The sequence below is a fragment of the Chrysoperla carnea genome, chromosome 4 (genome assembly GCF_905475395.1).
Source record: "Chrysoperla carnea chromosome 4, inChrCarn1.1, whole genome shotgun sequence".
NCBI classification, from domain to species: domain Eukaryota; kingdom Metazoa; phylum Arthropoda; class Insecta; order Neuroptera; family Chrysopidae; genus Chrysoperla; species Chrysoperla carnea.
The window spans coordinates 23,433,127-23,577,305 of NC_058340.1; the positions used below are offsets into that span (position 1 = coordinate 23,433,127).

Sequence of the window (144,179 nt, forward strand, 5' to 3'; positions counted from 1 at the left end):
TTTCACCTCCATTTAAGAAAGCGAGAATGAATTGTAATGAACATTGATAGCCAAAAGTTTGTTTGCAAATATTTCTATGAATTACTAGCATGAAGAGACTGCTATGAATTACTTGCTACAAGATTACCGCGCTATAGCCTTCACTTCCTGGTCCTCGTTTGTTTGCCCTTTTGTCCACAATTTAATGATTTTTAATTTGCGGAACTCTAATTTCTTAGAAAATAAAATAGCGCAAGTTATTATTTGCTGACAATGTAGCTTTCTATAGACAAAAGAATTTTTGAAATAGTTTAACTTTTAAATCGATTGGTCGGGGTAGGTGTAGGGGGGGGGGTGAAAAATATTTTACGACCTATTCTATACCAAATATACAACAAAAATTTCATTAAAATCGATCTAGCCGTTTTGGAAAAGTCCGACCATAAGCACCGTTACACGAAATTTTAATTTATATAAGGTTAATTTAACTCTTTTAGGGCACTTGAATCGTAGTTTTAACCCACCACCTCAAACCACATCTGAGCTTAATATGATTTTTACAAACCATATGGTACCTTATAAATGTATTATATGTATAATAGATGTAATATGTAATATTAGGTTAGGTCCACGATCTCTTTTGTCTCGTTTGATAATTGCATCTCGTATATTCATATACGCGATCACTAATTGACAATTCATATGCAAATCAGTTATTACCTACTACTGATGTGATGATGAATGGAATACAAAACTTTTGAGAACACATCATCCATGCATCCATATTTAGATTATATACTACTAAATATTCGTATTACCTATTTATTTATTGCAACATTACCAACTGAATTTGTAAGAATTGTATGTATTTATTAGGTATTTAAAAGTTTGGCATATATTTACTAGGTACTATCTATTCGGAAAACTATTTCATAAATGGATTTTAACTATTTTATAATAAATTCTACTAATCAATTTTGATTAAAAATTATTTTGTTATTTTTTGTCTTTAAAAAATAGTCGGAAGAAACCATAAGTTGGAGAAAGCACACCCCATTGATTGATTATTGGAATTCACAATTAATTCTTCTTAAATGACGTTTCCGACGCAATAACGATCAAAAACAGGTAAACGTACAGATTTAGTGACGTCAGTCCTTGCGTTAAGACATAGTGATATAAAAGGAGCGGTTTTTGTTACATTTCGGCACTGTCTTACGATTTTTTCTATTATTGTGGCTAGATAGAGGTTTTTGTTATTGAAATCATCAAAAAGTGAGAGGACGCATACTAACTAGCCTACCTTCAAAAACTTTCCCCCCTAAAAAGGTTTACTATGTCGAAGAATGATATTTACAGGCGAGTAATTTGCCGCGCTCGTATGACAATTTTTTCCATCTTCGACTGATTATTTCTGCCTTTCTTTGAACTTGTAATCAAATCTTTTTGCACCTATTCGCTTTCTTGAATAACAGATTTGTGATTTATATCAAAAAGCCAATTATAGTCCACAATGAAACTACAATAACAAACGAATGAATGCGTGAATATTATCCGATACTTTTTGAGTACCTGCCCCTATACTATAAAAGCATTGTAGTAAACGCCATGTATTTCTTACCATGTCTAGTGCTGTCATTCTTTTTTCGATTAAATGTATGGTTTCTGCAATAAAAGATAATCGGCCATGGGGACTGTCGACAGAAGTGAAAACTAAAAACTTTGGAATATTCAATAAAATATAGTATAAATAACTAAAATTTCATAATATGTAAATCGAGATTATTAACGTGTGTATAAAAAACTATTAGAAATAATTTAAAAAAGCAACAACACACAGTATTTTTAAGCGATCACCCATCCTAGAACGAAGTGAACTCCATGTTGCTGAACTTCAGTGATCGGCGAGAACCCTTGTTTGCAATGTGGTATATATGTTTGAATTTTAGGTGACAATTAATTAAGCGTTAAGTGATGGTGGCGCAAGTTTCACGATTTTTGTTAACCCAAAAAGTGCTCAATGTGACAAAAGAAGTTTTCACTTCAAAAACTACATTCACTTTTCATTTTCCATTTTATAATATTCCAAAAACTCCACATAAACATGTTACTTTACATCCTAAGCACAAATGTTTAACGAAATGCTAAAGTTTTGGAGCTCCAAATCTGTATTTCTTATATTAATAACACACCAACACAACTGTTCTAAAATAAACTTGTTTTGCATTCACAATATGTAATTAAAACATAAAGAAAAAAAAAGTTACTATTATAATGTAATATTGAAAGGGTTTAATGCCTCTTATTGCCAATTCATAGCACCTAAACAATGAATAATATAACCCCATCTATGAATTATTATAATAAAAATATACGTCATATTAATTCATATATAAAATAATGCTGCGTTATATTTTTTTATGTCCAAATCTGTTACAATCATAAGCATCATCAAAGAAAGGGTCATATTATTATCAGATTAAAAAAAAACTGGAATTTTAAGGTACTCATTTATTCATTGGACTGTGTTTTTATTGTTAGCATGACTGATGACGTATCTAAATCAGTTATTGTTTCAAAGTTTTAATATATTGTATTATAGTATGAAACACGATTAATTTTTGTAACATCAAACGTAGCTATTTACTTAATGAGTTTAAAGATAAAAACTTAAATCATTCTGAATGATATTCTTTAGGTTTAATTAAAGTAAGTATATGATCGCTTCTCTTATGTATGCAAATTTGATATTTTTGACCCCTTGTAGTCTTACATAAACCACAGCCTGCAGCAGATTAACACAACGGTAGAATTCAAATGCACAATAAATAGTAAAAAGATACCAAGGAAAACATATAAGAAGAAACATGACAGGAAATAAGCTTTAAAAAATACTTACAAGTTAGATTGAAGAAAATGACCAAGAGGAACTATAAAACGTAAAGAACTCATGACCGCGGAAAGTAAAGGAAAAAAGAAAAGTAAAAAAGGACAAACGTTTACAAAAAAAATTGCTAATGAAAAACAGACCAAAAAAAGTAAGCCTTAATAACAGAAAAGTAAATTCAAATGGAGGTGGAAGGAAAGCAAACATTAAACAAAAGCAAAACAAAAATAAGGAAAAGTGCAGAAATAGAAAGACAAAGAATAGGAAAGAAAAAGCAAAACAAACGGAAATTTAAATGGGGTAGATAACTTACTGATATCAGTATGAAAACTTTACTATAACGATAAAAATTTGATAAAATCTTTTAGACTTTGAATTTTTTTATTTATTTTTCCAGTTGGTGTTATAGAGACAAAAATTTATTATTGTCTATTTGAAGATCATGAAGAAAAGAAAAGTTATTTTCTACTTTTTAATTAATTAATATTGAAAGATATCTTGAAATAGAATGAGCTAATTTTTTAAACTATTACAGAGCATAAATTATTTGATAAAAATTTATCAAGACTTACCGAAGATCGTGTTATCTAACTTCTTCAGTTAGTAAAAGTGATATATAATTTCGTCCGTGGTATGTCTCGAGTGGGAAAACCGAATAAAAATTAATTTAATTAATAGTTGTGATTTGCTATTGTAGTAAACATAAGTAGTTTAAAAACAAAAGAAAGATAGTACCACAAGTGTGTACCTCTTGAATAGCCATTATAATCTATCTAACCTTCTTCAGATATATAATGACATAAACTATATGAACATTGATTTATACAATAAAAAATGTATTTTACTTTATACAAATAGTAAATCACTGCATGTGTGCACAGCTGTAGTGTAATTTGTGGGAGAATTAAACTTTTATAAATAAATGTAACCTCTTGTTATGTTGTGCGTATGTATATAGCCTTAGTTATTATTATTATTATTACAACTCACGTATAAATATTATTTAAGCGTTTAATGAGTCCTGTAGGATCATTCACTCCAACCAACTACTACCAGTTGTTGTCATTTTACATTGTTCTAAACCATCCCTTTTACATAACAATATTATATAAGGATAGGGATGTATATGGTATATAGATTCATTATCAAAATTCATGTCATTTAGTAGTTAAAGGGGTAAAAAATAACTACAAAAAATTAATTTATTCATTTATAGCATAATAATAATATGTATTTATTTATTTTAATATGTCATTATATTGCATATTGTTTTGTTTTGGTATAATATTATGCTGTGGCAGTGTTCAACTGTTTTTAATACTTGATAGGGGGTAGATGTTAGCATTAATTTTTATAGTTTGTATCACCAACGAAAATAATTTTCTTGGAGGATAAATTCAAGATTGTACATTTTGATTCTTTAACAAAAATAATTTTCGAAATAAAGGGTATGCATACTCGATTCATATTAAGGTTGCCAACCAGTTAGAAACTTATTCCGTGTTAATTTGTTTACAAATTTGTTTTTATACCATGAGTTTGTAACGCCTAAAAATATTGATGTTACGAACAAAATTTTGGTATAGGTGTTCCTAAAGTTACCAGTCACAATTCTGGTTGTCCATCATATAATATAATAACTCAAAAACGAAAAGAGTAAATAAGCAACATAGGTCAATTGGTCTTGGGTCCGTAGGAGTGATCAATAAACTGTTCGAGATAGAATAGGAGTTAAAATGTAAAAAATGTTCCTTAGAAATAAACAACTTTTGTTTGATACATTTGTTCGTTATTCTGATCTTATTTTCGATATTCGCTGACATTATTTGAGAAATAAAAAATATATTAAATCATAAAAAAATATTTATCCCGAAGTAATTTTAAATTTGTAATCGTTTTCCAAAAATAAGAACATTTTTTGCCATATTTATTTTGACAAAAGATCTGCTTATACTTAGGTAAGTTATTTTAAACATAAGTATAGAGTAATTATAATTTATTTTCAAGACATCACCATAAGCTTTTATTAGAGATTAACTAGATGACCAAATAGATAAGATGAAACAACAAAAAAGGTAGCTCAAGGTTAACTTGATCCTTGTAAAGTATTAATGAAACATTTTTCATTGTGCCCGTACTTGGCGGAAAACTACCAGCACGAATGTAATTAATGATGTTTATAATTAACAATTAAAAAAACCATATGACAAAAGAATTAAATTAACAAATTGAAAAGAAAAAAATTAATTTATAATATTGTTAGCATTTAGTTAGGTCTGTGTATAGAATCTCGTTAGCCTTGTTTTTTAGTAATTATCAAACCTAACCACACACTAATAAAAAAAAAAATTAATTTCTAACATTTAAGCAGAATTAAAAACGGTTTTTTAGAGGAAGATGAAGTATAATATATAATATATATTTTGATTTACTAATCACAAATAAATGATGTCATTCGTGCAAACTTTTTAATAATAGACACACAATATACAGAGAGTACTTGTATCATTTGCAATTACGTAACCTTTTAGTGACTAAGACAAATCGCGAACTTGAATGGTAAAGAAGTTAAAAACAAAAATTTTCGTGATCTTGCCCAGGGGGTTGGAGCCACCCCTAATCGGGGAAGGAGGGGATTTACACTGAAAATGACAACAGAAATCGATAGAGGAATGAATTCTAAGAAAAAAGTGTTATTGAAACATATTTCGAAAAGTAAGAAATACCTTTCGAGTTACCTATTACCGATTGATATCCGGAGTATTTGACGTCAAATAATTAAATAAAATTTGACGTTTTTTGAAAAAAGTATAGCGTACACTTTTTAAAGTACTATAAAAAACCTTAAAATGAAAAAAGTCATTTCCATAAAAATTGACGGAGTTTTGATGAAAACAAAGTTTATTGGATCTTTTTTTTTTATGTTTTATTCTGTACAAAAACAATTTTTTGAAATGTTGCAACTTAATTAAATGCAAACAATTTTTTTCGAAAAATACAAAAAAAATGTCTTTATCTTGCATGCTAGTAAAAACCAACTTCACTTTTCTATTCGTGAGTGAGAATTCTTCATCTGATTTAAAAAAATTTAATTCGTTACCTTATTAACATAAATTTTATTAATTGATCATGTTTGAAGTGCGAATGGCTTGATTTTAAAAATTTCAGTTGAAAGAGGTTATTTCAATATAGGTTGTCTTGGAAGAAATTTTGTTTAATAAAATGTTTAATGTTAATAAAAAAATTAATATGCTCGAAATTCATGTTTAAATATCTCTAAAAATTTTTCATTTTTCTAGTAAGCAAAGTAAGAGGTGAAGAGCCAACTAAGCAATCTCTCTTACTCATATATAAAAAAAGAGACCTACGTAACACTTATGAATCTTAACCAGTTTTGTAGCTAATATGGTTTGCAATTAACAAAATAATATCTTTTAATGGATAAAAATAATAATTAATTGATTTGAATATTTATTTACATTTAGATAATTTAAAAAATATATTATTATTATTGTATAAGTATTATTTAAATCATGTAATATAAATAATTAATTACCTTGAATTCATTAATTTACTAATGAATGTAATTTATAATTTTATTTTTTATTTTTGTTAATTTAACTCTATTGCCGTTATAATTAATGTAACTTCAGTTTAATACACCACATAAAATGTATCTATTTATTCAGCGTTGCTATTTGCATGATAACGTTCGACCATTGTTTGATTTAATTCACACGTTAATTAATGGGCCAACAGCTTGATCGTAAGATTTTGAGATTTAAGATGTCATACAATTACTTTATTATTCAAAGTAATGGAAGAATTTTACATTTGTTCTTAAATTTTTGAAACTTTAAAGCATTTTTACTGCTGATAACGAGTAGTGATAATATTTTATTACTCAAAAAGCTTTTTTCTAGAATTTTCTTCCTTTAAAAGCTACACAATTGAAAAATACAGTACTATCACCCACCTCTCGAATGTTTATCATTCTCTCCCAATAGTTTAACGAATTCAGGATCTTAAATTTCATCCAGCCTTTGTATATGAAATATACCAAGGTATACTATGTTTTGTCCCAAGTTTCTAACGCTTAAAAAGAGAGATGCTTTGAACAAAATTTTGGTTATAGGTTTGTCGTCTGTCTGTCCGTCTGCTATCACGATTACTCAAAAACGAGAGAAAGAGACATCTAGCTGAAATTTTTATAGCGTGCTGTGGACGTAAAAAAAAGGTCAAGTTCGTAAATGAGCAACATAGGTCAATTGGGTCTTGGGTACGTAGACTCATCTTGTCAAACGTTAGAGATAGAACAAAAGTTTAAACGTAAATAATGTTCCTTATAAAAAAGCAACTTTTGTTTGAAACATTTTTTCGTAAATATCACTGTTTACCCGTGAGAGTGCAAATTATGTGCAAATTGTAGTATTATATGGGTATATCAGGTGCATGTATATGTGTGACATGTGTGTGAATGTAATGTGGCAGTTAAATCATCAGTGTCTACATATGGTATTTCAACAATTAACTCAGTTAATTGTTTGTTTTTACTTGTCTCTACTTATTCTCATCTTACACCGTTTCTCTTAATAATATTATCAATAATTGGTGTCTAACAATATAAGTATGAAATAAATTTTTCTGTAAATCACGAGATTGAATTTGTGTCTTTTATCTTGATCCTCAAAGTTCAATCAAATCTTATACGTAGCTGATTGAAAGTCGTTAACTTGTAAAGAAACATTCCGTTATTTATTTCACTAAAGATATAATAATATCATAATGGATTTTTTTATTTTGTTCATTAAGTTTTTGTATTAATTAACAAAATAAAAATTAAAAGCGTAGGTATCTCTTTTATCGACAAAAAAAAGAAACAAACCAAAACAACAAGTATGATTTATTAAATAAGATTATATTTCATTAATTTATATATTAATAAACACGATATAAATAATTCACAACTAATCTAAATTAATTAATATACATGAATTTTAAGGAAAAAAAAACTATTTTTTAAATTGTAATTAATGAGTTTAGGTATTAAAAAAGCTGTTCTTTTGTGTTGATGTCAAAATTTAATAGATTATTTTGCTAAATCAAAGTGTCGCTAACAAATCATTGGTATAATACGCCACATTATATTAAAAGTGAAGGAAACTTTCAAAAGAGTTTCGTTCACAAATTGACCACTTTGATTTTTTTTTAATTGGACAAAGTAACCACAGTTAAAAAGGAATTAGACATATGTATAGTTTTTTTCTATGATATCATTTTAATTGCAATTAGCAACATCGTTGTCGGATCAACCGACAAAAGGATTAACTAAAACATTTTTGGGATAATACTGAAGGAATTTAAGTTTGATGGGTTTTTCTGAATCACGCGCTTTGTATGCAAGGAGTCATGGGATCAACACCCGGTCCCTACTAAATTTTTTTCAACAACTCTATTAATAATCAAATTTCCAACTTCTTAATATTCAAAGAACAAGTGTAGGTAATTTACAAAATTTTAAAAACCCCCGACTAATTTTTCGGGTACAGAAACCTTAGCTTGCACTTGAAACATATCACTCTCCATAAAATTACCTCTTTCCTAAAAGCCTTTTCCAAACTAAGCCGACTTTGATAATTTTCGATTTTAATTTTTGGATCCATCACAAGATTTTCCCTTGGAGAAGTTAATAACAATTTTGATAGTTAGATAGGTAGTTATTCCTTTTTTATTCTCTAAACACAATGGATAAGAAAATAATATATGTTAAACTTAACTTATAATATTTTTTCCTCAGCTGCTTAGACGTAACAACACCTAAATATAAACTTGGAAATTTGGTCCACAAAAAAAGTGAAATTTACAAAATTTAAAAAACCCCCCGACAAATTTTTCAGATACAGAACCCTAAACTCGCACTTGAAACATATCTAAGAATACTTTTCCAATTATCTTTTTTATTACAACCTTCTCCAAACTGAACCGATTTTAAGGATCAAGGCCTAATTTTTAGTTCGTTCCAGGTACGAAACCCTAATCTTGCACTTAAAACATAGCTAAGAACATTTTCCATTAAAGTACCTTTCAAACGATACCGGAAAAATCAAAATCGATTCATCCGCGCTACGATGCCGCAGACAGACAGACACACACACATAGCGGTCAAACTTATATCACCCCTTTTTTTATACGGGAGAAAATTCAATATCAGCAATCATGAACTTTTACTCTTTTATACACATCGAGTGAAACCGTAAATATTAATGAATTGCACTCACATATATTTTCATTTCGTCAATTTTTTTAAATAGCTTATGGGTAGCATCACTATGAGCCATATACCTAACCATAATCATAAGCAATTCATTGATTAATATATGTATTATTAGAAACGGAATCCTAAATAAACAGGGGTCATATAAATTCAGTTGCGTGTTTGGATCATTGATTCATTAAAAACAAAAATGTCAAAATCTTTTTACGAAAATTAAAACTGATGAAATCATAGTTAACTAATTTTGAATTATAATTATAATTTATTACCAACTAACAAAAAAAAAATTCACGAGCAACAGAGCTCCATCATTCAAGTCATATTTTCACTTCATTCAATAGTCTTTATTGTTAGATGCTTTGTATTGAAATAAAAAATGTCGTGGGGCACTTAGTAGGAACTATATTCCTTTCGTAGGTACTTTGGTATATTTTAAATGTAGCGCTTACTTTTTTTATTCACAAGATATTTTTCTGAAAATTTAAGGTATTAATTTTAGAAATCGAATACTTGTTTCATTTAAAAAAAATTAATTTTATTGCTACTTATGGTTTTTACTGTAATAAAAATTGTAGTATTAGTAAAAGACATACTTCGAATTTAGTAGTCAACCCAATATGTGAGTACATTACGTCTAGTTTAATTAGAAAATTGCATTTTCTCAAAATTCATGGCAACCTTAATCGATTGAAAAAGTTTTAGTTTCTTAGGTAACCTAGAAGTCAGTTTTTTGGCTTGAACTCCCAAACAGCAAACAAATATCGTGCGATAATGAATATAGTTCGCAAAAAAACATTTTTCAATCATGTATTTTTCAATGGATTTTTAATTTAGAAATATTTTTATAAAAAGAGTTAACTAGGAATAGTTAACACCTCCGTCATACCTAACTTTGACACTAGCAGTACTTACATGCGACTTTTTAACCCTCTAGTTCAGTTTTGAAAGGGCTGTTGATAATCAAAGCCTTCAAAATCACGAAAAAACGCATTATATAGCGGTATAAAAAAGGGGTATAGGGTTGATCCGAAAGGCAATCTCAACTGATGTTTAATGATCCAGTTCAATTTGGAGAGGCTACACAGAACCATAAAACTGTCGAAAAATATCCCCTCATATTTTTTTTTAATAAGACCCCGTTTAAAAGCTTCAATTCGCCTTATATATACAAATTTACATACCAAATTTAAACTCATGTAGCGAAAAGCGGGCCCATTGGAGGAGTCCAAACGTTCGAGAAAACCAATAAAGGGAGTTTTAAATCATATTTTCTCCGGAAGTATAGATTCGTGCACTGTATCAAAAGTCAGCAGAAATGCATTCTAAGGGGTAATGACATGGATTTCAATACATAGCCACCCCTCATCGTTGACCTACAATACAGTACGTTAGTCTATATTTTCAGGAGAAATATGACTAGAAAATCAAATAGATATATTAAAAATTGTGTTTCTTTCTCTGTCACTCTGTTTGATTTTAGCTTATTATCCTAAATACTAATAAAAAAATATTAAAAAAAAAAAAAAGCATTAAAAATAAGACAAGACAAAAAACACCTACACACATATAATAATAATAATAATAATAATAATTCTAGAATTTTTAATTAATGACTCTCTTTGATAAATTATTACTATATTTGATTAAATTTATTATATATTTTGTAAAAATTGTTATTAATGAATAATATGAAATAAATTAAAATTAAACACACATTAAGATATTTTAAGCATATACACAGGTGATTCGTTATACTTAAAACGGACAAAATCTTCAATTTAATTTTATAAATAGAAAAATTCTAATTATAAATACAATTTTTCGACAAATTTATTCATTTATTTTAAATATGTATAATTTTTTAAAACATTTAGAATTAAACATGGAGTAGACAGAGTGGTTAAATTCTTTCTGCTCCGATTTTATTTCATCAATTTTTCATCATATGAGTATACTCATACTCATACATGGTATAATAGGTCTCAAAAAGACACACACGATGGGTGATTACTAAATTCTGTAAGAGCTGGTTTTAAGAAAAATTGGAAACTCATACATAGCAAATCCTCTTCAAGACGTTTTACAGATGGTGTAAATAACTAAACAAAAAATATTTCAACACGCCATAGACTTCAATCCATATTTTTACCCAATTGACACATAAAAAATAAAAATGCATATTTTTTAATTCAAAAGCTCTTTAAACGTTAAGGATCGTTGAAAAAGTAACTGAACAGAAATATTTTTCTCCAATTTTCTACGTATACCTTTTTGTCTATGTAAAAGGAAAATATTGGCTCAAACTAAGCTGAAAATTACAATCTGTGTATGAAAGTTATTTCGATTGTTTATCATCGTAAATTTAATCTTATATCATTAATTTTTTCGGGTACTTTAAGAGTCTTGTCAAATATTTCAAAAATTATGGATCTACAAATTTTGATCAAAAGATTTTAATTACTGTGTGCTTACTTAATTTTTACTAAACCTTTATATGACTCATTTTGCTGTAATTTCCAATACACCAAACCTATTTTTTTTATGCTATTATTTTGGTGTTAAATTAAAAGTAACGGATACATAAATATTCATTAATAAATTTTTTTTTGTATAGATTATTATTAATGTCTATCACATTAAGATTTTTGAATTTTATTTTGATTATTTATTTATTATGAAGATATTTGTAATTTTTTTACCTTCAGGGCACTATGAGTACCATACAAATATTGTAATGTTTAAAAATGTTCCCTGATATTGGCGCATAAATAAATAGGTAGATATTTCTTTACCTTCAAATATTTCTTTAGTTAAAATATTTCTTTACCTCAGGTTTCATTAATACTATATATTCATAAGATATTTGTAATCGTGCCTTTAAATTATTTAGACTAAATTTTTTTTCCTACTCCACCACCAATATTTTATGATTAGACAAAGACAAGTGAAATTGGAAAAAATTTTAAAACCTCCGACAAATTTTTCGGGTACGGAACCCTAAGCTGGCACTTGTAACGTATCTAAGAACACTTTTCATTAAATTACCTTTTTCCTTTGAGCCTTCCCTAAACTGAACCGATTTTGAAGATCAGCGCCTTTTTTCAGTTTTTTTAAACTGAACTAAGCTCGCACTAGAAACATAGCTAGGAACACTCCCCATTAAATTACCTTTCAAATGAAACAAAAAAATCCAGATTGGTTCATCCGATAAAGTGCTATGATGCCACAGACAGACAGACACACACACATAGCCATAAGACTTATAACACCCTTTTTTTTTGGTTCAGGGGTTAAAAAAACACAGCATACGAACGTGCATTCGTTTGCAGAAACATACACACGCCTTATATATCCTTTAACAAGTATAGGTATAGATTAGTAAGAACCGATAGATATATTTTCAGACTCCTGAAAATTATATCGTAAAGTTTATTTGGCTCACAAAGTATTATCAAATTTTTAGTACTAATTTTGCATTATTTACAACTTACATCAATTTTAAATTACTTTACAGAACATAGACATAAACGGTTTTATTTCATTAACGATACTTGCGGAAAATTCCACTAGCAAATGTAATATTATAATCAATAAAAAAGACTCATATTAATATTAAAACTGACATATGTGTAAGTCATGAACAACTTTTTATCCAAAATTTTTTTAAATTATACAGTTTTATAGTCCATCCATGCATTAATATGGAATGATGAATAGTCCTGGGCTCGATAAATAAGAAATTTCATCTCGCCGTCGTTGATAAATTATGATAATATGTGTCCAACTGTAGAACTTTCTACGTAAGACAAAAAAGACTTGTGAAATTGTCCTGTTTGTTTGTACGTGTAACTGTACAAACACGAATTAAGCCGTGTATTTATTAACAAAACTGAAGAAAAAAAAATCGGATCAAATTATTAAAATACCAATCAAATTCTTCAAAATCTCTCTATATAAATAAATATCAAGCATTTAAGAATATTAGAAAAACAAACCCCAATTCACTGCATGAACCCACATTAGACATATCTATCATGTTCAAGCAATGATTTTAAATATAAATATTTTTAAAAAAAGTATAAAACATCCCGAAACTTCCATATATTAAAATAAATAATAAAATTTCCAAACAACGCTTTTAACCCCAACACTACTATGAGATGTTTACCCCTCTTGCTTGCAATGATGCAAGATTCATTCCTAAACCTGTTTGTAGAGTTCGGAATGCTTTATGATTACAAAATAGCGCCAAGCACCCTGGCTAACTATTCAGCTCACATAGCCTCGAATAACATAAACAAAATTCTTTTGCGATGACCAGATGGTCAGAAATTGTTCATTGTAAATCCACACATTCTAAAAATGATTCAAATTACAAAGATTTCCGACGACTATTATACTTCTCGATACAAGTTGTCAAATAGCGAGTCTGCCTGATTTTGAAATAAAAACACATTTGCTATTGTTGCAATTTTCTATGACGAGTGGATATCGTTCAAGTACCCGCCTAGAAATTAAAAGTTTGGTAAACAGCCTCAAATAACATAAACAGAACTTTTATAAGATGGCTCAATGGAAAAAAATTAGACATTGGAAATTCAAAAATTCTGAGGATGGGTTAATAGTTGCAAACTTCTATGACGAGCGAATATCGTTCAGGTATTCGTCCGCCCAGGGATTAGGTTAGGTTAGGTTAGGTTATATTGGCTGTACACGAAGGACACACTTAGGCTATAGAGCTCTTTGTGATACCATATAAGTATGTGTTTTACCACCTTTTCCACTGATAATTTCATTTATTAGCTCCTCAATTATTTTCAAAGGCTGAGTGCACCACCTTCATGAATATGCCATGCACCACACCAGCCCATCACAACTATTAATTAAATTAATTTTTGTTGTTACGGCGGGAACCGAGCCCGCTACCCTAGGCATACCGAATTGATTACGCCTTAACCAATTGAACCACTAGGTTTGACGCCTAGGGATTCAAAATTTGGTAAAATTGCAAACGATTTACTAAATCACTTACACTGATTTGATTTGAAAGTTTACTTGAAATGGAAGTCAGAAATTATTGAAGTTATACTTCTTTTGGCGCGTTTGGATGAGAGTGAATTTGTGAGCTGCGCGCGCACGAACGACATGATGAAGTTAGCCACAGAATTGAAATAATAAAAAAATATATTTTCAACACTGAATATAGTTACAGTACTGAGTGTTCATACTATACACTACATAGTACTTATATCCCTGAGCCAGTTCAAGTCGATGGTTGTGAAATATAGTATTCATATGAATAATTAATTTTGAATGAAAGAAGTATAACTTCTAACGCGTGTACATAAGTACACACAGTCTTTTTTACATCCAAAAACAATTTTTCAAAATTAAATAATAATAAAACAAATGAATTATTATATAATCTATATTAACAATCTCTTATGATCAACATTTATTATTTTTGTTGTTGAAGAAACAATGTTTATGCTTGATGATGTTTAGACCCTATAATGTCTGTCTGTCTCTCTGTCTGTCTGTTTTTAATGTTGGATAGCTGAAGAATCTCTTCGATCTTTATGTGTTTTATAATATGTATGTGGATCGTTATAATAATTCTTTCGATTATCATTTCATTCACTTTTATTTAAAAATAGACAGAAAGAAGCCGTGGTGAAAATACTCTAAAGACACGATAAATTACTTTCTGATTAATCTATAAATAAATTGTAGAAAAATTTATTTTTTTAAATTTTGCTTTTGAAAAATATTTTTATTTTTATAATATCAATCGACAATAAATTCTAAATGGTTTTCGTAAATTATCGATGGGTTGTGAAAATATTGCTAAAAATACAAAAAAAAACCCCTACTTTACCACTAATATTGCATATACAAAAACTACTTTGAGAAACACTTATTTGACGATGAGGAATAACGATTCCTTCCAATTGTATGAAATTTTTTCCGTTCTTTTATCTTCGTAAATATTAGATATGATTGTATGCACTCAGATGATTGAATTGTATAAAAATTGTTTTATATCATAATGTTAACGATAAATATTTCTATTTTTATACTACCACTAATTGTTCACAAACAATAAAATCGTTCTGACAAAAACGACTAACAGGCTACAAAACAAGAAAATAAATTCTATTAATATTTGCTATTTCCGATTTTGTTTACGATAGAATAATTCAATTTACTAATATTTAAATTGAGAAAATTTAATTTTTTGAAAAAAATTGGTCTCATGATGAATCCTTGAATAATTTAGGTTTGTTCTTCTAGCCTGCTCTTATCAGTCTAATTTCAAAACGATTATCACCTCATTTATATTACGATAACAATTTAACACACATGCTTTTGGTGTTATCTCATGTTCATTTATCACGGGTTGATTTTCCTGAACATTTGTCAGAAAATAAGTTTTATACGAAATGATACAATATTTATCCCACATACCCATTGTTCCAGATTTTGATTTTAAGAAACTCTTGCCAGGGACTATTTTTTCATAGATTTTTTCATAACATCCAGTACACGGTAAGAAATGCATGGCCTATAGTATCTATGTTAGCATAGATACTATGTGTATCTCTGCACAGTATATCTTCACAGTATTGAATAGGGGTTTTCTACAGATGTATTGTGGGTATCGCTAACCAGTATGAGTTTATGTACCCCTATACTGCATTAACTCGTCCGTCATAAATAATGCTAATGTTGCTCTTCTCTTTATACAATATACATTATGGTGTTCATACCGATACTGACATAGTGATATTCACAAAAAAATTCTTACCGAGTTTAATCTTGAAATCATATTTATAATACTTTAAACGCTCAAAACCATAAATATATCAGAAGTAATTTTTATTTTTATTTTCTTACTGAAATCAATCACTTTCTATCAGAAAATCTATGAAACAGTATGATAAAAATACCATAGCATTACTACACGCGCATAGCAGCATTCATAGCATTGAAGTGTCTGCTTAGCGAGCAAGATCACTATTATATATTATGTATCTTGGTTAGGTATGGCCGGTTTATAACAACAACTTCGTATGGAATTTATTCAAGTTTTAAACTTAAACAGGTATGTGGTACACACGTGCCAAACATTGTTCCAAAATTACTATATTGGATTTGTATATCAGAATAATATGTTCCACTATTTGAATAAAGCGTTTTTAAAACTGTTCGTTATTTAATGTATTATAATTCACTTTAAGGTACAAAATTATTTTTCTGAATAGCATGATACCCAAGACTTTTCAGAGGATTAACTAAAAAATTCGAACAAAGAACTGGAATAAAAAGATTATTACATTGAATGCTGCTATACATTAAAATGATATGACTAATAATGGTTTTTGGAACTCAAATCTACAAATATAAAAACTCTATTTTTAACCCTCGAAGTAAAAAAAGGGGTTTTATAAGTTTGACCGCTATGTGTGTGAGTCTGTTTGTCTGTGGCGTCGTAGCGCATAAACGGATGAACCGATTTCAATACTTTTGGTTTCGTTTGAAAGGTAATTTAACGGAGAGTGTTTCTAGTGCGAGTTTAGGATTCCGTAAATGAAAAAAATAAAAAATTTACTACGATCTTCAAAATGCTTTAAGAAAAAAGGTAAATTAATGGAGATTGTTCTTATATATGTTTCAAGTGCAAATTTAAGGTTCCGTACCCAAAAAATTGTCAATGTAATCACTAGGACCTTTCGATTTACGACACCTGCCTCTCTCTTTCAAGAGAGAAAGATAAAGGGGGAAAACACGTGTATCATATCCGCAGTTGATTGAAATTTAATCTGGCACCATGTAGCGCTGGTACTCAAATACTGATGTGGAATTCGAAAATATATCTGAATTATTTCGTTCGAAAATTCTTCGTGTGTTAATGGAAGTTATTTTAATATTTAGCAAAAGTATTTCTTGGTATGCTTTTGATTGTAACAGCTTAGAACATACAAAATATTCCTGAAATTATTAAAAGTTAGGAAGTATTAAAGGATAGCCAAAATAGATTTTTCTTGTCTTAATATTTCTAGAACAATATCGCTATGATATTTAGTAAATACAAACCGATATATATCGAATAAATATAATTTAATATGTATATTGTTTCTTTTCTTTCGCTGCAGAACGGATATTGAAATTATTATTATATGCGTTACTATAATTTTATGTATATTTTTGTGTTGTTTTTAAATGTTGTTAGTGTTGTTTTAAGTGTTTTAAGTTAGTTATGTTACTTGTTATATTCGTACGAATGTAATATTATTATTATTATTATTATGGCTTATATGTGTTATTTCTGTGATGTTTTAAATACTGTTTGGCTCAAAATAACGATATTTGTTTGATGACATAAAAATTCGATGACATAAAAATCCGATTCATATCCAATTAAGCTTATCGCTGGCTTACGTTAAACGTAAGTTGACTTTAGCTTTGAACAGAGCTCCTCAGCAAACATAGCTTCGCGCCATAGAATCAATTCTATAAAAACCCTTATTAAGAGGTAACAAGGGGCAACAAGAGGTAACCAGCAATAATAACGTTTGAATATTATAGAAATAATAATTTAGGAAGCCAAAATGTAACTTTTGTTTCAAAATTTTTGTTTAGTCCAGTTTTAAAATTATGGATAAGTAGAAGTAAAATAACAAAAAGATAGTTCTAGTAACTATAATATATAATAGAGGATAATCCTGATGTCGAATTGGCCATATTACGCATCAAAATGTAAAACTAGACTTGATAATATAACAAAATTTGAAAGTAAAATTAAAATTGATTAAAAAACGAAGAAGTTATAAGCAATCAAAGATGGTATTCAAAGGTTGCCCAACTCTTTTTAGCAAAACAAAGTTTTATTTTATTTAATCTCTATGGTGACCTACGTGTGACGTCACTAGTGGGTCTCTTCCTCTTCGTTTAATTAGGAATTATAAACGTTCATATCTTACATACTAGTAAAGATTTTTAAAAATCAACTTCACTTTTCTATTCGTGCAGTGAGAATTCTTCATCTGGAGTGGTAAAAAAAATTTAGTCCGACCCCCTATTACATATGCATCTTTTCTATGCAGTTAGCGAGTGTCTAAGCTGTTCAAAGGATAATTTTCTACTTGACGCAGGAATCTGGTAATAATAGGGCATCTTAAACCAAAATGTGGGTCCACTGAATAAAAGCAGCAAATTTTTATCATGTACTAGTTCAAGTAATTTTTCCCCACTTATTCGCCGCCTTTTTTTAATTTTATATCGGTCATTGTCAAATATGAGTATATTAAAAATTTCGGCTTCCAAATCAAATCGAATCGACGTCCGCATACACCATGGATAGAGAGTTCCAAAAGAATTGATTTTATGTAAGCCATCTATATATCCATGTATAGAGTGTTCCAAAAGAATTGATTTTTTCTATAGTAGTAGTTCCATAGTTGACCTTTTCTTATTAAATATTCGAAATTAAGGAACTTAGAAGAAAATTACCAAAGAACAAAAGATGTTTATTTCAAATAGAAAAGTTTTCTATACACCTAGAATTTGATCTGTTAGAAGCCAAACTTTGATTTCTTGTTCATCCACTTATTACAGGGATTATTACATAAACTGTAATCATGGAATTTTTCGAATGCCTTTACTAGAAGTTAAACCTCTCCTAGAATTTAATTATATTTTATTTGTAGAATATGTCAAAATATATCTTGTGTATTTGTGCACATTCTCGATAAACATTTTTACAGACCATATTGTATTTTCAATAAATATGTTTATTATAAATGTATGTTATGTTATGTTGTCCAACAAAGCAGTTAAAAGAAACAACTTGTGTGAGGTTAGGGCGGTGACCACACCTCGCCCACTTAACCTATCACCTCTAGAGTTTCGTTAAACTTACGAGTATAGAAAGACGAACGATGATGTTGATGAAGAAGAACAAAAAAAAAAAAAAACAAACGTATAAAGCTAAATGAAACACATGAGATGAGGAACAAAAACGTTAAAATATAACAAAGCATATTTTTTTTATTCATAAATAAATATTAATATTATTATTTTAAGTATGATAAACAAGATGGTGTAAAGAATTTTAAGCATAAAAACTAGTCTTAATAGGTTATACGATGGAACACTCATGTATATGAATTCAATTACTTCATCTTCTTATGATTAAGTTTTGAAGATATTACATCCGGTGTAAGTAATTTGTTGTTATAATTTTAACAGCAATGTGAAAAAGGTATATCTAAGCAAGAATCAAACCCATAAACTCGGTATTCAAGATAAGCGATTTAGAAATCAGAGTTGCAAGGGGGGGGGGGGGTAGTTTAATGGAATTATTCATATTGAACTTGATATCTAAAATACTGGAATATGTCAAATACTTGAAAACAAATAAAAATTAAAATATAAGCCATTGAGAAAAGGAAGAATTCTAATTTATTTTTCCTAAAATACCTCCTGAATTATAAATAAATAAACCAGAGTATATTCTTAATGTAAAAGTCAATGAGATTGACGGTAAACATGTCATTAAAACCACTATTGGGGAAGATGTCATCGAAAATTCTAACCTTTAAGCAATTGTTTGGGTAAAAGCAAATATATTACTTTTCCTGCTTCCAGATTTATTGCATTTTTCTAAATCTCTGATGAAATTGAAGAAAGCAGATTATTTTTAAATAATTCGGTTGTTTTAAATAATCGGCAAATTTACTTTCTGGTGCCACGATATCAATAGGTAGAACGCATCCTGTCAAGAAGGTATCCTGTTTTTCTTCGGCAATTAGAATAAAATGCGTTTATAGTTTTTTCGATGAATTTTCAATTTTCATCTCATGTTTACAATATGAAAAGGTTCAATAGATTGTAAAGAGTTATTCTTCTAATATTCTTTTTGTTTTTATATAAATTTTATAAATATAAGAGCCTAATTGGAATAGCGGTCTAAGGTGTTAGACTTGGACCGTTTGACTACTTAGACATAGGTTGCAGATTCGAATCCAGGCAGCGGCTGTGTGAAAAATTATAATTAATAGGGGCAGTAGAATTGATCACATTGTCGTCGCTTGGATAAGAACAAAGTAACCGATTTACCCACATCAGGCAAGTAATTGTAAAATGATATGGGTGGCCTCTGTTATAGGCGTATGTTAGAAAAACGGAGGTTAAATCCCATTTTTATTATTATTATATTATTATATAAATTTTGGTAAAAAAAATTCCTTTAAATACTTTAGTTAACTTTTATTCGTTCAATAGTAATAATACTTTATTTTGGATTCAAGAGCTTTTGAGAAAAAATGTTAGAAGAGGCTTTTGGCAGTTAAACATAAGTAGTAAATAAAGTGATTTTGCACTCAAAACAAATTAACTTGCATTTTTAATATTTGACCTCAATATTCGAAATCAAAAATTACTGGTAAAACTTTACTGATCGGAGAAGTTTTTCAGAAGATTTTGAAATAGTCAATTTCCAGCAGTAGTTTGTATTTCCAATCGTTGCTAATTGTGTGTATAAAAAAAGTTAGTATTTATTGTTTTATAATATCGTGTTTACCTTTTCAATTTTCTGTAATTTAAACCATATTAAATTACTGCTTAAATAATATTTTTAGTCATTCATCCAATCCGTATCTTCATAATGAAATATACATTCCTATAGTTTATACTTTTATAGCTCATATTCGAATAATTCTAATCAAAGCATTAAAATCTTGTATTGAAAATTTATCGATTATTTAAAAACTACAAAGATAGATTTTTTAAAAGAATCCATCTATCCAGTGTTGATTAATGATCTATAATTCATTAATAATACAAGAAAACAAAATAGAAATAGACTAATCAAAACGTAATTATTCAATAATCAAAAATTGAAATTAGATCATAAATTATATATGATGATAGTATGTTTGATAATTCATAGGTACTTGAAATACAATAAGGTATCAATTTTAAGTTGATTATTATTTGTTTTCTTTGAAACGATGACTGATTTCCGACTAATATATCATTTATGATTGAAAAGTCGTCAATTATTAAGTAATATGTATATAACATAAATTGGAAGTATTGATGTGTTTCAAAAGTAATTCACTCATAGATTTTATTTAGAAATAAAATGCATTATTTTTTGAAAATTTTTAACTTCTATGTTTAAGGAAGTTTTTGTAATATTTCCGAAAATTCAAATCGAAATTTGCAGAATATCTTTATTTCTCATGGTGTGAACAGTCTAATTAGCACCACTATAATATTAATATCAGTGTGTGTCAATCATTGTAAAATTATTTCAAAATTTGTATAAGAGACTATTAAAAGTGGCGCGTATAAACTGGTGCGTTGAGACGGATCTGAAAAAAAAATCTTAAAATTAAGAAACTGGAAACTTTAATAATTAGTACAGTTGTATAAAATCATTTACACAATAATTATTTTATACTGTGATTATTTTTTTTTTTTTTTTGTAAATTAAATATTTAAACAAATATTTAGGATAATTGATTTTGTATAACAATACAAAATATTTTCCAAGTGCTACAGCCATCTCATTATACCCATTAATAATATATGAAGTATAATATATGAAGTATGACGTTCTTATGCATAAAACAAAGAAAACAACAAAACAGCGGTGTATAGTACTCACATAGCAAGGAAAATAACGTGTGTCAATTGACAGCGATCATACCACATAGGAGATCGCTGTCAAGTTGTCAAAAGGCACACCAAACCTTCCTTGCTGTACAACGCTGCTGTGCTGTTTTCTTTGTTTTATGCATATGAACGTTTTACTTCGTATATTATACTCTTCTTACTTCATATATAATAAATGGCTAACGAAATGGTTGCCAAACTGTAGTGTAGTAAATATTGTAGTGTTTTAGGCATTTATGGGAGATTAATTTCATTATTAGGAAAGTTGAATGGGACAAATTACTTCAGTGGAATTATTGGTATGCTCTTAGTTGTTTGAGCTAGAACTAAATGCCAATTCCTGACAAATTTTGATCGTGCGCTAGACTTTTTCTATCCATGCATATAAATTAAACAAGCGAAATCTTCCAGATATTATTTGCCACATTGTTTTATATAGCATCATATATCTGGTTGAGCCAAATTCATTTGAACCCTTGTTTTTAGTTATACTTTAGAACAGGAGTCCCTAGAGGGAAGAGGGACTAGAAAAGTCCCTCAGATTTCTGTAACTAACATACTAGTCAGACAGTGATAACCTAACCAGGGACAACCAAAAATACGAGTAAGACAGAGAGAAAATATTTTTTTTCTACCTATCTCATTACTTTTAGAGAAACTGAGATAGGTAGAGTAGTCGTATACCCGTCTCGCTTCCTCCTCCTCTATGAGCAATGCGGACTTGGATAAAGAGAGACACAATAAAGTTTATGGCACTCAATAAAGTTTGGCAGTTCTGCTTTAGAGGTGTGGCATTCAAGCCACACTTTTGAGTTACTCAGTAAATAATAGTAATAAGGTATTTTATACCTAATATCTGTTTGAATAGATAATTATTCATCCAGGTATAACATTTTTTTTTTAAACCATATTCTATGATATTATTTCAAATTACATTTTATAGGTATTATTGTTACTTTAGTTACATGAACTTAATGGGATTTAATGTCAATGAAAAAAATATTTAAAATGCTCTTCTAACATGATATGAATCAGTATTTTTTTTTATGTTTTAATTTAATATTTTCGATTATTTAAATATTAAGCTTCGCTTTTCTAAATTTTCTAAAAAATGAATAAAATGATTTTTAAAGTAAATTAAAAGCATCCTTGAGTAAAGTATCGATTGTAAAAAGGTAGACGAGAGATAAATGAGTGACCATCTTTTTTTGAGGTAAACGAGTGCAATGTTTTTTATACAGAAGTGGCATGATATAATACAAATAATTTTTTCCTACCTAGGTTAGGTAAGGTTAGAGTGGCTGTCCTGGGATGGGACACACTTAGACCGTAGGGTCCGTTGTGATACCGAAAAAGAGTTTGCTCATCCCCGGCTACTACTCCATGAACCATTTGGAGCTGTTTAAGAACAGCAGGACAGCTTTGACGTCGACGGACTCAAGTAAGTCTATCTTCTCATGATAAGAGCTGGGCAGTGACAGAGAAGATGAGACTTTGTCTCCTCCTCTTCAACACTGTGACAGCTCCTGCAGTAGTCGTGATACACTGCCAGGCTCAGGCGTTCTTTTCCTACCTAATGAAAACTATTTTGAAAACCAATTCATTATTTTTCGAATATCGATTGATCGATAGATATGCACATTCCTGTCGTTTGAAGCTGATATGTTTCTTCACAACCCTATTCTTACAATGGTTGAATGTAGTATAAAAAAACTCAATGATTGTATAGTAGAAGACTGAAAAGAACGCCTTACCTACAACTTTGCAATATGAAAATGGTCAAAGGTCATGCACAAAGTTGGCTTATAATTAACTTTACAATTATAGCTCAGTTACCATCCCGAAAAATGGGTCATGATTCTACTTTCATAATTTTCATTTACGTTTAATTCTAAATTTAATTATGAAAGTCATTAATCGCATATGTCTTACTTTCTTAACTGAAACCTAAACGGTTCCGAAAAATACTTGATAATTTGACAGACAAAACCATTTGTTTAAATTCTGCCTCATCTTTCAGTCATCTGTGATGTTTCAGTTTTGCTCCGAATAAGGGAAGTTTATCATCGTATATACGGCGACAAAATCCTATTGGCAAGAAAAAATCGTTAAATCGTTTTTTTCGTAACTGTGACTGAGAATTATCACAGTGGACTATAAATGTTTTTAGAAGCATTCTAATAATAAGTCTAGGGACCTATCTACGAGCATTTAATATTGATTCTAAATTGAACTGTTATTTTTTACAAAAATTATTTTCTTTTATTTCAACAAAGAACTAAAATATCTAATTACAAATAAAGAACTAGACATTTATCCCTCACAAAACACTCACGTAAATTATTCATTTAAGCAAAAAAAAGTCCATTCAATAGTCATTATTCTTATGTAATCGATACACTCTGATATAATTGATAGGTTTAATTAAAAAAACAAAACAAAAAAACATATTGATCATTAAATCATTCATTTAATAAACTATTTATAAGTAAGGTACTACAATAAACTGTTGTTGTTTTGATGTGATCTTTAATCAATTGATTTTGTATATTTATCGATCGATCGATGATACATACAACATACATTCATAATAATAACAATGAAATGTAGAAATAATTAAAATATTAAACAGCAGGATATAATTTTTATAAAGTATCTAAAAACTATCTTTAATATTTTTATTTCATCTTTATGTTAGTCATAGACCAGTATCTAACCCGACGTGTGGATCGAGATTCCAATTTTAATTGGATGCAACACACGTCTATAGTTAGAATTTCTTCAAAAATGTTTGTAAAATTTTATTTCGAAGTCATTTCATTTAACGATGAAAGAGGCAAAGCTGATAAGAAACTGATAAATGACATCCAGAATTTACATATTTAAGGACAAAACAGGCTCTTAAACAAAATTTTATGTATGTCAAATGTTAGGACCCACAATAAAATTATTTAGCAAAATTTACAAAAAAAAATATGATTAATTAGCTAGGCGTGTTTCGATTGTTTTGGCAATCCTCTCTTGTAGCAGAAACCCTTAAATCAAAATCAAAAAAATATTATGATAATACTAATAAAATAAGAAATCCTCAGATAAATCCTAAGATTAATTTTAAATAACAATGTAAAATCTGAATAAATGCATATCAAAGACCACAGAAATGATCATTTTAAGTAAAATTTTCGACTATTTTTCTGTCTACAATAGAAGTTAAAGAAACTAAGTTTAGTTTCATAAGGACATAAATATCGTTACTTTTTGTGGGGATTTCAATAAAGTGATGCGAGTGATGCCCAGCTTGGAGTACCGACACATTTTTGAGAATAGGGACTTGTCTGCGTTAGTTGTTATAGAATCAAATACTGCGTTGTATATCTATTTATATCAAAAAACCTAATCATAATTCTTGAAGTGTTCAAATGTTTAAATGTTAAATCTCTTATTCTTTTGGCTATCGTTTTAAGATACCCGATACGTTATCTTAGTAAATAATAAAAAGTAAATAGTAAAAGTAGATGATCTTTTCGACGTCACAAAATTGAACAAAACAAACTAAACAGAAAATAAGTTTACAATTTAAACAGGCAATCAGGAGTTTGTAGGAATTCAAATTTCTCAGATTTAAAATACGAATAAACCCAATCAAAGCCGACTTTACCTTGTTTAACTAGTGCAGAGAATATGTGATTTACAATAGGTATATATTCGGACAATTTACCGAGTGTCAACAATTGGTAATTTTTTACCTTGGTGGTCACAGCCTCCGTGGCGCAATTCGCTAGCGCGTTCGGCTGTTAACCGAAAGGTTGGTGGTTCGAGCCCACCCGGGGGCGAATTTTATTTTTAGAACTAATAAATTAGCTAATATTCAATATTTAAATTTCTATTGCAAGAACTCCAATTTTTTTTCAAGCTAGTGTTTTCATCGAGGTTTCTTACTTAACATAAACTGCAAAAATCACTTTTAGCTTTTATATTATATTGTTATTATTGCTAAAGACAACATTTAAACAAAACAACACACAAAAAAAAACATACGCACATTTAAACAGACAAAATATAATAATATTTTATACAAAATTGCGTCTTTAACGAGCTCTTATTTCATATGTTTGTCAACTACAGAGCTATACGTTTATTTATAACATACATAGTGAATTTCTATATATTCATCTCACTTCAATACACACATATAATAGCACTTTAAGCGTGTACAGTATGATTCAATTCTGAAATTGTTAGCAAAAATTATAACAAATAATATAAAGCAGGTTGGGAGTGATTCTATCCAGACTCGAATTTTTCTCGGAACTGTGATAGGTACTTTAAAACATGTAAAAATGCATCGTGCCACCAAATATAAATGATTATGAAAGATTCACGTTATTTGGACGGTGTTAGCTTCGTAGCTTATTGGGAGTATGTTATAATTATTTTTGAATAAAACACAACTATGTATAGATAGATACTATTAAAACCAAATCACGATTTTTTCTAACATTTAAGTTTTTTATTTATTTTTGAAGCGAAAACTTCTTTTGACACGTTGAGTACTTTTTGGGTAGACAAAAATTATTTAAATAGCTTCATCAGTGTTTGTGATTGAACTGCTCCACAATATTTTTCACAATTTGGTTCACTACAAAATGTTTTTTAGGATTCCGCGCCAAAAAAATTAAAATACATGAAATAAATGTTGGAAGCGCAAAAAAATGATATAATAAATCTTATTATTCAAATGTATTTATTTGCGCTTCCACCATATTAATCTAGAATTGTAAACAGCTATTTGAATAGTATGGAGTTATGATTTATTATTATTATTGTGAATAGATATTTATTAGAGCTATATGCGAGCGCACCGAGCTGTACTGCTGAAGGCTCCAGCCAGGCCAAAGCCAGTTATTACAAAGTTTTAACTTCCGTCGCCAGTCCCCATGATTGTATTACATTAACTTAATTATTGATTTTAAACGGTAAATATTGAAGTTAAAAATTTGTGTCAATTTCCAGCCAGGCTTGAGCCAATATGAACCCGTCATTTATTTCCTATATGGAAATATCAAGGAAAAAGATGGTATCAAAATAAGAGGTGGTTATAAGTTGTAGCATAAATTATAAAGATAAAATTGTGAATTAATTGATAATTATAAATTTTACTTTCCTTTATATCTTCAATATTTACAATGTTTCATTATGGATTGTTTGCATACTGAAAATAATAATCTAGGTATTATGATCAGCCTCAAAACTTAAGGAATATCAATAACAGTTTTTTATATAAGTGGAAGCGTTTTTAAGTTGCACTTGTTGACTTAAAACTAGAATTTATCACATTTCTTTTGGTAATACTGTCAGTTTGGACTCAAAATCTTTAAGCAATGAATCGGATTACCCAATACCTTTATTATATTCGTATTATTATTAAAACAAACTCTTCTTTCTTCAGTATATAAATAAATCTATCGTGGTATAGTCAGAACAGTATGGTTTGTATGCCTTGCTATTTCTAGTATAGCTAGTATAGTAGATGTTTGGAGGCAAGCAGAGCAACCAAGTCAAGTGATATTCTCAAACTATACATATACTTATTATGACAAAAACATATGAACAACGACTATATGAATTCATTGAAAAGAGATATATGAAAAAAAACTCCTGAGCCATAGAGCTTCACCACAAAGGTTATATTTGCCCCCCTCCCCAATTAAATATATATTATTATTATAATAAAAATTTCCTTGTGAAATGAGCATAGCACTAGTGAAGAAGCTACAAACGATGCGAAAGTTGTGTCCCCGCCCACAAACTGCTAAGCCATACGATATAGAAATCTGAAAAAGTATCGACAGTAGTACTCAATAAACTGAAATAAGGTTTATTCAGCATGGTATTTGCAGTTAAAATACTAAAGCTATGGCAAAATTTTTTTTCGACAGAATTTATCGAGAAATTTAATTTAATGAACTATTACTATTCAATCTATAAATAAATAAAAATTAAATTTTTTTAATGGGGAAATCCCAAACTTTGCAGCTGATTAATTATCTCGCGATCTAAACGGCCCAAAATTCTCAAACAACTAGATCTCAAAGCTAACATTATTCTGTGAAAAATGGACAAATCTGTAAAGAAGTGCATTCGTGCTGGAAAAACAGGTTATATATTATTATCTTAACGTCATATGTATAATACGAAATATTTTCTACATTTCATACTTTAACATTGACCTACCTTTTCATCCCCTCAATTTGGTTTAGTTGTTTTTGAGATGCCTCAATAACCTCAAAAAAGGGGGTGGAGTAATAGTCACTCCCAACTATTCCCTGACATTAACTGAACCTTTAAAAAATATACAATCCTTACTCAATTTCTAATGGCTGCATATTATTCTTCTGCCTACCTTAGTCTATATACCTACTGCTTATTTAAAACTAAGGGACATCCGGAGATGGCCGAAAAGAAAAAACCTTGTAAATCGTGTTCTAAGGGCTATATTATGAATTTTTGGGAGTATGTTCCCACCCATTACCATTTACCTTCCATATAGTGTATAAGTCTATATTTTCAGAGAAATATGACTAAAAAAATAAAATAAAATAAATAAATAAATACTTAAAGCGAAGCGCGAACTTAGGGAAACAATGGGAATGATTTTGTTTGTGTTAGTTGCTTGGTTTGGTTTTTTTGCTTGTGCTTGTGTGTCGTATTTTATATTATTCTTTTTTTTTTTAACTTTTTCGTGGTGAATAAAATATAAAATGCTATCTGCATATATGTGATTGTTGGATTGGGAAGAAAGAGGGACGATTATACGGTGGAGTAGAGCAGAGTTTTGAGGACTATGAATTCAATAATAAATTGTTTACGTTAAGACGTTATGAAAAAGATAAAATATATATAAAATAGCTTAAACAAATAGAATGAGCTTGAACTAACCTTGCATTTAAAATTGTGGTCTAAATGAGACTAGAAATTCACTGGTATGACTTGAACATTTAGCGAAAACTAGATTTTAGAATAAATTTTAATGAAAAATGACACAAATTTTACTCCGATGGTCTTGAGAAACTTGACGAATTATTAAATTGAAATTTGTCATCTCAAGAATCAATTTCCACTGCAATGATGCATTATAAAATTAGGGACATCTGTAACTACTCGAAGCGAACATCAGTGGAAATTTCAACTTATATTTCTGCGATTATTTCAACTTATATTTTATATATTGCTAGACTTTTGAAATACATTGTATTTCAACTATAAAAGGAATATTTAAAAACTTCACGTTGTACAGCAATAATTTATATTTCATTGATTTGATTAATTTGGTATGTGTGATATTGTATTTATTAATAAAAATAAATACAACTAAAATACTAAAAGAATCTTCAAGGCAGCTCAGACGCTAGCGTGAAACTGTTTTTTTTTTTTTTTTTTTTTTTCATTCTTCTAATGCAAAAATTTAATATATTTCAATTTTATACACACATTATCAAGAGATAGCTAGACAAATTTTCATTTTAATAAGAATTTTCCGTGCTTTTAAGATAAATTTTGTGACATTTAGTTTTAAACGAAAATCAAGAAACCCAATTTAAGAAACTTCGTCGGTAGATTACCAAAATCATGAGATACTATATTAATTTCATCAAATTCTAAACAAAGGTGGTAAGGTCAAATTACTATAAATAATTGTTTCCTCACTAGCGTGTAAGTATATTTACACTGAAAAAAAAACGAAGCAAATGTTAAGGACAAGATACTATGATGACATATTTACCATTCCTGTCAAATATTGATAGATGATTACTAATTAAAATTAATTATCAAGTTGTGAACGATATGCTTGAATAAGTTACTTGTAACCACATCCTATATTGGTGGCTGAGTAGTATCATTATGTTTTCAAGGTTATAATATTATTTACTGATTTATTAATAATAATAATTTATTGATTTCGTCTTTTAAATGTTTAATAATATTCGACAGCAAAAAATCCAGTATATTAAATTCGACAAAACCTTAAACAATAAATGTTTCAAAGAATTTAACACGAACTGTGTCAATCATTGATGTAGGTAATAATAATTAATCCTCTTGCAGAACTGATAATCATCATAAGTTATTTTTTAAATAGAAAATAAGCCGTGGCTTCTTGGCAGTTTCTTCAGTAAAAATTTATTGTTATGTCTCACAAAAGACTTCTATGATTATTTTTCCTAAATATCGGAGTCATAAACGAAAAGCTTATTCTACAGGGTTGTTAAATAAAATGTTACCACGTAAATGAGAGACAGCCATGGGGGGGGCAGATATGAGGGGGGGTTGGTCACATTATCAGAAAAAAAAAACATCTAGAAAATTAGTATGCAGCCGCAATTCATGAAAATTAGTATGCAGGAGGTTTTAAGGGCGAAAGATCGTTTTAACTAGGTTTCATTTTTAGAAAACATTTTATCCGTGTTTTCAGAGAAAAGTGAAATATTGACTATAAACTATGACTCGTCCTGACATCTATTGGCAACGGAATAAAGTACATTACCGGGACATTCAAGGTGGTGTTTGTGTGGAGACATTTTAAACGGTTCTTATATTAGTGATAAAATTTGTGTATTTTTAACTCAAAAAATACCGAGTAAATCTCGGTCATCCAGGTACCATTATCACTTAAATGAGATAGAACACACAATGTCTCATTTTTTCCAAATATAGCCTTCTTTTGAAAAATTGAAAAATTCGGTAATTTGAGTTGTGGAACAGGTATGTGTGTGTGGAAAGCAAACAACTGTAGAGAGACGAATAAAATTTTCTCCTTTTCAACTTATGTCAGTTCCCCGGAAGCTCCAATTTTTCTGTTTTTATAACTCTAGTTGGGAAATTTCCATTTGTTTTGAAAATTAACGTATATTTTCCGATCAGGCCCATGTCCTTAACTAAATGCGAAGGAATATGTTGAACTGATATTTCAAGAATTTCGATTTGAAAGAAGAACCCATGTACTAACTTCAAAAGTGGGTTACATCGGATAAATTTTAATTTAGAGTTTCTGAAAACTACATGCAAAGTTTCAGGTTCAAAGTGCCGATCGCACCATTAAGCCTGAATTTAACAATTTATTTTCCAATTTATTTTCAGAAAGTATGATGATCTACTATCATAGACAGGATTAGACCAGGAACCTGCATAAAAATAAATTATTTCAATAATAGGAATAAGCTCAAATGATATTCATTAAGAGATTAATTCTTCAAGCAGAAAATTATTCAATAATCACTACCAGTGTCCTCAATGTCTTTCCTACTTTAAAAGCACTCTGAATCAAGTGTTCATTTAAATATTACACATTACAAATGACATTAATTAGTAATTCAATTTTGATTCACAGTAAAACACTCATTAAACTAACAAAACATCATGTAAAAAACAAAATATGATTTAAAAAAAAAAAAAAAAATTGTAAAAACACAAAAAAACAATAAATTTGACGTCTAATAAAAACAACAATGTGAAGGTACTTATATAGGCCTTTATATTGTATATATTTACAGGTACTTACTGTTTGTATGTATATATAAAAAGTGTAAAACAAAAGTACATTTTATGAATAATAAAATATTTTTAAGTACTTACTTAAAAGCATGTTAAGTTCACACATAACATATATATTTATGATGTATAATTACTTATTACTGACAAGTTAAGTTAAGGTACCCTACTTAAAATAGTACGAGCGCCAAGGCAAATTTTGACTTGTGGTTGAAATTATTTGTATCTTATATGCAACTTCATGAATGTAGACGAAAAATAACAAGTGAAATTTACAAAATTTAAAAATGTTATTGATTTTTTTTTAAATCGATATTTGGAAACTTAGCAATAAAAAGTTCTCAATCAAGTCGGTTCGATTGTTTAAGGGCTACGATGTCACTGAGAAACACACGAACGCACAGATAAGCACTTTAAACTTATAACACTCCTTCTTAAATCAATATCAAAGTGATGGTCAAGGACATCAGTTGAGATGAAAAGGATGCATAGAGAGCTATTATTTTTTGGAACAAATTTTTGGAAATATTTTAGTTGAAATTGAAATATTTGAGTTGACTTTGTTCTTTTTAATTATTGTCTTGAATTATCTAATTATTTTACCACTTCGCTTTTCGAAATGAATTGAGCCATGTTTACTTAACCGTTCATTTCCATAGTAATTAATTATATGTTAAAATTATATGTCATCCCTTTTCCAAGCATCTTTAATTTTTTCGAGTTCACAACTCTAAGCTCGCCCATGAAACATAGCTAAGATCACTCTCAGATAAATTACCTTTCAAATAAATCCACAAAAAATTATTAAAATCGGTTCATCCGTTTAGGCGCTACGATGCCACAGACAGACAAACACACAGACACACACACATAGCGGTCAAACTTATAACATCCCTTTTTTTTAGTTCGGGGGTTAAAAATAAAATTTTTCGATATTTTAAACTTTTCGATACTCTGAAAATTATTCCAGATAAATGTAAATATATATTTTTTTAATTTGTATCCCCACTACCGTGCTCATTCATCCTTAATTAGTCGGGCACAACGGGTTTTTTTTTCAATAATTTATTAAGGTTTTAACTTTATATAGTTTTTTTTCCACCTTCTAGTTTTGGAGAAATCTATGAAAGCATATCATCCATTTACCGTTTTCTCATAAGATCAATGTTAAATATGCCTACTTTGAAGTCATTTATTTATTTAAAATATCGGGTAACCTACTCCGCCCAAAAATTTTCAGAATTGATTTAGACGTAGACGAAGTTATAAAAAATACAACCTGTTATCCAAAATTGCCCTGGCGCTCGTACATCTTTAACTAACAATATTCTATACATAAAAGTGTTAGCCTATATGATTTTATGGTAATTATTATACTTTTTACAATCAATTATAATTGCCTACTTAATAGCAATAACTTCGATTTAATAGTTAATTAGTATCAGTAATTAATTAGTACTTTTGTGTTTTATGTGTTTTCAGGTATTGTTCAAAGTTCTTTTGAAAAGTTATATTTTTGAATGGTCTCCAAATATGTTCAAGTGGTATAATTACTTGATAAAATAGAGCTAAAAACTTCAGAGCTCAACCAACTCCTCTTTTTTTGACAAACTCAACTTAACCAACTCGTAATTTAAACAATACAGAATTATCAGAAAAATAAAATAAGAAACGTTTAAGATAAGAAAAATGAAATAAATAAAACAATCCAATAGAGCATTATTACAAATGAAAAAAAAATTTCAAAAAAATTTTTTTTTATCTGCTCTTGGATTCGAACTAAGTAATCACTAAAATAACAAAATATAAATACTCATAACAAGAAATCAAATGTTCTATTTCAAAGAGAGTATATAATTTTAAAATATGGATAGTTCATTGATTTTTCTAATACAATAAATGGAAAAACTTTTTTCAAATGCTTACGTTTCTTACCATGATTTAAGGATCTTTTAAAATATTCCTTATATTTTAAGATTTTCATGTACACTGAATAAAATTTCATGTTCTTAATCGAAATTCTCATTAACCTTACTAAGCGGTATATTATTAAAAACTCTTTTCGTGTTTTGTTTTTGTCTTTGATAAAAATTTTACTAATAATTTTCAAGTTGGAATGCTATAATAAACGAGCTGATTGTCACGCATTTATTAATTACTATATACCTCAATTTATAAGCATTTACTGCGATTATTATTTTATAATTTATGAATGTAATAAAAATTATAAAACTTATTTTATTATTGCCTACATTTTTCCAAACCACACACATACAAGCCTGCCTAATTTAACAAATTTACGTGTTAATAAAAGTATTTTTTAAGAATTATTTTTTATTTATAATTTCGTTTGAAATTCAAACACGAACTTAATTAATTATATAAAAAATCTGATAGTGGCACCACCTTGTGCATTTATAAATCAGTTCAAGTGGATTTGGGGATAGTCAAAATAGATATTTCAATTTAAATTTCAAAATTTCTTTATAGTTTTGTACAAGGAAGTTCCTTTGCCCTGAATTTCAAGGATTGTATGGCCTGAATCACATGTTGAATGTTCATTTGTATTTTTCACTTATTTGTAAATTATTCACATCATATTCACTTTTCAGATTAATTCGAAGAAGATACGTTTGTCCAGTGCAAGGAAAATAAATGCATGACAATTTCAAGATATTCTGTTTACAACAAAACTTAAATAATTGAATTTTTATTAGGTTTTTGGTTGTACATACTATATTATAATAAATAATTAAAATTATACAAAAATAATTTATTATGTATGACTACACGTTTTTTCTTTTTTTAAATCTCAAAATTTTTCGAGCTTTCGTTCATTCTCAAGAAATTTAAACTTTAATGTTTAAACTTCTAAATAAAACCAAATTTACTCGGATATATTGAATTCTTCTTGTGTTCTTCAAGTTTTAAAAAGTATTATTCTTATTGAACAAACTAATATTATACAAAAAAATATCTGGGAGGTGTTAAATTGTTTTAAATCAATGCTAATTTTAAAAATATCATTTCAAAACATATTTTCAAAATGAGAAACACCCAAATGAATTAGCAATACTTTTAATTATGACTTGCAAAATAATATTTAATAAATCAAAGATTTTAACACAGAATATTATACCTCTTACACCAGATTTTATGATTCATCAAATCTTTAATCCAATATCATAATTTTATTATGATAAAGAGAGATACAAATACATAATTTATATATTATTTATGATTCTATTCTTTTTATTTAATAAAAGAAAGTTTATTTAATAAAGGGTATTCCATGAAGAATGATAGAACTCGATGATAGAATAGTAGTTTTAACAATCACAGAAGTACGTTAATAATGAGTTATTACACGTGTATCGTACAAAACTTTATCTACGCCTCTTAAAAGTGAAAATAAACGATAATTATTATTTAAAATTTGCCATGCCTTAATGAGAAAAATAGAATATTAAAAAGTTACTATAGTAACTTGTTATTAGTTTACATTTTGACAGTTATTTGGAGTGTGATAATGAATTCAATACGATACTAGTGCGGTAATGAACTATTTTTCCCACGCATACTGTGTGAGAAAATTACTTCTTATCTCACGGGCGTATATAAAATATTATAACTTAAGTGTGATATATCATGCAAATTTTCTATTATTTGAAAGGGTAGGTATATTACGGTAATTTCTGTGACTTATGATAACAGATAAATAGCAATCGAAGCTTCGCGCTTGTTGAACAATATATATGCAAGATATTTAACTTTTTATATTGAAATGAGTCCCCAGTTCGTAGCTAATTTTAATGTGCTATCAAAGAAGTATTTTTCCAATACGTACTTCTTGAGGAAGATGCGAGTTACATTTGGCTGATATCATAAATATAAAATTCGCAAGAAAATACTCTTTCAAATTAAAATAATAATTCTCATACCCAAGCAAGTTGTTTATTTAAGCTCTAAGTTCGACCATTCCTAATAGAAAACTCTTTTAAAAAACATTTTATAAACATAATTATTATTAATAATAATGACTTGTTAATTACAAAGAATTGTTTCATTAATTGAATATGATTTTATTCAATTTATCCATTTATTATTCATATTTAAATAATAATAAAACTACATTAGACTTTTGTTATTTTATTAATTTAATAATTAATTTTTATTGAATATGTTGTAATGTTGCTTTTATACTTTGATATATTTTATGCATTGTCATACAATTACAGGCTTGTTTCTTGTAATTAAGTAACAATATTTTATTAGAGAGTTTTGTATTTAAATATATATATAATATGTCTTATACCGAAGGTGGATTTAGAATTAGATTAGAGAAATGCGAGGCCTTAGGCGGCAAAATGTTAAAAAAAGAACATTAAAATTTATCTGTGACTTTTTATTCTGCAAGTATAATTTACCTTAAAGTGATAAGCATAATAAAATATACATTGAAGTGTGGAAATTATTCAATTTTCTTTAATATTTGTCTTAAATTAGTCTTCTTGTAATCATTTTAAGCTTGTAATCCTTCTTGAAGTTTCTCTTTGTGAACAAAGTGAAGTGGAACAAAGAAGTAATGAATATTTCTCAACAAATACGCCTTTTAACTAGGTAAACAATCTGGGTCTTGGCTTTAGAGACATAGTCCTTGCACACTTCTTCCTTTATTCGTTCTTCATCCATTGCCAACATATTGATCCTCTTGTATTTGTTTAGTTATGTGAATTTTGGTTTATTATTTGGTATATTAGGACATCCTATATATGTCCTATCGCATATTTATTTGCTGCGACAAAGGCTACAGCCAACCTTACCGTAGAGGGTAACTTTTTATGCCAATTTATATAATGTATGTTGTAATGTACTTTTGGTTAGAAACATTCTCTCCAAAATAATCACTAAACTTTTATGTTATTTATTAAAATATTTAAACGAATTTATTGAAAATTTAAAGCGAAAAACACTTTTGAGTGTTAATAGTTCTTGGATAAGATACCCTTTCGCTTTTCTTTCAGTATTTAATTAATAGTTCACGTGAAAGTTGCCATTTGGTAGGTGATAATCACATTCTTTGTTAATTATTTTTTTATATTGATTCTGTTTATATTTATATTGATTAAGATATCTGATCTTAAGTTTTCTGACAAATATAGCAAACTGACAAAATTCATCACGTAACAGTGTGACCAATGCTTTGTGTGTGTGTGCCATATTCATGACAAACAATGTTCACTTACTTAAATTATTTTTATTTATTATAGTACACGAATTCTGTCTTTTTTTTAACTATTTACATTCAAAATTAGTTATATGACTATGTATGTATATGCATATGCTAACTAGTTTAGGATGCATATAGTACAAAAATTCCAAATTCGTGTGCTAAAATTATGTGTCCCAATTCATTACTATTGTGTTAGCTGTCAAAACAGCACCAATTTATAATTACTTAACAAATTATTATACCTTAGTAGCTTATAAATTTATTTCGCTTAAAACAAATTATATGTATAATACAGATTTACAAAAGTAAGTTAATAGAATTGTATAAGCATTTATTTAACGTTTACATTTGTTTTTGTATCCTGTACAAACCTTCCGAAGTTTCTTAACTGCCGTTAGGGAATTCGTTTCTATCGGATGTTCCACGACCTCATTTTCTTTTTCCAACGTTTCTTCTTCATGTTTCTTAATATGCAGCTTCCATCCTGATTTTACAACAAACAATCTTGATTAGTAAATGTAGTAAGTAATATCATTGTACAAATTTATTCATCAATATAATAATCAGAACAAAATGTCTAATTACGTTTAATTTAGATCAATTATTATTACAAACAATATCATCTCTGATTATTGTGTTTTGTTATATTAATTCTCTAGTTATAGATGATGACATTGTGTATTATTTACTATTATTAACAACTTGTGTGAGATATTGTGTTAATTCCATGGTCGTAAGCAGAGGGAAATGGTAAGATATTAAGATTGTGAATCTCTAAGTACTGTGCATATTTATAAACTATTATGATACTCTTGAACACTCAAACTGGACAAAACATTAAAATAAGCATTGAAGTCTGTTTAATAAAGAACTAGCTTACGTATTATAATAATATAAACTATTAAATTGGAATATAATTTTCCGATTCACAGCTCCCGGATACACACAGCAAATGTTGCAAGTAAAGTTAAATAAAGGCTAAAAATAAATGAAGAAAGAGAGGTGTCGTGGGACACTATATTACTTTCATATCTTGGTACATTATAAATGTAGGGCTTACTTTTTTTATTTTCAAGATATTTTTCTGAAAATTAAAGGTATTAATCTTACAAGTCAAATACTTGTTTGATTCTAAATTTAATAGCTACTTTTAGTTTTTACTGTATTAATTAATTGTACTAGTTTAAAAAGACATACATCTGATTTAGTAGTCAACCCAATATGTGAGTACATTAAGTTTGGTCTTATTAAGATATTTATTATGACAAAACATAAAAATTTCATTGTACTTAATTTAAATTATCTCTGTTTTCTTTAACTTGTGATAATTTTCACAACTCAATTTTTGAAAAGTTTTAGTTTCCTATGTAACTTGTATGAAAATAGCTGGTTTTCTTCCGTTTTCTTCACTCACTATAACTGATTGGGTGACCACTACTTTAGGCTAATCAGTCATAAACTATATGTATAAAATCTTTTGACTTAAAACTGGTTAAAATTAGCTTTTTGGAAAATCATGCTCAATTTTCTTTCTTTTTGGTCCTAAGATAAATGCCAATCTACTAAGAATTTATGAGATTTATTAAAATCAGATCGGATAAAATTAAATTGAGAATGAGATTCAATTTCCGTTTTGGTCATACGTAATCTTAAAGCCATAATTGAAAAATTTGATTGGCTCATTTTTAATGTTCACTATTATATTTACATTATAATATTATTACTAATAGTTCTTCTGTTCAACTTTGATTGCGTAAATGAATAATGATTAATAAATATAATTGAGGTACTATAAGAGACGACATTTCATGTATGCATACATGTAAGTTTATATGTACTGAACGACGTCATATTAAATTTAATTTTCTAATTGAAATATAAATATGCAAACAAATATAATTTAAACGAGGAAAAAATTACTCTTAATGTATATTTTATTTGTTTATACGTGCTTGTAACACAGGCGTAGCCCGTGTAATATTTATTTTTTACTCATCTGTGTTTCTTACTTATCTTTGAGAGAATTAAGACGTCACGTGTGGCCTATTCTTTTATAGCATCGAAATCATGTTTTTTATGTGAGTTAAATTTTTGATACGCACGAGGCGATAAGTAAATCGTATGAGCCTCATAACGTCTCGTATGAGACCCTCGAAAGAATAGAATTGACATTCCGATTTAATCAATTTTTTCTATTTTCCAACGGAAACTATATTTTATATATTTCTCACCAATGCAAAGTATGTTCCTGACGATTCTCGATCACTGCAACACAAAGATGAGGCGTTAAAGTAAAAAAATGTGATACTTGAAGTTTCATTTCCAGTTAGTAAATTGATATATCCAAAAGAAATTAAGAACATTTTCTTTTCACAGAAATGTAGGGGCTAATTTTTAAAACTTTGAAACAAAAGCAGACATATAGATAATGTCTAAACATAAACAACCTGCCTTTGTAGGGGGGTCTCTATTGAGATGGGTCACATTCTCAGTGATCAAGCAAAGTTGTCAAAATGAAAAATAAGAATTCCATCGTAATTTGTCATGCACTAGATTCGATATTGCACATTTTGTGTGACTTGTACAGCGCTTAGTTTTTGGTGAAAAATTTTCCAAATTGGATCATATATCGTTGAAAAACATATTTTCCAACTCAGGCTATAAAACTTGGTAGACATATTTATTGATTTGCATCCGTTTCTGTCAATTTTTACGAATTCTTCCCAAAACATAATTTTTCCTAGTGTTCATTGAAATAATTGGATGTATTTGTTTTCGATAATCAAATTTGCGCTTTTCGATGTGAAGCATGTCGATCTGTGACACTCTTTGTATATAAAATAATTAAAGTGTCAGTTATATTTTCAAATAAATCACATTTCATTTCAATTAAACAATTGCGCATCTTTCATATTATTATGATTATTATCATTATAAGCATGGTTATTAACTGTTATTATTGTGTGAGAGCTCATTCAATCTAATAACATCTAAACCAGTATGAAATGGAATTGGTTAGTCGAAAATTATATGGAAATAGTACATTACACACCTGGGTAACAAAAGAAATGAATGTTTAAGATCACAGTAAAGAATGTCTAAGATCTCAGTAAGCTAAGATAAGTAAGCACCCGAGGCGAAGCCGAGGGTGACAAACATGAGATCTGAAACAATCTTTACTTGCTCCCGCGGTGTGAATACTATTTCTTCTCATCGACGGAAGAGAAATGCGGCAATTTCGTTTTGCACAGAGGTTTGCAATTCTTCGATTGTTCGCCATACAGTGGCGTCACGTTTGAAATTACAGTTTAGAAAACAAATGTAAAAAACGATTTTAAAAATATTTTTAATTTTTCCTAGTAATTTTTAATTAGTAACTTTCCAAACAAAATAAAATAAGCAACATGCAACTTCTCTATTCATACCTAAGGTATTTTCATTCTATAATACTAAATGAAAAGAAGTCTATAATATGTATAAGTAAATGTATTTACTCTCCATAATGATACATGTATTTATTTCATATCACAGAAATGATTACACTTAATTGTTAATTAGTTGGTATAATATTGTTTGTATGTATAATCAAACCTAATTTCAATTGGCATCAATTTGAATTAAATATTATACGTGTATTGTTTTTTGTACACAGACAAGATGTCTAAAAATATTATTACATACTATAAAGACAAACGCACGTATACTTCGTTTTCGATTGCTGACATATTATAACTTTCTGTTTGTTGGATGACGTGGTTGGTGGAAAATGTCTGATCAAATCATTTTCATAATCCGCTTTGTAACGCAACTCAAATGTTGTGAAAAATAGTATAGAATATTAGAAATTTTCAGAAAGTCAGAAAAGAATATTCAGAATATTCAAAAATTCAGAAAAAAGTAGATAGTAAAAGTAAGTAGTTATTTTACGACGATGCATTCGAGAGTTTATTCGCTTTCTGTAAGAATAATTAGCTCCCTAAAAGTAAAGACGAAGAAGAAAGCAAGATGGAAAAAAACTAGCATATCTGACGTTATTTAACTTTCGAAAATTGATTCAAATATTATGAAAAGATGAGAGGTGTCGTGGACACCCTATAGGAAATACTTTCCTTTCGTACCTACGTACATTATAAATGTAGCGCTTACTTTATTTAAAATATATTTTTCTGAAAATTTAAGGTAATATTCAAATACTTGTTTGATTCTTTAAAGAGTTTAATAGCTACTTTTAGTTTTTTCTTTATGAAATAATTGTAGTATTAGTTTAAAAACCAAATATGTACATTACGTCTGGTTTGATTAGGATATTTATTATGACTAAACATAAAAATTTTATTGTACTTACCTTAAATATTCTCTGGTTTCTTAAACTTCTCTTCTGATAACTTTTACAACTCGATTTAAATGATAAAACATAAAGTTTCGACAAAGAATACAAATTGACAGTTATAAAAAGATTTTTGCATTTTCTCAAAATTAATGGCAAGCTGATTCGATTGAAAAAATTTTAGTATCCTATGTAACCTAGATGTCGGTTTTTTTTTTGTTTTACTTCCTAACCAGCCAACAAATATCGTCCGATATGGAACAAAGTTCCAATAATATTTTTATGAAAACTGTATGCCATACATCTCTCAATTTATTTATTTATTCTCTTTTGGATTGCTTATAATTATAATTATTTCTAACGTTAAATTACTGGCATCATTATTAAGTGCTCAATCATTTCATTAGTAAACATGCACGATAAACATATCATGAATTAATTTTGTTTATAATTAAATTTTTTGTTCACATAAGATCTTTAAGTTACTTCGAATAATATAGAAGAGTTAGTTCAGTCCAAAACAATAACAGGTTAAGTAGGAAGTTACAGAAACAACATGTCATCGCTTTGTACTATTTTATACCTTGTAAACAAAACGTGAACTTACAAATCAGAAATTTTTTAATATAAAGGGATCATATTGGATAGGTATACATTTTTTATTTGAAATAACGAACAAAACGCAATTATTTTTCATTTTAGACATTGTATCGCGGTACAAAATGGCTTAAGGAATTTCTAACGACAAGAGTTGTTTTACACAAAATTAACTTTGCGAACAAAACCAGATTTACGTCAATAAAAAAATTAGGGATGCTTTGATCTTAAATAAAGAAAGATTACTTTTTGACGAATATTTAGCCTAATTCTTAACTGTAAAAATGGCAACGCTGCGCTGTATGATTTCCTTGTAGTACGTCTAAGGTGGTCATGATCCAGTGTGTTAAATTAAAAAAAAAAAACTTGATAGCTTACATCGCCCGATTTCTTTGTATTCTAACTTAAACATTATACCTCTTAACTGAACAGATTGTTTATTTTGCCATTGAATTTGCAGGAAAATAATACTGCAGCACTACTACCCAAAGGTACAAAGTTACTTATCGGCAACAAATCTAGCCATATGATTTAATTCAGTGACTCAAGTTAGCAAGCGCTTCAAACCATGAGTGCTTAAAGCTATCAGGAAAGTGAAAATTTGCATACTACCCCACATTTTCATGGATCTTCTTATTGGGCATTCTGAGGTTTTATTATCAGGTTTTACGAGAAAAACTGACATTCGCGATAGTTCATGTCAATAAGTTTGATTAATATATCCTGCTGGCTGGTTTTTGGAAATTTATTCTATGAAAAAAAGTGGCTGATGTAAAGTTACTTTCCACCAGAATTCATACACCAATGAATTGTATAATTCCAATGAGTTTCAACGTTGTTATACGTTTAAAATATTCATTTAAAAATGATATAGCAAATATTTACATTGTATTTATGGATCTTTTTTTTTTCCATTTGTTTACTCATTTTACCAATTTTCTTCCATATCATAATCTACTAAATATTACTATTTTTAATTTAAGCACAGTTATTATTATTGAATTTAATGGATATAATATTATAGTGGCGGGGGGTTTTATAGAATCAATTTTCTTTAAAGCTTTTTATAGTATACTATCAATAATAATTGTCAATTACGATATATATTTAAATAGAATTAAATTGCTTTACTTAGAAAAATGATTACATGAACATATCTAATTTTTTTCCCTTATTATGATGGTAATCAATTTATTATTAAATGTTACATGTTTACATAGACTTGGGTTTACCTGAATTATAATTTAGTAGCATTTAATGCAAATATAATAATATATTTTATACAGGGTTACTCAAAACGGTTGGCATAACAGTCAAACATGTCTAGTAAAGCATTACTAAAAATAATAGGGTATTCCACTATTTTTGAAAAAGTACTTCAAAATGTTGATTTTGCTAATAAAAAGTCACCAAAAATTTATTTCGGAAAAATACACACGCTTTCTTGCCAAAAACTTAAATTAAATTTTAAACCTTTTTTAAACTGTCAAAAACGCGGGCATCCAATTTAGTGACGTAATATGGGTATAACTGTACGAAATAACACAAATAAGTTTGGCAGATATAATCATAGACATCTGATTATAATAAATATAAATACTTATTATATCTATGTATATATTATACTCAGCTGGCTGCACTGAACTAACTGATGGTCTATGACTCATACTACTATGAGTCATAGACCATCAAAATAACGATTTTTAATTTTAATATTTTAAAAGCAAAATGTGCTTTTATGACTCGAATCAGAATATGTAAGTATATTTTTACATAAATTTTAACTTTTTTCAAATTTCATGATTTATTTTTGACTAACGATAATACCCTATTATGATAAGTTTTATTAAAAAGAGTTGCTCAATTTCGGTACTTTTTGAGCTATACCACCGTAATATTGAAACTTTGAAATCCGTTTTTTAAGAATTGGAGTATATGATTTTAATAACATTTATACGTATAATAACTTACGTATCGTTAAATTAAAAAAAAATCTTATGCCGGAACCAAATAACTTCCTTGCACACTTATAAATTTGTAAAGTTTATTCATAGATAATAATAATTCTATTGAAATCTGAAAGTTGAAAATTTTTCGTTATCGCTTCGTACAAGAAAACTAAGAAATTGAGTTGCATAGCTAGATGTTAAAACAGCCGTCAACTGATGTTTGCGACCTTTGACGTTAAAGAACTCTGAAACGACCAACTCTGAAACAACCGTGACTTTTGAGACGACATTTGTACTATAAAAATAAAAATTTGTACAAAAACTCAGCTTATTCCGTTAGATTCCGAAGTTGTCCCCTTTTTGACTAAGATTAGTGGATTATTTTTCTGCTTCAATTAATAAAAATTTGTTCAGTTCATCAATGAATTTTGAACCAGCCTTCCTTTAACGATCTCTCCGGGCTGAATTCCGTTGACGTCAAAGCACTCCTTCTGTTCCTAGACAGCTCCAAGTGGTTCATGGAGTAGTGGCCGGGGATGGGCCAATCCTCTTTCGGTATCACAACGAACCCTTTGGTCTAAGTGTGTTCCACCCCAGGGCAGTCACTCTAACCTAACGTAGTATATTTCGTATGTCGAGCCGATGTATGCGCTCCCAGCATACTCTCTTACTAGGATAGATGCAAGTAAGCTATAAGTAGACTTAGCTCGAGAGTAGGACAAATCGGAAATTGTTCACTATTTTCTATGAGGATGTGGGTGGGTGAAGAATTAAATTATACTATGAAGTAATATTTTAAAGACTGTGGCAAAACTAAAGTAGATTATATATCTACTATAGATTAATAATACAGAAAGAATTTCGCCTTAAACTATAAAATAAATATTTTAATGTAAAAATTATGATAATCTCAAAACAATAGACGTACGCGTACCTTACTAAAATGTTAAATTTAAATAAATCTTATGTAGGAACCCTATAACTTCCTTGCACACTTATAAATTTTTCAAAATGTATTCATAGAGATAATAAAAAAATAATATTCTATTGAAATCTTAAAGTTGAAAATTTTACGATATCACTTCGTACAAGAAAACTTACAAATTGAGATGCATAACTAGATTAGTTAAAACTTAAAACAGCTATCAAATTAAAAAATTTAAAGTTCTACGGTTAATGTTAATCACTACGAAAATGAATGTACGATATATACGATAGACATGCGCACGAACGTTCAGGTTTGACTAGTGAATCCGTAACTAGCCAAAATGAATTCAATGATGCTCAGAGGAAGTTTCCATTTAAAAGTCAACATCAAATTTTTTCTCGTAATTACAATGCTGTAAAGTATCAATAATCGGAACATTCGATAATCGAAGACGTTCTGTGATCGAAACATTTTTCGTTCGCCCGTATTTTCATTCCGCTTTAGTAATCACTCAAAAAAATGACTCTAAAACACAATAGCATCACAATAACATGTGTTTAATGGTATGGGTACAGTCTCATTTAAAAACATACATTCGCAATGTTTTATGATATCTTTATTGAATTTTTTCATCGTAATCGAAACAAATCTAGTAATCGGAACACCTCTTGCTCTTTTTGTGGAGCTCCGATTAGCGTGACTCCACTGTACTAGCGTTACTTTTAGTACAAGGGAGTAAAAATACTAAATGTATAATATAACGGATCTTTATTAATATATTAAGATAACTATCGAAATTTTTTATTTAGTAATATTTAATTATTAGTTACACATTTAAAAATATTTTCTTTATTAGAGTACGACTTGGCCCACACATTCTACTATTGTAATTAAAAGATTAAGTGTACTATATGATACTTTACGCGTTTCAGAATTGGTTTTAACTGAAGGACTAAAAACAGGTTCATCAATTTATTTTATCTTCTTTTCTTTGGATTTTTCACTTAATTTACATGATACTGAAAATTTCATGATTTTTGAATCAAAACTGCCTTATACATAATACACCTTCATGGGTTTTATTGAGATCGAATTTTTGTAACTTTTCAAGATGTGTTTTACTTAACCTCCGTTTTCAGACATCTATCTATAACAGAGGCCACCCACAGCATTATTTTTAATCTTTATAATTATTTTAATCAACATTCAATTATAAAATCAAATTTATGATGTGGGTGGAGACGGTAACTTCATTCTTATCCAAACGACGACAATGCTCGGCTTCGCCAAGGCCTTTTTATCATCCAAGCCAGGAAATCCAACTTTCTGTCCTAGGGTCGTAATAAACCATTTCTTACCAATTTGGAATTGATTACCTAAAGTAATTTGGACCCATAAAATCATATCATCTGATACGTTCGTATCACTCTATACACTTTTCTTTTAAAATTGAAAACAAAAAGAAAAAATCCCTAGAAAAATTTCCCTAGACAAAATAAGAAAATTACTTTTGATATCGATTTGAAACTCATTACCGAAGGTAATTTTGACCCAGAAAACACAAAAAGCAATATTTAACGATTTGATGAATTCTTTTGGTGAGTCGAAATCTTAGAAGGTTAAGGGCGATATATCTAACACTATGCATCAAATCGTCAAAAAAATCCAATTTTTTGACTACTTGTGTCAAAACTACTTCATGTACACAGAATATACATTGGCTTTAGTTTTTTTGAGTGTAAATCACGTATTATTTTTGTCTAGATCACTTATACCCGGGTCCTTTGTCATCTTGTTAAAAAAACATACAACAATAAAAATATTTCTAAAATGCTTGTTAATAAATTATACCACTAAGAAATAGTATATATTAGTAATAAAAATTGTAATAGTAATAACAAGCTTTTAATTTGAAAAAAATTAAATAATAATTTTTATTATAATATTTTGTAAATACCATATATGTTCAATAAATTATATTTTATTAACGAAAATAGTTTTTAAGTAAAAAATAAACTTTATTTATTATATCTTGAAAGGAATTAAGCTTAAAAATAAATAGCCTACTAGCCTACCACACTTTTCTCTACGACTTTTCTCGAAATGCGTTCTCAAATGATCACGATGGTGCCATTTTTTAACTATGAAAAAACGTAGCAGTAAATTTTTCGGACACTATGATCACTTGATAACATGAAAAATTATTTAAAAATTCAGCAAATTGAGCTACGTATGTATTAAAAGGTAAAAATACTTATGTACGGCATGTTCGAGGTCATACACCAGCTCATCGGTGCAGTATTTTTTAAGATACTCGAATAAAATTATTTCAATATTGTCATAACAATTTTTAGGGAATTGCCGAAGGAAATGGAGCTATTGCTTTTGTACTGATGGTGTAATTTTGGAAAAATTTCTTCACTTTTGTGTTTCTTTTTTAAATGTGTTGTTTTTACAATCTCTGAGGGAATTTGTTTAGCTAACGCAGCTCCTACGCTACGAATTTTTTTATTTTTCGTATCAAGGAAAATCGGTTGGTTGTAGTAACTGTCCGTATGGCGTACTAAGACAATAACACCCGTTGGAATGCCTAATTTTGGCTATGTGATAGAGCTCAAACGAATCTACAATGTATGCTTGTTCATGCGTATGTATGCACTGAACCTGACTATCACAACTATGACCTTTTCAATTTAAACTTATACCAAACTGTCTATAATATTTTATGGTAATACTATTATGAAGTACATAAGATGATAATATTTGGATGACAAAGTTTTTTTAAGAAGAGGTCCAATGTTGATGATCATCATCATATCTACGTAACTAACAATGGTGGTGTATGTATCATGGTGGTCCAAAAACCAGATTGGTTTTGTAGCCTATACCAATATTCAAGTGGTCATGTCATAAGTGAGAGAATACACCTTTAATAAGCAATGAGTGAGTGTTATAAGAAACACATTCACAGTTTAAAATCATTACAGTGTTACAGAAGTCATCATCATCAATGATGGCTAACTGACTTAATACAGAGTGCACAATCTTGAATAAAAAACAAACATAAAACTCTTGGAGATGGAGATTCCATTAAAGCCTTTAATAAATGATAGTTGGGAATAGGGATAATAGGCTTTTGTCCTAAATTTGAAAAATTGGTTTATCTGATTTACAACAAAAATGTATGATATACATATATAAAAAAAAAATTTTTACAGTATGTATTTAGCATTTAAAAAAATCAATTTAAATTTACTTCTAAACCAGTAAATAGTATCGCGGCGTCTTGAATGAAATCATTAATTGACTCACAATCACTTTTGTATAGCCAAGCTACAAATATTTGCAAGTTTACATGTTCTTGTATTTGTACGCTTACATAGCCTTTCATAAGGCGTGACGTAGTACCTTCAAAGTGGCCAAATGCATAATTTTAAAGAACTTATTTTTTTTTTATAAATAATAATAATCCTTATATTTTATAAAAACTAATTTAGTGTTTTGTTATCTACATATTAGGATTAATTATTAGAAACTTTTATCCAACCGACGTATTCTTAGGGAACAAAAGCCTAAAAGTTATCAAAAACCATTTGAAATAGTACAACAATTCTTTTTACACTTTCAAAAGTTGGTAATGGTTATTTTCAAAATCTGGGTGTATATCAAGCTTTAAAGAGTAAGAAACAACGAGCCATCGGCAAAATGATAAGCAGATTTTTCATCAATTGAAGCATAACTTCCAAATTCGAACTTCGGTAAAATCGTTTAAGGCTTTACTATCAGTTTAATTATTACTTACCAGTAATGTTTCGAATTATAATGTTAATTTGCCTTCATTTCGGGTCGATTGTTGAAAATGATATCTTCTGAAAGTTTTAAGCTGTAAGTTTAAGTCTCCGTACGTTTTAAGCATCTTTTTAGCATGTTAATAATTCCCGTAGAATTTGTATACATGTGTCAGTAAGTCACTTAGTGTTTCAATGAGCTTCAGTAAGCTAATCCTAATGCATTATATTAGAGCTATTAGCAATTAGTAAGTTTAAATGGAGACTACTAAATAATGGTAATCTTAGATACTTGAACAAGACGACGAAGTATATCGTAATCGTAAAATAAAATTATCTAGATGTTAGCAGAAATTAACTAGATCTGACAAGTTATTGCTTTTTAGCTTAGAATTATTTCTTTAGTTTAAAACTTAGCAAGGGTATCAATATGAGGTGCTTAAGTGTAGCCTTAACCAAAATTTATATTTTTGTAGGAGTAAATTTTTCATGTAAACCAAAAATTGTCCCGACATCGCTGAGAGAATCGTAAAAATATGTCACTGTTAGTGGTCCATTCTGTATATTTATCCTAGTGGTTTGTAAGCCAGTCTTTACTATTAAATTACCACTGAATGAATTTTTTTATAAATGGACTTAACAACAATTTTTTAAACCACCAACACAGATTATTACTCATAGCAACTGTCGAAATTAATGACTTATTTTTAAATTTTGAATATATGAGCATATTTGATGTTTATGATTTAATTCGAACAACAATTGTTTAAAAATTTGATTTATTATAATTTTTTTTTATTATCGTTTGGTTAAAATTGTTTAATTGCTCAAAAAATTTCAATTGATTTACTATGTTACAGCATCCGGCTGTTTATAATCGGAGATATAACGTAAAACGTAAAAATATCCCGATTTGTAATCTTTTGGTTTTCAAGTTATAAATCAACTAGCATGATACTGGTCCACTAAGCTGTTACCGTGTTATAGCCTCCATTTTACTTGTTTTTACTTATCCCCTTCCATAACATTGGTAATGAAGATAGGGATTGTTTAACACAGGTTACATTTACAGTTTTCAATTCTTTTTAAATGTAAAATGGTTATAATGCATTGAGTATATCAGAAAACTCTGGTGGAACAGGCGGCCATAAATTGTATCTCGTTCACTCTTTTTACAACAATCTTTAATTTATGCTTTCTATTTATTAAAATACACCTGCATAAATATTAGTTCATATGTTATTCTGTTGTACGAGCTATATTATTAAAAAGGTTCAATCAAATCCATTCAGTAGTTTTTGCGTGAAAGCGTAACAGGCTCACTTTCACATTTAGAATATGTGAAGATAAATAAAATTTGATTCTAAAAGTTCTTGCTGAGAATTCCGAGGACTAAATAACAGAATAACAACAAATATACCTAAATGCCTTAATTCTTCATTGCTTATCGAAAAAATTCTTCATTGCTTATCGAAAAATTTAGAAAAAATAAAAAACAAAAATCATCCCAAAAATTAACGAGAAATTTTTAAAATGTTGTTTTTTAAATATACTAGATTTTAATTACTCTACTCCTCCTACTGACATCAATATTTTGTTGACTAATTCTGTGCGGTCTTATGAATTTAAATCACCACACTAAAATAAAAAAAATCATGTAAAAAATCTTTTAAAAAATATTTATGTGACAGTAATTAAATATACTAAAAAATATTTTTAACGGTTAATAATACTTTTTTTTACAGATCTGATTTTATAATATGTAAAAATATAGGGTTTTCCGCAAAGAGTGTTCAAACTTTAAATGATAGGCCATAAAACTTATATGAAACCGGTACTTTTTTATTTAAAAAAAGAATTCTGGTCAGCTGGCGTATAGAGATTTATGATAAATTTGACGTAGGTAAGACTAAAAATAGGATATTTTAAAAGGAAAAGGAAATAGCTTTTTCAAAACTTTCTGAATCATACTGGGCACTTTAAATATTTTACTGAATTAAGGTTAATATAAAGAAACTTTGATATTAAATATATAATAAAAAATCATTTTCTCTATTTGAAGTATACCTTACTTATATAATTGTTTAAGGATAAAGTTCGGACACTCTTGATGGCAATTATTTTATAATATACCTAAATTTTGATTTTATTTATATTATATTGTATTTTGATAAGATTTTGACATTAATTAATTAATCAATAAACTATAAGTGGTATTATTTGTTTATATCATAACAAGTTTGAATGGAAAAAACAACATAATAAAAATAATAATAAATTAATTACTGTAAAAAAAAACTAATAAAAATTATGAATAGAAGATTGACAGTTTAAAAATATATGAAAATAATAAAATATGTAAAGTTGACACATAAAATGTCACAAGGCACGGTCATTTAAGATATAAATTTATAGTAAACTTCCTCCACTTGTCCAACATTTTGCCCGATTTTTTATGGAATATATTGTACAATTTTACTATTTTGTTAGATCAATTTCAAACAATAGTCCTAATTATTTATTAATGATATTTTGCCGACAGTACTCCATGGGTCGGAAACGTGGGCTATGAACAAGGCAGCGGCTAATAAACTACTGATTTGGAAGAGGAAAGTTTTAAGGAAAATTTATGGAGGTGTAAAAGATCAGTGTGGGCTTTGAAGAAGAAGGACAAATGAGGAAATTTATGCAATGCATAGGGACTCCAACATTGTTAATGTTATCAAAGCACGGCTGGGATGTAGGATGGCTGGGGCACATTTGTCGGACACCGGATAAAAGAATCCCGAAAAAAAATGATTACCGAAGGAGAGGGCAGGAAACTAAAAGAGGGAGGCCGAAAAGAAGGTGGATTGGAGCCACGATTGATGATCTTCAACAGATCGGAATTAAGAACTGGAAAGAAAAGGCTATGAATAACACTTTCCCTTAGAAAGTTTATCTTCAAAAAAAAAAGAAAAACAATTTTTGCCTTAAACATTTTTTCGAAAAATGTTAACTTTTGGAGGAAATGCGACTTTAAAATAAGTCATTATTTCATTAAATCGAAAGAAAATACGCTTAATGTTTATCGATAATTATAGGTCAAAGTCTTGGACATGGATATTCTGTTTAAAGTTAAGTTGAACAATTGATGGCTATAATCCCTTATTACCTTTTAATATTTCAATTAACAAAATAGTTATTATAATATTATTTTTGTTATCTACTATATTATAGAGAGAGCTTTTTATAATAAATATATACTATATAAAGTATAAAGCTTTAATAATAAGGATAATAATATTAATTTAGGTCATACCGTTTTAAAGAGTACCATCAGAGCTATAATAATAATATTATACTGGCACCAAGTTTCAATCAACAAGATACAGACATAATATTATAATATTAGGTTACCTAATAATATTATTATGGTTTAATAATGAATATAGATAGGTACCTAATGCTTATTAGTTTTCTAAAGAATTTTTAATAAAAATCTATAAAAAGTTATTAAATAATTTATTATGATTATAAAAACATTTCCTAATAGCTTTTTCTTTTTTTCCTGTCCAATAAATTTTGGTAATAACAAGTGAAAACAAACAATTGACTGAGTTAATTGTTGAAATACCATGCATAGTCAGTGTTCATTTCTTTATCACATTACACATACATACATGTGACACATACATAACTGATAATGAAGTATAGTACATATTATAAAATTTCCGCCTAATTGGCGCCCTCACGGGTAAACAGTGATGTTTACGAAAAAATGTTTCAAACAAGAGTTGTTTAATTTTTTATAAGAAACATTTTTTACATTTAAACTTTTGTTCTATCTCTAACGGTTTACAAGATGGGTCCTACGGACCCAAGACCCAATTGACCTATGATGCTCATTTAAGAGCGTGACTCACTTTTTACGTCCTGAGTACGCTGTAAAAATTTCAGCTCAATATCTTTTTTCGTTTTTGAGTTATCGTGTCCACAGACGGACGGACGGACGGACAACCGGAAATGGACTAATTAGGTGATTTTATGAACACCTATGACAAATTTTTTTTCTAGCATCATTATTTTTAAGCGTTACAAACTTGGGACTAAACTTAATATACTATGTATATTTCATATATGCATGGTATAAAAAGGTTGTTTGCAAGCAAAAACCGAAAGTCTTAGAAATTAACCGTTTACGAATCCTCCAGTATTTTTGTTATCATGGTATACATTATGAATAGTGAAATTGAAGATGTTTTGGATAAAATAGAAGATATAACGAAGATGGTAGGCATGAACTTTCATGCCATTCCAGGAATTCGTAATTTTTAAAATGTATAATTTCCTAGCAGCTTAAAGTCAAAACATGTTTATGTTTTGTTCACTATAGTTTTAAAATTGTATGCAAAATAGTGAATAAAACATAAATCTTATATATTTAAACGAGCAATTCTTGTATATATATATATATCAACGATCTTGGAAATGGCCCCAACGATTTTCTTGAAAAGGAGTATGCAAGGGACTTTTTGGGGCGAAAAGTCGATCTAGCTAGGTTTCATTTATCAGAAATGTCGTTTTATCCGTTTTTTCATGAAAAACTGAAACATACACTGCAAAATAGGACTGTTTCTGACATCTGTTGGTGTACCAAGGCATTCAAATTGGTAGTTATGTAGAGTTTTAAACGGTTCTTATTTTAATGATAAAATTTGTCTTTTTAACTAAAAAAAATACCGAGCAAAGCTCGGTCATCCAGATATTAATAATAAATTGAATAAATGTTGACAAACATACAAAAATAAAAATTCGATCAGGTGAAAAAATTACACTCTGTGTCTAAAGCTGGTATCCAAGAGATTTGGGTTCGAGTCCTGGTGCGATTGTATTTTTTTTTCAATTCTGTTTTCATTAAGGTAACTCGGCAAGTAATTTTTTTATCGTTCATACCATTGTATCATTTAAACATGAATTGTATAACCCATAGGCTTGACGTTTAAAATTGTATGAAAACTAGTGCATGAAACATAAATTAAAAATATTTAACGATTCAATATTTTTATACCAAGTATATATGAAATATACATAGTATATTAAGTTTAGTCCCAAGTTTGTAACGCTTAAAAATATTGATGCTACGAAAAAAATTTGGGTATAGGTGTTCATAGAATCACCTAATTAGTCCATTTCCGGTTGTATGGCTGTCTGTCTGTCGTCTGTCGTCTGTCTGACATCACGGTTACTCAAAAACGAAAAAAGATATGAAGCTGAAATTTTTAAAGCATGCTGAGGACGTAAAAAGTAAGCCCAAGCTCGTAAATGAGCAACATAGGTCAATTGGGTCTTCGTTTCGTAGGACCCATCTTATAAACCGTTTGAGATAGAACAAAAGTTTAAATGTAAAAAATGTTTCTTACAAAAAAATAAACAACTTTTGTTTGAAACATTTTTTCGTAAACATCACTGTTTATCCATGAGAGCGCAAATTATGTACAAATTGTATAGTGTGCATTATATGGGTTAATCAGTTAAATATGAGTGACATGTATGTATGTGTAATGTGACAGAGTAATCAACTGTGTCTCTACAAGGTATTTCAACAATTAACTCAGTCAAAAGTTTTTTTTCACTTGTTTTTCATCATTCTGTTTCAATAAAAGTTATGAAACGTATGAAAAATCTTTATCATTTTCATGTATGTCCACTTTCTGATATAATATAGCACAAGCTTGCTTAGACAGGAAATGGTGGCAAGAAAGATTCAGAAGTAACATTTTTTTCACTACAAATTATTAAATTTAAAGCCTCTGTCGGGCTTACCACTAAAAAAGCATGAAAACTTAATTAAGACTTTTCAAGTAAGACAATTTTCCTATATAATGGAATAGTCCAACTTTTATTCTATATTATATATACAGTATGGGTACTTTTTTGTATAATAATTTTTCATAGAATTACTTATAACATTGGAACTAATTAAACTTGTAACATGCAAGCTTAAGTCAAGATTGTGTTATTCAGAAATGAATTGACTTGTGTGTGGTATATATAGATATCTTATAAAGGTTGGTTCTCATATATGCTTGCGTTGTTTGAATTGTCTGTTATGCATCGGTATCTACAATTTATTTTTAATTTTCTTCCCAGTAAAGGAATGTAACGGGTCTCATTTTCAACATATATTTACGTTTTATTGTTAGGACAAGGTATTAAGACCAATTTGGAGAAGGAGTGTGTGTGTATGTGTGTATGTAGTCACTTTTTTGTCGTCGACATCGCGCGAACAATAAATGATATGGACTTTGTTGAGGTGTCGATCGAAGCGTATTAACAGCAATATGATATGGAAAGAATTTCATGACATTTTTTAGTCACACCAGACCCTACTCACGGCTTGTTTTGCTAACATCCAAGCTAGTGGGAAATAAAGGTAAGAGGACTCCACTATCTTCAAACTTTAAGAGGTGGGTGAAATTTAACCACAAATAGCCAAAAAGTACGACCCAAAATTAGCATAAATACAAACTTCGTTTATTAAAATTGGATATCATTTGAATGTGATAGAGCCAAATTCAATTATTTGGATTTTGATGACGTCAAGTAAAAAAATCAAATCATTTTCTTAACATACATAAGCTTTTTCTCGCACAGGTTTTCATTTTCTACTACTGTGGAATACTTCCCTTTTGAATTAGATTTGCTTTTAAGTTGTTTTCCTCCCCCTTCGATAATTAATGCCAAAAATGGTACAACAATTTTGGATGTTCACGTATTGATACTTTCATGAGAAACATACCTTTATATTAAATATAATAAAAATATTATATTATGGCATTGATTTTCTTTAGTCAGTTCAGTTTTTAAGTCGATATGGACAGACAATATTGTTTGTTATGTATATGAGTAAGTTTAGTGTCACGATCAAAAAACTACCATGATCATCATAATATCCCGAATATAAGAGAGTAGTCAACCAGCCAGTCAAGCAGCTAGCAATCCTAAAGGTGTGGGAGTGATTAAAGTTTATTTAAATTATTCATAAGTAACACGTCGTACTACATAATACTTTTTTATTTTTTAACTTCAAGCTTAGAACAAACTAAAATATAACGTTCTAAGTCTGTTTCACACTTGTTGAACAACTGTTCTACAAATCATAAGTAAATAATCAAACATGAACATGCTTTTTTTTGCTTCCTTTGTAACTAACGAAATGACAATAACTACTTTTAATTGTCCGAACTTCAAAATTTGCAAGCGTATCAAGGTCCGATGCCAATAGCTACATCCCTTATCCTGATCAGGATCACCAGGATAAACGATGATAATCTAATATTTATTACTTTAATAATATTCTCTTGAAATATTAATATTAATAATAATTTGTCACTCAACAGGACAAAATCTTCTTGCAATTGAATAATAATTTTATATTTAATGTAAAATTCAAAGCGTGGGGTATTTTCTATATTTATTCTTCAATATTAGCTGATAGAGCAACCCACGCTTTGAATTTTACATTTCAGTTAAAAGTATTCAGGCCTTTCTTCGAAATGAGTCGATATAACCTCGATTAATGTTAGGAAATATTGAAATCTTGGCTTTGAAGCAATTGAAATGTTCAATATTTGTATATAAAATCTTCATTATTATTCAAATTTTAAAAACACATAACATTAAATCATTATTATCTGTCGGATCATTATTTACGGCGAGTCAAATTCAAATTTTATGCTTATCATTTAGGGACAGTTAAGGTTTGAAAGTGCTAAATTAAGCTTATTAAGTGAGGCTTAAACCCAGAGACTCGAACCATTAAAAACATATTGACAATTGACGGAATGCTAGAAAGGAAACTACTAATCATTGGAAAATATTTCTTCCATATGTATTTTAAAGAACGTGCTGAAAGGTTTCTTAACTTATATAGATTACTTTTTTAGAGTTTAATTGGACGTTTTGGTGACATTTCAAATGTGGTAAGTCGCGTACTTCAAGACATACGGCATCAATGAAAAAATTTGTACGTCTCTGACCTCACGCCTGAAATAAAAAGTAACATAACTCCGGAGTTACACGACCGCGGTGACAAAGTATATTCTATAAATCGATGTATGTGTGAAGATAGTTAAGGGTTCTTAAATATTCAACTATATGTGGTCGTTTGTGGTCCAGCCATAATGAAACAAAAAGTAGCCACTTCATATCTACAGTATTATATTTTATATAAGGTGCATACTTATGCATATATTAAAAGAAAACAGTGGTGTATGCATTATTACAACGTTGTAGTACACCTTTACTGGATGTGTGCATATGGTCGTCTCTATATTTTAAATACAGTGTTAACCAAAAAAGGGATTGAACCTTCCTATTTTTGGGTTGGCAATATTATAAATGTTACAAGTTTTACTTTGAATCTCACAACAAGATTTATAAAATAGCACATTTGAGATCTTTTGACTCTCTGCTCCTTATCACACTTTATGATTTTTTGATGGTTGGAAGATAATACCACCAAAAGTGTAACAGACCCCAAAATCCGACATGTAGGCTACCTAGGGTACTAAAACTTTTTTAATCGATTCATCTTACCATGAATTTTGAAAAGTCGCACTAAATATTTTAAAAAATATAGACAGAAGAAAAAAGCACAAAATGATCTTACAAAATTGATCATTCAAACCAGCAAAAAAATCAAAGCAAATCAGAGTAAAAAAAGTAAGCGCTACATTTATAATATACGAAGAAACGTAAGGAACATAGTTCCTACCATTTGTCCCACGGCACCCCCTGTTCCTTAATTTTTTATTTTTAGTTCCTTGAGGAATACTTAGTTAAATAAAAACGAAACGTCGCTTTCTAAATCATAGTTTTGCATTTTGTGTTCGATTTCCTTTTAACCTACATAATATGATAGCTTTTAATGAACCATTTTTCATAGCATAAGTACTCCCTCAGGCAAACAACCCGTCATTGTAATGTTATTACAGTATAATTTTATTGCGAAAACGACTAACAAAAAAATTGGGATAAGGTTGGGAAAACCAAGCCCTGCCTAATTTAAGTCCAACAATTGTGGAAGTATTTATTTGGTGGTATGTATAACAAACGGATTTGTCACAGCCGGATTTACCACACTCTTACTGTTTTTCTGTCTCTCACAACCATAATAGCAAAAAGTAAGAATTAACAACGTACTTGTATTTTTTTTTTTGTAGTATTTTAACAGTATTTACAACTTTAACGGTCATATATACAGCACTAAATTCATTGGAAACTGATTCATGAACATTAATATTTAAAATAGATTTAACAGCCTTAGTCAAGGACGGACTGAAACACGAAGGCTATATTTACAATTCTGACCTGACTTCGATTCTATCATCCTTTCCTTTCCAGGTGAGGAAATTTTTCGATAGTCAGAATTCGTTGCAACATATTTCTATTGAGTGTTCTTCTTTTGGATTACACTGTCCTATGTAATAAACGCTGTGTAGTGACTATATGTTGTATAACATTGTATGCATATTATATATGATAATAAGTATGATACATTAGGTTTGTTTACAGGAATTGTAGACCCACCTGAATTAAGTGAAGCTGTCACAGCCATAGCATCACAATCACTAAAGGTATAAATATATACATGGATATGTAACCATGTTTAATTTATAAAATCATCAAATCTTCACTTCTTAAAATAATAATAAGAATAAAATTAATGCATAAGAATGAATGTAGACTATTCATTTGTATTTATTAATTCAAGTGGCCAGTCATCAGGTCAGAAATACACATAGATGCTGATTGTAATATATTTGTATTAAAGTATATTAGACTGTATTTAAATTCTTAAAAATAGTAAGTTTAAAAATACTGAATAATAGTTAAGAGGGTTGGAAAATTCGAATCAAGTCTATATATTTAAAATCAAGTCTATATATTTGTCTTTTTAAAATGAATGAAATCAAAATTTTTTTTCTGCTATGTATATAGAAGTAAAAAATAGAATTGTAAACTAGATGTTAATACAGTCCTAAATGATATTCGACAAATCTTTTTCAAGTAATTTGTTCGTTGCTAACAATTCTTATATTTTAGTAATGACTCTTATACTCTTGAATTGCGCGCGACGAATCCAATGACCACGTTAAAACGAAACATGTTTGTTCATCCAGTTTTTTTCCTTAACTTCATTTCTTGCCATCTGAAGCCTAGATAGCCAATATATAAGTATGGTATTAATTTGTAAACCATCTTTGGCAAACCATCAAAATAAGCTAATCAACCTTCGATTTCTAAAGACAATTTCTCCATAGGAAAGGCTAAAATACATGTCGCCAGTCATTATTAATTAATCTTTCATAAGAATCCACGAATTTTTATTAATCAGAGCTCGAACAGAAAAATGAACTTGAAATTTTACAAAATCGCCTTAAATTTTTCGTTGAAATTATGTCATTTTGGAATATCATTTTATATATTTATTATAATGAAAATTCTACACAACTTAAATTACTTAAAATGTAAATGGAATAAGTATACTAATATCTCAAAACTAATAAATTTTTGCTCATACATTTGTATAATGAGAAAAGTTTAGTGACTTTTCATATATTAAATTAATATGACAATAAGTTTCACGAACATTAAGAAAATGTGTAAACATATAATGTGATTTTAAAAAAGAGGCATTGTGATTGATTTTATAAAACTATTCGAAATAATTATCAGAAAATGATTCTCAAATAACTCCATAGTGTAGTGTAAATAATGCCATAGTATTGTAAATGACGCCATAGTGTATTATTTCTATAGACTATATCAAATTCTATGATCTACCCCTGTTTGAAAGCTGATTGCCCTGACTACTGACAAAAAATAAACACACGGTCAAAAAATATACCGCTTAGGAAAAACAGGCTAAAGATATAATATTTAGATTTCATTTTGTTAATTAAGTTTTTATATCATATCTATAATAAAATTGCCTATAAATAAACAGAAATTAAATTATTCAATTATATATTATTTTTATGGCCTGTCTTAGTCACGGATACCACACAGTGGAATTTCGCATGGTCAAGTTAGTCATTATTTATTATATTACCAATATATGTATTATTGCAACGTCAAAAATTTTTCTTATAAATCACCAAATTCCATATCATTTTGGATCCACACCTAGACCCTTATCTTGACTTGAATGATTGACCAATTATTTTTACAAAAAAATTGAAGAATGTTTTTTTCAAATCACTTTGGTAAGAAGTAATAAATATACAATAAATTTATTCACAACTGACTGTACTATGAAATACTGTAACACTGTACTGGAATAAGAATAAAAAAATTCAGAGAAAAATATTTTTCAGCATTAAAGATATTCATCGTTTTGGAACGATTTTATCCTGATTAGAATGACTCTCCTTAGTTATTAAAACAGCAACATTTGTTTGAACTTTTTTTTTTTTTGTTTATACAACACTTCAAAAACAGAATGTCCTTGTACTTTTGAGATGAAATTATTATGAGTTAGTATTAATAAGTGGCATTATCAAATGGATAGTATCGTGGTTAAATGTGCTGATATTATTATTACGTGATATTCTTTCAGGAACTTCTTTTTAATAAGTGGTAAAAGTTAAGCTATAATAATTTGTACCCTCAAAACATTATAACATATTGTTAATATAACTATTAATATATACGATATATAAATAGAAGTTCTGTTTGGTTGACAAAGATATGGTGACAGTAAGAAAATTAGTGAAAAAACAAACTACTATGTACATGATACAGAAACTATTATATTGAATCATTTCCACTATTATATGGAAAGAAAGTTATTAGATTCTGTTCAATATGTCATTAGGCAACGCAATATGTTTTTAATGTGATTTACGAGATGATTTTTATGATGCTCTTAGAAAATCATCACTAGACCCTTTGTATTTTGTTCTTAATTTTATCTTTTACAAGTATCACTATTTATTCTTGGAAATGAACAATTGCCTGCTTTAGAGTAGGCACATCAAAATATGGTAAGGTTTTCAAGGTCAGTTTTGTTTTTACTTGACCAAAAATATCGTTAAAGATGGAATTTGTAAGCATAAGGTAATAAAGGTAAGCATAAGGCGGAGAAAAGGAATTTTAACTTCCCAGTAGAGAAAGTCATTGCAATGGGTCCGATAAGGTCCAAAATTTTTCTCATATCTTTATGTTTCATGGTCCGGACAAGGCATTAACACCAAGTTGAAAAGAGTATATAAAAAAGTGAACAACACGGGTGAACAACAAATAGTATCCACTTCGTCGAAGTATTGATCGAAGCGTATTAACGTCAAAGAATTGATGTTAAAAATGATCCGAAAAGAATTTCATAACGAGTCGGTCGAATTTTTTGATTCATTTTTTTCTTAAATCTTTATACTGGGAAATTATTCGTGTGGACCTCAAGGGTCGCATCAGACCCACCGCGTGGTTTGTTTTATATCGCAAATAGACGGGATAGAGTAAAAAAAGGAAAAATAATATTAAACAAATTTAAAAAAATAATATTTAAAAAATTTAAAAAAAAAAAATCCGTTTAAAGCACAAGCTATTATATTATTAACAAAAGAAAATAATTTTTACTATGAGTTTCTCATATACGACGATTTGTAAAAGTTGGAAAGCTCAATTGGGATTTTAAACCAAAATTTGTTTGACAAAAATGTGAAGATCATAAATAAGTTTTACAACAAAACTATTTTTATTTTTTATTTATTCATGATAATTTCAAAGTTGCAGACAGTTTTAAAAGAACATTTCAAAAAAGAAAGGAAAACGCCCGACAAAAAAATATTCGAAAAACATCGTTGTGACGTAATAATGTAAATAGAATAGTATATACTGTAAACAATTATTAATTAACGTTATGACGTTACACGTTCTTTAACGAACATTTTTTTTGCCGGGCGTTTTCGTTTCTCTTTTGAAAAGTTTCTTTAAAACTGTCTGTGTGTGTAACTTTAAAATTATCATGAAAAAATAAAAAATATAAACAGTATTGTTAAAACTTAAATATGATCTTTCCATTTTTGTGAAAAAAAAAATCTTAATTTAAAATATCCCCCTTATCCTTGACATTTTTTCCTTATTTCACCGTTAAAAATGACCGAAGTTAATTCCGCTACATGATCAAAGTAAAACCAAATAGCTTAATTAAATCCATGAAACTAGTATATGAAACAAAGGTTAAACAAGGGCCATAACATTAAATTTTAATAATGAATTTAATCAAATCGATTATAAAATATATGGATAATCGATAGGTCATTATTTTTGATTGTATAAAATAGAAAATAATTAGTAAACATTGAAGCACACGCAATATTTACATATATTAAATATAATTGAATGTTGATTGTCATTCTAGTAGGGTTTACTAACGATATAAAATACTTCGATTATGGGAGGGACGAAGGGAATGGGGAATCTTTTGGTAAAATAAGAAAAAAAAACATATTATATGCGAAGGACAGATATTACAGGTTAGAAAGACGAAGTAATTTAAAAAGATAGATAACTGATTTGAAAGAATAATTGTGTTCATTAATGTTTGTTGACAACTATAGTCAATGAGGAGGCAATTGTTGCAATGGTAATTTAAATAGTGCTCTTTTTTGTATTACGTAAGTGTATTAACAAAAAAAAACTTTGTTGGAGAGCTAAGGCAATACAATAAAAGGCTTAGGTCAGTAGTCAGTAGAGTTAGGCAAGTATTATCTATAAATATTATCGAAGATAATAAATGAGAACTCTAGGACGTGCAGTGCGCAACCAAATTAGCAAAGAGTAACATTCCTAATATGAGTTATCACGACTAGCTAATTCTTACTGATGATGGCTACTTGGTAATCGAAATACGTATTTATAAAATACAAAAAACTGATCTAGGAAATTGGGGCAAAAACCGAAATTTATTTCAAGTATTATCTAAATTATTATGGAAATTTTCTAGCAATAAAGATTTTCTCTTTCTGGAATTCCATTGGGTAAAAATCCATACTAGTTGAGATATATAATAATACCGAAAATCAAAAAATATATGGCTTCATATTGAATTTCAGGCGATACCATAGAGAATATTCGATTAAATTGTCAGATGAACCCAATTTAATGCCCTGTATATATGAAATATATCAAGATATATTTAGTTTAGTTCCAAGTTTGTAACGCTTAAAAATATTGATACCACGAACAAAATTTTGGTATAGCTGTTCATAATTCATTTCTGGTTGTTCGTCTTAATGTCTGTCTCTCCGTCTGTCACCACGATAACTCCAAACGAAAAGGGTTATCAAACTGAAATTTATAAAGCGTGCTCAGAACGTATAAAGTGAGGCTATGTTAAATGAACAACATAGGCCAAGGCCTGGGATCCGTAAGATCCATATTGCAAACCGTAAGAGATTGCACGAAAGTTTAAATGAAAAAATGTTCCGTTTAACGAGAACTTCCGTGGGTGTCAGACCATCAGTCGTGTTATATATACACGACTATGGTTATCTAAGAGTGACTATCTTTCTTTATTTCCTTCACGTAAAAAAAACAAACGCTTGCAAAATCACCACTATCTATACATAATATTTCAACAATTAACTCGGTCAATTTTTTGTTTTCACTTGTTTTGCTTATAATAACGGAGTTTCATCAATTTCTACGGAGTAGGGAGTTTTATCAATTTCTAAAACAAATATAATTAGGTAATTTCACATTAGGTAATTTTAAATCAAAAAATACCAAAATTGGATTCAATAGATGTAGAAGTATGGTACGCTTCTATCGGTCCCTCAACGAAGTCGATATCATTTTTTGTTCGTGCGATATCGATGACGCAAAACATGGCCACGAACGGGTATATATACGCACGTACGTATACACACATACTTATTCTCCAAATTGGTGTTTATGTCTTGTCCTGACCATGAAAAGTAATGATATGTTGAAAATTACGATTTCGAAAATCTGACCCATTACAATAACTTTTTTTACTGGGAAGATAATAAAACTATTTTGGTAATACATAAAACATACCATAACGTTTATATTTTTAAAAAGATAAAACGATACGTAGAATAAAAGTGTCATTGGCATTATAATATGGCATTATATAAAATGTTAGTATGTATATGTACCTAATGTTATGTTGTTTGTATTGATACATTAATAAACATTAAACTTTATAATAAATATGGTTGATTAACCCATTCGTGAAGTTTCAATTCGTTCGGTTCGTACATATACATATACGTTCTTACGTTCTGTTGTTAGTCATTGTTCAATTCAATCAGTTTAAACACACATTAATATTTAAATATTATGTTTATACAAATACAGTCAAACCTGGGTAAGTGAGAATCGGATAAGTGAGAAAACTCTATAACTGAGAGTAATAGCGAGAACCCGTCATTTTAAGCTCCCAAAACCTCTATTAGTGAGAAACAGAAACCTCTGTAAGAGAGAGTCATTTTTCCTCATGGACCTCTGTAGGTGAGACTGCTACTTATCTATACCTCTATAAGCGACAGGACCTTTATTTATTTATATTATTTAGGAGGAACAACTATAGCTACAATAAATCATATTATATAACATATTTACTACATTCGTACTTGCTGTGACTTGTTATTGCTGCGTACCTCTATAAGAGAGAAACGCTACCCATGTACCTACATTAGCGAGAAACTCGGGTTAGTGAGAAACCTCTATAAGCGAGAATGAGATTGTGCTCCCTTGAACTCTCACTTATCCAGGTTTGACTGTATAAGCAATGGCCAAGTAAATATAGTATGTAAATTTTTAAGTTTTATAGATGGTCAATAGCCAAAGGAAGCTTTATCAGGTGATCTCACTGTGTCAAATGTCAAACAGCATTTAAAAATTTATTTATACATAATTTGACTTGGAGACTTGCCATGGAAACAGTTAAAAAATTTATTTATACATAATTGGAACTATGTTCCTTATCGCAAGATAGTTGTGTGCTAGTTGGGAGATAAAACCAAAAAAACTGCCACAGACACCAAAAACCGACATCCAGGTTACCTAGGAAATTAAAATTTTTTCAATCGATTCAGGTTGCCATTAATTTTGAGAAAACACAAAAAGCTTTTTATAGCTATCAATTTGTATTATTTGTCAAAATATTTTTGTTTCAACATTTTAAAAAATTGAGTTGTGAAAGGTATCAGAAGTTAAAGAAAACAGAGATAATTTAAAGTAAGTACAACGTAATTTTTTTGCTATGTAATAAAAAATACCCTAATCAAATCAATCCTTACGTACTCACTTTAACAGGTTACTAAATCAGAAGTATGTCTTTTTTAAACTAATACGACAATTATTTCATACAGTAAAAACAAAAAAAGCTATAAAATTAAATTTTTTAAAGATTCAAACAAGTATTTAACGGCTAAAATTAATACCTTAAATTTTCAGGAAAATATTAACTAAATAAAAAAAGTAAGCACTACATTTATAATGTGCCAAGGTACGAAAAGAGATAAGTTTCTACCGGGTGTCTCTGACATCTCTCGATCTTTTTTTTAACTTGCAGAATCGACTTAGAAACACTGACTAATGTTGTCTTTACTTATTCTACGATTCCCACTTGTCTCTCCTTTCACTTTACTTTAAACTCTGCAATTAAATAATATATGCCAATTATTGATTAAATATAACAAACATTATTAAACAATTTTTAGCAAATTGGGCTGAAAAATTATCCCCATCTATGTGAAAATTTAGGTTCAGGTTACTTAATCCTAATAATTCAAAGCTTATCTCAAATGACCTTAAGGAAAATCTATAAAAATAATAATACACCTCTACAGATAATCTAAAATTTACACACAACTTTATTTGAATATCATATAAAAATTTCTATACCCTAGAAAAATAATAAAAACTATCTTTGGTAATACGAAAAGAAAAAGGTAAGGAAGCTGGTGAATGCATATGTTAGTAGATTTACCACTTAAGTTACCTTTCTGTACACATGTGTATGTGTAGGGGAGAGTGTAATACTTTTGATCAAAATTTACATTTGCGCTTATTAAAGCCACTGTTTATACCATTATATGAAATATATCAAGATATACAAAGTTTAGTCCCAAGTTTGTAATGTTCCAACAGATCGAATCGACTTGTACCACAAATGTACCCCAACGAGTGCTCTCGAAGGTGTTCTAGGTTTTATCAGCATAAATTTTGCGATTGAGACATTGAAAACCTTAAAAGTATTTCTTTAAAATTTTTGAATTACTGGGGCTGAAGACTAGTATTTTAAAGGCTTATTTTTTCTACATATACAACGAGCAAATCAGTGCTACAATACATTATTTGATCTAGAGACAAGATCTAGCGTCTTTTTAATCTTTACCTGCTCAACATTTTTTATTACGAAAAATAGCAAGCCAAGATACCCAGGTAAAATCGGAAATGCAAGTAGACAAAACTCGATAGCTAGCTTACTAAACCCACTAAAAATTTAAAACAATTTACTTGAACAAAATTTTTGAACTTGAACTGATTTCATATAAATAACAATATCGTTCAATAAACTAAGAGCAATACAAATGACCCGAGGTACTACGCATTACCCTATACACAACTAAACGTCTGATAGCAGCAGCTTCAACAGACAGACAGGCAATTTGACAAACGGACTTGATGTACGACATAAACGATTCATACAATGAATATTAAATAAAATACAAAAAAAAAAAACCCGAACGTACATAATGAAAATAAGATTGGTCGTGGATATTTAGTACACCCACTTGTACGCTAGAAGGCACACCTGTGCAGCTAAACTCTTCATCGTACTAATACAGAAGTACCATATATGTCTATATATATGTATGTGTATTTGTAAATGAAGATGCTTTGACATAGAGTTATTAGAAAGTAGAATAACTTTGTAAAGACAATGTTTTAATCGATGATGTCAGGAGTGGTTTCGAGGCAAACGGAAAGAGCTTCAAGTAGTGACAAACGAGTGACTAAATTTTATAAAATTTTATTTAAATTTCATTAGTGCTAGCATCGGAATAAGGCTAACTGAAAGTGCATTCGAACAGATAGTACATAGCTGGGCCCTAGTTATTACCCAAAGCTTACACGTGTCAGCAGTATTGTTTACTGTTTTTGAAAAAGGCACAATATGAGATGCTTTTGTGTTGGTTCAATTAATAAGTTTTCTACTGCCTACAATCTTATTCGATATGACTCACCTTGAAGATTTAGACAATTGTAAGCCTTCTAAGCAATCTTCTGGCAGTGAAACATTAAAATAGGCAGAAACGTACCCTGCTTTACTTATAGAATAACGAGAGAATGCAGTTCAAAAGAAAGGTTATATTTGGATCGCAAGGGTGTCAAAAATAAAATAATGATTGTAGTCGTGGGACCCCCGTTCGGAACGAAACTGTACAGCCACAAATGTAAACGTTAAATAAATGCATAGTGGTAATCTGTTCAATCTGTAGTGTCAATTAATTACACATGCAAAACCAGGTATGCATATGTCCCCATAACTAGTTTTGGATATTAATAGTACAAAAATGCAAAATTTGTATACTAATATAAATAAAAAATAATACAAAGTAGGATAACATATCGTGGTTGCCATGGATATGGCACACACACACAAAGCATATTTCATCGTTACGTGAAGGTTTTTTTCAGTAAGCTCACCATGGCAAGGCGCGTTAAGGAACTTCATTCCTTAAACTTTGTTAAACCTATTCTTACGTAAGATTTTATGAGTTCTTTAATCTTTAATTTACGTCAAACTATAAGTTTTTGTGTTACTGATCCTTTTCTAACAACATTTTATTATTCGGCAAAACGAGATTGAATCATACGTAAGATGTGGGAGGGTGGTTCGAGAACTCTTATGTATGTTTACGTAGAGGGAGGGGGTGTCAAAATCATCAATATAATGCTTAAGTTATTAATGAATGACCATTTAATAGCCTATGAAAAAAAAGTAATTCTAATTTGAATAGTTCAATGGTTTATTGATCTGTTATGCTTTAATGTTAGAATGAAAAGATTTTGATTTTTGTTCTTCAATATAACAATAATACAGGCATATCTAGACTACAAAAAAGATAGAGGGCTCATTCTGTGATAATAGTACAATTCATATAATATAAAGTCCATCGTCTTCACTCTATGGTTACCGCCCTATACCAATGTGGGTGTCCTTTTTTTATCCCCAACAATTTTACAAAACCATTGTTTTAATGTATTCATTAAATTGCTTTTTTGTTTGAACATTATTTCAACCCTACGGCTATTAATTCTACTACAATTATCCTATATAATGTCTGCACCTTACTCTCCTAACATTATATTTCTTATTTTTAGTTTTTTAAGTAAGGCGGTAAAAATAGAAGATTGAAAATGTTAGTGTGCATATATTTTATTGTAAGAAGGCGTTTACTTAAGTTTGAGGCACGTGTCTGTTCAAAAAATTTTTATTTCTGAATGTATAATTACTGTTTTAATGTGTGTCTCATTAAGGAGGGCAAGTTATGCCCACTAATAAATCATACAAACAAATTTGGAAATAGTACTGTGATCATTTCAAATGTATAACTAAACAGACAAAATAGAATGCACGCAAAATTAGATGCGCAAAAAATTGATTGGATTTTGAGTTTTGATTGCTTTAAAAAATAAACTAAGAAAATTTAGAGACAGCAGCGATGTTAATGAAACTTTTTATATCGTGTTTATAGAAACCCATTTAACATACAGTCATCTTAACCAAGACAAATTGGGACCTAAAGCCCCAGCGGGGGGGCATATCTAGTTCAAAAATATTTTGATATACCTATTTTGGAGTAAAATTGCCATCGAATAAGTATTTTTGGTCGCTTAATACAAATTTGATTTTTTCCCAACTTTCCATGCATCCCGGCTCATTATCTGTACTATATAGAAACAGTGTCATAAGAGATGCTTATAGCATTGAAAAAGTTTCTCTTATAGACATCTACTTATCTGAGATACAGCTCCAACTACTTAATTTGTTAGCTTAACAGGATTTTTTCTTCGTTTGTACTGCGTAGCTTGCTGATCTATAACCAACCTATAGGCGCAAGTTTCATGACGATGCATTTTTCAAACTTTACCTGGAAAAGTGTTTTTGTAACTTTTAAAACGGAAATTAAACTGTAAGTAAATAAATTTAAAAAAAACTTTTAACAAAAAGAAAACCGACTTCAAAAGATAAACTTTTCCAATACAAATTAATATGCACTAAAAAGTAAAAAAATAACGATAATATAATGTAATTAAAATTATTGTTATTTTTGGAGTCGGTGTCAGCCAAGCAGATAACTCTGACAGAACAGTCTGCTACATTAGCTTGGCTGGCAACTTTTTAGTGCGTATTAATTTGTTTTGGAAAAGTTTTTCTTTTGAAGTCGGTTTTCTTTTTATCATGGATATTTAATGCAAATTTAAGACTTTTATGGTTTTCTCATGGATGCCGTTGTCAAAACTGGACCAAAATGAAATGGGACCACATGAGAAACACCAGCGTTCAAATAGATATCGAAAACCGTCAAAATCGGTTAACCCAGTCCTAAGTTCTTTGGGAACACACAAAAAAAAAAAAAAATACAGTCGAATTGATAACCTCCTCCTTTTTTGTTTGAAGTCGGTTAAAAAGTAAAAGAAAAGTACTTTTTGCACTAAAAATTACATTTATTTCTATTTTACTTAATAACATAAGCATATGGACAGACATTCTCGATTGATTGCCCTTAAGTTAGAAAACTTTGTCGTTTCTTAGATTAAAATATCTTCCAAGTATCTAAAGGGTGATCTGAGAGACATTGTCATCATGATTTATCTATTTATAAAAAAGTATGAAAATAATTATTATATCCTGTTTCTACCCTGCAAAACACAAAATCTTAATAATAAAGTCTTTTCATAATTTAATGATTCAATAAAAGATTCTTTTTAAAAGTATAAATAAATAAGACATTAAAAAAAGTAGACACATTGGGTTATTCATTCATTATCAGCAATTTTAATCAGTTTATGTATATATTTTTGTTGTTAAAATAATAAAATAAAAATTATAATCTAAGTTAATTTATGCGCACAAATTTATATGTTGTAGTACAAAAAAAAATGAATAAAGCCTTTTTTTCATTAAAATTTTACGTGTCCTATCATCTTAATCAGAATATTTATTTTTTATAAAACGAATGTGAGTGAAACACACAGCACAACTCATTTCAATTGCTAATTTAAATATTTAAATAATAAAAAATATATTTATTTTAAAAAATAAAAGAATTTTTAAAATATCATAAATTATTTTTGTATTTATACATTTGGTTAATTGTAATTTAAATGTTATTTATATTAAATTAATGTTTGTAATCAGATTTCTATTCAATTTGTTTAATTTTTTTATATTGATAACAAAAATTATTGAAAGCATTGGTTGAAGTTTCATTGAAAGTCAACGGAATACGAATTTGATGATTTGCATATCAGTTTATTAATTATTTGAAGTTTGAAGCAGATTTAGAAGTGAATACAAGAAGGAAGTAATGGATAAAAGCCAAAGAGTAATAACATAAAAAATTCCTCTCTCTAAGTTCTTTATACAAGGCACTACACAAAAACTCAGTGATTTGGGAGTGAAAACTTAGTGAATAAGGTCTCAAACAGCAGAGAAGGCTTGAGCGAATGTGCAGGTGATCTAATTCAAAAACGCTGATCCTTAAAATTTTTTTTACTGCAGGAAATCAAAGAGTCATAAATTAGCTAGCTCGATTGTCGTATAGACCTATTTTACACTAATCTCGTTTCGATAAATATTCCGAGCTCAGTTCAATTTTGTCTATGAATATATTTTGGTAAACTTCCAGTTGAAATATGGTCTCGTGATATTCAAAGAATGGAGGGTACTTGATTAATCGAAAATATTGAAGGATAAAATTAGTAGTTTTTCAGTATCCTTGACTCAGGGCACATCAGTTTTTTTGGTGTCTTTTGCTGCACCAGGATTTCTTTAGGGTGATCAATTTTCATTCCCACACGAACTGCTATGATAGTTTAATGAGCCTATTTTGATGGGAAACTTACTTCCCCACGAAATTTAGACAACAGACCGATTAATTTAGCCTTATCTTATACTTTTTATCGGGCTATCGAACTACTTACGAACCACTTATAGTAAGAAGAGTTGCTCATTCTTCAGTGATATTACCTGAAAGCTTGCGCCAGCCTCCCTTGTGGGAAAATACAAAAAAGTGCATTTTCCAGCCACATCTTGTAATTCTACTTAAATAAGCGAACAAATAAACATTTTGGAGTACAAAAATTTGAAAAAATATTATTTCGAAAAAATTATGATTTTTCAAATTAAACTCGAAATACCAAAAATTTTACTTGAGTACCTTGCGGTATCACTTTCTTTTGCGTTGAAATTTGAAATATTTGTAAGTTATTCATAGCAGATAAGTTTCAATGGCCCTAAAGCTTATTATTACCATTATTAAATCAGACACTGTTGTATAGTGAGAAAGGATGTTAATAGTCTCCAAACTAAAGATTTATTATAAAACAAACCAAAAAGGTTATTTTTATTCAAATATAATTAAAATTTATGTAAACAATACGTACCTCTACATATTAATTATACTTTGAAGTATTTAAAAATACACACATAAACACGATATAAATAATAATAATAAAACATATACCTACCTATATGTGTAATATTAAATAAAATAATGTTATTTAAAAAAATTAATACCTAAGTATAGTCACACATTATTATCATAATAATTCTTTCATTTAAATTTTAATTATACAATAAATTATGCAAAATGCGTTCATTTATCGTTAAAATAAATTGTGTGTATGCTATAGAGTGGGTAATAAAACTGATAATAATAATAGAACATAAGAGGTACCGCAAATTAGTTCCTGGCACCTAGTATAAGGAGTTCTCCTTCTCCGATCCACCCTTGAGAACAACCTATCATATAAAGTCAAGACGTCTTCGGGTTTGAAATGTATTTTAAGAAGATGAAGATATAGGATTCTAACGAAATGATTCAAAATGATAGACAAGCTCATGGGTGTAGAAGTTTTTTCGAGCAAAATGTTTAATAATAATTAATGTGATCAAATGTACTATTCAATGATCAAATGAAAAATTCCTGCCTTTTTTCAGACTGATAGATTAAACATTATCATGATCATTTGAAAACGCAGCACTTTTGAAAAAAGTCTTTTCGAAAAAAGGAAAGAAATTTCAGTAGACACGATAAAAGAAAGCCACTCGCTAAGTTAAAAATATAGATTAATCATTTAACAAAAAAAGATGCTGTCCCGCTTAACAGCTAAATGGTTCAGGTAAATGAACACTTAAATGGTTTAAAGTTCGAAAAATTTGAACAGTAAGTCGGATTTGAATACGGTTTTTGGAGTTCGATTCATTAGAGCGTCAGGAAATTTTTTGATCTAAATTGATTTATAAGAGGTTAAAAATATGTAATTTGCATGAATAATATGCATTTTATAATTGCATAACTAGTTATTCGGGGGCTTGGAGATCGCTGAACACGAATATTGGGAAGGAATTAATTTCTAAGGTACTGGGTGCGCCGAAAAATCCACGAGTAACGAGTTTGAATCGATTAAATAGCCCGAAAACTCAGGATATCATTTACCTTGGCACCAGGTATCTCGGAGACCAATTCAGACACGATATTTGTTTTCATCAATATTAACCGAATTGTGAATTTAGTATATTTACGGTTAATTTAAAATGCAATTAAAAAATGCATATTATTTATGCAAATTGCGTATTTTTAGTTTCTTATAAATCAAATTTGATTACAAAATTTCCTGACTCTCTAACGAATCGAATGTCGAAAACTGCATTCAAATCTGACATACTGTTTCAGTTTTTCGAACTCCATTGCATCGTTTCTGCGACAAATAATCGGTTTTTATTGTATTTTCAAAAGTAAATCCAGTCGATATGTTTTTGGACACCCATTATGTTTAGTATACGTATATGTGTGTAATTGTTGACTTGTACAAAGTCATTATAAATGCGTAAAGTATAATACTATAAGACAATATAATGTATTTTGTACAGATATTTAAGTATAGGTATGTGATTTAGGTGTGGATAAGTTATTAGAGATATGGAAACATTTTAATTTTTGTTATTCTAATATTTATTATAAATGAATAATTAACTATTATTGTACAAAGGAATTTTTTTATTTAATTAGTAAATGCATACAAATATATTAATTGAGAAAGTAGGTAACTGGTTATCAAAGATAGTGGACGGTAAAAATAATAATTTTTTACATAAAGTAATAAAAGCTTTCCAATCTCAAATTCAAAAAAAGAAGCCTTAAACAAAAGTTGTTGATGAAGACTTTAAGTTTATCTCTAGGATCAATTCAAGATCGTGGCGTCAGAGATCGTAGATTAGTTTTAATTTGAACGTGACTCCGTATAAAATAATGAGTACATCATCCCTAACCCGATATATTATAAATGTGAAAGTAAGGATGATTGTTTGTTTATTTGTTACACTTTCGCGTAAAAAATAGCGAATTGATTTGAATGAAACTGTACAACAATATAGCTCGTACATCAGCATAACACATGAGCTATAATTTATAAAGAAATAATTTAAATCTTTTTTTAATGATGACATTTTACCCCTCCATCTATGATCATCATTTGGAACCATAAATTAAAGATTTCTGTAAAAATTTAAAATAGTAAATGTAAAACAATTCATAGCCATCTTTTCTAAAATACTCAATCAATTAAGGCTATTTTACAAGTCCAGTGAAGTGGGTGGATATCAAGCTAGTTTTATAATATTTGTAAAACAAATTTCAATCCAATACAAATTAATCTTGTGTTAGGAAACCGAATAAATTTCATATTTTAGAAAAATACAAGAACGAAATTCCATTCAAGTGATTGGTTTCATTGTTATTCATATTTAAAAAAATATTAAACAATAACTGTTCACTCAAAAATAAAAATAAACCTTCATAAAAAAAATTGATTTCTTGAACATATTTTGATAAAAAAAAATGAAGCATATCGTTTGTAATACATACATATAATTCCCCCCCCCACCAGTTCGTCAATGATTTTTCTGTTTATAAGGAGTTTGAGATTAAGCCCATGATGAAATGGTGTTAACCCAAACTCCCTGAAACCAATTTGATCATTTCTAATGCCATTTCCACACAAATATATCTATACCCTGTTAATCCCTTAACATTATCGGATGTAATTGAACGACCCACTTTTCAAAGCTTCCAATAAATTTTGATCCTTTTGATGAATAAGAAAATTCTGAATCAATTTTTCAAGTTCCAAAGGTAAACATTTTTTTCGATGAAGTTTTTAAGTATAACACTTAGATGAAAAAAAATTTGGATACTTCTTCTACATGATATCGACAAGATCTTTTTTCCCGTTGCGATTGGATCATTTTTGTAAAAGCTTCCTACCTGTAATATAAGTTGTTTTACCCTATACGGATATGAAACAAATGTCATTATAATACAGCAAAAAGTTGTCTCGTAAGCCCGGTAATCTTAAGAATATTCAAAAATGAAACTTCCACTTCCTGAAAGTAAAATAATTAAAAGATGAAATGTAGGAAATGAGTTTATTCTTCAACCTTTTTATACAAACTTCAATTTTGCTAATAATAAGAAAGAAATTTCAAAAAGTGTGTTTCAACTCTTTCTAACTCCCTCTGCTATAATTTGAAAGAGAACTTATTTTCTTTAAAAAAAATCTTTGTTTGAAGAGGATATTGTTTTGGCAGATATATATTGGCAAATTCTTAGAGACACATGTGGTATAGACTTTATAAAAATGATTTAAAGTAAGACGATTGTGTATGCAACCAGGCAGCAGGCAAGAAAAAGTATAGGCAATAGTAGGGAGGCCGTTTTATAATATAAGTTTTGTGTGAAGCAATTTCCGATTTTACCAGATATTTGCTGTATTGGTGAATGTATCAAAAGCAATTCCTCTTGAATGGTCACTTTGTGTTTAAACTTCAAGATGTGTGTACCATGTATATTGTGTATAGGTTAGGTTACTACCACTATACATATACATGTAATATATACATATGAGAAGGTTGCCAAGGTTGGCATGATTTGACTTTTGTTCATTACTATGTTTAAGAAAACATTTGGGAAATACAAACGTAATTCTATAAGGCTTTCGGAAAAGGAATGGAAAAAAAAGATAGAGAAGTGTTGTACCCGGTAAGAACTATTTTCCTTCCGTATCTTGGTACATTATAAATATACATCTTGGTAGTATTAGTGTAAAAAGAGGTGCCATACCTTGGTGGTATTAGTTTAAAATAAGACATACTTCCGATTTAGTAGTCAACCCAATATGTGAGTACATTACGTTTGGTTTGATTAGGATATTTATTATGACATAACATAAAAATTGCATTGTACTTACTTTAAATTATCTCTGTTCTCTTTAACTTCTGGTAACTTTTACAACACAATTTTCTTTAATGAAACTTAAAATTTTGACAAAAAATACAAATTGACAGTTATAAAAAGATTTTTGCATATCCTCAAAATTCATAGCAACTTGAATCAATTGAAAAAATTTTACATTATTTCCTAGGTAACCTAGATGTCGGTTTTCGGTGTCTGTCCAACTCCCAACCAGCAAACAAATATCGTGCGATAAGGAACATTTTTCCAAAAGATTGGTCTTTTTAGTAAGCCCATCGCTGTAAATCAATAAATATTATGCTTAGATGAAAAATTTCAGTAATTTATATAAAAAATGAATTGAATGATTTAGCAAGCCAAATTTGTTGACTTTTTCTATTTAATTACTCGGAATATATAATGAAAATTTAAAAATTCGATGAAATAGTTTCTGCAAGGATGCCCGTAAAGTAGTTCGTGACATTTTAAGTCCTTTACGTAGCTCTCATTGTTCGGTTTAAAGACTAAAATTCAACAAGTTTACGATCATTGGATTTTAGTTAAGTTAGTATTTCTAATTTTAATATCACATTATCAACGTTTTGCACAATACTCGCCTAATAATAAAAAACACTTAAATTCTACGATAGCTAATAGAAGAAATAAAATATCTGGTGAATTGCGATATTTAGAGAGCTTACGTAGACAACTTTCCCTAACATATACGGAATATTTTGTTGTGAGTAGTGTAGTTTTTTGGTGATCTTTTGGCCTTTTTTTAACCCTCCGCCTTCCTCTGTTCCAATATTATTTATATATATAAATACTATTTTCACCAATTCGCCAAATACAGGATGTAGAGTAAAATTCTTTCGATTATTTGAAAAGACTTTTGAAATATCGAACACTTGAATATAGAGGTGATTTATTCAGCCAAAATACTCACCCAATTCAACTTTTTCCTTTCACGACTTGTCCATTCTGTGGCTAGAATAAAATTAATAAAAAATTATACACTAGGGAATATTGATGATTTTATTTTTTGTTTTAATAAAAGCTCATTCATCTCATATATATTATAACCTTGGACGTTTTTTATGGATGCATGTTTGCTACTCAATTACGCCAAGACAGCGGACCGTATCTGGATGAAATATGACACAGAAATAGATTATAGTCTGGAATAGTAATAGTTAATTTTTGTAATGGGCTGGTGTAGTGCATCGTATATGCATGAAAGAGGTGGGTGCACTCAGCCTCTGAAATTGAGGAGCTGATAAATGAAATTATCAGCGCAAAGGTGGTTAAACACATATATGGTATCACAATGGGCTTTATAGCCTAAGTGTGTCCTTTGTGGACAGCCAATATAACCTAACCTGGAATAGTACATGTATGGTTCCCGTAAAATAGGTTTATTTTAATTTTTCATAGAGCAAAGGATCGGCATGATTTTTTGCATAGGTAGTGGTAGTCTTGGGATAAAAAAATGGCATAAGCTAATTTTATCTATGAAAAATGCACAGTTTCTATTGGATAGTAAACAGGAACCGTGTTTTTTAAAGGGTTTTGTAAAAGTTCGTGAAATAGATTTTTAACGCTGCTTTACAATTAAACTATTCTATTCAATCACTGGGTCATGCATTTCAAGATATTTTCATAGAATTTTCTTCCACAACTTAATATTACAGTATATTATGATTAAGAAATAGATATTGTTGAAATTCCACCCTGTATAAAAACATTCCTTCATGCTGGTATGGTTCCATCATCAATGTGTTGCTATTATTTGTGTGTGCATGTGGAGTAAGTATGTGCCTTCACTATGAATGGCCTCTAACCACAAATCTCTTATTATAAATTTTTTTTTACTTTTTTTTTTTGATGTTAATACATAAATATATCACAATATATGCGTACATATATATTCTCTTTCGATGAGAATAGAGAATTTACATTAAACGTTTTCGAGTGGTTGATACAACACAAAAAGGAAAATTGGATTTTTTTTATTTAAAAATGTTCGATTATTAAATTTTCTTTCGTCTATGACAAATATTTTGATTGTGGTTCATAGAAAGATATGAATTTATGGGTAAGAAAGGATAATAACTTATCGATTTATGATAATGAGATAATATTTTACATGTGTGACGACACTAACGAAAAAATTATTTTCTTGCAATATTACGTTCATTTTTTTGAAATGTAACGGAAATTAGTTATCCGGTCGATTTAAACATCCAAAGGTATAAAAATTCGTACAGCGTTGAAATTTGGTAGGATTGATCAAAACACTATCATAAATGAATTGTAAATAGTCCTCATCGATTCGAGATCCGAGGAAAAAAGATCACAAAAACGGGTTTTTCGTGAATTTCAGCGAAACGGTAAGTTTTATCATAAAATTAGTTCAGATGAAAATTGTGGATCAGATAATAAAATATAAAAATACATATAATTCTACGACATACATCGAAAATTAAATAATATTTTCTAACAAATTTAAATTCCGTAATTATGTGAATTTACATAAAAAAAATATTATTTATACAATTTCTAATAAAACAAGTTAAATTAATTGCTATATTTCAATAATTTTAACTGGGCATTTACTATGGCCTTTACATGTAAAGAATTGAAAATTAGTCGCAATAGCCATCCTTACTCCAAAACTATCCACTGTAAGTAAAAATTTCATATATGTAAGTTACCTACACTGACTGATAGAAAAATATATTTACTTGTATTACAGCTTCAGTGATGTAAGTGGCGTATATATCAATCACTATCGTCATAATTATATACCTATATAATTATGACGATTGCAACTCTTCCAACTTTTGGAAAAGTTGTATCTCAGAAACGGTGGCTTTTAGGAAAAAAAGTGTTAAGACATTCTTATATTTGATATAAAATTTTCGCCTCAGCTAATTTTATGATAAAACTTACCGTTAGCCTAAAAATCACGAAAAGCCCGCTTTTGTGACTTTTGATTACGCGTAATCTTTTTTCCACATCTCGGATCGATGATATCTTGAACAATACTACCAAATTTCAAGCGGGTGCGAATTTGTGTACCTTCACTCAAATTTGACCAGATAATAGTTCGAATTGTAGTTTGCTTTAATAGTTTTGAAGTACTTGGTTCCCGAAAAATATACTTTAATTTTTTAAAAAGTCAAATACTTATTTTCTTGAATCAAGTGTTGAGCCTAGAAATATTTCCTTGTAATAAGGTCATTAACAGCCAAGCACACTTGTTTACTTCAATCTAGTAATGTTTTTTTTACTGTGCAGATATCCATGAGTATAGTTTTTTTGCCGGTACATGTGGCTGTGGAAAATTATATTATGTTAAGAGCTAAATTGTTTATTAAAGGAATATTATACATTTCATTTACATTTAAAATTAACGTTTTCTCTACATTAGCTCCATCATTTTTTAAATTCAATCAATTTGATATAATCAAATGTTGGTTATACAATGAATGGTCTAATTACGGTAAATCGACAATAAGTAAATACAAAATTATTCACTATTTTTCCAACTTGTTAATATTTTGAGCCAAATATACGATCATAAATGCGTATAAAAGTATTTAGGATAAAACATGTTATAAAATAAATAAAATAATGGCCCTCTGGTGTATTATAAAATGAATTTTTCTAAATATATATATATATATATATTTATATGTAATCATACATGAGAAATATAAAGCTGATTTTATATTAACAGTAATTTGAGGTCCTTGACGTACTTGTGTGATAACATTGATGACCTAGTTCTAGTGTAAATTATTAATTTAAGATTCAAGCTCTTCCCACAGTCATCAAATATACCTTTATTAATAAAAGATATCTTTATTAGCTAGCTAATGTTTAAAATATTTAACTCGAAATATTTAACTGTTAAATATATGTTGGTTACGGAATACATGATCAGAAACGCATTATCACCTGTTAAAAGTATTTTTATACACCAGTAAAAGTAGGTGATTCCAAAAACTGAACTGATCAAAAAATCTAGAACTTTGTTGATATGAAAAAACTTATATAAAAGAAATCAAGAGAATAAGAGAAACATTATTTTTGGGGTTTCACTAGTATGCATCCCTCCTGATTATTAGCAGAAAAGAAAAATTTTTGTTTTTAATTAAATTATTGTTAAAAATCTTCAAAATTAGTTTTAGGCATTCAAGATGTCTAACTTTTTTAAACATTTGGTCGATATAGATGTAGTAAACTTTGGGGTTTTTCTTTTCACATCAAAATAAGTATTTTTTGAAATTTTTTACTTTCCTGGAGTGGTGCAACATGTCTAACCAACAAAATGGCGTCAAAAATTTTTTTCAGAAATTTTATCATTTTTATTTTATATTCGCAAGAGGAGACATGGGTGCATATCCAAATTTGGTAGGTTTGTAGTCAATGTTAAGAACTACTGCTCATATTTTTTTGGGTGGGTTTCGTCCCTAAACTCGCGTTTCGTTTTTATATATACGCGTGTTTAAGGATACCGTGACTGGATGGAATGAATCATACAGTACATTCCATGAACTCAGTTTCTTGCGGAAGTCAATTTGACTGCTAATAGATAGACAATTTCAAGATTTCTTTTCATTCAAGCCAATCATATAGGCTTTATTCTTTAATTCCATACAAATTGTATCCAATGTTTCTTTATTCCCAGAAAAATCATGATTTTCCCTTTTGGTTTATTATGATATCACTAATATCAATGACCATTGTTGGTTTCGTTAATCTTTCCAATGATTGCATTCAATAAACGACAACAATTTGGCACTAAGAACAAGTGAAAACAAACAATTGACTGAGTTAATTGTTGAAATACCATGCATAAATAGTGTTGATTACTATATCACATTGCACATACATATACAATTTATATAATACATACTATACAATTTACGCCTAATTTGCGCCCTCACGGATAAACAGTGATGTTTACGAAAAAACTTTTCAAACAAAAGTTGTTTATTTTTTGATGAGGAAGTTTTTTTACATTTAAACTTTTGTTCTATCTCTAAAGGTTAACAAGACCCAATTGACCTATGTTGCTCATTTACGAACTCGACCTCTCTTTTTACGTCCTGAGTACGCTGTAAAAATTTCAGCTTGACATCTTTTTTCGCTTTTGAGTTATCGTGCCCGCAGACGGATGGACGGCTGTCCGGGAAATAGACTAATTAGGTGATTTTATGAACACCTCACCAACACCATCAAAATTTTGTTCGTGGCATCAATATTTTTAAGCGTTACAAACTAGGGACTAAATTTAGTATACCTTGCATATTACATATATGCATGGTATAAAAAGAGCTAGATACTGACGTGTGCACGGAGTGCAATGTTCATGTAAACAGAGCTTTATATGATAAATGCAAATATATACAAATGTATAATATTTAGATATTTGAGTAGAACCCGTGCTAATAATACTAAGTTTTTTTTTTCTTTTCGTTTCATTTTTATTTTTTAAATGAGTCCATTGTGAGTTCATTATTCACATCTTTTTCTTCGCTTTTGTGTACGTTTACACAACAAACAACGTTCGAAGCAACCAACGAACGAATCGAACAGTTTGTTCGCAACTCATAATAATAATATGGAAGGAATATAGAGTATATAATATATAAGAATATGAAATATTAACAGAAAAAAAAGTGTGTTCACTAACTTTTTAACATCACGTTTTTATGTATTCATAATATTATTCAGAGACGCAGACAGGAATACGGACACAGTAGTATTGGTATTATTCATATATTGATATTTTATTTTCAAATCTTTCGAATTGGTTCTCTCGAATATATATTTAGTTTTTTTTTTTTTTTTTTTAAATATTTTATTACAATTTTTTTTCGTCCACCCATTATTTATTTTAAAATTAACAAGTGAAAACAAACAGTTGACTTAGTTAATTGTTGAAATACCATGCAAAGACAGTGTTGATTACTCTATCACATTAAACATACATACATGTCACACATATATAACTGCTATTCCTATATAATACATACTATACAATTTGCGCATATTTTGCGCTCTCACGGGTAAACAGTGATGCTTAGGAAAAATTGTTTCAAACAAAAGTTGTTTATTTTTTATATTTAAACTTTTGTTCAAATGGCCTATGTTGTTCATTTACGAACTCGACCTCACTTTTAACGTCCTAAGGACGCTATAAAAAAATTCAACTTCATACCTCTTTTCGTTTTTAAGTAAACGTGATGACAGACGGGCAGACATACGACATACAGACGGGCAGATCACCGAAATGAACAAATTAGGTGATTTTATGCACATCTATATACCCAAATTTTGCACATAGTATCAATAAACTTAGTATACCTTTGTATATTTCATATACATGGTATTATAACAAATACTGTTGTAATAGTATTTAAAAGAAACAAATGAAAATTAACAATTGACTGATACCATACCTTGTATTGTTTTGTAGATTAAATAATTTTGAAAAACGGTGCCCTTTTGGCCTTTTTTCGAAATTACGATAAATTTTCTGTTTGCTCCCTTCATATCATCCGACAGATTTGATATGAGATAAGAATCAAAAGACTAATTTTCTGCTAACTACAAATTTTCAACCGTCTATCTTCTACATTTTTAAGGAAATAGAAACTTATATTCCAGCATAATTTGCACCCTCACGGGTATACATGTCGATTTTTTTATAGGAAAAGTTTATATTTAAACTTTTGTTACATCTCTTACGGTTTACAATCTTACGGTTGAGTCCTAGATCACTTTTTATGCCCTGAGTACGTTACACAAATTTCAGCTCGATATCTGTTTTTGTTTTTAAATTATGGTGTTTGCAAAAAGACAGGCGGACGGACGGACAAGCGGAAATAGCCTAATTGGGTGATTTTATATACAATAATTGGTAAGTAATCAGGTGGTCTAAATTAGAACTACTGAAAAAGCGTTTCATTTCCTGTTGAATAGTACAAATTTTTATCGCTATAGTTGGCCGGATTTATTTGATTTGAATTTGAAAATTTTTATTGGCCTTAAAAAATGCTAAGTACAAGTATTACCATCCGGTAGTCGAAATTATAACCACTGAATTCGGGTCTTTTTCTGATTATAGTTAGTACGAATTAGTATCGCCAGTTGGCGAGTTGCAACTCCCAGTTATCAATACAAAAATTTTATTCGTGTAACAAAGATTTAAAAAAAATACAAATTTAATGAATTTCTTTACATAATATAATTTTACATTTGAAATATTTAAATTATAACGAATGTTTTTTATGGCCTCACTAAAAATTGATTGTCTTACGAGAATGACCATGCAGACCACATTTCTCGAGAATACGAAATTTTAACGACCTAACAATTTAATATACTTTCGAAAACAATAAATGGTTTTCTTTCCAGGTTTATTTATTAATATAATCCGGGTTTTAATTTAAAATCTTCCAACTTCTTCTCATCTCTAAAATTATACTTATTAAAAAAACCGGCAATATAAAATAGTTCAACAATCTCATATTCTTGATGATTTATAGCCTCAACAAAAACCATACAAAATAATGGAAAATAACAAGTTAGCATATTAATTTTAATAAAAATTACTATACATACACTTAAAAACAATTTTAATTCAATTTTTATTACACATAACATAATCAAAATTCAAGCAACATATGCGTTCATTTTATACAAAAATGTCCAAAAAAACATTTTGTGTAAAAACCTCACATAGCTTCCATATACAAATAATAATGAAAAAACTTATCAACAGATAAAACACACATAAACTGAACTGAAGACATAAACAAATACAAAATACAAAATTATAAAACAAACCGCGGAGGAGGTCAAGCGCGACCCTTGATGGCCACAAGAATGAATAACTTTTCTGAATAATATAGAGTTACAAAAAATAGATGGGGGTTGTGGGTCCTTCATAAGAAACATTGTTCCTTTCGAAACCTGTATAAAAACAAATGTAAAACGGTAAAATAAAGTACTTATATAATTTTATAAACTTAATTTTCTAAGTCTGAACTACCTATATAATTTGTTTTTTATTGCTCAACTAAATAAAGATAAACACTAATTAGCTTTAATAATTTATTAAAAAATTAACGTTTTTAAATTGTTTTTGGTTTGACTGCTAACAGAATATGGTTTGAGTTGGTGAACATATAGAAGTTGCCATGGCATACACAAAAACAAACAAACATACACACATCCACACACACATATATAGCATACCTCACAATGTTACGTGACGATTTCTACCAGTTTCCAGTTTCCACTAACCATGGCAAGCTTCGTTCCAAAAAAATAAATAACTTGAGATGGAAGAATTATCCTCGAGAATTATAGAAAAATATATCAGATAAATTATGTTGGCATAGATAAATTATACTGTTTTCACTTGCAAATTTTAAAATTAGTTTAAAACCGCGATTTATAAAATTGGAAGCCTTACAATAACTTCCCTATAGGCAGTGATTTGGCTTAGCAAAACATTTGTGCACTTAATGAAGTAGACATACAATTTTTTTCATAATTATTACATTATATGAATGCTTTTTAGATGATTATGAGGTCACTTCAAATAAGGCATGCCTGAGATATGGGGGCTGTATAAAGTGTAAACTACTAAGACAGAGGAACTATACATGGGTGATAGATGAAATTTACATGGTGGCAAATTCAGAAATTCTTTTAATAAAAAAAATTTATTTTTATATTGATAGTAAATTATAAAGGGATAAATGATTCTTTAAGTTAAGCTGTTTCTAAATAATAACGGCTAAATTTCTCCTATAATTCCGTAATTTCTACGTAAAGCTTTTAGCAATTTTTTTCCGAAAAATCTTATCACCTTTCATTCACGAGAAAAAGTGAACAAATAAATGTTTCCGAACACACGTACATAATTGCTCATAATGGCTTACACACAGACTTTCATTTAAAAGTGGTGTTAATATGTTGTCCTAACTATGAAAATAAAAGATAAAAATTTAAATTTCGATTGGGATTGGGTAATAATATAATATTTATTACCACACTTAGTTGAGGGTGGTTATGACTCTATCTTACTGAGGATACATCACAATGGGCTCCAGATTCATCCAAAAACACTCAGCTTTACTCTAATTACAGAAGTTAAACCGTCCAAAAAACTGAAAACAAGTTATAATGGATAATAATAATAATAATTATTATACACGTTTTCTGCTTATAAAAGACAATTATTTAGATAATAAAGTTATACAAAAAAAAGTACTTACCAACGAAGACCCATACAACACACATTTAAATTGTAACGTATTAAATACAAAAAACAAAAGAATATAATACTTATGAATGCCATCATGATTATTACAATCGAGATTAAAATCTGTGTTTTTTTTTTTACATTTAAATATTTACATATTTATATTTGGGATATTTCATTTCATTAAGAGTCCACTCACAAACCAAGTCATTGCGTCCGAAGCTCATATTATTCATTTGGGTTTAAAAAAGTGTACAAAATCGCATCCTTTTCTAACAATTATATGAGTTTAAATAATTTTATTAAAACTGCCGGGTTTTTATCTTGTTCATAAAGAACTTCGGTTATTATAACTTCTAGGAAAATAAAAATTATAACAATTCTAGAATGAGATTGTAATTTGAAATTAGAGCACGCATAATAATAAGTCTGTTGTCCTAAGGAAGTTAATATTAGATTTTAGATTAACTGTTTTTAATTCTATGAAAAGTAGTAAAAAGTAAACTCATGAACTTTTCTATTTCTATTCATTAAATTATTTCAAAAGGCAAAATGTACTTCATTATGAGCTAGCTCACCGTAAACTAAATGTGTATGGTTTTTTGTCATCTGTCTTTAGTGTTGAATTTTTCCATTTTCGTCTTTCGATTTTGGTATTTTGACGCTGTTTTATGTTCAAATAAAATTTATCAACAGCATAAACCGTAGAAATAAAGACTAGGATGTGAACTGTCGAAACAGTTGAAAAGCTGTTTAAAAGTCCCCAAATTATCCAAGCGTTTTTTTTTTCGTTTTCTGATAAACTTTTTAATCTATTTGCAATTTTTCAACTTTCTATCTATGTGTGAATTTTAAGCGCAATCCACTTTACTCGTTTGGTTACTGATCAATCTTAATTATATTGGACAAGAAAGAAGTAACAGACTTCACCCACATCATTAAGTTAATTGTATATATGGATGTAGTTTAAAATAAAGATTCTAAATAATGATTTAGGTGGCCTCTGTTATAGATGGATATCTGAAAAACGGATTTTAAATTCTCATTATTATTATTATTTTTAGTTTTCGAGAAGTAGACACCAAAGTTTTGTACTTATTTGCTCTCTCAAGGATAAACAATGATGTTTAAGAAAAAAAGTTTCCAGCAAAAGTTGTATATTTCTTTATAAGAAACATTTCTAAAGTATCAGAAAAAAGTTACATTTATACTTTTATTCTATCTCTAACGGTTTACCAGGTGAGTGCTAAGATCCCAATTGACCTATGTTGCTCATTAACTCTACTGACTTTTCACATCTCCGGAGTACACCATAAAAATTTCAACTTCGAAAATTATATTTGATTACTTCGGTGATTTTATGAACACGTATATAAACATTTTGTTCGTATTATCAATATTTCAAACCTTTACAAACTTGGGACTAAAATTAGTATACATTGATATAAATATCATATACATAGGGTATAAAAGAAGTATAGAGATTTGATTTCTTTATGGGATCACGGTCTATAATGTTTTTTTTCATAAAATGAATAGAAAAACTAAACACTTATTACATGTATGTAGTTTGGTCAGTGTTGGGTACGTAGTGACATCTACTATTGAATAGCTAAACTATTTCATTCATATGTGAGAACGAACAGTTGTATATAATATAACACACGTTCTTAAATGGATTATTCTTTTATTGATAAAACTTTTTCTGTTTTCATATAATTAAATGGCGTAAAAATATTATAAAAAGTATTTAAAGGATGAAAATCGAAAGAAAAAAATTGTTTAGAAATTTCTTTTTTTCGGTTTTGTTTTCTTCACTTTGATAAGGGGAATGGTTGAAATTATTACTTAATTTTCTTTAGCTTAAAGATATTAAACTGAGAAATCATTTTTTTCAAATGAAAACACGATAACGTGCAAAATTATGATTAATTTTGTTTTCCTACAATACTGCTTGGGAAAAACACTTTCATTTTACTTTTAATATTTATCAAGGAAAATATAATTTAGCGAAGTTTGTTTTAGAACTTTGCAATTATTTTAAAAAGTACTCATAAATCAAAAAATTCCCAAAAATTGCTCCATTTATTTTTATACTTGTATTCGAATAAATTTCATTATCTAGAAAATTCACCAAAAAGTCTATTGGAGTTAACTTCGTTCGGGTGTTTATTATCAGACGCAGCGCGTTTCATCTTTGACTACTCGACAAGAAACGACAATAATAGTTTTAACAAGCCACTTTTACTATTTTGGGTATATCGTTTATGATAACTTTAAACCTTTTTCAAAGCTTGATATTTAGTCTAATTTTCATTGATTTCATTTGAGCTTTGAATTGAAGGACTAGTATATAAGAGTCCAGTAATAATGCAATAGAATGTACCTAATATTGTTAAAAGACCAATAAACAAGAAAATTATTGTGAAGGTGAATACATCACGAATTATTGTGGGCGGTGGAAGCAAATTGAAGAATATATGAAATTTTATATAAATATGTTGGAGGCTACCTGCAAACTAATTCGATCTTACATTAAAAATTAATATAAAAGTACAAAAACAACACTCAAAGCCCTAAGGATATCAATAGAATAGTGACTTTAGATTTCAACTCTTACTCATATCAGTAACTGACCTGCTAAAAAAATTTAACCTGCTATTTGTTACTTAAAACATAAAGCTTGCATTTTAAAAGTGTTCTTACTTTTTTTTTTAATTTTTTATAAACTTACACGTTATTAAATAATGTTTTAAGGTCAAACATCATTGAGATATTATTAATATTATTCAAAAATAATTTTTCTTTAAGCAATTTTTTCGAATAAATTCACAAAATATCCATAAAGGAATTATATTTACTAATAACAGGATTTTTGAATTTGATATACGTAAAAATATTTTAAAATCATCGTTTATTTCAGTATTTAAACGAATTTAAATCTATGTCCAAAAAATTTTCAAAATTTAACAACCAATTATCCTTAACGAATTCGTACATATAAAATGTTAATTCAATTTTTGATTTTGTTAAATCGTTGAAAAAAAGCAGTTAAGTATTTTGTCCGTCACTTTCCACAACGTGTGTCAGAAGACAATATTATGCTACAAGGCAAGCTTGCATCTATAATAATACTGTAAGTATCTTCACTACGCGTTAAGAACCGTGAAATATATGAATTTCTATGTAGGTAGATTTAAAAGGCATAACATCGCAGAAAATTGCTCATAAAATCAGGATAAAGCTGCCTTACACATACAAAGCAATTTTTATTCGCCCACAGAAAATATTATTTTTCATAAAACTTGTGTAATTTATCTATTATTCTTGAAAAACCAAGTACATTTTGGCCAATCCTTGTAGTCTGGATTGTAGTCTGCATTGGATACGTGATTTGTCGCTAATTTGATAAAGGCCACCGTCATATTACCTGTTTGTTTACCCATCAAAGCTTTTCTTTAAATATATTTTGTATGACATACATAACTTACAATATTCAATCTAGATTGACTAAACTTACAAAACAAGAAAAGTTACAAATTTGTAGAACCCTTTTTTTGCCAATTCAAAGGATTTTGCTGCCATGTGATATGGATATCTTAGGAAATACAATTTTGTTTATTGATTATGTTTCTAAAGTTAACAGCATTTTTTTTTAATTTATCCAAATTACTACTCCTTGAAAATTCACATTCTTTTGAGGTAATTGCAGTCGTTACTGAAAATAAAATTCAATTTTTTGTTTTAAAAATATCCTTTCCGCAAGTAATAAACATTGACATCGGGAACAATATAAGATCAAAGTTTGAAGCTGGCAACTTTCATACAGATTAATTATTTCGAAAGTATTTAATCTGGAAGTTTGTTTTATTATTTTGAAACATTCTGTACAAAAATGATAGCCATACAAACAATCATCAATCCTCCTCAACATACATTCTGAATCTCATTGATATTCAAAAAACGGAAGAAGGCCCTTTTTTTTTTTCCTTTCTGTTTCAATAAATGTATGTATATATAAAAATGACACAAAATAATGGTTCTAAAGCTAGGGCTTTTTCAATATATATAAATAAAAACTATACCTACATAGGTAGATACCTACTCGCGTATATATACGAATATGTTGTTGTTGGTTGGCTATATTCAGACAAAATGCATAATTATAACATTAAAACAAGTTTTTAATTCTTTTTATTTTAATTCAAAGAAGAATATAAATAAACAGTAGCAGGTAAATTACGTGAATTTTTACATGATAAATGAATCAATATTTTAAAACAAATATATCCCCTGCAAAAATCTTAAAAGATAACTTCGATAAATCGACAGTTTATATGATACTTATTTCATAATAATTACATTTCTATGACGGTCGAGAGGTATCTTGTCGATTGCAAATCAGGTTCCAATTTTATCAACAACAAAAATTATACATTATTTTGAAAAATTCACTTCAAGAGAAAATTACCCGAATATTTCGTCCTTAGAACATATCCCCAACAATGGAGTAAAGGATTCAGCACTAAAGAAATTCACTACTTATTGGGGACAAAAATTTACTATTAGGTACTTCAAATATATCACACAATTTATCAATGTTTTGGAGGCTTTTGCGTTTTGAGGGCTACTTTAAACGCATACATTGCTAAAAATTGATTTACTATATTCTTTTCGTATACCTACTTTTTTTTTAAATCCTAACTCTTGAAAATCGGTCTGAGAAAATTGGTTAGCCAATTTCTCATAAACGAGCAAAAGAAGGCAATTAATTACAAATGCTGTACAGTAAAATATGCATTTCAATTTAGTTAGTTAGAGTTTGTAGGTTAAAAATGAAACTACCAGTCAGTGTACGATAAAGTACTGGCACAAATGTCTGGGCAGAAATGTTCTTAGAATTATTTGGATTCAATGTATCGTTGATGATAAGCAGCTTTTCTTCTTATCTATTGCAGCATTAATTTCATCAGTTACAGTGATTTATTCTGTGACCTGTGACCACGTATTCGTTTAGAAGAAAATCAAAATATCACACTTTTTTATCTGAAAGAATCAATTATTGCTCAATTTTGTTTACAATATCTATTTGCATGCAATTTTCGAGCATCGAGTTATTGTTCTTGTAAACATTTTATAAGGGTTTTAAATTAAAAAAAAAAAAACAAAAAACAAAAAAAAAAAACAAGTGAAACAAACAATTAACGGACTTAATTATTGAAAAACCATGCATAGACATTGTCGATTACTCTATCACATTACATAATACTGATATTCCCATATAATACATACTATACAATTTACGCCTAATTTGCGCCCTCACGGGTAAACAGTGATGTTTACGAAAAAGTGTTTCAAACAAAAGTTGGTTATTTTTCTATATGAAATATTTTTTACATTAAAACTTTTGTTCTATCTCTAACGGTTTGCAAGACCCAATTGACCTATGTTGCTCATTTACGAACTCGACCCCACTTTTTACGTCCTGTGTACGCTGTAAAATTTCAGATTGATATCTTTTTGGTTTTTGAGTTATCGTGTTAACAGACAGATAGACGGACAGACAACCGAAAATGGACAAATTAGGTGATTTTATAAACAACTATACCAAAATTTTGTAGCATCAATATTTTTAGACGTTACAAACTTGGGACATATATGCATGGTATAAAAAAAAAAAAAAAACATTAATTAAATTGTATCTATGGAAATTGAGTTTTTCACATTCTATTTAAGGATGTTTGATAGAGAAAAAAAAATCTTATCAATTATTTTTAAGCTAGATATTTTTAAGAACTTGCTTAACTTCACTACCTTTAAAATTTATGTGATTTACCTACAACCCAACAAACACACTCATAGATGGCAGATTTATTATTTTGAGACCATGATGATATGTGATTGTTGTTTGAGATATTTTAATATATATATATTTTACAAAAATTGTCTAAGGGTACCTTTAAGTTTTATTTTGACATTTTGTTTTTTTGTTTTTTAAACTACCGTCGGTGTAACTGCTACTTCTGTCATGATCACGATTAAAAAATCGTCACAATAATATTAAGCATTGTAAAAGTTAAAAAACAGTTCAATTTTATCTGATGTTTATAAATTTCATAGAAAAAAAAACCTTATTATATCCTAAAATTTAAATCTGGGTAGTTTCTAGTTTAAGTAAAAGCGTAATGCTTATTCACAAATAAATAAATTTTGACGTTAACAAATACAGCTATTTTTCTGTATTTTTTTTCTTTTTTCAGGTAGAAAATTGTATTTTATTACTGATAATCCGAACAAAATTTTTAACTGATTTTCCCATGGTGAACATGCAAGTTTTCATTTTGCAACAACAAATTTTTTCCGAGAATCTTCCATCTAACTTGCATACACAGGAGACAAAAAAAAATCAAGAATTGTCATGGACACTCGGTAAGAACTTTACTCCTTTCGTACCTTAATACATTATAAATGTAGCGCTTACTTTTTTTATATACAAGGTATTTTTCTGCAAATTTGAGGTATTTATTTTAGAAGTCAAATACTTGTTTGATTCTCACTGTATGAAATAATTGTAGTCTTAGTTTAAAAAAGATATACTTTTAATTTAGCAGTCAACCCAATTTGTGAATACATTACGTTTAGTTTGATTAGGATATTTATTATGACATAACATAAAAATTGGATTGTACTTAAATTATCTCTGTTTTCTTTAACTTTTTTAAATAATAAAACATTCAATTTTGACAAAAAATACAAATTGACAGTTTTAAGATATTTGCATTTTCTCAAAATTCATTGCTTTCTAAAGTTTTAGTTTCCTAGGTTACCCAGTCGTCGGTTACCCAGTTTGTCGGTTTTTGGTGTCTATTGTAGTTTTTTGGTTTTAACTTCCAACCAGCAAACAAATATCGTGCGATACGGAACATACTTCCAAAAAATCATGAAATACGAAAATATTTCTTTACCCTAAAGTTTCGAATGAATAATTTACAATCATTTATCAATATTTAAAAAAAATAACAATAGGTATAGGTCACACGATCCGTCACGCTTTTCAATGGATCATACTTATAAGTTTATTTTTAAATCAAAATTTCCATCAATAATTTTCCTTGATTCTAGATTTCACTTTCGTTCTGAAAAATATCATCCGTGACGTATCTACTGGCAGATTATTAGAAATATTAGTTTAATCGGTTAAAAGAAAAAATCGATTAAAAAAATATTTCTTCTAGCTCATAATTATTTCTAAATCCACTAAGAAAAATCAATCTAGTTTCCAATTCACGATATATGAAAATAAATGAAAACATTATTTTAGTTTACAATGTTGTTGAATTATTTATCGCCCACGTGTCCAATGTTAAACCTCCTACGCACGTGTTAGTTGAAACAAAATAACACATTTGCATTAAAACATGCGTGTAAAATCAAAAATTGCTATGATCATTATCAGAAAATAAAAATCTTTGTATAAATTAAGAGAAGGGATAACGTTGTCAATATTTAAATATTCGATGAACATTGATAATATTTTGTTAATTAAGCACGTAAAATCGTAACAAATGGGTATAACTTTAACATATGTATAATAGTTTTCTAGAAAGGGTAGCTGCAAGATTTGTCTTATTCGTATGGAGTAAAAGTCATAAAAGTTGTCAGAAAATAAAATGTGTCTAAAAATATAGTTACTTTTTGAATTGCGCCTATTATCCAACATTTTGGTGAAATTTCTTTTCCCATTCTACGAGTCACTATTGAAGTGAAAATTATTGGATTATTTTTGCTGGTCCGTTCGAGTGATAATAAAAGTATATACCCAAGCTAAACAAAAAAAGTTGAAGTTTTAACTGTGGATCGAATGCTCAATTTGTAGACATCGTTAATAGATTCGACTTTCGAATATTTTTTGTTCTTCGACGATATTTTTATTTATCGTAAGAAAAATATTCCCACAACAAAATCTGCAAAGTAAATTAGCAGGAAGTTTTCAGATATCAAAAGGATTTAAAACGGTTCTACACTTGTAGTACTGTCCACAAGTTCTGATAGGTGAAATTTAGAAATACAGGTTGGATTCAGAAAAATGTGCTAGGAGCGTTTTTCATCACATAAAATATTTCAAAAGTTATAAACAATTAAAGAAGGAAAAAAAGTATTTAATGTTTCATCAATATTTCATAAAATATGAATATTCAAAACAATTTTTAAAAAAGGTCTATACAGGAGGAAATTTCAGATAAAAAACTCCCTTACTCGGAAGTCTATGTCTACTGTTTATAATTTTAATTTAACACTGAAAATAGAAGTTTTTGCGTCATTTTAGATTGCTGTAATATTCGTAAAAACAAATATCTCACACTTATAATTTTTTATAAAGCATGAAATATGAATTAAAAAATTTGAAAATTTTTTTGTGTATACTGAACACTTTAAAGAATTAATTGTGTTTCTTTACTACATTTTTTAAAAACTTCGGCTTCACAAAAGATAGGTCATTGGTTCTTTATCTATTTTCTCTTAAAGATTAGAATTTTGTGTCAGGCTTTTGCCAATGTACCATGTAAAAATGTACCTTGTAATTATAGCGACTCTAGCTGGCATTGTTGTTTATTTTAAGACGGTTGGATGTCAAGTATTTGATTTCCTATGTATTATCGAGTATATCTTTACTTATAGTTATGTAGAAATGAAGTACCTACATCTTTGGGAACTCCACTTTAAAGATCTGACTAAGGATTATTTTTTAAAATAAAATCAAGCTGTTTTAAAATCAAAATTTACAAAATTTAAAAAACCCACCACAAATTTTTCGTGTGCGGAAGACTAAACTCGCATTTGAAACATATCTAAGAACACTCTCCATTAAATTACCTTTCAAAAAAAAACCCAAAAAATCAAAATCAATTCATTTGTTTAGGCGCTACGATGCCACAGATAGACAAACAGACATACACACAGACAGACACACATTCATAACGGTCAAACTTATAGCACACCTTTTTTTAGTTCGGGGGTTCAAAATCATTTTTTTCGTTACGTTGCTAACCCTTGTACCGTGAGATTTTCTAGAATGACATTATATGTAACTTGTACTATAATAATATACAATGATATAATATTATATGATATAATATTATATTTTGTAGAGCTCGCAAAACAAAGGATACAATAATATCTCATTCATGATATTATAAGCGTATAATAGACTGTAATGTCTGTACGTGTGTATAATATAATACAGTTACAGTAGCTGTAGCAAGATGAATTTGCTCTCTTTGTTATAACTGGTCGTCTATTCTAACTATCTAGAATATTCTATGACAATAATTTACATAATTATTATGTTATAAAGCATTGCTTCATGTCACATTTGCAATTAATAAAATATATAGTCATGTACAATATTATATAATAGGTATATGTGATGTGGACTTCATTAGAGACTACATTCTATAATGAGAATACCGGAAATTAGTATTTCTCTCTTTGTTTAAATGGTTATTTGTTTTTCACTTACCAAGTGAATTTATATAATGAATTTGCATATATAGTTGTGAGCTTCATAATGCAAACTAATTCATTTGAATTCCTCTTTGGGACTTCCTCTGCCAAAATTAGAATGTCTAGATTCTCCATAAAACCATTGAAAGATTCACGCTCTAAACCGATGATTCCCAAAGTGGGCGCTACCACCTCCTGGGTGGCGCTGCAGGAAACCAGGGGGCGGTGAAACTATAAAAGAAAAAAGAAAATAATTAGAAAAATGGTAACACTTATAACACATTTATAAATAAAATAAAATAATGTAAGTTAAGTTAAGATTTATAAATGTGTTCATTTGTTAACATGGTTTTGGTGTTATTTTTTCTTCACTTAATTTATTTTAACTTATTCTTACTTAGCCAATTTATAAATCGACTTATATATGTGGTAGTAATAATAATATAAAACAGTCAAAATAATAAATAGAAACCAGTTGTGGTGATTTAAGATTACTGCTGACGAAGATGGAAACAAAAATTGCTTAATTAGTAGTAACACACCAGGTTCATCTTTCACATTAAAATTAAGATACTTTTTTGTATCATCTTTATTCGGAATTTAATAAATAGTTTCATAATTCAAACTTCGATGTCCTTAATTTACAACTTTTTTTACTATATATTTTTACTATAAAATCCAGGGCACGCTGGGTAATATTTTCTTCTGGAAAGGGGGCGATAAGTCAAAAAAAAGTTTGGGAATCACTACTCTAAACAATTAATTAGTTTTTGATTATTCTATTTATTAAGTTCACCATTTTTGAAGTTAAGTTCATTAGTAGACTTAAGTTCACCTTCAGAAAAATGTGATCAGAATTGAAGAAAATAAATGAAAGTACATGTTTGCAAAACTGAAACGTCGCCAAGAAGGAGCAAATAGGGACAACTCTCTCCTTTTTAGGAAGTTAAGTGTTTAGCCATTGTAATACAGAAGCAAAAACACACGTCTACGTAATATAGAAGTCTCACCTGCTAGAATTCGTTGATTCGTCAATAACATCATAATAGCAGTGATTAAGATATTGATCGGATAGAAAGCAGTGTCAAAGATACTACTTATCTTAATTTTACATGCGCAAAATTTCTTTTTGCTTTTTACAAGAAACCCTCGGGCTATTTTCCTCAAAATTCATACTCTGTTTTATTTATTTTACTCCATTCTGGTCCATTGATTGACGTTCTTTGCTCAAATTGACTTTTGTAGTTGCTATCGTTAGTATTTTATTACTCTGAATATATAAGCGTATATATTAGATGAGGCATAATATATTGGTTAAAGTTGTGACCTACAGTCAATCAGAAACCGTATAATGAGGCTATGACATAAAGAAAACTAAAAATTAGATTGTATTGTCTTAACTCTCATTCGACAAGAGACGCGGTACCTACCAGAAATTTCTCACAACAATGTCTGTCGGATTAACTAATATAAATTTTTTGATTCCTGTTTACACTTCAAGTCAAAATTTCTCTATTTTGATTTATTTGATCGAGTAATTTTTATATGAGTTACTTGAAGAATACTTTAATCTAAATGTAAAAAAACTATGTAAATATATCAACTACTTTCATAAAATTCCTTACCAATATAATAAACAATTAAAATGAAAGAATTTTTGCCAAAAATACGGTATTGTGAATCCTTGAACCGATATTCAATGAAACTCAAAATACATATGTGTTAAAACAATTAAATCAAAAAATTTTAAACCAGTGACCAAGTTCCAACATTTTGTCATTGGAGGGTCGGAAAACCTAGCTATATAGACTCTTATACCTTATTTATTTGATTTCTGGATAGTGTTTTGAATATGAAAAAAAAACTTAAAAAGAAAAATCTTTATTTCTCATATTGTTTTTATTTCCTTTATGACAAGTTTAAAGTTTTTATTTTACATAAATAAAATGTAACGGAGCATTGAATTCATTAAAATGTACATAATATACATGATCATATTATTTTCATCAGAATTATCATCACTCCCTATTACAATGATTAAAACACGCATCTTATACAAATCAACCACATTACAAAACTTTAACCCCTTGTGTTTTATTAATGACTGCTAGTGAATCGTTTTCAACATAATAATTTTAACCCTTTTTCATTATTAGTATTGTGATACTAATGATTATTGTTACACAGATTCCTTTAGGGACTATACCGTGTGCTTAAAAAACTCCCTTTGTTTATTCAAATATATTGTTTGTTTTTTTTTTTAATAGCTCAGACAAAGTACATCGAAAATTACGGACCTGAGACCCAATTGAACTTCGTTGCTCATTTACTCGAACTCACTGTTTACGTCCTAAACACGCTATAAGAATTTCAGCTTGATACCTCTTTTTGTTTTTGAGTAATCGTGTTTACAAAAGAGAAGACAGACAAACAGACAGTCCGAAACGGACTGATTAGATGATTTTATCATCATTTGCTTCAAAATTTTGTTCGTAGCATCAATATTTTAGAGCGTTACAAAGTTGGGACTAAACTCGAATATATTTCATATATATGTACATATGGTAAAATGAATATTTCGATATACAAAACTATGAGTTTTACATTTAACTCTTTTGACTACTCGCTTCCTCTTGACCCAATATTACTAAATCTTGATTTGCTGTACTTTGCATTACTTGTATGTTTTAAGTAAAGTGTATATTTCAATAAATAAATTAAGCTTAAAGTATTATTTTAGTAAAGTACAAATTTACGTTAAACCTGTGCAATTACCATATTTTTCAGTCCTATTGTTTAGAACTATTATATCACCGAAAAAAAAACCTCTTATAAATGTAAAATTTTTTTATGCATGAATGAAAGATCAGCGATCTAATGAAATAATATACCAAATAATAATTGAAAATTTTCGACTGACGAAAGTTTTATATGACCTTTGCAGCAAAATCATCGTAGATATTATTGCTTTCGTTTATAACTCGGTCGTTAAACCTTTCATTATCGGTTTTAAAGATCTTATTATCTTCTTTCCGGAGCAATATACAAATATTGTGATATTTTATATATGATAACAAAATTTGCTAGATTTTCAAATTATTAGAGAAATCCATAATATTTTCATTGAAATTTGATTTATCAAATAACGCTGTTCAGATCAAAAGGCTATGATTTAGTTTGAGATTTTTTGTAGAATTTACGAAGCTTTCACTATTCCTTTTAAGGTTCTTACTATCTTCTCTCCAGAGAAATGTGAAATGTTTTGGAATTTTCAAATGAAAACTTAAAATCGTACAACTATAAGTGATTTGAAATTATTTTAGATTTTTAAATTATTCAAGAAACTCAAACTATTTCGAGTTGAAATTTGATCGACCACATTTCGCCCTGAACAGATCAAGTGGTCATGATTTTGTTTGAAATTTTCTGTAGAATTAACGATTGAATAAATTTTGAAACACATTGAAAATGTTGTAGGTAAATGAAAATATCAACATGTTCATTCTTGTGTATTTTAATTTGTACCATATAATGTGCAAAATCGTTTTAAATATGGGTGCGATGATATTATGTAATTTGCATATAAAAAACAGATATAAAGGGGGGATTGTGTTATTTATGTTTAAATTATTAATATTATTACATAAAACAATGTCAATATGGTTAATTAACAATTCATTTAAAATGGTGTTTAACAACGACACATCTGTCATTTTAATTTGTAACTGTTTTAAATGAGTTTTGTTAATGTGTTACATTTTAAAATACTATTACATAATTTGCGTATTAGGTTGGAAAGACCACAACTTTATATCTCCACCCTTTTGTTATTTTGGTGCCTGTACTTTAAATTTTCACATGAAAAGCAGGTTGAGCTATAACAGACCGTGGGACAGAAAGGATGCTTTGTTAATTGATGAATACATTCTTTCTCCGACTATTTTCGAAAGTGCTGCGTTTTCAAATGAGTATGATAATGGCATATTTGAGCTAACGGTCTGTAAAAACGCCACATGGAATTTTTCGTACACTATCACTTCTTGATAACATTAATCATTATTAAATACTTCAGCAAAAGTGAACCACTTATCTATTCAAAAACAAAATTACTTGAGAACGGCATGCTCGAGGTGGTAGCCAAGTTCATCGGTGCATTATTTTTAGCGAACAAAATATTTTATTGCTTAATAATTATTAATGTTATCAAGTAGTCATAGTGTCCGACAAATTCCCTGCTGCGTTTTTTCAGACCGATAGCTTAAATATGACGTTATCATTCATGCTCATTTGAAAACTCAGCACCTTCGAAAAAGGGCGTAGGGAAAAGTTTGTTTGAGAAGTAGACTACCCAAAAGGAAACCACTCACGATGTTTCAAGTATATATTAGTCATTTAACAAAACACCCTTTCTGTCCCAGGGTCTATAATTAGAAAACTGATATCTTTCTAATGCGGGTTATCCAAAAAAGCACTTGGAAGCTTTGCACTATATAAGTCAAACCTTTTAGCAGGAATATTTTTCACAGAATTCTTTTTTAAAAGATATTCTCTTCGAGATCTTTCTTTAGGACCTTATCTAAAATAGCGAACTCCTGATAGATTTACTATTTTAAGATTTTTTTGAGAAGGAATCTGTAATCGCTGTTACAAAATTGGAAAATATAAACAATTGGGCATGCAAATTACTGAATATGTATCAAACTGAAGCATAATTTTTTCATATTTTGTTGCGGATTATGATTTCAATTTTCTTATTTTCTTTGTCAATTCGTTCTTCTGCACACATATACAAATACTTATTAATTAACTGCGATTTCCTTACAAATATTACCCATGATTTATTACACAATATACCGTGTATATATATTACATACAATATACATGGGCCTATTTTGTTTTCAAGTGAATCTTGTTTTCTCACTTAATTATTCTTGGCAATACTAATAATTTAATCGGTTCTATTTTCTAAATTTTAATAGCATGCTTTAGGTAATACGGATATTTGATTAAAAAAATATTTCTCACAATCGAAACACATTATGCAAATTAAAATTCCATTAAAATATATGACCAAAAAAAAAGTAAGCAGAAAAAAACTACAAAGAAGAAAAATAACGACTCAATTCTCAATACACACCGCACAGCACATGGAGAGGGGGGGAATACGAAAAGCAAAAAAAATAAAATAAAATAAACCCAATCTATACTCTCAATATAATAATAAAAATCTTTAAACCAATACTCCATACCTACCTAGTACATTCGTACAATTGTGAACCGCTAAAAAAAACAAACTTTGGTGGACTGAACCTCTGCGAGCCATATCAATAGCTTTCTGAAAAATTAAAGTATTGGTATTCATCATTGATAAATATTAAAATTAATAACACAATTTAATTTATAGAACCTTGCCTGAATATACGCATTGTGCTAATAGACCCGTACAACTTTTGTGTCGATTGGACCGCGTCAGAATCATCATTTTTAACCCCCCAACTATAAAAAAGGATTGTTGTAAGTTTAACCGCAATGTGTGTGTGTTTTCTTGTCTGTCTGTCTGTTCTGATTTTCAATTTTTGGTGTCGTTTGAAAGGTAATTTAATCGAGAGTGTTCTTAGGTATGTTTTAAGTGAAATTTTATGGTTCCGTACCCAAAAAACTAAAAAAGTTCCGTACCCGAAAAATTTGTCGGAGGTTTTTTAAATTTTGTAAACGCTTGTTGAAGAGTATATACTAATAATATAAAGTCGTATCGTGTAAACTACAAACACACTAATTTTTTGCAACTTATTGTGTTTCAATGATTATTGCATTGAAAAAAATTGATTAAGCGCAACACAAAATGTAAAAAAAAAATTGCTTTTTCAATTTTTTGTTTTAAATAACATAATTTAATATTCTTTATCGCAATTCCCACTTACAAACGCAGTCTTTTCAAATTTTTGCTGTAAGAACACTGAGTGGATTCGTAAAGAAAATATTTTTTTTTAATTTCAAGGTAAAGACTTTACCTTGCTATAAGAAAGTTAAAAAAAATCTTCATAGCATTATAGTTGGTACTACTGAAGCACAGTAGCAGTAGCAGCAATGGTAGTCACAGAGTCGTATATGTGTTTCTCCCTAGCGAATTAAAGTAATTTCCAATTCGATTTTACTTCGAACTACACTCACTTACTATACCACTACACATAACTGGAAGCAAATATACCACCAATCGTATAGAAATACTTACCAGTCTCTAGAATATACCACTCTTTCTTCGAAAGGTGTATCTTTTTGGTAAGAGCATGATAGAAGGTAGAAGAATAAGCTTTATATATACATGTAACGCGCCAATATACTCAGTGAATATAGAATAAGTTGACTTCATCGGATATAGTAGTCGTTGGATACACGAAATATACAGAGCGGAATCTTTAATGTTTGAACCGAAAAGCTTTTGCCAGAGTGCTTCTAATTCATAATCTCCGAACTAGCGTTAATAGTTTATAGTCCACAGTACGTAAACATTATTTAAATCTACGAATGTTTATGCGGTGTAATATTAATTTCTTGATAGTGATTAATAAAATCACATACAAATTTGCATTTTGAATGTACGATATTTGGGAAACTGAGCTAGGAATTATTTTTTAACCAAGTGGTGTCTGCCTGTCTGTCTATGGCATTGTAGCGCCTAAGTGGATGAACCGATTTTTAATTTTTTGTTTCATTTGAAAGGTAATTGAATAGAGGGTGTTCTTAGCTATGTTTCAAGCGCGAGTTAAGTGTTCCGTAGCCGAAAAAACTAAAAAATAGGAAATTATCATCAAAATCGGTTGGGTTCTTAGAAGGCTCGAAGGAAACAGGTAATTTAACGGAGACTGTTCGTAGATATGTTTCAAGTGCGAGATTAGTGTTCTATATCAGAAACATTAGTCGGGAATTTTTAAAATTTTGTAATTTTCATCTGCCCGCTAACTTGATCATGACGGATTGTGTATATCTTCACAGTACTTTTACCTACTCCATTTTTCGTTCATTTCGCGACTAACGCCATAGTAACAAAATAGTAATAACATTTTTCAATTTGGGATTACGTGTATCTATAGAAGACACCCTATCAAATACAACTCAATATGTGTTGTGCCCTTAGATTGCTGTAGGGTTAAAAGAAAAAAAAACAAAACAAAACAAAAAAATATATTTGAAGGAATTTTGAAAAGATTGATATCTGACGTTTTATTTTTGAAACAAAACTTCTAGTTGCACATAAATCGACGAGAAGTTTCTAAATTTTCATAGACGCACCAAAAGTAAAACTCACTGCTTAACTGATTGATTTACTCAACAGGAGTTCTCAAAAACTGTACTCCCGACTAACTTGATTTTAGTACAGTTACTCATTTTGCAATTTAAACGCTCACATGGAACGGAATTTTGAAAATTTAACTCCTAAGATTTTCACCATCTCAAATTTAAAAGGCGATGGAAGTTAGTATGAAAATCTGTCATTTTTGAAGAAGAGTTTCGTACCAAAAACTTAAAACCAATAAAATTGTGAACAAAAAGTGCATACAAGTTCTTTTGCAAACTTAGGGCTACAGACAGTCAGGAAAGCAAATATTTGTTCATTAAACTAGCAAGAAAAGAGAATGTTCATTTAGTTTTGTTCAACTAAAACAAAAAACAATTTGAAACCATTTTCTTGTTGTGTGCCGTCCTGTCAACATTTTCACAGAAGAATACCAATTTAATATTCCACATTACCTACGAATGTTCCTTAATTCAATATTTATATTGGCTAACTGGTTTATTACTTATAGTAATAATAATAATAATATGTAGTATTGGCTTTAGCTATTCAAATCTTGCTTCAAATTTGTGTTGTTCGAAGAAAATCGACCAAGTAAATAAAAAAAATAAAAAAGCAAATTCGATTTCAATTTATAATGGTGATTTTTATGTATATATTATATGCTGCTAGCTTATACATGGTTGCATAAATGAATATGTATGCATTTAGCTCCTATGTATTTTTAATTTTTTTTATTTCTGCAGTTGTTTTAGAAGGTTACAGTATGTTCAATTTACAGTTATGATATTTCTGTATTCGTAAAAGCTTTAGAAAACGTTTTATTTCTTATACCAGATATTTTTCAATTAATTTAAACCACATATCTAAGATTAGCAAAAGAAAGTTATTTATAAAAATTTCGAAAACATAAAAATCGCAGATTCACGATAACTTATCGTAAACTTAGAAAGAACGGAAGCTTTTTTGGTAGACGCTTCAAATTATTATTATTTTTATTCTTTGATGCACTCCAAGTAGAAATATGCGGTGTTGAATGAAAGAAATGATAATCGATTTCAATGAACATGTTTGCACTTATTAGTGGTGCAAAATTGCGTGTCTAAAATCGAGCAATGGAGAAGAAGTGATGAATTCTTATTCCTCTTGCAATATCACTTGGTTTCCATCCTTCGGAGATAGTTTTGAATTTCTCTTAACTTAATTTTTTCGAAATCAGTTACAGGAAAGGCTATTTGGCAGTATGAAAAATAATGTTATAGTTATTAATTTACATAGACAATTAAGTGTAATCTGATGAAAAAACGGGAATTTTTTTCAAAAAAACCTGAAAAAAATTTTACAATTTTTAATTCAAAATTTCAATTAATATTTTTTAGCTGTTTTCACTTGATCGAAAACGATTTGAATTGGCTCTTTGTCTGTTAACTAGCTCATGATATCACAAGCTACCAGCACATATCTCATATTTTATGTACCGCCTTAATGGTTAGTCAAATCCTGTATTTTTATTTTCTTATTTCTTGACAAAGGATGAAATAGTTAACATTTTTTACGGGCTCTATAAATACCACCAAATAAATTGTCGTAGCTCCGCTAAAAAATCGTTTAGCCTACAATTTTTTTTAATTTGCAGGAAAAGGTTCATTTTTTATGACAGTTTTGACTAAGTTTTCGAAAAGCATTCAATACCTCCGTGAAGCGTGTTAATTTTTGGAGACTAGACCCAAAAAGTAAAAAGTTCAAACTTTGGGAAATTGTATTTAAAGAAGTGACTTAAAACAGTATTAAAATAAATCAATCAATTCTTATTACTGAAAAGCCGCCCTGGTAGGTCAGTTGGTTAAGGCGTAACAACAAAAATTAATTTCATTAATAGTTGTGATGGGCTGGTGTAGTGCGTAGTATAGGCATGAAGGGTGTGTACTCAGCCTCTGAAATTGAGGAGCTGATAAATGAAATTATCAGCGGAAAAGGTGCTAAAACACATATATGGTATCACAATGGGCTCCATAGCCTAAGTTTGTCCTTCCTGGACAGCCAATATAACCTAACCTAACCTAACCTAACCTAACCTAACATATTACTGAAAAGTATAGGCAACACCAAAGTTAAATAATTACGCTCTAGTAGTTAACCCTTATTAATGCCCACATGAGCTTAGAGTATAAGTCAGTACGTTAGGATGTTGAACGTGAGGATGTGATAAATATAATTATCATCACTAACCGCTTACTAGATCATTCAGGAAGCAAGGGGAATAAAAAGGTTTAAGGGTTTAAGTTTTAACTGGGATGGATACCAAATTGAATCTTAAAACTTTCTATGTACATATGTCGTTTAATATTTTTAGATTTATTTTACTTCAGCCGCACTGGTTTTACAAAACGAATACAATTTCAAAGAATTTTAAATACTGCATATAATTTTGATCCAATTATGTTAAAATATATTTAATTTTATACATTTTTTATATATAATTTTATTTTTAGTTAAAGTATCTTTTTTTTTATAACAACGTTATTAAAATTATAATAACTTTTAATGTCGCATACACTGATTTAATTCTTTGAAATTTAATAGGGAGTTACTTTTGTTACTGTATAATATCATTTACGTTAATTTATTCTACTCATTATGAGACTATAAACAAAATCTACTTAGTGATTATGATGAAGATTTTTAAGTTGTTGTAATGCTGTTTTTTATTTAAAATTTAAAAAATAAAGAGATTTTGTGATTTACTTGAACGATAAGAGAAGAAACATAAAAAATTTAATGTTTTGAAAAATTTTAAGGTACCATAAAACAATCCAAGTATTCCGTACCAATAAGTAATGAATATACTTTTAAAGCATAAATTAAGAAGAAATTTGTCCTGACTTGACAACCTATAATGAAATGGTTTTTTTCATAGGTTTCATGATATTTTTTTTTTGTAGATTTAACCTAAAATTAATTTGATGTTTTTTGACGACTCGACTTATAAATTTTGCTGATTCTTGTTGAAAGTCTAGTACTGGTACCAGTCAAAAAGTTCCATTGATAAATACAAGTAATCTTATATGACTTAAATATACTGAACCGCATTAGTTTTTCTGAAACGAATGCTTTTGCTTCTGAATGGTGGCGTTCTGTTTCAAGGTTACCGGAAGTTTTTTATTATAATTGAATATTATTGAATTTTTGGTTTATAACTGCAGTAAAAAATTTTCCTTGATAGACAACGTCCCACTTACGATTATTTTCGTGCTCATTGTAAACGACATCAGAATATTAGCGAACATAATGAAGACTAAATAATTTAGTTGCCCATTCGTCACATTTTATTATTCCGCTGCATTTGCCTAAATAAAATTTCTAAATCGGGATAGGAGTAAACAAAGTTTGAAACCAGAAATTGTATAAACATTTCGATCCCTTAAATATAAAATTATCTAGATTGCACACTTAGCAGATAAAATATTTTTTTCAATTACCTAATTTTAATTGGAGTAGAATGCGCGTGTCATTCAGATGAGATATTTTATGATCAAGTGTAACATGAAAAATATTAAACGGTTAATGCTCTTTATATGTATTTGCTCACCCAAAAAGTTCAAATATGTCGGTAGAAATTGAGATGATAAATTATTTAAAAAATGGAATGGATGAAGTAATTAGATAAACGACATGGTAAAGAAGATAAAAGAAGATTTGTGTTTGCTCTTGCAAGAAATTTGAAAAAGTTAATATATCCATAAAAATTGAAGAATCGTTTTTTTACCAAACTTACTTTGATCGATCCTCCAACAAGTATGCAAAAAGAATTTTAAAATATTTACTTCTAAATAGTCTCACAATGATTTATCTTAGTGGTTAAAGATTGCCGATTTAGACAAAAGGTAGCTGAAAACGGCTCAACAGTTGGAAAATTTCAAGACGACGAACACATAAAGAGTAGTATACCGTGGAAATATATTGAAAAAATATTTATTATTGCAACAAATTTATTTGTTTTATTAATTTTTCTGTACTCCCACTTTTGTTCGGCTGCCTTCAGAACCTGTTCTCTTTGAGTATAAGGGGTATATTAAGGTATTATATTTTTCAAGTTCTTTCTTTATCACCACTTGTAATTTTCGAACCAAGTATTAAAATCACAGTCGAGACTTTGCTCATATATTCTTTATATCCTATTTCACAATATCTTACATGAGAAAAGTTTGGGTCTTCTTTCACCGAGTGCAAAATGAAGATTAAGGTATATTCATTTTTAACAGGAAGACCGTCTTATAACGTTGGAACCATTTGCCCAACATGCTTGTTAACCGACACTCTGATCATTAAAAAAATTTCAGTTATTATTCGAGGATCTTCTTTTTAGAAAAGCCAAATAACGTATATCCATCAATTTGGAGCCTGGATGCTTATTCAGAAACTTTGTGAGCCCCGTGGAGGAGAAAACCTTACTACCAGGAATTCTCGTTTGTAAGACATTTTCTCGACGGTCTACATAGCTTAAGAACTGTTTACAATAAAAATACATTTACTAAAGTTGAGTCTATTATCTCAAATATTTTTGAATAAGCATAAACCAGACGGTCTGTCTCCAATGGTCGTTTATAAATACACCATTCTCATGTGTAATGTCGTCAAAGAAATATAAAGTGAAGGTCATAAAAGCGAAAGTATAATACAGAAAAATTAATAAAAAATACAAAATTGTAATCGATTTAATAAAATCAATTTATTTTAATAATAGGATCCTAAAAGAATATTTATTAAAATTCTTAACTTGATATCTTCTGTTAAAAAATTATTGGTTTGTGAAGGATTTATGAATTTTTATTTCTTTAACAAATATAACGTTGAAAAAAAAGGAAAAAAATTCTCATAAAACCGTATATACTTATTTGTTTAAGATATTTACTTTGGCTTGGTCAGTTTCATACATAGAAATAATATAAAACTAAACACTATATATTATACTGTGTTTGAGAAAAAGATTAAATCATGCATAGCATTGCAGAATATTTGTACTCATAAAATCTTTCCTCGAAAATCGAAGAAATAGGTTTAAATGATCTCCCTATAGCTAACGTCTCGGAAAATTTGGTTTTCATTTTATTTGAAACATTTACGATTTTGTCATTTCTACCAAGTGTACTGAATGAATAAGGTAATATCGTTAGTCAAAATAAATCATGAAATTTGAAAAAAGTAAAAATTTATATAAAAATATACTTAAATATTCTGATTTTCGAGACCTAAAACGCGTATAAGCCCTGCTGTGATGTCATAGCGGTATGAGTCATAGACCATCAGTTAGTTCAGTGTAGACAGCTAGGTATAATATATACATAAATAATAAGTATTTATATTTATTATAATCTTCAGAAGTCTATGAATGTATCTGTCAAACTTATTTGTGTTATTTCGTATAGTGATACCCATATTACGTCATCAAATTGGATGCCCGCGTTTTTGACAGTTTAAAAATGGTTTAAAATTTAATTTAAGTTTTTGGCAAGAAAGGGTGTGAATTTTTCCGAAATAAATTTTTTGTGGCTTTTTATTAGCAAAATCAACATTTTGAAGTACTTTTCAAAAATAGTGGAATACCCTATTATGTCGTCACTCGAAAATTTCGACATTTTTTAATTAACACGGAAAGTAGTTTAAGCCCACTACGAGGCAAAAGCAAAATAAATGAGTAATTTTTCTGGTCTCACACGTAGAGCTATTAAGTATGTGCCACTTATAAAATTATATTTTTTTACAAAAATTCAAGAAGCATAAAATTTATATTTATTAACATTCAGTCACATTCTCCACCATTTTATAATATCAATAAAACTAGGATACACATAATATTACATTCATATAAAGAATTTATTTTGCATAATCTACCATCGATTAGAAAGGATGTCTTGGTATAAAAATCTGTTTTTACAAATCAATTTCAATTAATATTTTTCAATTATTTTGCTTAAGATTTATGATGTATAAGATATGTGTTATAATAATGTTTAAGATGTATTGGTATAAGAGTAAGCTTCTGCTGCAGACTGTGAAAGTGTTGTATACATCAGAATAAAATAAAAAAAAGGATTATTTGTGTGTTTTTCAACTTATATGTCATGTTGATTGCAACAACTGTTTAACAAACTTCAATATCATTTATTTATTGTATTGATTTTGTATTGAAATATAATTTTATGTTGGTGGTCTTGCAATTTACTTGTAAATAAAATGATATTGTGTGATTTTTTTTATTGATATTTTTTTAACCGACGAAAAATTCAAAGAAGTGGTTATCTATTTAACCATATATATATATATATATATATATATATATATATATATATATATATAAGAATAATATTTGAGACAAAATATTAAATGCAATAAATGGTGCAAGCGCTTAAAAATAATGCCTTGCTAATGTACCTATGTATTTACTTGCGCTTCCACCATATTTATCTAGAATTATTGTGAACCGGTATTTGAAAAATATTGAAGTAGTATTTATAATTATTCATGTATTGTGAATAGGTATTTATTAGAGCTATATCCGAGTGCATTGAGCTTCAGGCCAAAGGCCTGTCCAAGAGATAGTGGTAAAATTTGTGTTTAGCGTGCGGGTCAGACAGGGGTTGGGCTTGGAGGTGGACTTAGAGGTGGACTTAGGACTTAACGGACTTAGTATACCTATTAATAAATTGGAACTGCAAGTAAATAAAGATTAATAATCTCTGATCAATAGTTACAATTAAATTGTAAGTGAAACGAACTTCACCGGGTCATCTATTGTATAATAATTATATTCTAATATATTATGTTTCTATTATATTTCTATTCTTATACTATATATCTTTCATGAAATATACTTTAATTAACGTATGTATACTCTTTTAATGAAGGCATTATTCTTAGCAAAAAAACTGCCTTAACATTTTTCTGTTCCAAAATAACTATATTCTCAAAGACTTCGTCTTAACCTTTGATATAGAACAGCTTTTTTATCCAGTAGTTATTAATCCATTATCATTTAGTATATTCAATTAAAGTATAATTCTTAAAAACTTACTTTCTTATATGACAATCTTATTCATATACTCTCTGCATAAAAAGCAAATTTTAATAAAAAAGAACGGCAAGCCTTGATGATCTCAATATTATATGAAAAGGATACAAGGTGGATACCAAAAAAAAGATAGATATAGACAGTATAGACATTGTAATTGAGCATCAAAAAAGGCTAGAATTGTACATCAATTTTCACAGTAAATTGTCTACAGTTTTCTTCTTTACATTTTCTAAGCAATTTGATCAATTTGAACACTGAAGAAGTTCAAAATAGAGCAAGTATGCTAGTGACGATGTATTCTGATAATTTATAGAAAAGTGCTTTTGTTATGAATGTATCCACCTACGTTCTTATTTAACGATAGCTCGAGAACTACCCCGAACAACCAAAGTGATCTTACGAGTTCTAAGAAATAAAGAACTTTAAACTAAAGAACTAAAAAAAAAGTTCTCTTTTGGTAGACTGTTTACGGACGCCTAATTTCTTAATCCGACTCTGATCTATCTGCTTTCGATTGTACAAAACTTTGTAATGAAGTACAAAATGAGTCCAGCAGTGTAAAAGTATAATTTTCAGCAACATTCAAAGTTTAAATATTAAATTTTATTATATGAATAAGTTCTGGTTATGTGGGTGAATAAAATATCAAGAGATATTAATATAATAATATCTACCATATATAATATAATATAATTTAGTATAATATGACCCTTTTGTATTAGGAAACTATACTCTTAATTATATATGTAAATAAACGAGCTTTGAACAATTAGCTGCACATACAATTTAGAATAATATATTATATATTTTGAATATTATATTCAAATTCATATATGTATTTGAACCAAAAATCATAGATTTACAATGTGGTCTAGCGAAATTTTTTCATGAAGTTGTTATATGAGTGAAAGAAATATGTTTTTTACTTAAAGACCTATTTTATATTAAAATGCCCATTTATACTTGTCTTAAGCTTATCTTTCTTAGCTATTTCATAAACTATTAAAAAATAATTATTTCATTAAGAAAAAATATTTCCATTGTTCTCCCCACAACCGTCAGTATTTTTGGTTAGGTTATGCACTTTTTTGATTCAATTTGATTCGAGCGATATACAATCAGATTGCGATGTTTTCATATCTCTTCTTCAGTCTTTTTTTTGAGATTCTTTATTTGCTCCTCAAGGTCCTTTCTTGCTACCAACATTGTCTGGATGGTCTGAAGATGTTGATTATGTATTTGATTACGGCACACATTGTCGAGTAAGATATGAATCTTTCACGTCTAACAGATATTTCAACAAGAGTTTTTATTTCGAGTTCCACAAAACGGTCACTCACGAAATATGTACTCGCTCGACCTGTATATTATGGCCTTGGTTGAAAATATTCCAAGATATCAAAAAATCCTTTTACCTTTTTTGGTTTGAAGTGAAAGCTTTAAATGTGAATGATTTTTTTTTCACAAATGATGGTTTTACATATTGCTAGGGCTGTATTATTTAAATTATTATGATAACACGAACCAAGATATGTTTGTTTATTTCTTGCGTAATTTCTCAAAATCGCCATCAATCTGAGATTTCCTTTAAATGTAGTCTACTCCATTTTTCCAGGGACTATTACGACCATTAATTTTTTACTATTTCTTATCGTAAGATCATTTCTTTTTTAACCAACGCAGAGGAAGGTTCTCAATTCAACACGTATATTTGACTTTAAGGCTTGGCCGCCATAGCCTTTGAACCGATCGTTCACAGGCTATATATATATATATATATATATATATATCTAACTGGAGTACCGGCACCATTCAATAATTTTCTTGTGAGAAAAGCTCTGAATTCGACGCTAGCTATACGAAATTCATTCATTTGCGCCAACTTGAAAAATACGCTCAAGAAATTTATTGTTTGGTGCCGGGGCTTTCATCGGTCCTTTTTTTTAATAATCAAATATCCTTATGAAGCATTCAGAGTTGATTCATTAGAGAGTACATATTTTCTAAGCCACTTGGCATCCAGATTCCTGAATTAAATAATACCTACAATATTCATTCTGGTATATATATATTTAACAGAGAACTTGCACTACCAACCTAACATAATACAGTTCTTTTGTTTAATTATTATTATATGCTGTCAATTTATTCTACATTAAAATTATTTATTCATCTGAATAAATATTAAAATAATTTTAAATAATACTCAACCTCTTTAGTCTTGTATGGTACCTTTTAAAAGTGCCTACTTCACTCTTTGATTGGTTGGTATCATTCATTTCATTATTATTATTATAATAAACCCTTTATATAACTCATTTGTTTCTCCAATATTTTATATTATTTCAAATGATATCATTATTCAACAATTCTTACTTTATATTCTCAATTACATAATTACGATAGCTATTATAATTATTATAATAATTGTCTTCTTAATTATTTGATTTGATGCTTTCTTATTTTGAATTCCTTTGGTTAATTATCTTATGGTTTTGAATAAATAATTTCATAGATAATTATTTGGCATTTTGCGTATTCTATCATATTAAATCAAATGAAATATAATTAGATAATGGGTATTAGACTTGCAATTTTCGATTCGAACTTTTCCTTAATTTCACTCCACTTATTTATCCTTTTCATTCTACTAACAAATTTCTCTTACAGACATTTAAAACCACTTCTTAACAGTTGGATAAAAATCAACAAACTCGATGGCGAGTCTATTTGAGCATTCTTTGTAAAATAATATTTACCGATTCTTTCCCCTTTCCCTATATATTATAAATGTGAAAGTAAAGTTTTGTTGTTTCTTTACGCAAAACTTCTGAATGGGTTTGAATGAAACTGTACAATAATATAGCTCATACGTCATAATAACACATGAGCTACAATTTATAAAGATAAATTGAGCAAAACAATTAAAATAATTAAATTTAGTGTATATTTCACTATGAGCATCATTTTGAACAATAAATTAAAGATTTCTGTGGCACCTGTTCTGATACACCCAATGAAGCAAGACTATACAACATTTAAAGCAAGCATCCTAGCATAAAAAAGTTTAAAAAAAATTTTTTTTATAAAAACTGGACCGACTCGAGACGGCGTGACCAAATGTTATGAAATTAAATTAATTAATACGTTTCGATCGGAATCCCCAACAAAGTCGATATCATTTCTTGTTCACGCGCTATCGACCAGGAAACAACTTAAGAAAAAACTCGCCCGACTCGAAACGACTCGACTGAATATTATCAAATTCTTTTCGGATCATATTGTCGTTCATACGCTTTGATCGACATCCCACCAATGTCGATATCATTTTTTGTTTACGAAGTATAGACGACGAAAAAATGTCTACGTACGTACGTACGCAAACACACATACACACACACACACACACACACACACACACACTCCTTCTCCAAATTGGTATTAATGCCTTATTCTAACCACGAAAGGTAAAGATATGTTGAAAATTTCGATTTCGAAAATCGGACCCATTACAATAACTTCCGATATTGGAAAGTTACAAAATTGAAATCTATACATATATTTTACCTGTGTAAAACAATTTCTACCTCTTTTTTGACTGTTATGGAGGGAGGATAAGTGAGAGCAAGAGAAGTGGAGGCTATCATACGGTGTTATTTATTTTAAGCCACCGAAGCGGGTGGGTATCAAGCTAATAACAGTATATTTCTCTGATTCCTTTATGTACAGGTTATCTAAACAATTAATTATGTTGGTATAAAAACATATTTGATATAATACTACCTTTTTTTTAATAACCTCAGAGATTTAGGAATAATTTTTTACAACACAATAATTATTGATGAATATGTAAATTTCATAATCAACAAACATTGCCGTCTCTGTTAGAGTGTGAAATGACAATTTTCATTCATTAGACTTCTCTATACGTATGATACAATCCAATGATGACACCATCAAAATCACCATAATGGGTTAGGTATGGGTGATGTTTGTTATACCTTCCATACACAAAATAGGGTTATATTTAGTTAGCTTTGTTAATTTCCCATGTGATGTGATTATATTACACGTAATATTAATTCCATGAACATGGTACAGCCATGGGTACCAACAACGTTCTAATATATGTAATTCTTGTATCAATGCAATGGTCGTCATACATTCATGTGTATGTGTCATACATGTCACATGTACACATGAAGATAGTATAGTGAATGGTTGTTATACATAAATTCAAATGGACATTAAATACATTTCATCAATTCATAATGTTACAAATTTATGCATATAAATTAGTATTATTTGTATTTTGTATAAATTAATTCGGAAAATATAATCATAAAACTATTTATATCTCGTTGTTTCATGAAAAAATTGATAGACTTTAAAATTTTCTTTGTAACCTATCTTCAAATTTAGGAGGTTTGGATTTAAAAGAATGAAAAATTTGGAAAATGCCGTGTGGCTTACGTTGGAAGCAGGTTAAGCTTTCAAAAGTCACAACCCAAAATGTCAAATGAGGTATCTTTTGTCCTTTCATTTAATGTAAAATTGATGGTATATTTATTAAATGGTATAAAACAAGGAGTCAAGTAACTGCCACTATAATGTACAATTTCTTCTTGGTTTTACAAAGCTTCGAAAAATTTTATTTCCTATAATTTTTTTCGTTTTTCGGGAATCTTTCACAATGTTACTAGTTTTTAGGCCATGAGCACGCTATATAAATTTCAGATTGACATCTTTTTTCGTTTTTGAGTTATTGTGTTTACGCACTGACAGACAGGCGGACAAACGGAAATGAACTAATCGTGAGATTTTATGAACATCTGTACTAAATTTTTTTCGTACCATGAATATTTCATAGCGTTAAAAACTTGGGACTAAAATTAGTATACCTTGATATGTATATATTTCATATTATCAGGGTAAAAAAAGTTGAGTTCTTAACCTTGAATCGTCTGGAAAGTGGTCACACAATTCATGATATTTTAAGAAAATTATATCAAAGAGATTGTTTTTGTTTAATAAGACAGGGCCAAGAGACGTCAATTCTTTTTTAGGTAAAATGAGTAAAATCGCGACTTGGTTGAGTTGGTTTTAGAGCATCGTGACTCTAATTAAAAATTGATCTCATTTTTTTATTTCTTTTTAAATTTTTTTCTTATAAAATGTTTATTTTTAATCATTTTGGCATAAACAGTCGTGAATTTTTCAAGCTAATATTTATAAATTTGAGAGGATCGGATATAAATTGTATGTCTATTTTCAAGTCACTAAGCTACCAAGTTCCTTGAAATCTATGTGAGAGAGGCGATAATCAAGGTTTAATAATTCGCTTTCTATTTTATATGCCATTTTTAGACACTTCTTTTACTTCAAATATATCCAAAAAATTATATAAAATATAATGCAAACACATTCCAAGCCCCCGACAAAATTGATATTGCTTGTTGCAATCAATACCCCCACATAGTTCAAAGAAGACTGTAAAATATTACCATACACTTTATCATGACTATTTCAATGATCTGATAGTTTTTCTATGTTTTCGCGTGTTTGGCAAATAATATTCTAGTAACTATCTGTCTACACCTTTTACATACCATCTTCTAACAAGTAGATGATACTCATATGAAAGTATGGAATATACAGAATGATCCAAGTAAAAACAGCAGCTCTTTATCAAAACAAGAGTAAGACTTCATTAAACGGTTGACAATGTTAAAATAATGACAACTTCTTCTCTTTTTCTAGATGCATCTTGTGAATATTGTTGTCATTTCATTTCAACATTATAGTAGTAAAGTCAGTAGTGGTAGACAACTTTTTCTCGAAACGGAGAAATGGCACTCTCATATTACTATCGCTGGTTATGGTAGTTTATAGCCATAAGCCCAAGATCCGTAGCTCATACTGTGAAATTGTCAATTTCCATCAAAATTATTCCAAAATTTCAAGTAAGAAGTGAATTTAGAAATTGTCATTATTATTATAAGTTTCCAAAATTTCAACCTAAAAGTATCATTATTTGAAGGTTATCTACCGTTTGTTTGATGAAGAGGTGCTATTATAACTTAGACCACTCAATATACCAATATAGAATGTGATTGATTTTATATAAATAATATTATAGAAAATTCTATTAGATTGAATACATATCAATCACGTTCTAACATCAAAAAGATTGGTTTTGTGTTGCTTGGTACTTACAAACAACTAATACTTTTCACTTTACATATATGAGGTTGATATTCGTCACAATTCAAGTGATGATATTACTCACGACAAAACGATATTTTTATATGCCTTTGTATACAATACTTTAACTTATTGTAAGTCGGGGTTGAACTAGCGAGTTAACTTTTAAGATAATTCATCTTCTCCATCAGTATATTTTACCTGCTTTTTTGACTCCTCCTGCCTAAAACTATAAGCTCATATAATAACAATTTTTACATTTCTAATTTCAAAAATGATAAATTATTTTCTACCCCCTTTTCACCTCGTTAGGCGATGAATTTCAATAAAATACGAAATTCGTCTTCTATCAAATCTCTTAAAGAATGTTTTTGAAATTGAAGTAGATTTGGCTAAGGAATAACGTTTTCCAATACAAACTTTGCTCCCGTTATTCACCACCTTAGGGGTAGAATTTCAGAAAATCGTATAGAATGCCTATAAAAAGAACACACCCTTCAAGTTTCAGGGCTCTACGAACAATGGTTAAGGTTGTGCGTTGATCCGCCAGTCATTCAGGACAATGCATTTAATTGAAACAAAAATCAAATCATACTAAATCAAACCAATCCTAAATTAAAAAATATATTCCTGATGAAGCCTGATCGTTTTGTTTGTGACATGATTGATGACACGATTTTGATTTGTTTTTTATATGAACTCAAAGTTTCGAAGTTGAGGATTCCTTAACTTTTAAACACAATTTTCTAAGATTTTCGCTTCATTTCAGAGTTGTTAAGGAAATAATTCTTGGGTTTATATTTTCCTCTAAAAAATTTTTGAGAAATTCCACAATTGTTAGTAAAACAAGTGATGGTGAAGATTTGCTTAATGGGTCCCACCAACGTTGTCACAATGAAATGACCTACCAAGAATCATGCTTCTATATGAAAAAGAGGCTTCTTTATACAAAAGTAAGTTGAAGCACCATGGCGTCAGCATTGTGTGGTACAGCAGAGTACAAGTGAAAATATGGGTGTGAAACCCCTTGTTATCTTACTCCTGCACCAGGAAATATATACTAGATTTCCGCCAATAGTAAAAGTTCAAGACTTCAATGTTCAAAAGGGGTTCAAACTGAAAAAATGCAATAAGGGGTTATGGTTAATTCCTCATCATAGAAAAAAATTCCGGAAAATATGCACTGATGATTATAAACTCCAACACGGGAATATAGGTAGCGGTATTTTTTCATTACATCTTCTCCAACGCTTTGCATCTTATGGGTTTTGAATTTTGTTTTAAGTATATTTCGACAGTAATATAAATTCAGTTTTCAATCTTTTCTTGAAAATAAAAAGTTGTCACACAATCTAGTCAACAACTAACTACGTATAAATAAAAGCATAGACTGACTTGAGTGCATTTTAAATTTTCTGTTAAAAACATAAAAATGCATCTAGTATCTATGATGACTGATAGTAATATATTATCTTCTGTTTTTAATACCCTTATTATATTATTGTTACGACTTACGATCCATTTTTATTGATACCACAAAGGTAAACATTATTTGTCTACAATAATAGTAATAATAACAATAATAATATCTATTTATATTTTATTTGTATCTATGGGTATATGTATATTTGATAGATGCTTTATGCTTGCGCATTACTAAACAATTTATACATCATTGGAAAAAGAACTAACTATATGGCTTTTCTATTTAGTTCAGGAGTTACAGATTTTCTACAAATTTTTCTACAAAATTTCGAAACGGTTAACTTTACAGAAAATGTCACAACGTACCTTTTTGACGTAAAGTTCGTAAAGCAGAAACTGCGTTCGTTAAGCGAATTCCATCAATTTTTTTTTGAAAACCAAGCGTCTAGAAAAAAATAACAAGAATACTTTTTTGCTAAAAACTTATCAAAAAATACAATTATAATTTTTATTTTGAAAAAATTCAAAATTTTATACTTTGCTCTATTTCCTTCGGAAATTCGGTAAAAATAATATTTGACAGCGGTCAGAAAGCATATTATTAAGAGATGACTTTCAAAAGATAATATGCCGAAATTTGTACACGATGGATGGACCCGCATGTACTCCTCTATAGGAAGAAAGACATTATTCGGACATAATAATCATGCCCAATTTGGAAATCGAAAAGAAAAACGTAAAATTTTCTTTCTCGAAGGAAACGTAAATTAATGATGGAATTCCTATGGAATAACTGACGTCGGTCAACTAGTAGTCCATTTTTAAGCAGAATTATTTGGATAATCCATTATGCCTTCATTCCACGGTCTAAATGTTCCTATATTCCAAATAAAAGCTCCTGAACTATAAAAATCTTATTATATTTAAAGTCTATAACAATATTTTTGTTGTAAAATAGTACAATTCTTTCTCCAAATGATTTTCTAGAGTAGTCGTATATCTCAAAAAAAGGAATAAAATGAATGGATGGATCTTCGGTATATATGTTGTTAACCCGTCAACATTTGTGTTATGAGTATTGTACTCACGCTCGATTTAAAAACATAAATAACTTTTATTTTTAAAATTTTTTATTAGGTTGAAACTCCTATTTTCACATAATTTTATCTATTTTCGAATTAATAATTTTCCAGACTTTTTCAACTTATCTACAGTTTTTAAAAATATATTCTTTCAAGTCCTTCAGACATTGTAAAAATTTCTCTGATAACAAGAGTAGGTAAAGGTGCAAACAAAAAAATATTTACTTTGGAAATTTTCGGGCCTTACTTTCGTTAGTTTTAAAAGTCGTACTCAGTAAATTCAAAAAAAACGAGAGGTGATTGAAATGATTGATTATGCACATGCTCAAATTTGTAAGATCATTTTGTGGTTTTTTCTTCTGTCTATATTTTGCTTTTTGTTATAATTTTTTCTTCTCTCTCGCGATACTTTTTGCATTTCTGTGCATTGGTAATTTTAAGTTTCATTTTTGGTTTGTTTTTTCTTCACGTGCGTTGGTAATTCTGGAAAGTTGAAGTATTTTTTTTCAATTTAAGAAGTCATATATTTATTTTATTGAATAAAGAATTAAAAACTATAGCTTCTTTAATTCTATACTTTATGAATCAATTGTGATATTAGTTTAAAAATGACTTACTGATTTAGTAGTCAACCCATATGTGTACCTTACTACAATTTAATTGATCAGGATATTTAATATGACATAACATAAAATTTCCTTGAAATAACTTTAAATTAATGTATATTATGTTTAACTTCTGGTAACTTACAACTCATTTTTTGAATGAAAAACATAAATTTTGAACAAAAAATACAAATTGACAGATTGTAAAATATTTTTGCATATACTCAAAATTCATGGAAGATGAATCGATTAAAAAAGTTTTAAATTCCTAGGTAACCTGTATGTGGAATTTATTGGCCATTTTATGTGCTCTACTCTCTCTGCTCTAATATTTTCACTCTCAAACGTTTTTCAATAAAAGTGCATCCTGTATAGTTTTGTATAATATAGCTCTGTATTAAATAATACTACAGATTTACTTCCAAATTCTACAAGGTAGGTATACATCAGTTATAGGTACCCAATTTTTAAATTGTTCACCAACACGCAACACAAACTTGTGTTGTTTTAAATAAGTATTTAAATCATATTTAAGTATATTTCATTTCATTTATTTTTTGATTTTATATTATATTTTATTTATTTTATTGCTTATGTAATAATTTTCATTTTTTGGGTTGTTATTGGTATTAGGTAATACTGTTATTATATCCTACCTACCACTAAATGTATATTTATACGTTGTAACTTCGATTTATATTATATTATATATTTAAATATATTTATACAAAGGAAAATATTTGGAATTTTTGATTCTTTACTTTTTGATTATTTAATCCAAAATTAAACTTTGTAATAACGCCCTATTCAAGAACAAATAGAAAATCGATATAAGCAAATGAAAACAAACAATTGACTTAGTTAATTGTTGAAATAGTCTTAATAGAAAGTGTTGAAAGTCAGCTCTTGCATCATTATTAAATTATAAGAGTTTAAATAGCCACGATTATGGAGGCCTTTGGGACGTTTGTTTTGGTTTTCGAAAATTCGGAAAGTTTTCGAAAATTTTTTGTTGAAACTTTTCTTTGTTTTTCAAGAATCTTTCGCAATAGCACTAATAATAGCCAATTGCAAATTTTCAACTTCCTTTTTTTTATAGGTTTGGAGAAAATGGACACCAAAGTGTTTTCCTAATTTGCTTCTTGGCGAATAAGAAGCAAGTTTACGAAAAAATGTTGTGAACAAAAGTTCTTATAAACAATTTTTTTATTCATAAACTTTTGTTCTAGCTCTAATGGCTTACAAAATGGGTCCCACGGAACAAAGATCCAATGAACCAATTGGCCAAGATCCAATATGTTGCTCATTTATGAACTTTTTCGTATTATCAAAATTTCTAAGCGTTACAAACTTAGGACTAAAACTAATACACCTTGGTATATATTTCATATATACAGAGTATAAAAATAATACGTATTAATTGGCTCGCATTAAATTTTGCATTTAAATGTCACGCAAGTAAAGTTGACCCTATTATTCGATATCGATTTTTAGTTTGCTATTTACCGTGTGAGCAAAAAATAACACTGAGAGTAAGTATAAAATATATTGTTATACATAGTTTTAATCTAGCTTGCCTCGGCTAGAAGAAGGTATTGGGTTCGATTTCCGCTCAAGTGTATTCTACAAAATATTAAACATTGAAATCTAGAATCTGATAGCTATTTTTATTGAGAATCCAACAACATGAATATATCTTATAACTTCTACAAATATCCATTTTAGCCTCTTAGTATTGAAAACTTGGTAATTGTAGCAGGTATTACTTTGGCCATCCATGCTTATGAAAAATTGTAGCCCATATAGGGTTTGCTAATGCTGACTATGGTATCGATGAAAATAGTATTAATACATTGTTTTAACCATGAGACGTAATCCTAAGGGTTAGGACAATGTGTTATAGTCTAAACCAAAATTTCTTGAAAATTGCAATTTGGTTTTTTAATTGATGAAATTGGTTTTAAAGTTGATTGTAAAACTTTCCTATACTAGGAAGCTAATTAGCTTGAATAGAATAGCGTAAGAATCTAAACAGAGTTGAATAAAATACATGATTTTGGTAAACATATGTAATTGTTAAGATTTAATTAATTTTGTCCACTTACGAAAAAACAAACAGACAAGCAGTCTCAACAAGATTTCTATTAAAATTAAATAAATAAACGAAATCCCTTTTAAACGTTTTTTTTTTTATAAACAAACCATGTAATTACACTCCAATTGAATGCAAAAAAGGAAATAATTTGAATAATTAATTGTAAGTACCATATTATAAGAGACCATCCCATAAAATCAAATTGATTGGCAGCCTATTAATTATTCACAAATAAACAATTCAAACTAAACATTCTTTACAATTAAACAATTGTTGAATAAAACCGTTCATAAAACGGATGTTGAAAAAAAGAATTTATTAAACCATGTCCATTAATATAAATTTTTTTACTGTGAATGTCCATATGGTAAATAAAAACTCATTAGGGTGGGTGTATTAAGTATGTATAAACCTGGAGCCAGGTGTAGTGTTTGACAGTCATTTCAGAACGGCTGACAATTTGAGGAACCTCTCTTTCAGGAACCCTGAAAAAGCTATATTTGCGTGGCTGAAAAGTTAATTTTTCCTTGAGGGCGAGGCTCAAATAAGAAGGTAATTAAATTAAAAGTAAAAATAATTTTTCCCCACAGTAGAAAGAAGGACATATCGTTTGCTCGGCACCTAAAAACTAAACAAAACCGTGACACTAAACGGGCACCTAGCTTTTCTGAGTGTTGGACAAAATGATTCAAATAGTTTTTATCACGATTTGAACGTATCCTTCAACGAACATTTATCAATTTTATAATCGAACGCATCAATATCATTTACGGATATTGATGCGGAAACTCAAGAGCGTCATTACGGGAATATTATCGGTGGTTTTCTGATCGAAGAATTCCGAATAAACAAGTGTTACTTAATGTGCATCGTAATTTGGGAGGAAAAGGTAATTTTCCTAAAGCTAATAAAAACGTCCCGTACAGCAACAACTTTCGACGCAGAAACTATTCTTAACATGGTCGAAAATAGTGTAAGAAGATAAATTTTCAAATAATAAAACATTAAAATACCTTCCCCAAAATGCCTTTACTTTATTAGTTAAATTCTGCAATGCTCAAAGCTTCTTAACTATTGGGGTTTGGGCAAAAGTATATAACATTCGACTTAAACTCGTCCAAAGAATACGCTTTTAACGGGACATCCTGTTAATCAAATCTAGTCCCTTTTTTAAACGGGTTTTAAATTTAAATTAAGTTACTAGCCCATATATGGATAATTATGCACTTTCAATTTTGTATTTATTAGTTACTTGAATGAAAATTATTGGAGTAGGCTATATGTTTTTGGATATCTTAGAATTAGCCCCATTTTTCGGATTAAGGAGTTATCCGAAAGCAGTATCTCTACTTTTAGAAATGACTGTAAATGACTATTCCTGGCTTCAAACTAAGCACCATAACTATATTTATTTTATATTATTAATCTACCTTAATATTAAATAATTATTCAGGAGCAGCACTGTTGTCACATTTATTTTAATTTTTTTTTATCTTTAATCAGTTACTAAATGGCGATTAAACGACTCATGTCATCACTACTATATATAAGTTTAAATATATTCCGAGTTGATTTTTATCTTAACTAATATATTTAATACCCTATTTTATATAATTATTGTTATATTTAACATTTCCCGTTTCCTGTTAAAAAAAAGAGAATATAAAATGTGTAATTAAAATGTTAATTGATATCATATATCTTTGTTATGTCTCTTTATAGATCGTCCGCTAAATGTTTAACAAGAAGAAATATATAAAAATAAGCTAAATACAGCTATCATTTACAAGCGTTAAAAAATTGGTATAAGGAAAATAAATTGTCTAAAATACAGCGACAAACAGTAGCAGATATGGGGAAAAGATTCAGTTGGTAACTTTTTTTGGGGCTTTCTTCTTTATCCATAATATTTCTAAACTATTTTTATATTCTTTAAGTCAAATTTCAACGAACATCGTGGTAAAATCACCTCATTAGGAGATCAGATTGATGTAGACGATTGAATTCTAAGAAGAGAGTTGTTTTTCGAATTTTTTATCTGATTTACCCTTCATTTGATGTTCGTTAATTACCATTACTAATTAGAGACAGTCTCGATTAATATTAATCAAGTTTACCTTTTTATTCCTTGTATATAAGCAATGTATATCCAGGTATACTAAGTTTAGTCCCAAGTTTGTAACGCTACAAATAAAATTTTAGTATTGGTGTTCATAAAATCACTTAAAGAGTCCATTTTCGACTGTCCGTCTGTTCACCTGTCTCTCCGTCTGTGGACACGGTAACTCAAAAACGAAAAGAAATATCAAGCTGATATTTTTATAGCGTGCTCAGGACGTAACAAGTGAGGCTAAGTAAATGAGCTCTAATCTTGTAAACCATTAGAGCTACAACAAAAATTGGAAATAAAAAAAATTCCTTATAAAAAAATATCCACCTTTTGTTTTAAATATTTTTTCGTAAATTTCACTGTTTACCCATCATTGCTCTAATTGGTACAAAACTTTGGTGTCCATTTTCTCCAAAACTACAAAAGATAGGGAGTTGGAAATTTGAAGATAGCTTCCAACTAATGGTCTTGTAAAATATTCTTGAAAAACGAAAAAAATGTCTAGAAAATACGAAAATTTTCACCATTAATAATCGTTTAGCGTCTAGACTATTTGAAATATTTAATAAATAATACTATTTTATTTTAATTGAATTAAAGATAGCTGCATATCATCTGTGAATATTATCATCATATTTATCTCTTGTATAATCGCTTAGTGTTTTGCTTAGTGCATTTATCACAGAATAAATTACACGTTCTGTTAAGCGTTTAATTGATGTTATATTTTAATAAATAAAGTATTGGAATGCTTTTGTTTAAAAAATAACATAAATTACGATTTGATTACACAATTAGGGTCAGCGCACATGGATGCAAATGTTTTTTAGTTTGCAAAACATGGTTAAATAAAACGTTGTGAAAAATCATTTTTCCCCAGTCAAATGAGTTTCATTCCAATTGACTCAACTGTCTTGCGACAAAAATCGCAACGACGAGCTCTAGACCTTAGTAGTAATTAGAGATAAAATTAATTACAATTATTGATGTTGAGAGACATATAGTAGTATACATAGTATACATAGTAGTATAGTTTGGGTATTGCCTAGGCTCTTAAAAGTTTTCTTCCGTCTCGCCATGTCTCGTTTTTAAAGTTCAAAAGTTTTCTTTAAAAAAAATTAGTTTTTGTACCTTCTTAAGGTGGTACGAGCTAATAAGTAAGACTAATTGAGACTTCTGATTGAAATTATTTGTACCTTATTTTTAACCTGCCCCCCCCCCTAAACGTCTCAAAATTGATTTAGACTTAGTTCAACTTTATATAATAAAATTGATCCTTTTATTCAAAATTGCCCTAGCGCTAGTACATCCTTAAGTAGTAAAAATAATAATAATTGCTAAACCATACATTTTTAATAAGAATAACTGTACAAATAGAAAATCTTAAAAGCTTTCCAGAATTTACCCTTTTGTAATTAGTACTTCATACAGATTCATTTGATAAATCTATCGTCGGTCTCTTGGCAATTTATTGTCTGTCTCTCGAATATCTCATATCTCTCTCAAATATTATTGGATAATCGAGGCACTTATTATCGTCTCGCCTCTCGTATTACAGAAATACTATTACATAAAATAACCCAGCTGTTTATTCTCAAGAACAATCACAGATGCCTAGCTTTTCGTGTGATCCCACCGATAACGAGTAAATTCAGACTATGAAAGAGTCAATGTTGGTTTCTAACCTGTGTTAGGAATTTTCATTTGAATTCTGAAGAAATTTTTTGATCCAGGCAGCAACTGCCGATTGGAAAATATAATTTAAGTTTCGGAAAATTTTCGATGACTTTGATTTTTCCACTTCATCAAATTGTTTTTAATAAAAATTATAATTAATATAAATATAAGTCTGTGTTAGTATTTCTTGAGGGAAAATCTGAAAGTAAAGAAAGCACTATTGACTATTGTAGAATTTTCCTCCCGAAATATTATCACGAAATCGGTAAATTAAAATCCTATGTATATATTTACATAACAATATAATATCTAACATACATTGCATGATTGCCCGTTGGGCAATAAGTCTTCATAAAACTTGAAATTAAAAAAATAAGAATACTATAATAATAGTATTTTAACTTTGAGAAAAATGGTAAAAGGAAAAAAAACCATGAAGAAAATTTCCATTTTATTTATTTCTTAGAACCAAATACAATCCAACAACACATTGCACCAAGGCTCGAAGAAAAAACGAAGCAACACAACGAGCAATGTTTGAATATATAAAAATAATAAAGAACGAAGACAACACAATCAAATAATAATAATAATAGAAAAAGAAATAAAATTTAACACATATCTTCTAAAGAAGAACAGTGTACTGCTAGTAGTGAATAGGGAAAAATATTTTTGCATATTATTTTCTTTTGTGATTACAACACATATACATACATAAATGCATATTGTTGATTTTTTATATGAATATCATTCCAATATAGTAAAGTCAAACACGAGAAACATAATGCACTAGATTCAGTACCTACTTATAAAAAAGGATATTGTGTCTGCATTGAAAAAAGATCTATTGTTGGCACCACTGATTTCCGTGTAAACTTATATACAAATCAAAATGGTTGCAGAAATAGTCACAATTACCTTTTAAGTGTTTGCAGTTATTCCTGTTAATAATATCTGAGAATCAAAAATCTTCGTACAAGGAATTTCAAAACTAAATTCAAAATTCAATATTTCAATTTTTTTTGGGTAATAAATACTAAGCATTAATAACGCACTTTCTTTATTTTGTAATAGTATAGAGAAAAAGTTCACTCAAAAAGTGTTCAAAAGGTGTGCGTGCAAAATGACTGAAAATACAGTGAAACTTGGTTAAGTGAGACCTGAATAACTGAGAAACCTCCACAACTGAAACTCATGCTGGATCCCAACACTTTCGCACAGAATAACCTCTGTTAGTGGGACGTTCGTTCTTTCGATTTTATGGTCATTGTGCCCTCAACTTAGAGAGCGAGTGAATTTTATATGCATTTACCTCTGTGACTGAGAACTAACCGCACATTCCGTGGGTATATATTATCATATTTTGATGAAACACTTGAAAAGTATCGAATTTACAGGAAATTTTACTATTTAAGTATCCACAGTTTCCACCAATCGTATGTGTAACGACACCAAGTGTAGGTAATGACACTTAAACTTAATTAGTGGGTTTCTGGCTTTGTAATGTACGATAATAGTAGTGTGTGTATTTAGTGAGAAATCAATACATTCGTGGGTGACTATGAAATTTCTTTTCCTGCGAAATACGCATGCTACTTTTCTGACATTTTTAAATAAAAGCGAAAAAATTCGGATAAATATAAAATAAAAAATTAATAATCAAATGCGGTGAAACAGTACGGGAAATTATTTTGCAGGTCTAGGACGGAAAATTTAGTTTCTAGTGCTATTATTTGTTTCAAAAGGCTTCTTCACAATTGAACACTTTCAAAAAAATAATATTTCCATTAACTTTTGAGTAAACTTGCTTGGTTCATCATACTACCATGAATTGAAAACGGAAAAAATACTTGAAAACTTACTTCTATTTTTAGTGTTTCTTGCTTAATCTTACACAGTGAGAAATATTTACCATTTCATTTGACTACTTTATCGCTATTAACATAGCAAATTTTTATTACTAAAGTTTGTCAATAAGAGGGTAGCTTCGATGAAAAATACTCTGAGACGTCATACTGTCAATACAGTATTCTTAATTTTCTATTCTCATGACTAACTACAAAAGTATGAAGGAGTGCAAGGAATACGCACTTCATATATGGGACATCGTGGGTAACCGAACAGAGGAACTCGATCCTTCTTTATATTTGGATTAAAAGTTGTCTTGACTAAATATTCATGAGATTCGGATTTTGTTATATGCAGGTAGGCATTGCAGATATAAAAATAAAGTTTAAAAATATTCTGAATAGGAGCTTTGAAATGGTTAATGTATAAAAAATAAACCATACATACATATGCATATGTGTTAGAAAATATATAACGGGAATGGTCCCGTGATTGGAAAATAGTCATGCAAGGATATGTGGAATGGGATGAATATGTGTGGTGGTACAGTTTTCAGTTAGCGTGAAGGGTGATTTTCTTATAAAATACCACCATTTCTGAATACCACCCAAATCCTTACAATCATCATCATCCTTTTTTTAAAAAAAAAAAAAACCTACCCTACCCCAATCTTCGTATCTGACAACGACATTGTCGAGTTTGTATAACCTATACCTACACATATCTACATATTGGGTGGCCCTACGAAAATTGTTTCGAAAATTACACTATTGGGTATAATTTGAGAAATAGAATAAGTATGAACAAAATTTGAACTGATAAATGTTAAATATCAAAATTCACTCACCAATCATCAAGTAGTACGTTGCAATTATTTGTACCGTATTTTCAACTTTGATGAGAAATTTTTTTATAACGTCATGAACGTAGACAAAAAATACGAAAAAAAATTTTCTCGATATCTGCCTTGGTTTTCGAAAGATTGAAAGCTAAATAATTAAACATAATTTTCAATTTTCAATATTTTGAAAATTACTACCACATATGGATAAAATTGGAAAAATTTATTCTTACTTTTCGTCTTATACTGTCAAGTATAAGACATAGCATAGTTAACGATCAAAATTGAAAAAAAATATTTGTGTCCTCACTAACGTATTCATACATCCTTAATTAGTCGGACTCAACGAGTTTATTTTTGTTTTCAATAATTTATTAAGATTTAAACTCTAATTTAAATAGTTTTTCAAATATCTACATTTTTGTTTCTAAGTTTATTTTCTGACATTTTTCTAGAATCCTCCTGAAATGTTTTCTAAGATCGTATACGAAGAGCACAGTGTCGGAACGATCTCAATCAATATTAGAATTTAAAAATTATAATTTTATTAGAATTTTTATATTAGAATTTTCGTTCTTCGAACATGTTTCACAAGGCCACTAATTGAAATTCCGTATAAATTTCAACTCCCTATCTTTTATAGTTTTGGAGAAATTAGATACCAAATTTTTGTCTTAATTTGCGCCTTCGCGGGTAAACAGTGATGTTTATGAAAAAATATTCTAAAAAAGTTATTAATTATTTGTAAGGACTAACTTTTAAATTTAAGCTTCTGTTCGAGATAAAGAGTTTACAAGAATACTTTTCATATGATTGAAAGAGCAAATTATTTTACACAATTAATTCAGCTAGAAATTTAATTTCAATTTTTTTTAGCCTAATAAACAACTGTAAAAACTTTTTTCTTTATTACCATGATTTTTATTTAATTTTTTTGTGCTTAAAGATTATGGTGATTTTGGAGCTGGTACTTGATTAACAGCTATACTCAGACCTAAAAGAATATCCCAAAAGGATAAAATGTAATTAATTTGGACGTTTTACTAATCCTTAGTTTCGATAACATAGACTGTACTTTACGGATACTCCTCCTTATTTCTACGATTGATTAATGAATGGAATGAATTGTATATGTGCTGATAGAGTTAGATGGTTGGACACCCTGCGGGAGTTACAAAACGAACAAAATATATTTTATATACATATATTGTTATATAAATGTGTGTTATAACAGCAACCTCCTTGCACACACTACTCATCTTGTAGATTGCCATGGTAACGAGTGCCTTCCTCTTCTTCATCTTCATCTTCTCGTTCGTTTTCTTCGACTTAATCACATACATATACACACTAAAAAGAAAATTGTACACATTATATATACATATATGTATAACAATCAACATGATAAGAGAAAGTGAGAAAACTATATACACAAATTGAATATATCTTATTCATGTTTTCTTACCTCTATATGCAGATTGGGACTTAGGAAGTATGTATGTAATATGGAAGTATTGAATTTTAAATACCAAAAATTTTAACTTAAATTATGCACCTTTGAATTTCTCTGATATTACTCGACTTTTATTCTTAACTTCCCTCTTGATATAGAAGTCACCTCAAGAAACCTCATCAAGAAACTGGTATCAGGAGATTGACTCCCACTCGTCCAATTTTTTTCATGAAAAAAAGGTCACGATGTCAATTTCCATACCTTCTTGGCGTTGGCCATGACTATGCTTCGACACTAATATTTATAATTGTGTTCTGTTAGATCAGTATTCTAACTTCCCTATTGACAAATGATGAGCAATTTTAGCTGTCTCTACATTTTGAGATATATATTTTATGAATGAGAAAAAAATTACTGACTGTGACAGTTTTTTCAATAGATTTTCATTTGAGTCTGTATATGGAAGTGGCATGTCTCTTAAACCATTTTTTTTTCATTTAGTTTTTTTATTATTAAAGAAAAAATTTTAGTTTGTGATTATAGTTTCAAAGGGGGTTAAATAAAGAATTATTAATCACCGGAGAGAAGTAAATTTTTATTGTTTTGAACAATTTTTTTTTCGGTAGATTTTTTAAAATGTTTCTTTTCTTGGTTTGCATACCTAATCCTGATTCAAAGTTTATTTTTTTATTTGACTGATGTAAATTTGTGTCTGATGTTTTTTCGTCTGTTTTAATGGACTTATAGACTAATAGCTATTTAAAATATCCCCAAACGGTAATAAAATGAATAAAAAACAATTTCGCTTTACCATTACGCACTCTTCTGGCAAGTGAACATACGATGGTGGTAGAATCATAGTAATCTAAATATCTTCTTTTTTTTTTAATTTTGGCATGTGGGGATGAAATCAACAAGTAGTTCTTAGAATTCTTTCATACCAAACTTACCCAAGTGTCATCTTATATCATTTTTGCCGTGGTTGGTATAACCTCTAACTACATTAAAAATTGATTTTTTAATGTCTAAAAACGAAAATTTTTTATTTTATATTGTTTTTTCATTAGTCCAACAATGGTAAATATTTAGTTTTATAAATTTTAAACAGTAAAAATGTCTTTATTACTAAACAACAAAGTTTCTTGAGTTCCTAACATTTTATTTAGATCGCTGTGGTTCTACCGTACGTTAAATATTCTTCATAAATTCTTATTAAATACTTCAAAGTATGGAATCCAATATCCCGTGGACTAATTAAATCCAAAGTAAATAAAATAATCGGTTTAGTGTTAAGATTCATTGTAATTGATATTTAGAAAAAAAATGAGATCTGTAAAATCAGAACGTTCTTTCATGAATGGCATCAAACGATTTACTTAATGTTTCGACAGCAAATAGAATATTGTAGGCGATTAATAAAAGCTTATTTACTTATTGTTGGGTCTACGGGAGAATTGTTAGATAAAATGGTAATATCATTGCAAAAATTACTAAAATACTATTCAACTAGATAAAAAAATAAAGCTTGTACAATAAAGTATCTATTATATTTTAAAATATCGATATTATAGTCTGTTCAATAAATAAAAATACACTTACATTTTTTATAAACGGTTTTATTTATTGAGTGTTAAATGTTTTTTTAAAGTTTAGGCACTGAATATTACGAAAATTTGTATACTTTTTGAAAACTAATGACTAATTAATAGTTAGTTACATTTATTATAATATAATATATTTATTATAATAGATAAAGCAATTGTGAAATATATTTATTATTGTAGGAGGAACCAAAATAGACATATTGTTTTGCATATTCAAATATTATAATAATATGTAAACTACAATGGTTTTTATGCAGCTGTTATAACAGATATGTAAATCTTATAACATATCCTGTTACTAAAATGCATGTGTACACAATTGAGCTATTCATTTAATAATGGATTAACGAATCGGCTTGTTTAACCATCTTTAAACTTTTGAAAAAAACAGTCAATCCAAAATAAAAAATAAAAGTCTTTGAAAATCTGGAAAATCAACATCAAGGAATTGTTTTATTTTCTTTTATTTCATCGCATAAACTTATTAAATGTATATACTACGATTTCGTAATATCATTTCTAAGTTGTTATTTTGTTTTCAGGAAAAAGATTATTCGTCACCATGAAAACAAGATTAAGAAAACAAGAAAACAAGAACTCCTACTAAGAGTAATTAATAATAATCGCAGAAGCGAAGCACTGAAGTTTGAAAATTTGACCAGTAAGACGGTTTTGAATGCGGTTGTCTGAATTCGATTCCTTAGAGCGTCAGGAAATAATATGCATTTTATAGTTGCATTTAAATTTGACCATAAATAAACAAAATTCACAGTTCGGTTAATAGTGATGAAAATTTTTCAAACTTGTTACTTGAGGGTTTTTGGGGTCGTTGAACACGAAAATCACTGAACAGAATTGGACTTCGAGGTATATAACGAATTTCCCGAAAACTCCAGGAGACGACGGGGATACCCTTTACCCTGGGTACTAAGTACCTTGGAGACCAATTATGACTCGATATTTGTAATCATTTTCATCACTATAAATCGAATTGAGAATTCAGTATATTTACGGTTAATTTAAAATGCAATTATAAAATAGAATATTATTTAAACAAATTGGATATTTTTAATTTCTTATTAATCAATTTAGGTCACAAAATTTCCTGAGTACTCTAACTAACTGAATGGAGAAATCTGCATTCAAATCCATCATAGGTACTGTTGAAATTTTTCGAACTTTGACTGTTTAGTGTTTCGTTTCCGCGACGATAAGTAAATAGATACTCGCTGATTCTTGACTAACACTTCCAACCTTATAGGAGGATGGTAGGTACAATAATTATAAATCTATTATTTTATTTAAAACAATACGAGTAAAAATATCTTTTAAACAAACAGGGTATGAATTTAAAGCTTATAAAATAAGCTCATAACAATTGAGATTATTAAAAAAAAAAATACCAAAATTAAAACAAAATTTGTTTTTTGGAGTTGAAATATGTATATGTAAAAATATTTGAATAATTAAAACACGATTCTTGACAAAAAAAAAAAAATGAAATAACATATATAACCAGATAAAAAATAGAAAAAGAATTTAAAAAAAAAAGCAAAAAGATAGCTACAAAAAATACCTTTACATATAAAATATATATATACAAGATTTAAAACAAAACAAGAACGAACTGAAGACTTTAAGAATAAAAAGACGTGGTATATATAAAAACTGGGAATGAAATGAAATGAAACCAAAGATACTTTAAATAGAAGAGATATGTTCTTCGTATGGTATACCTACATATAATATCTCTTATACCTAGTAGTTGTTGTAGAAAAGATAGATATTCTTATTTTAATGTTATTCTGCACCAAATAACCACATTTCCTGAAACGCAAACAATATTAGCATGCAAGTCTGATGTGACCGTCATAGGTACCATACATATACATATGTACGTATGTGTTTAAAGAGGAAGAAGCTTTAAAACTGACAACTAGACAGACTTTTCCTTTACAATTTCATTCAGTGAAGAATTCACCTATCTAAAGTATAAGTTTAACTTTCCTCATTTCTTTACCATTTTTCAACTCATTCCAATACACATTTTACATACTTTTTTTTTATAGTAAAAGTTTTATAAATTGCCTATTGTTCAGTAATAATTCGTAAAATACCAATAATTTTGATTTTTTTGTTTTCATTTATGGTACCTGAAAAAAATTAGAGGGTAAGAAGGTCCACACTTGAAATTAACATTATCACACATCACTCGTTACGTACACTTACGCTGAGTCGGCGTAAGCACTACGCTAATTGGTCCACACTCGCTCTTGTCACTGATGAACGATTCTTTGATAAAGAAACAGATCTACGTAGTTTTGTAATTTTTCTTCCAAAGAAACGGTAAGTTATTTTATTATTCATAAAATAACTTTGTTTTCTTCTAATATGACGTGTACATGAGTATTTTTCATATTAAGAATAGATTTTATTTAAAATTTATGATTAGATTGATACTATAATTATTTTTGTTTGTATAGAGGCATACAATAATCAATTTCAAATCTATTCTTAATGTTTATTGACACCATTCTTAAGTTATCTATCGTTTGACCAAGAAGGTCAGGGCAAGTTTTGGTTTTGCTTTTTAGGCTAGAGATAAAGGTACTGTTGTAAATATATAAAGACATCCGCAGATGTGATTATCCATCCTATAAATGAAACATGTAGAAGACCTACCATTTAAATTAGGAAATATTGTCTGTATATTGAAATACGAAAGTTCTTCCTGCACTGTCACTACTTTCTTATTTCTTAAGATACATGAAAGCAAATCTGAAGCCACAATGCTAAGCACTTTCATACGAAACCATTTGGCTGTTTTAATTAAAATAAGTCCATTCTCTACTTAATTTAAACTGAAAAAGACGCAAAATTTATTTTGTCTGCTTCTTGCTTTAATTTTGATAAACTTTTCGAAATGAGTTCGTCGACTTTAAAGGGCTCTTCCGCTCTCTTTGATGAAATATGTTTCAAGTATTTTCATGAATTGAATCAATCTTATTATCTATCCAACACAAAATTTCAAAACAACACCGCAATATTGATCCATATCTGAGGTGATTATTTCTATTTATTATGGTATGAAAAAAAAAATTGTCTTAGGGCAGACTAAATATTGAGATGCCTTAAACCTTATACTGCAATCATTTTACTTGATAAATCTTCAGCAAGTCGCCATGATATTGATATGACTGAAACTCATAGATATGTAGGTACAAAGTTGTCGAGGAAAACTTAATTTTTTATAGCTATGGAGTTCTCGGAGAGCGGAGATGTTATTTAGCGGCAGTAATGTAACGTTACACATTTAATGTAGAATTGTGCAAAGAAATCATACTGACAAAATATTGTTAATTAAAATCGTTTTAATTGACAACAAAAATATTTGCCAGTGCGATATCTCTGTTCAATGAGTAACTGTCATATTACCGCTAAATCAGCCCAGCGCTCTCTGAAAAAACCCCAGCTTTAAACAAGTTATTGGTAGAATCAAATAAACTTTCGTATAATACGTGGTGTACTTGATATATGTACTTCAAACATAGATTTTTCTATGTATATGTATGTACACTACACCGTACATATATGATGGTACTGTTTTCTTCATGACTGACAGCCTCTACGTCAATCAACCCTTAACATACTATATATATGTATATATATCGTTGCCTGTTCATTCGCCTTCGTTAACATATGCATGGCTGCTGGTATTATAAAAATGGTTTGATTTGGTTTGAGTTTTTTTTTTCTCGTCATATGTGTGTATAGGCTTAGGACTAGGCACATAGTTGTTGTCACGATTGTGTCTTACAACTGTTCCATTTACGAAAATTCTTATAAGCGACGACTTCAAAAATGGATCTAGTCAATTTTTCATTGTGTGACAAGACTTAAACAAACCAATATTAATTGAGGGTGATCTACGAATAAGAAGATAATTGGTTAAAAAGGCAAAACATAGTGTCCATCGTGAAAACCTTTAGTAAAACAATTCATATTGATTTAGGTAAATAAGATCGTGTGGCTCAGTTGGTTTCATATTAAATGAAACTCATTCAAGTTTTTCATTCAAGCCAGTCAGCTATCTGCCTTAATATAATTCAGAAATGTATATATTATGTATTTAAAAATCGTAATTATGTATTTGAAAATCGCGCTGAATGAAATGAATGCTCATCAACTTTGGGTTTTGTGTAGAATTAATGATTCATACCCTATGAAAGAGATGTCCCAAGTATGGAAAAATTTCCCATTTTAAAACTTTGTAGGTGCAAACTTAAGAAATTTTCTCAAATTTCTAGACGTTAAAAAATGACCGTCGTATATTACACCTAGCCCTAGAGCTAGTACCCTCCACGAACAGTACTCCATTCGCTTGCTTGTTTCCTTATTTCATTTCTTAGCTAGCTAGATAAGGTACATGCATACGATTTGATTGTCTTCAATTTATTTCATACTTTTAAGTTCAAATATTTTTTTTTATTTTGTCAAGAAAAATATGACGAATGAAAAAGTATTCAAATGCTTTTTTTTTATCTAATCAATAGTAGGTATTTTTGTTTAAATTTTCCTCCAAGATCTTGTAATTATATAAGCTTAAGCTTCATAACATTGCTAGTAAACTTAGAGAATTGGAATCAAGCTAACTGTTTTGAAACTTTTCATTTAAAAAAATATATGTTTTATTGTAATTTTCAAAATTTTGTAATGAACAAGCAAAATTAAATTTAAATAATCAATCTATGGTGCCTTAATAGTCGCATTTGCCTCTTCTTTGCCGTAGGCACCATTAACAACATTTTTCACATTTGAAGTCTACGTTTCTGCGTTTCTAAAAAAAGTCTAAAAAATCACTTAAAAATATTCAAACAATTTTTATACTAAAATAGCATTGTTAAGGTTGATCACATTCGTTTGTTCATAAGTAATTCAAACATTCCAAAATTTGAAATTAGCAGCTTTTGCTGATCTATGTACAAACAAATAACAAGATATATTTTTTATACTTAAAGTGTTAGATTTAGATTGAAAAGTTAAAAAAAATAATAAAGTAAGCGTGACTAATAACTTAGTAGAACAATTTCATGTTTATTTGAAGATGATTTGATTTAAGTTCTTTCTTTTTCATCAATTTAAGTATGGAGGAGGTACCTCATCCGACAACTGGAATCCATTACGTTTACTAGTGGGTGTTCTCGGAAAATCTTCAAAAATTGCTGATTTAAAAATCATTTTAAGACCATAAAAATTATTTTAAAAAAATAGTCTTTAGTGTAAATTATTGCCAGACAAGTTTTTGCTGTTGCTTACATCGCCAAATATTATTCTAATAATTAAAAAAAATATTTCTCTTTTTTGAGTGACTGTTATTCAAATATTTTTTTGTTTTATAATTAAAGAACCCAGATTGAAGTAAGGTTGCGTCACCAACTCGCATTCAACGTTAGTTAACGCAACGGCTCTCAGGATTTATATCATCCCTGAGAAATAACCGAAATTCAATCATCCTAAAAGAAACTTTCGAAAACACAGCCAGCTATAATGCCAACCGTATACTCTTAACCGTATACTCGTTGTGTGCGTAGTCATGGTAGGGACAATAACGATAAAGGAGGCTCTTATGACTAATTTGCAATTCTTTACATGTTAATGTTATAGAAAATGTCAAATAAAAATTATTGAAAAACACTAATTAATTAAACTTAATGCATTAAAAATTGTGAAAATAAGAAATTAAATTGCACAAATATTATTTTTCATATATAAATTATCAAAATTATTTATATAAATTTGTGAGACAATAATATTAAATTTTCAATGTAAGTCATAAATGCAATTCATACAATTCTATAATTAAAGTAGTGTATGGTTACCATGGAAACGCCTCCAAAAAAACTCACGCACGGTGCGTATAGTGATTTATTCAAAATTGTGTTAGAGGATTATATAAATATGATGATACTTTCGGCAAACATTTTGTTGGCTTTTAACTCAAATTTGAAAACCTGTTGACATAACTTAATAACTTTTCATAATTAATTTCAATTAATTATCTAGGTTTGAGTTACGAATATAAATACTCTAATTTCAACGAAATTGCCTTCCTCAGAATAAATTACAGAGTATTTTTTTTTTATTAAACTTACATACAATGTTGTAGGCTGGATAAAATTAAAAGAAGGTCAGAGTAGTTAAACTCAAAAGATATTCGCCGAACTTAATATTAATAAACCTTTAAGCTATGATCCATGAATATGTTTCTTACACTACTTTTATCAGTTACGATGTTATCATAAAAAAACAAATAAAGAAGACACCCAACCCGTTAATTTCTTGTAGTAATATCTTGAAACGTAGAAACACAACAACCTATTTTAATCATGGAAAATTTCCAATGATTTTTCTCATTCCACTTTTATTTATTTTTCCAATTTGTTTTAATGATTCATAAGTATATCAGACGAATACAAAACAAATATCTATATATCATGTACACTTTCGATTTAATTTATAACAATTTCAACACCCCTTTAAACGTATATATATTATTTTTTCATTTCTCCCTTCATACCTCATATATCATAACACCTCTTTTCTTTCGTCATTCGTTCATCATATGCATGTGTGTATAGATATGGATACTTTGTGTAAAGGAAAGAAGATCAAAAATATATACATACATGTATATAAATCGAGATATAGTGTGACCCAGAATTTGGCAAAAGCTATTCTAAATTTTGGTTCGATGTTCAAAGGCAATAACAAATTTATTTTTACACGACTGGCAAAAAAAGGTATGAAATAAGCTTATGGGTTCATGTATGTATGTGGCTTTCTTTAAAATTCTTATACCAAGTTAAATCCCTTAAATCATCCCAAGTGACATTAGCTATACATTGAAAAAAATTCAATATGGTGGCTGTATTCGCCATTTTAAATGTGAAAATAATTTTTAATGATCGGAAACTTTTTATACATCTAAATATATAATATGGTTTGCAATTGTGTAAAAAACAAGAGAAAACAAACAATTGATTGAGTTAGTTGTTGAAATATCATGTAAAGACAGTCTTGATTACGCAATCGTTTGGTTTTTTACGTCATGTAAGTAAAGTCGTGTATATACAACAGTACTGTGGCGTCACACACACATAGTTGATATTCCCATAAAATACATACTGTGTAATAAGATAATGATCTAACCTAAATTGCGCCCTCATGGGTAAACAATGATGGTTACAAAAAAGTGTTTCAAACAGAAATTGTTAATTTTTGCAAAGAAACATTTAAACATTTGTTCTACCTATAACGGTTTACAAGATAGGTCCTACAGAATCAAGAGCCAATTGATCTTGACCTAGGTACTCATTTACGAAATTGATCTCACTTTTTACGTCCTGAGCACGCTCTAAATATATAATTTCAGTTTGATATCTCTTTTCGTATCTTCTTGTATCGTGTTGAACGGACAACCGAAAATGGATTTTATGAACACCTAAGTATACCAACTCGACAAAGATGGATGTCGCATTTCACCAAAATGGACAAAATTACCCTAATTTGACTGGTACCATTAATTTTTTAATTGGCGGTATTACAATGGGATAATTATGGCGTAAATAAAAAATAAGAATTAAAAAAAAAAACTAGAATTAAAATTTGTAGTTTTTGTTGTTCTTCAGAACAATAATGACTTTTTCTATTTGAGTGTTGGTTATCAATTGAAGGAAAAACATGGTCAAGGAAATGGTAAAATTTCAGCTTGTGATTTGACAACAGCGCAAAGAGCGGAGAAAACTCTCCTTGCAATAAGTTAATACAATAATGAAAATATATCTTCAAAAACTGTAACATTCTGTGCGTAGAAAAGATATTTTCTTACCCAATACAATTCTCTAAGTGTTAGTGTACATCGGCCTGCCATGCCGACTTGAACGACCAACCATTTCTCGTCTATCTATCTATCTACTATATATATATACATATATGTAAGTCTGTCTAAAAGAGGAAAAATCTAATTTTGTTAGGTGTCAAAGAAAAGCCATTTTCCATTTTCATGCAGAGTCCAGTTGTACAGTAGTTTTTCTTTTTTTTTTTATTATTTCTTCATTTTCTTTTCTTTTTTCATCATCTCTTGATAGTATTATATTCAGTTATATATACATATACATTTATAATGAATATTTGTGTTCTCGTTGAGAAAATAAAGAAATAGTTGTCCAAATCAAAATTTCATTTTCTTTGAATATTTTATTACAAGTACCTCGATATTTTATTTTTTTTTGTTTGTTTTATCTATATATCTTTTTATCTCTACACGTATATAAGAATATAATATCGGGATATTGTTTAAAGAAATATTTGTTTGTTTGTTTTATCATCATTATATAAGAGAAAAGGTGGAAAGCCCTTTATTCTTTTGCTATTTATCACATCAAGGTAAAGGTATAATATACCATATTTTTTCGTTATGTGTAAAATAGACTATAAACTTTTTTTCTTTAAATTTTGAATAGTTTTAACTAAGTATAACTCTTGGAAACTAAACTTTCAATGAAATGTCATTTGGAGTAATTTTATCTTATGTAAGAATTAAATTTTACCCTTTTCGAGGTTAAATGTGTGTTCGAATAATTATGTATTGAATTATAACAAAATTTATTATCAAAACATTAACAAATAATAATAAAAATAACAATCTTTCTGCAATATTAACATTCTATTTATCCCATACCAAAAAAAAACGGATGTTATAAGTTTGATCGCTATGTGTGTCTGTCTGCCTGTCTGTTTGTTTGTCTGTGGCATCAGACGGGAGTGTTCTTAGCTATGTTTCAATTGCGAGTTTAAGGTTCTGTATCTGGAACAACTAAAAAATAGGTAATGATCGGTTCAATTTGGAGAAGGTTCTAAGGAACAAGGTTTAATGAATAGTTTTAATGAATAATATTTTAAAATTTCTATTAGATGGCCAAACAAATTTGTGAAGAAAAAAACCTCCATCAATAACAATATTAAGACTTCACTAATAAAAAAAATATCAACTAGAAGCAAATATACCTACTAGATAAAAAATTGAAAAAATAATTAATATAGTGTTTCAAAATGTTTCAAAACTGATTTTTCGACCGAAATTTCGCATGTTTTCGATCAATTAATCAAACGCGCACTATCCGCACATATTCACGCAACTATTAAAGAAAATTTTAAGCACAGAAACGTTTATAAAAAAGCACGCGAATATGAGCTATTGGGATTTAAAGAAAAACGACTTTTGGTCTATAAAAGCGATTTTTGCCCAAAGTTTTCAATATTTTTCAAATTTGCAAAAACGCTCTTCTTAGGCATATTAAAGACTAACTTTTCACTAAAGGTCGTTCAAAAATATTTTTTTTTCAAGGAGATATGGGCGTTTCAAAAAAATTCTATTTTTATCAGTTTTTTTTTCAATAAATTATTTATTTGATAATTTTTTGACATCTAAATGGGCTAGATCGATCCGAAATTAAAAGTTACGTATTTTTTGTTCGCAACTTTTTTTGATACAAAGCGTATAAAAAAACCTAAAAAAGCTGTTTTCGACCAACTTTGGCAGTCATTTTGAATGTCATCTCGTTCTTTCAAAGTGTAAAAAAATAGTGCATTGAATTCTACGGAAAATTAACGACTTTTTACATGTATTGGTTGACTTTGGCTCAAAAAATGAAGATTGACCAGTCAGTCTATAAAGTAAATAAAAAAGAACACGGTGTAATTATTTTTTGTCGAAATTTTATAATAATCTAAAATTTATGTTCTTCTTAGTCTTCAAAATCTTGCTTACGTGACATTCAAAGTTTTTTTATTTTTAAAATTTTGCTCAAAATTGATGTTTGATGTTGTGAACCTTTCTCAGCAAAAATAAACAAAAGTTAAATGATTGGATTTCCATTTATGATTCTAATGTGTTGAAATAAAATATTTATTTGGTCAACTATAATAAAATATTTTCAATAGATATCATGTATCTTATTTATTCATAATAAATAAATACATGTATATATATATATATATATATATATATATATATATATATATATATATATATATATATATATATATATATATATATATATATATATATATATATATGTGTATTTCTGCTTATGGAAATAGGCTGTGTTGATGAAAAGCCTGTAAAAATGATAGGATATACAACATATTTACGTATATAATATATGTCTATATGTAGGTATATGTATGTATGTCCGAGGATTTATTATAACGAGTAACTCGGAGACGATGTTATACTTTGTTCTGTATATATATGTATATAAAAAAATGTTGAAACACCGCGTGAAACTATCGATATTATATTGTATACACATACATATTAAATATTATGGCTGCACCATAATATGTATTTTAGTTTTGTGCTTATAGATTGGGCAACATTACTAGGAAAAATAAATTGAGCGAATACAGTCGGCGCTGAAAGTTCTTAATGCGAAATACGAAATTTGTTGGACATAAAAATACCATACGTTTATAAATAGTAAAAGATAGAGGAAAATGTATCATTATTTTATTTTTCTTCATGACAAATAATTTTTGTTTGAAACACTTAAACTTTATACATTCAGAAGAAATCGAATGCTCCGGTTGAATCTTAAAAATGAACATGAAACACATTTTTATCTTCTTGCATTTACTGGTCTGCTTACTAACCATTGCAAACTCAGAAATTTTTGGACTTCTGAAGCACTTTTGAATCAAAGGAGATAAACTAATGTAATCTAATACGGTAACGCAAATCTAATAATATCTAATATGGTAACAACTTCACAATTTTGTAAAAAATTGCTTCGACTAATACCAATTTTACCACAGTTTTGAAGTGGTACCTTCCCATTTTTGTTCACTGTGTTCGCTAAAATTGCAGAAAAATTTTTCGGGCCAACAATTTTATTTGGCGTTGCAACCCTTATACCTATCGATTAATCAATGTTGAGTTCTACCAAATCATTGAGCAAAACAGCGTTGACAAAAAACAAAAACAAATGTATTGATATCAACCACAGGTTTATTTGCAAGTTTTCCTTCACTTAAGACAGCATAATAAAGCACTTATATATGCCCCCATGATATGGTTATAACATTTAACAGATGTATCATCGGCATTAGTTTTATATTTATCGGTTGGGTAATAGAGATTCTTTTTCCAATCGCCGTCATCAGTATGTTTTATTTGTAACTGGGACGAAAAATTCATTGTACGTATTGTAGTTATTAGAAATCATGGATTTTCGTGAATAATATAATACTTTATGATAAAATTCTAACTTGGCTAAGGGCTGGCAAAAATGAGTACAGTAGAGCCTCGATAATCGGAACACTCGGCAATCGAAAATATTCAGTAATCAGAACATTTATGGCCCATAATTTCTACACCACTCACTTCTAATCAATCAAATATTGATTGCATGCAATAGTGTGTTTAATGTTGTTTGTACGGTCTCGCTTAATTACAGACATTCCAATGCTGTTTTTGCAAACCTTTGAATGCAATCTAGGATTGCTTTTAACTTCTTCGTTTTTTAATCAATTTTAATTTCACATTCAAATTTTGTCATGGTATCGAGTCCAGTTTTACATTTTTATGGGTAATATGACGAATTCGACATCAGAATTCACTCCTATTTACTTAATTACAAAATCGACTTGAAAACTAGTTTAAGGTACCTAGAAAATATATTTGAGAAAAACTTAGGGATTTTGTTTCTATAGTCTCACATTTTTCTACCCCACTCTATATTTACAACATTTCTATCTTTTTCTATGTTAATATTAGATTGAATTTGTAACATGTAATATATTTGAAATATTTTAAATCAAAATGTGACACAATGAAGAACGGACAGGACAATGTTGATATAAACGCACACGTGTAGTAGTCACCCTGAAATCAAGACGGACAATATGTATATACATATACAATCGAAGAAATCAAGATATAAATGCATCAAATATATACATATATCGGGTTATATTAAAATAATATTGAAAACATGTCTGTTTTAGATAAATCATAGAAAAATTTTTTATTTTGATTTATGAATTTTTCAAAAAAATTGTTATGAATTAATCTTTTTGGTCCCGAACTATTGCCAAAAAATTTGCCTATGATATACAATATGTTAACAATGACTATTTATTACCATTAAGCAACTAGGATAAAAAAACGAAAGCTACTTTTTATTAACTTCCCAATATAAAGCATGTATATGCCCCAATATATTTCTTGACCGATTGATAATACAGTTTAGTTGTGAGATAAATAATACAGCAAAGTTTTAATCAAAAAATTAAATCAAAATATATTTGGAAAAATTAGATGAATCAAATAACTGTGGTGGCGCAGATAAAACAAAAATATTTAACTAGTGCGCCTACTTAGGTTGTTCGAGGACAAAGCCAAGTTTAGACTTATGGTTGAAATTCTTTGTACCTTATTTTCTACTTTGCTTTGGTTTTCGAAATATCGAAAGCTAAATAATCACACAAAATTTTCAATTATCGTTATTTACTTCAGATATCGAATAATTTTATTCCTAGCTTTCGTCTTATGATGTCAAGTTATAACATAATTCACCATCAAAATTGAAAATATACCGTGCTCGTACATCCTTAATTAGTCGGGCACAATGGGTTTTTTTATTTTCAATAATTTATTGAGGTTTTACAGGTTTAACTTTATTTTAAATAGTTTTTTTTCATTTCCACCCACTAGTTTTGGAGAAATCTATGAAAACATATCAGCTAACTACCGTTTTCCCATAAGATCAATGTTAAATATACCGTATTTTTAAGTCATTTATTTATTTTAATAATCAGGTAACGACTCCTAAACTTTTTAGAATTGATTTAGACTTACTCCAAGCCTTTTATCCAAAATTGCAATGGTATTCGTACATCCTTAAACTTTTAAGATAGGTAATATAATATTAGACGAAAAGAGTAGGTAAATTTTTATTGAACCGAAAACCTGTTGCCGAGAACTTAAACCGAGAACAAAGAGAATGTCCCCCGTCCCCGTGAAATTCTCTCCTTTGAATTCTATAAAATATCTAATGACGGTATTTTTATTATTGGGGCTTGAGTCCCAAATTTAATTTTTTTATTTCAAAATATTTGTTCAAAGATAGAAAGCTTGAAAAATTTGTAGAGATTCTGAAATTATCGAAATCCTAAATATTGTTTTGTTTCGATGTTAAATTATGCTAGTAAATGAATTGTACCTTTGGATCATGCCTATCATGTCCTATTATTAGGTTTGCTAATGAGATCCACATTCATTAGCAAACCTTAAATATTCGTACATGGAATTAAGTAAAAATTATTTAATTTTGAACGGAAAGAGGGGGTTTTTTTTGTCGAAATGAACATTTATTACAATATGCAAAGTAAATTAACTTGGTCAACATTTTGTATCAATTTATGATTAACAATTTTTAGGGTCAGTACGGTACAGTACATATTTAACCTTTCACCTATACTGTACCTATTTTCGCCTTATAAAGGACATTAAATTTTAAATATTTATTCAAATTAATTGTTACAATGTTGGTAACGGTATGGTATGTTGATAATCTACACTCTGAATAGTTATAGTTATAAATAAAAAAACATAATAAATCATGTTTTATTTAAACATTTGTATAAAACAAAAACTTGTTGACCAATTGTCATCTGTCATTGATTGTCACCCTTAACTTGATTAAATAAATAAAAAAAATAGTTATTTTTAACATAAATAATAACATCTAGTTTGTTTATATTTCAAAATAAAAGTCACAAATGCGGCGTGTGCATCCAAAGGAAAGTTTTCTAGATTATTACGAAACGATACCTGTTGAAAAGTCATAGACATCTCTATATATTATAAATGCGAAAGTAAGCATGTTTGTTTGTTTGTTTGTTTGTTACGCTTTCACGCTTAAACTAGCGAATGGTTATGAATGAAACTGTACAGCAATATAGCTGATAAAACAGAATAACACATGAGATATAATTTATAAAGATATATTTAAAAAAATTTAATTTAATTTGACATTTGAAATTACCATAAATTACAGATTTCTGTAAAAATAGTCAATATAAAATATTTCAAGGCCATCTTCTCTGATATACTCAATGAATAATTACTATTATACATTTAAAAAAATAATATATTTTACCTGTGTAAAACAATCTCCACCATTATTAAGAGTGTTATAGAAAAGGGATAAGCGGGAGCAATCTGTATCAATCTTTACTTTTAAGCCCAGCGAAGCGGGTGGGTATCACTCTAGTAAAATATATAGTTTCTTACCCAAAATAAGTTCTTTCAGAATATGGAATAGTGTGAACACGTATTTGACTTCAATAATTAATACCTTAAATTGTAGAAGAGTTTGAGTAGACATTAAAAAACCAAATCAATTTACAACAACACTGTTCAAGAAATATGTAAGTGCACGAATTTCAGTAAGAGAGCTTTTACGCCTTAAAATATTTATTATTATTATGGTTATTTTATTATTTTTGATTTACAAGTTTAAGCAATTAAATCTGAGCCAGATGACGGTCATATTGACTGTTTAGCGTCGTGAGTGATTTTATCAATAGGATACCGTGAATTGGGTGCACATTAGAAATAACATCTACGCGTATTGGACAAAGAACATTCAAAATAATAATTATTTTTACATACTTTTTATTATAAATATCTTGTAAAACATTGCTATAATTTATGTTTCCTTAATTGGTATAAGTATTTTTATTAATTGATAAGAATCAACAGGCATTTTATATTAAACATTTAATTTAACAGACAAAATATATAAAAAATATATATAAATAGTATGTGTTGAAATAATTAATTGAAAATATTTTTAAAATTAACACTTTTATTTATAATACATATTTAAATTTATTAAAATGTGACATTTATTAAATGTTGTTATTCAATTATTTTTATGTTTTAAATATGAGCGCCATTATTAAAAGTGATAATGACAATTATTATTAAACTGATTTAAATTTTGATTTTAATCTTTTTTTGCTATAACAAACTATTGTCTATTGTTTATATATGTATGAAACAAGAAATCAAAGCTCGATTTTGATACATAACTTGCTAAGAGCTTAGGATTAATGTTAAAAACTTAATACTTTTTTTGTCGCCACGATCGCGGAAATTATTTTTATTCCAGGAGCTTCCATGATAATGACATACTACTTTATAAATATAATTTTTTAGTTTGTATATATGGTTTACATTGAAAAGCAAAGAAAAATCATTATTGAAC

General features: G+C 28.7%; 1 non-coding gene across 1 annotated transcript; it reads left to right on the forward strand.

Annotated features, from left to right (window-relative positions):
- Window positions 1–25,583: 25,583 nt before the first annotated feature.
- On the forward strand, window positions 25,584–25,657 carry Trnan-guu. Its single transcript has one exon. It is a non-coding gene; the product is annotated as a tRNA-Asn (tRNA).
- The last annotated feature ends 118,522 nt before the right edge of the window (window positions 25,658–144,179 follow it).